This window comes from Ctenocephalides felis, unplaced genomic scaffold (assembly GCF_003426905.1).
Source record: "Ctenocephalides felis isolate EL2017-DRISC unplaced genomic scaffold, ASM342690v1 CF-g0.4_SCAFFOLD_01886, whole genome shotgun sequence".
Taxonomy (NCBI): Eukaryota; Metazoa; Arthropoda; class Insecta; order Siphonaptera; family Pulicidae; genus Ctenocephalides; species Ctenocephalides felis.
The window spans coordinates 129,360,702-129,504,412 of NW_020538040.1; the positions used below are offsets into that span (position 1 = coordinate 129,360,702).

The 143,711-nt window shown below is 30.1% G+C and overlaps 3 protein-coding genes, 27 non-coding genes and 1 pseudogene across 30 annotated transcripts in view; 10 read left to right on the forward strand and 21 right to left on the reverse strand.

Annotated features, from left to right (window-relative positions):
* LOC113375888 (U1 small nuclear ribonucleoprotein A-like) overlaps window positions 1-38,559 on the forward strand; it is a 206,383-nt gene extending 167,824 nt beyond the window's left edge. The window contains exons 2-10 of the mRNA XM_026615835.1: window positions 15,180-15,257; window positions 15,339-15,392; window positions 16,184-16,246; window positions 22,735-22,882; window positions 26,613-26,752; window positions 30,407-30,612; window positions 32,853-32,899; window positions 32,993-33,179; window positions 38,237-38,559. Coding sequence (XP_026471620.1) covers window positions 15,180-15,257; window positions 15,339-15,392; window positions 16,184-16,246; window positions 22,735-22,882; window positions 26,613-26,752; window positions 30,407-30,612; window positions 32,853-32,899; window positions 32,993-33,179; window positions 38,237-38,438 — 1,125 coding nt within the window. The 3' untranslated portion in view covers window positions 38,439-38,559. The remainder of the gene's footprint in view (window positions 1-15,179; window positions 15,258-15,338; window positions 15,393-16,183; window positions 16,247-22,734; window positions 22,883-26,612; window positions 26,753-30,406; window positions 30,613-32,852; window positions 32,900-32,992; window positions 33,180-38,236) is intronic.
* Window positions 38,560-49,831: 11,272 nt separating this feature from the next.
* Window positions 49,832-50,332, reverse strand: LOC113375889 (ubiquitin-conjugating enzyme E2-17 kDa-like). The gene has a single exon (XM_026615836.1). The coding sequence runs from the start codon at window positions 50,330-50,332 to the stop codon at window positions 49,832-49,834; it is 501 nt and encodes a 166-aa protein (XP_026471621.1).
* A 570-nt stretch (window positions 50,333-50,902) lies between these two features.
* Window positions 50,903-61,319, forward strand: LOC113375891. The gene is made up of 2 exons (XM_026615837.1): window positions 50,903-51,083; window positions 59,690-61,319. The coding sequence occupies exon 2, from the start codon at window positions 59,790-59,792 to the stop codon at window positions 61,317-61,319; it is 1,530 nt and encodes a 509-aa protein (XP_026471622.1). The 5' UTR covers window positions 50,903-51,083; window positions 59,690-59,789.
* Window positions 58,164-58,505, reverse strand: LOC113375890 (annotated as a pseudogene).
* Window positions 61,320-96,708: 35,389 nt separating the features above from the next.
* Window positions 96,709-96,780, reverse strand: Trnaa-cgc. The gene has a single exon. It is a non-coding gene; the product is annotated as a tRNA-Ala (tRNA).
* A 95-nt stretch (window positions 96,781-96,875) lies between these two features.
* Trnaa-cgc lies at window positions 96,876-96,947 on the reverse strand. Its single transcript has one exon. It is a non-coding gene; the product is annotated as a tRNA-Ala (tRNA).
* A 233-nt stretch (window positions 96,948-97,180) lies between these two features.
* On the reverse strand, window positions 97,181-97,252 carry Trnaa-cgc. Its single transcript has one exon. It is a non-coding gene; the product is annotated as a tRNA-Ala (tRNA).
* A 95-nt stretch (window positions 97,253-97,347) lies between these two features.
* Trnaa-cgc lies at window positions 97,348-97,422 on the reverse strand. Its single transcript has one exon. It is a non-coding gene; the product is annotated as a tRNA-Ala (tRNA).
* Window positions 97,423-97,517: 95 nt separating this feature from the next.
* Trnaa-cgc lies at window positions 97,518-97,589 on the reverse strand. Its single transcript has one exon. It is a non-coding gene; the product is annotated as a tRNA-Ala (tRNA).
* A 95-nt stretch (window positions 97,590-97,684) lies between these two features.
* Trnaa-cgc lies at window positions 97,685-97,756 on the reverse strand. Its single transcript has one exon. It is a non-coding gene; the product is annotated as a tRNA-Ala (tRNA).
* A 95-nt stretch (window positions 97,757-97,851) lies between these two features.
* On the reverse strand, window positions 97,852-97,923 carry Trnaa-cgc. The gene has a single exon. It is a non-coding gene; the product is annotated as a tRNA-Ala (tRNA).
* A 95-nt stretch (window positions 97,924-98,018) lies between these two features.
* Trnaa-cgc lies at window positions 98,019-98,090 on the reverse strand. The gene has a single exon. It is a non-coding gene; the product is annotated as a tRNA-Ala (tRNA).
* Window positions 98,091-99,202: 1,112 nt separating this feature from the next.
* Trnaa-cgc lies at window positions 99,203-99,274 on the reverse strand. The gene has a single exon. It is a non-coding gene; the product is annotated as a tRNA-Ala (tRNA).
* A 95-nt stretch (window positions 99,275-99,369) lies between these two features.
* Trnav-cac lies at window positions 99,370-99,441 on the reverse strand. Its single transcript has one exon. It is a non-coding gene; the product is annotated as a tRNA-Val (tRNA).
* A 96-nt stretch (window positions 99,442-99,537) lies between these two features.
* On the reverse strand, window positions 99,538-99,609 carry Trnaa-cgc. Its single transcript has one exon. It is a non-coding gene; the product is annotated as a tRNA-Ala (tRNA).
* A 95-nt stretch (window positions 99,610-99,704) lies between these two features.
* On the reverse strand, window positions 99,705-99,776 carry Trnaa-cgc. Its single transcript has one exon. It is a non-coding gene; the product is annotated as a tRNA-Ala (tRNA).
* A 95-nt stretch (window positions 99,777-99,871) lies between these two features.
* Window positions 99,872-99,943, reverse strand: Trnaa-cgc. The gene has a single exon. It is a non-coding gene; the product is annotated as a tRNA-Ala (tRNA).
* Window positions 99,944-100,038: 95 nt separating this feature from the next.
* On the reverse strand, window positions 100,039-100,110 carry Trnaa-cgc. Its single transcript has one exon. It is a non-coding gene; the product is annotated as a tRNA-Ala (tRNA).
* Window positions 100,111-100,474: 364 nt separating this feature from the next.
* Trnaa-cgc lies at window positions 100,475-100,546 on the reverse strand. Its single transcript has one exon. It is a non-coding gene; the product is annotated as a tRNA-Ala (tRNA).
* A 95-nt stretch (window positions 100,547-100,641) lies between these two features.
* On the reverse strand, window positions 100,642-100,713 carry Trnaa-cgc. The gene has a single exon. It is a non-coding gene; the product is annotated as a tRNA-Ala (tRNA).
* Window positions 100,714-100,808: 95 nt separating this feature from the next.
* Window positions 100,809-100,880, reverse strand: Trnaa-cgc. The gene has a single exon. It is a non-coding gene; the product is annotated as a tRNA-Ala (tRNA).
* A 96-nt stretch (window positions 100,881-100,976) lies between these two features.
* On the reverse strand, window positions 100,977-101,048 carry Trnaa-cgc. The gene has a single exon. It is a non-coding gene; the product is annotated as a tRNA-Ala (tRNA).
* Window positions 101,049-101,143: 95 nt separating this feature from the next.
* Trnaa-cgc lies at window positions 101,144-101,215 on the reverse strand. Its single transcript has one exon. It is a non-coding gene; the product is annotated as a tRNA-Ala (tRNA).
* Window positions 101,216-120,055: 18,840 nt separating this feature from the next.
* Trnap-ugg lies at window positions 120,056-120,127 on the forward strand. Its single transcript has one exon. It is a non-coding gene; the product is annotated as a tRNA-Pro (tRNA).
* A 22,001-nt stretch (window positions 120,128-142,128) lies between these two features.
* Trnaa-cgc lies at window positions 142,129-142,200 on the forward strand. The gene has a single exon. It is a non-coding gene; the product is annotated as a tRNA-Ala (tRNA).
* Window positions 142,201-142,283: 83 nt separating this feature from the next.
* Window positions 142,284-142,355, forward strand: Trnaa-cgc. Its single transcript has one exon. It is a non-coding gene; the product is annotated as a tRNA-Ala (tRNA).
* Window positions 142,356-142,452: 97 nt separating this feature from the next.
* Window positions 142,453-142,524, forward strand: Trnaa-cgc. The gene has a single exon. It is a non-coding gene; the product is annotated as a tRNA-Ala (tRNA).
* A 96-nt stretch (window positions 142,525-142,620) lies between these two features.
* Trnaa-cgc lies at window positions 142,621-142,692 on the forward strand. The gene has a single exon. It is a non-coding gene; the product is annotated as a tRNA-Ala (tRNA).
* A 95-nt stretch (window positions 142,693-142,787) lies between these two features.
* On the forward strand, window positions 142,788-142,859 carry Trnaa-cgc. The gene has a single exon. It is a non-coding gene; the product is annotated as a tRNA-Ala (tRNA).
* A 95-nt stretch (window positions 142,860-142,954) lies between these two features.
* Trnaa-cgc lies at window positions 142,955-143,026 on the forward strand. The gene has a single exon. It is a non-coding gene; the product is annotated as a tRNA-Ala (tRNA).
* Window positions 143,027-143,453: 427 nt separating this feature from the next.
* On the forward strand, window positions 143,454-143,525 carry Trnaa-cgc. Its single transcript has one exon. It is a non-coding gene; the product is annotated as a tRNA-Ala (tRNA).
* Window positions 143,526-143,711: the final 186 nt, after the last annotated feature.

Sequence of the window (143,711 nt, forward strand, 5' to 3'; positions counted from 1 at the left end):
TTATTTCATACACACACATATATATATATATATATATATATATATATATATATATATATATATATATTAAACTAACAATGAAATATGAACAAAACAACACCTAAGTTGGTCACAAGTCGTGCATCGGATAACACGGACGTTCTAGTTCATGAATATAAAATATATGATGTTATGATGTATAGTATAATGATATGAATACACTGATTTTAAAGAATTTAATAATTAGTGCAAAAAGAGTGTTGTGTTGTTCATATTTCTTAGTTAATTTAATATTCCATCCAGTCATAATACTTTCGTCACTCATATATATATATATATATATATATAAATATATATATATATAAATATATATATATATATATATATATATAATATAAATATATATATATATATATATATATATATATATATATATCAAAAGTATTATGAATAGAAAGAATACATGATCAAAGTTGCACTCTTTTATATCTTTTTGGCAATAAGTAGAAAAGCAGAGCAACAACAAAGTGACAGGGATGAAGTCAATTATTTAAAAGAAAATTTTAAAATATATTTAAAAAAATATGTAAAAACATAAATTTTTCATGCATTTTGAGTCCCCATTGGACTTATCTTCCATGCATAAACATTAAACTAACTTAAAAAAACCAAAAACCCTAAGAAATATACAAATCATATTTATTGAATGTAAAATTGATTGATAACTAAATATGAGCAATCAATAGATATTGTTTTATATGAATAATTTTTGGGTTATATGAAATAGAGTCTCGAAACGTATGCCAGTTTTTTTTTTGTAATCCTCGCTATTTTTTTATAATAAGATGCTTGAATAAAACTTTTGAGTGAGCTGTTATTTGCGCTATTTGGGTTATTATATGTACATTTATAGGCTAGGGCGGGGCACAAAGGTGCAATTTGTCTTTAAGTAATTATACTGTCTTAACCAAATGAACTACATCACAACAAATAACACGTATCAAACAATCAACTATCGAACTATGTTCAATAAAATTTCCAGTAAATTCTTAATTATAAAAATTTGTTTATTAGTATTTTTCTGAAATTTTTCAACTGTACTTTTTTACCCCATAGGCGGGGTAAAATGGACAGCTAGGGGTCAAACAGATCTAATGTCTTATTTTTAATTATATAGGGATTTTAGAAACTACAATATTCAACCAATGCAAAATACATATTTTACTCTATAATACTGTATATAACCTTGATCTGGTCAGAAATATACATCAGCAGAGTTGGAATAACTAATAATTTATTTTTAACTTCCCTTAGGGTAAGTTATTGTAATGGGCCGAAAATCGGAATTGAAAATTTTTACATTTCTCGACGTTTTGAAGGTTTCTGAACATTTTGGCATACTTCAGAAAAAATGGATGTGTGTGTGTGTGTGTGTGTGTGTGTGTATGTATGTATGGATACAAATTTTCGCCCACGTTTTCGGCCGTACGGATCAATCGATTTGAATGGTTCAAAAAACATTCGATTCCTATTGATAGGGAAAAGAGCTGATTAGTTTTTGGCAAAGGCAGGTCCAGCCGTTTCGGAGATACGTAGCAAAGAGTGCAGAAAATAGAAATCGAATTCTTGAGAGAACGGAGTATCCGATTTGAATGATCTAAAAAACATTCAATTAGTAATGATTGGGAGAAGTGTTTATTAGTTTTTGGCAAAGGCAGGCCCAGCCATTTTGAAGATACGGAGCTAAATATGTAAAAAATGGCAGTTTTTGAGAGAACTAAGCGCCCGATTTAAATGATTCAAAAAACTTTCTGCTTGTCTTAACAAAATAATTGATTTTGGAAAAAAAAATTTGTTCCAATTTTTTTTTTTTTTTTTTTTTTTTAGTTTTTTGTATATCGAAAATATTTCAGATTTTATTTTTAATTTTGACTATAGTTCTAATATACTTTACAAATAATTTCAATTCTGCAATTCAGTTTATATAATTCTTATAAATATTACACAATGTTACAATATTTATAATAATCAATTTGAAAACATTCAGTATTCCTCGAACATTTCGTTACGGTACGGGAAGTTCCAGCAATTTGCCTTAAGGCACGATGCCATAATTTCCTCAACACAGAATTCCACTTACAGCTAGTTTTCTTATAAAATTGGTTAACTATTTATATTTAATTTGCTATTTTTCATTGTTTACACCTTTGGCAAGGTAGAGGTTCAATTGGTCCCTTTATATCACCCACATGTAAGCTATTATAATAGTGATATTAAAACATTAGTTGAACCTATATATCAAACAAATAAGTAATGAGAAAATTATATTAAGTCTTGTAAACTGAAACCTGTGCTTACAAACAAAAAAACTAACCAGGAAAAAAATATTTTGTTCTAGATTTTCAAATATGGCTGTTTATGTCTTGATAACAACATTGCTTGATTTAAGGCAATGGCTGATTACGCATTTTTACCTATACTTTCATATATTGTTTCTAAAAATATACTATTTATTATATACACACACACATATATATATATATATATATATATATATATATATATATGTATATGTATATAATATTGAGCACATCGAAAGAAGATGTTCCCTCTTTATCATACCCCAAATAGAGAACTAACTTCTGACTTGGTACATTATCAAACTTTTCTTTGGCAGAATTACCGGATTTCTTTCCGGGTATTATGACATCTTTTCTAACTGACTGGAACAGCTGTTGCCGCAAGTGAACTGTAATATGATTCTCTATTATTTCTGGAAAGTTATAAGATATATTCTGTATATCTTATGGAATTATGTTTTCTATGTCTTCTGTTTTTTATGTTTTATATATAGTAAATATAAAGGAATCGCTTATATAAATAGCATATGTTAGAACTTATGAATTACTTCATTCATTTGTATTTTTATATATAAAATTTACGTAAAATACGTCAACAATAAGGGGTGTCCTGACATAAAGTAAGTAACCTGACTTGAAGTCAACTTGATTCAGGAAAAGTTTATTGCGAAAAACTTACTGTTGCTATTTTTGCCATTGAAAGTTTGTTGTAAGAGATTTTCCAATACCCACACAGACTATTTTAAAAATTTACTATATGCTTCGTAATAGGTTTTGTAAAATTCTTGCTGTGATTTATATACAGTGATTCGAATCGAAACTATAGAAAATAGCCCGTATTTTGAAAAGGTTTGTTTGTCTCTGATATAGATGAAGTTTCCAATCAATTTTAGATGATATATACATATATAAACTAATCCCTTGATATCGCTTTGAAACTAAGCATCTATCAGAGAACTTACTATTAGTTGATACGGTGGGTGTACGAGTTTTGCGACGTCTCCGATACTTTACTACACATACAGACACATTACACACACACACATATATATATATATATATTTATATATATATATATATATATATATAATATATATATATTATATATATAATACATGTTTACCGCGTTTATATGTGTGGGTGCTAGGGGCTTATTGTAACAGGCGTAAGTAGTAACTGGCGTTTTTCAATAGAGTTTTAAACAATATTAAAATATTTTCTACCTCGATTGGGCATGTAAACCGTCCTGCATAATATTATCATAGCAACTGGCCTGTGGGACGACACTATAAACAGAAATATGCAGGTCAGTCATTTTTGACAGATAATGATAAAATTGATCTATCATAAAATTTCGGTTTGTGTTATTATTATCGACTAATTTTAAATTTTATATATCTCATTTTGTTTTATCAATCATTATATTTAGCAATCATGGATAATGTGTAACTATTTCCTTTATTGCTATTTTTTGAAATAGTTATCTTGTTTAATGTAAAAAAATCACACCTGTGATTAGTGCTAGTTGTAATATACACAAATTATATACATGTTTAAATGAAGTGATTGGGTGGAATGTATAGTTCTAATGTAAGATATAAGTGCATGTAAATCGTGTTACATGAGACATTATATCTTTCATTTGTATTAGAATAATAGTTGTAGTTTGCGTTGATTCATAAAAAGAATTACTTAAAAACAATTTTCTTAAAAATAAGTGAAGCATGAATTATCAGAAGTATTAATATCGTTTTTTTATCGTTTTCCAAATGTACTAATTAATAGGTCTTTTGTCAAATAATCTGGTTTTGTTATCTTAATTCAAAAACATGAGAGAACAAGAATGAAAGAGTTCAATTTGGTACATTTAAGTCATGTCGTCTTACACATTTTGGTATATGCAATTTAAGTATAATTGATTTTTTTGACATCATGAAGACCGCACCAAAAAGCGTCATATACTCGTTGGGTCTGCACCAAAAATTGTCAGTTCCAGGTAACACATATCGTGTGTCTTTCATGTTAACTGACAAATATATTTGATATATTTCGTGTAATCGAATGAATTCTATATATTCAACTATATCTAAGAATAAGGTACCAATTCTCTTATAAAATAGACCGTATTATAACGTTGTTATGGCAAATGGTTGTTATATAAATTGGTAGTGAAACTGTCAAATTACATGCTATATATTTTCTGCGTAGGCGTTCTTGATATAAAACCTAACCTAGAAAACGTCAAAAAAGAATTTTATCATAACTGCATTTTTCTGATGTGTCATAATAACACATACGTGAACTTAGGTTTTATGTGTGAAACTTCTGATCGCACAGCAACTACATAGCATTTTGACAGTTTCTACTATCAATATTAAGAAAGGACCGTAACATAGCGTTGTTATGGCAACGTGACCATAGTGTTTATACAATATATTACCACATCGAAGGCTTTGTTAAGATACAAAATAGACCGATGGGATTTAAAAGCTTTACTTTAAACTGATATGAGATAAAAATGATATCTGAAATAATTGATATATTTTCTAATGCAAATTATAATGAATCTAAAAAAAACATCTTTAATTGACGGTTCGATTTGGTTATAAGACATTTGTTTTAGAAGTAATTTATCGTGGAAAAAGTTTTCAGAGATTGGTCCAACTTGGATGTGCAATTAGCATTGAAGTTTCCTGCTAAAACTAGTGGAAACATAATAGTTTTTTAACTCCCATAGGGTGAGTTATAGTAATCCCAAAAAATCAAAAATGAAAATCTTTATATATGTTTACGTTTCAAAACGATTCTTATTGATGGCGAGAAGTGCTGATCAGTTAAGGCTCTCAAAAACCTATTTTTGTCAGAACTTTCACAAAAATTTAAAACTTTTAAATTACGGTACGGGAAGTACCAGCAATTTACCTTAAGGCACGATGTCAGGTACCACTAGTTAACTTCCCGTAGAGCAAGTGATAGTAATCGCGTAAAAATTGAAAATGAAAGTTTTTATTTATCTTTACGTTTCAAAGGTTTCTGAACATTTTGGCATACCTTAGAAAATGGGTATGTGTGTATGCGTGTGTGTGCGGATACAAATTTTTGTCGACGATTTCGGGAACATGGATCAACCGATTTGAAGAATTCAAAAAACATTCGATTCGTATTGATAAGGAGACGTGCTGATTAGTTTTTAGCGAAGACAGGTCTAGCCGTTCCAAAGATACGGGACAAAAAGTACTAAAAATCGTAACCCAGTTTTTAAGAGAACGGAGCGTACGATTTTAATAATTCAAAAAACATTTTTTTTGTATCGACGAAGTAAACAACTGGTGAAATTTTGGGTAAGGCAGGTCTAGCGGTTATAGACTCTCAATAAAAATAAGTTGAAAAATTGCAATTTGCCGGTCAAAAATGTCTATTGGACATATGTACATCAAATTATCAGATATTTTATAGATATTTTAATAATGTGTACACATTTTTAATTATGGTACGGGAAGTTGCAGCAATTTGCCTTAAGGCATGATGCCATGCACCCCACTAGTTTAACCTTAAATTATAACTTTTTAAGTAAAAAAATATAATTTGTTAATTGAGTTATTCGGCAAAATAAATGATTTTTCTGAAATCTTATCTTCTTCTCGACTTGAGTTCTCTTCGCTCGATCACCCTTCTCGTAACGCATACGTCGCACATTCATCAGCTAGCATGAATGAAGTTTAACTCCAACAAAAATATTCAACTGATTAGTTAAATCTGATAAATGCAAAATGATTTTATTTCAAAATTTTAGTTTCCAGAGTTGTATCAAACTCAAATTAAAAGCAGCAATTATTTATTCCGGACGTTTCATGAAATATGCATCGCCGAATGGCGTATCTCGAGTAGAATTATTTTTAATTGATTTGATGAATATTTAAAGCAATAATGACGAGATATGCTCCAACTACCTGTGCCACGGTATCATTCCGAAACGAGCTTTCAGGTCTACATTTAAGTTGGGGGGGGTGTGGCCGAGCTCCTTTGACGCGCGTCGTCCAAAAGAGCGACGTGCCGCCGATCGATCCGCGACGCACTTGCGATGCGCCGTAACTCTCGGACCGGCTCATGTCGGCTAAGCACGCTATAAAAAGCATAAATATTTATATTTGACATATGTATGGATATACATACACATACACACACACGTACATATATAGGGTAGATTGGGGCTTAAAGGTTCGTGGGTAAAAAGGTCCATCATGATATCTGAAAATAATTTTCAAGTATACGTTCTTTAATTGTTTTATAAGGTGTATTGTTATTTTTAATTTAGATTCAGCAGTTTCTTTATATGGTTGGGGTAAAAAGGACCACCTGACCCTTCACACTAAACTCTAAGAAAATAGGGAGAAAAAACCTAAAATGATAGAGATAAAATTAACTTTTAATTAATTAATATAATATAATTTAATTACAACATTAAAACATAAAAAAAACACTACCCAAACGACTCAAACACTATTCAAAGGTTCGCGGGTAAAAAGGACCACTACGATAACTGAATATAATTTTCAAATATACGTTCCATAATTGTTTTATAATGTGTATTGTTATTTTTAATTTAGTTTCAGCAGCTTTTTTATATGGTTGGGGTAAAAAGGACCACCTGACCCTTCACACTAAAGAGAAAAAAACTAAAATGATAGATAAAATTAACTTTTAATTAATTAATATAATATACTTTAATTAACTTTTAACGTTCATCCGTTTTTGACAAACATTAAAAAACACTACCCAAACGACTTGTACTTGCATGTGGTTGGGGTTAAAAGGACCACCTGAACCTTTACCTTGGCAAGATGTAAACAATAAGAAAATAAACATAAAAATAATAGGTTGTCAAATATCTCCCTTCCGCCTTTTTGTATTATAAACCAAGAGCAAAAAAGCGGAAGGGAGATATTTGACAACCTAATATAAACATAAAAATGTATGTAAATAATTGTTATTTTTAATTTAGATTCAGCAGTTTCTTTATATGGTTGGGGTAAAAAGGACCACCTGACCCTTTACACTAAACAATAATTTAACTTTTAATTAATTAATATAATGTGATTTAATTAACTTTAAACGTTCATCCGTTTTTGACAAACATTAAAAAACACTACCCAAACGACTTATCCTTGCATGTGGTTGGGGTTAAAAGGCCCACCTGAACCTTCACCCTGGCAAGATGTAAACAATTAGAAAATATACATAAAAATATAAACATAAAAATGTATGTAAATAAAAGTAAAAATGTAAAATAAGTTAAAAAGTCAACTATTTAAAGAACTGATTCAATTACCTTTTAAAATCGGTTCAGCCGTTTTTGAGACGAAAGATGAAAAAAATCACTGCTCAAACGATTTGTTTTACTTGCATGCGATTGTGGTAAAAAAGTCTGCTTGAATTTTTACACTGGTAAGATGTAAACAATAAGATTTTTTTTTTTAATTTGCATAGATTTATTTCCGATCAAAATAACATAATTTTTCAAGAAATAAGAAAATAGTACAAAAAAATGTACAATAAGTTAACTATCCAAAAGATAGATTAAATTAGTGGTTAAAATCGGTTCAGCCGTTTTTGAGACAACTTGGACGAGATATAAAATAAAACCACGGCTCAAACGACTTGATGTACTTGCATGTGGTTGTGGTAAAAAGGACCACCTGAACCTTTACACCGGCAAGTAAACATTAAAAAAAATAGTAAACAAAAACGTAAAATTTGTAAAAACAGGCAATTTTACAAAGATAATTAAATTAATAGTTATTCCACCTCTATTAGTGAATCCTTCCGAGGAAGTTCCATGCCGAGGTGATATTTATAAATAATGTGCCCATGAAATGTGAGAAGTTACATGTATTTTATTTGTAATAATACGTATTTCAAGAAACAATATGTCTGATTATGATAAATTAAACAGAAATACGTATGATAGCAAAAAATATTATGTATTTACTATTTTAAATCTATAACTCCTCGATATCAAACCTAACCTCTTTTTCATACCACTCTCTTTTGATTATGTTTAGACGTTGCCATGGTGATATAACTCGTACGGGAAAATACATGATTGATCACATAGCTGTTTTTTTAAAGATATTTTATGTCTTTAGTATTTATTATTGCTTCTATTGTTTTATTATAAATTATAATATAATATTATATATATATATATATATATATATATTTACAACTATATTCAGCTTATATTTTATATATATATATATATATAATATATATGTATATATATATCCTGTATATAGAAATATAGAAATAAAAAAAATCTAACATTTGAAGATTTCGATTTTTTATATCTCCAAGAATTGCTTGAAATTACTTAAAACATTTCTAATATTATTATTTTGTTATATTTTATTGTTTTTCTAGTATTATTTTATTATTCAGAAATTTTAGTTATATTATTTATTAATTTTATTTTTATTATTATTTGCTTTCATTTTATATTGAATCATCATACTTTTAGGATATTATTTTAATGTAAATTCTATCCTTCACACTCCTATTTATTTAAATTTATGTTATTATTTATCATTATTGGTAGATGTTAATTATTTAACAGTTGAAATAAATATTGTAATTAAAAAAAATTGAAGCAGTGAATTTATTTTTCATGTTATTTAATAAAACTAGTTAAAAATCTAGGTGTAAGCAGCATTTTGCTTCAAGGCAAGTTGCTAAAACTTTCGGATGCGTGTTAATAATCGACGTTATCAATACTAATTGAAATTTAGCTATTTATATAAAGTTTTCACTGTTTATTTCGAAAATAATGTTTCCGCTTTTACTAAAAACCACTGAGTTATAAACTGATATATTTCAAGCAGAATTATAATATCAGTAATTGTACACAAACACGAAAATTGTAATTATAATCAGTTATAGTACACAAACACGAGTTCGTTTCTAAATATTCGGCTCATTATTCTAAACCTAAGAAAATTTTAATATTTTTTTCTAGGACAATAATGTTTCAGAATATTTGTTTAGATCATGAACTTTTCGCTGATTATAAGTTTCATTTTAAATGAAAAAAAAACTACCCTTTAAGTATGATAAACAACCCCTGCCAAAAACTTAGAATGTACGATTCCAAACTAATATCTTTTAAACGGCTTTTGTATTTTCAAAATTGGTTTAGAATTTCTTTACGATAACGTGGACGAATAATCTTGCACTTTCTGCTTATTCTAAAGAAACGGCTTGGCCAACCGAAAAACTAACCAACGAGAGTGCTTATCGAGTTTCATCAAATGACTTTTAAATTTCTGGTTCAGCCGTTTTTGAGACATCGTGGACGAAAGGTCAAATTTTGACTTATCTCAAAAATCCATTGATTTTTTTTTCAAACTTTGATGAATTTTTAAAATTAAACCGTATTATTTTTTTAGTATGTGCTTTAAGACCATGATCTCTATCGTCAAAAAAAATTCACAAAATCATGAATTTTTTTAACAATTAATTACGTATAAACAATTAACAATAACAAATTAGCACGATTTCGAACCAATATCACACATCAACGAAAACAAGGATCAAACATTGCGATGTTTATTTTGATACAAAATCCTGATAATAAATCGATTATAGAATTCCGCAAAGGTAAAAAATCTATTTCTGTTCGAGACAGCGAAAAGGGAACAAAAGGTGGATTGATATTGCGACACAGTTTTAAAATGATTTTCTCGGAGATTTCGTGTTCGGAAACTACATTTTTTATTTTTATTCCTTTACCAAAGGATGGATGTTAACCCTTATCAATTTTGGCGGAAGCTGAAAGCTTTTAGCTTCCCGGACCCGGTGGATTCAAACGGAACACGAACGTCAGTCCGACCGTTTGTCCGTTTCTTCTAAAATGTCTATCATTGCGTCGGGCACGTGAATAACAGTTTTGTATTATTGATATTATTGGCCAAATTAAATAATTTTATATTAAGATTGAGAATTAGATTTTGATTACAATTTCATGTAGGTTGGAGCGGGTTTAAAATTCTACCACCATTACCTCGAACACTAGTTCGTATTGGTATATTGCCTTGAGCCAAGTTACATGAACTTCCCGATATGTTTGAATAATGGACTTAATCAATAAAAAATAAATTAATTTATGAGTGATTAAAAGTATTCCAAGTGGATTTATTACACATAATTGAAAACGAACGAACACGTTAACTCGGAGTATTTTATTAAATTCAAAAATAAATAATTTTTATAATTAAACCAGTTTCCGTAAGACTTCAATGGTTTAGTATATTCATTATGACCAAGTACTCTATTGTTATACCAAGTAAATTGTTCAATATTAATTTGAACAAACGTCAAAAAAACTACTCATTTCCTCAAATTTTGATGAATTTTTAAAATTAAACTATGTACTTGTCGTAAGGCCGTATTATTTCAGTAAGACCATAATATATATGGGCAAAAAAAGTTCCATAAAAATCGACTTAATTTTTTTTAACAGTTAATTACAAGAAAACGGCTCGATAGATTTTCACCTAAAACTATGAATCTCAATTCTCAATCATTTTCAATTAATATCTTTCGAACAGTTTTTGATTTTTTTAAATAGATTTGGTAGTATGAGTCTAAATGTGGACGAAAAGTTTAACACTTTTTTCCAAATTACAAAGAAACGGCTTGGCAGATCGTCGCACAAAACCGACCAACGATAGTCCTCATTAAGATACATCAAATGGCTTTTAAATTTCTGAAATCGGTTTAGGCGTTTTTGAGCAAACGTCGATGGAAGGTCTAATTTTGATAAATGACAAAACGATACTCATTTTTGCAAACTTTAAAATTTTTTTAAAATTAAACCACTTGTCGTAGAGCTGTAATAATTTAGTATGATATATAAGACTACGGTGACTACCGTTAAAAACAAATCATAAAAATCGTCGAAAATTTTTTTTTAACAATTTATTACAAGAAAACGGTCCGGCCCATCTTTACCAAAAACTAATCACCACGATTCCGAACCAATATCTTTCGAACAGTTTTTGAATTTTCAAAATCGATTCAGAATTGTGGGCTGAAACGTGGACGAATTTTTTTTTACTTTTTTGCGATTTACAAAGAAACAGCTTGGCTGATCGTTTACAGGCGCTATAAAGACGTTTATAAACGCTAGTCCTCATTGAGATACATCGAATGGCTTTTAAATTTTTGAAATCGGTCCAGCCGTTTTTGAGAAAACGTCGATTGACGTCAAAAAATCTGTTTACGCCCACATAGTTTTTCCAAATTTGGTCTCATTCAATTCAGAATGGCTTGAAACGCCGAGAAAACATAAAATTAGTGAATCGATTTTTTTATGAAAACATAAACATCTTCATCGGGAAGTTAACAAGCTAATGAAGACGCCAAAATTTATAGAAATTTGCTGTTTCTGTCTTACATTATTATTGGTATAAATTAATTATAAAACTAATTTATAAAATGTATATTATTTTATTTATATATTGATTTCTAGAGATATAGGATGATAATATATTGAAATTTAACGAAACCTAAAAATTCATTAAAATCATAGTACTATACAAATGCATTTTTTTCAATTTATTTAATATTTACGTTTGCAAAAATTTACTATTGTCTACAATAGCCAATAAAAGTATATATAAATCTTGCAATATATATGTAAACCTATAAGATTGTGTAGAAGACTTTAAAAGTTTAAATAAACTTACAAACTTCTATAAAGTGGTAATAAGTGTAGAAAATAAAATAGAGAAAACATTGTTTTCGAAATCAAAAAATATAAAAGTATACAGACATCTATGAAATCCGTATTTTCGTATTTAAGGACAGTATTTTAGTATTTCCACGTACAGGAATGTTGGAATTACTATTTAATTTGGTTTTGTCCAACTAACTGGTAAATTAATAAAATTACAGCTGATCAAAAAAGGGACACGACCGTGCCCAATCTATCCTACATTAATAATTTAAATATTATATTATATTTATTATCTAATATATTATATTATATTAGAAAATATTATTTAAATGTTGGAAATATGGGTCGCTAATCGTCAAAAACGGCATTGCTAAACTGTGTTATCATTAATTAAAGGACTTTGTATTTAATATATTATATGTTAGTAAGGAGCCTTGAAGATACCTTCCAGACATCTACTTGACTTGATCGTTTTATAAATTGTGCCGCGATTTTTCGGAGTGGGTAATTTTGTTCGCTCTTTAGGCAAAATGCCAGACACCCCTTGCTTTTACGAACTGTGATGTGCGGAAAGCCGAGGGAAAAATGACATATATTTTCCATAAGGAAGAAAATTGGCTTTGCTCCCTCTATAAGTGTTCATTTTTCAACGTTTTAAAAGTTACGTGCAAATAGATTTTATCAAGACCAGACTTCAAGTTGTAAAAGCGAATGTAAAGGAATGATCAAATTGTTGTTTTGAATTAAAATTGAACTAGTAGTAGGTGCAAAGCTTTGTGCCTGGAGGCAAATTGCTGGAACTTTCCGTACCACAAATTGAAATTTTTAAAGAAGATTCATTTTTTTTAAAAAAAGCTTTTAAATAATTTGATTTTTGAGAATTTTGAAAGATTTCGAAAAAAAATACCTTTTTGAAAAATTTAAATTTTTTTATATTATGAAATATAAAAGAATAGAAATAGAAATAAGCAAGAAGAGAAATATGAAATATAAATAGAAATGTTAAACTTATTTTTAAGCAATCGCGATGCGCTTCGTAGCGCATATAGGAAATATCAAAGCGCGTAAGCGCTGCGTTGCAGTCTAACAGATAAACACTGGTACGGAACCCATGGAAATGTAAATACTTATTTTTAAAATCTCTAATAATTTGTTGTGCATCCGTCTTCACGAAATCGTCGACAAAAATTTGTATCCGAGAACACACGCACACACACACACATCAATTTTTTCTAACCTATGCCAAAATATTCAGAAGCCTCTGAAACGTAAAGATATATAAAAATTTTCACTTTTGATTTTTTGCGATTACTGTTACTTACCCTACGGGAAGTTAGAAATTTAAAAATTTTATCACCTATCCAATTTACTATTTTTACAGATCAAAATATAGGATTGCAAATTGATTATTGGGGAATCAAAAATATAGCAATAGCATACAATAAACTGGCCGAAATATCAAACTATCTAATCATCAATAAATACAACTATTTTAACATTTAAATATCAATAAATCCCTTGAAAGACATCAAAACCCAAATCCCAAAACTTCAAATCATTAAAAAGTGATATTGAAATACCTAAAAATAAAATATGTGCTGAAATTTAAAACTTTTGGAACAAAATTGCATATATATTTTATTTTCAACAAAATTTTTAAAGTTTCAAAACGTCAAAAAAAAACAAAATTTAAAGAATTTAAAAAATTTAATTAAATCCAAAATACGAAATAATTAAAATTGAAAATAGAGTAAAACGGTGCTTTAAAGTCTGCTGGTAAAAGGTCTATCATCAAAGATAGGTGGAGCGAATTGCAGCTCCAATGTACAAAATGCAACAACGCAGAAAGCTGTTCGCTTCATACAGGGCAATAAAAAATATTTACCCGAAATCTTAGGTATAATAGTTAGTACAACTTTAAGCGTCACCAAGAAAGCACATAAAAAGTACCCGCATGACGAGCGAAAGCAGTCAAATTTCTCTTAAGTTTGTTATTATTATTAACCGCCCGACTCGCGAAACCAGTCAAAGTAAACTAAAATAATATTATAAAATCTTACTAATAAGTGAAATAAATTATTGAATTACAAAGTGTGTTTCAATATAAACCCAAATTTACATTTATGGGAAATGTCCCAATAGGTTTGTATTATTTTGAGGATACTATTTTAAAGAAGAAGGCAAAAAATGTGTAACCAGATAAAAGACCACATTGTAAATTTTTCAACGAAAGTATTTTATTTCGTTGTTAGTTCATTTTAGTTTTGAGCACTGTTGTTTAGTTTACGATACCTAAACATAATTTGTAAAAATATACTATTCAATTCAGAATATATTATATGCTGAATATATAGAAAATATTATATATATTATTGAATACATTATACTATAATATAAAAGAAAAATAAGTTAAAAATAGCAATTTTATGAGATATAAATTAAATTAATATTTATTTCAACTCTAATGATGAATGGAAAATAATTTTTGTAAAAAATGTGCTCAAATATGTTTAATTTTATGTTATAATTTTATTTCAAAAAAAAGTCTGATCAGTATAAATTTAATAGAAAAACATCCTAAAACCAGATTTATGATTGTAGTATGAGTTGATGAAGATTTTTGTTTATTATTTATGTTTAAAAATTTATTTTCACATTATAATTTTTTATTTTGTTATTGAACTCTATCGCATTGAATAAATTATATAGCTATTTAAAATTAAAAATAAAAAGCTCTCTAAAATTAAAAATAAAATAGTGGATCTCTTTACTCCCTGGTTGCCACTTTTTACGAAGTCTATGGGATAACCAGGCGACGAATTTTTAGATTTTTTTTTAGAAAAAAAAGTTCAATGTGATGAATTAGCTAGGAGTTTTTAGTTAGTTTGGTTTCCACATTGAAATTATTAGAAGTGAAATTGGACTTCTGTGCCCCTCCCTACCCTATCCAAAAATTTAGTGATCAAAAATTCAAAGATTGGAAAAATATAGGTTTCAAAAATGAGAATAATTAATCATGTATACAGACAATTTAAAGAAATTATTAAAAATGTAGCCATATGTAATTATATTTGTTCTGTTTAATAATTTCCATCATTTCTTTCCAGGTGCGAACACTTTTTGTCAGTGGATTGCCAATGGACGCAAAACCCAGGGAACTATATCTATTATTCAGGGCCTATGAGGTAAAACCTAATACCAGAATGTTTATTATGTTAATAACATTTTTACCGAGTTAAAAATATGTTTGAATTGAATTTTTTCAGGGTTATGAAGGATCACTCTTGAAAGTTACAAGCAAAAATGGAAAAACGGCATCGGTAAGGAATATTTTTTTGCTGAAGTAATTGATATGATTTATTCAAAAGATTCAGCAGAATTTTAGCTATTATTTCAATTAATATCAATTTCTTATATTATTATAAAACTTGCTTATTTTATTCAAATATCGGTTTGACCCACTAAATCTAAAAGAATCGTCCAACATCTGCAATTATAGTACTTTTTGTCAATATTAGTATTTATATTTGGAGTATTTAATTTTTTTTTATCAATAACACATCTCATCAATTTTATTTTCGAAATTTTAATTTTGAATATGTAAGCGCCCACACAATTTATTACTAAGTTTAGAATTTGCAATATCAATATTTAGGTAAATGTTTTAAAACAAAAATGTTTTGAAGTAAAAGCTTTGTTGGCTCGATTACTAAACGATGAGCTTTTTTTGTTTAACAAATTATTTGAATTGTTAGTTTATTTTTATTACTAATTTTCAATAAACAGAAACTTGATATATTATCAAATATTTTATTTTATCATGGAAATATTATACAAAACTCGTTGCAGTATTTTGGAATATTAAAAAATACATTTTTCCTTTAAAAATCAGAATCGCAGTCTGTGTGATTTTTACATGAATAAAGTTTCGACAAAACTGTTTTATTTTATGAGGTTTTTAAAGGTAAAGAAAAAAGACTAATTGTGAACTGTAATTTTGGTAGTCATTTAATCTACAAGTCGCAACGTTTCTAATGACTTTGTTGACATTTTTGATAAAAAACGTTATTAATAATTCATGTATTACAAAACTAACATAATTTTTTCACAGCCCGTTGGTTTCGTGACATTTCACACACGCGCTGGCGCCGAAGCAGCTAAACAAGATTTACAGGTATCTAAAGTAAATTTAAATTTAATTTATTAAATTAAATATAACAATTAATCTATATTTTATTTGGTTTATTGGCGACAGTGTTTTGTGTGCTTATGTGTAAATAAGTACTACATATGTAAGGATTGTTTGTTTCAAGTACGCAATAGTTTTACTTTTTTCAGACAATAGTGTTTAAACTAGTATATATGTACAGATAAGGTGACCGGTGACCAATAAGATATATTCCGGTTTGGCCGGGACAGTCTCGGATTTCCACCTTGTGTCCCGGATTTTCATAAAAGCAATATTTGTCCCGAAATTCATTCTTTTGTCCCGGATTGTTCTGGGTTTTTAAAAAATATAGATATGAACATCCATCAAATGTCGGAAAATGATGTAAACAACAAATAGCTTATAGGGGGAAGTCCCCGAGTGCCGGACACCTAAGGTTATTTATAGATAAATTAGAAACTATTTTACTAAATGTTTATTAAATTATGACTTATATTAGATAACAATGTTAGAAATCAAACTAAGTCAACAAAAACGCAATCTTTGCTAAAAAATAATTGATACTATCAATCAAACTTTGGTAACAAAAAATATGATTTTACAAAGTGGCACCTAGTACCGGACATATCAAAATAACCAGCATTGAACACATATGTAGTCATCTCCACACTTTGAAATGTTTGCACATATGTGTTTGACGAATATTCTTAGATATTGCAAAAAAATCACTATTTATCCATCCTTATTGCTGGGCCACGCCAATGCTGGAGCATTCGTCTTAAGATTTTTATTCTTTGACTAGGAAATACGAAAAATTGGGGTTTGTAGTGACCGTTAGCACTCATACAGATCAAAATTTAATAATTAGAATAAATTACGTCACTTCTCACAAGAAATATTAATATGTTTACTGTCCGGCGCTATGGGACGACTTAGTGTCTGGTGCTAAAGGGCAAACATTTTCGTTTATTTGGTGGTACCTACTAAAATTGTTTAAAATATCTAATAATATTCTACAATTTTACGGATAACAATCAAGTACTACTTTTATCTTTGCATATCACACAAATGTATATGCATAAACATACTAGAATTACATCCATTGATATTTAGGTGACGCCGTGATCTTGCGCCTAAAACAGCAATTGTGGCCGTGTGCGTCACAGGCGGGGCTTGCTCGTGATCCTGTACCTGTGTGCCTTCCGTACTCCCTTCATTTGTATTTTGAAATGAAAAGATATATACTCGTTTAGTTAATCGTGTTAAATACAGTGTCCGGCATTAGGTGCCGTCCGGCGTTACGGGACTTCCCCCTATCAAACAATATGTTATGAATGGGAAAATTTCCGAATGCAAAACACCAAAGTGTTAAAATAGAATCTCGCATTGATAATTTGGGACTTCTTTTTTTAATTTTACGAAAATTAGCAAATTTTGTCTTTAATTTTCAATTTTTCAAAATTTTGCTACCACAACCACACCCCTCTCCGGATTAGCGCAACTACCAAGTTGCCGTCCCGGTTTTGACCTACATAAATATGGTCACATTATTACAGATCATATATACTAATTGTTTTATTTCATTGTCAACAACAAATCTATAGGGCAAAAATTCATTCAATGAAAGCAAGAATAGCGTGCTGAATTATTGCTTACCATAAAATACCTGCTTTATCTAAAATGGTTATATTATTTCGACTTACAGATGAAGTACGGACAAAATGACATGATGTTTTGTTTTTTATGATATTTATTTAACAATATTATAATCAGTCTCTGTAGTTTTTACTCACCTTAAGTTCATTCGGTTCCAGCAACATAGTCTCTTAATTAAGTAGGAACTATAGAAACATACTTATTAGGGAAAAATATAACTAATTACAAAAACTATAAAGTACGGACAAAATGATATATTGGGCAAGGACATACGAGATACTAACATATGATATATGAGATACTAATTTTTATGAAAACAGTTCATAAATAAATCATTTAGTCCTCATTCGGACATCAGCACATGATCTCAAAAGGATCAAATCATACATTATAACCAGTCTTCACTGGCACAGAAGACAAACTAGGCCTTTGCAATAAATGTGAGTCTCCTCTTATTACCGGTGGATCCTTTGGTCTGTTTTTAGAAGTACTTGGAGTAGAAGTTGGAAGCCCATCATCTTTAGGTTTCAATTTTCTTTTTCTTGTACTCAAATGAACTACAATGGATCGAATTCATTAGTACTGATTTAAATACTATAATGATTTTAGAAGAAATATTTGCATATAAAAATAAATAAGTCCCCAGAAAAGACGAGCAAACCACACTCAAAATAAACTATTGACGGCGCGATATAAGTTTGAACTGATTACTGCGACAAGACTGTGACAATGACGCTCAACATCTGACAGGATTATGATTATGGCTTTCCTGATGTTATACAGTCGCGGAAACATTACTAAAACTGGCCAATTTTTAAATAAGGCAACTTTGTCATTTTGACCATATATGTCATTTTGTCTGTATTTCCTCTAATCGTCATCAAAACACTTTTTGCGCTGTCGTGCATCATCTATAATGAACTAGAAGCAGGACCAAAATACTCTAAATTCTCTTCTCTGCTAAATATTACTGTTTTAGGAGGTGAGACTTGCAACTTTCACATATTAATTGATCCATAGATATAAAAGTGATATATTTAACTAGTTGTGTGATTTTTATTGGATTATGTTGGGCACAAAGAACACAAAGAATTAAGTTTTTTTGGACTTTTTATTCACAACTTTGTAAATATATTGAAAATATATTGACTTTTTGCATGCACATTTGAGTGAAGCTTGTGCTATATGCTGCTATTGCTCACACCAACTTGACTCAATAACTATGTTTGTAGAAATTTTTTTATTAATTGAAATTTGAAAAACTGTCCTGGAAAACAGTGAATCATAAAAATATTGAAGCATAATTGTTTCATCAATCTCAATGTTTTGCTCAAATGCCGCTTACCAGTTTTGCTGCTGCATATATAGTTTTATTAACCAATTCAGCGACTTTATAACTACTAATGAACTCAAGACTTTACAAAATTTTCACTTGGAAAATAAAGCAAGAAAACTTTTGACAAACTTTTTCACTATGCTAAAGATTACTGTAATATGCTTCGATTGATATGGAACAAAAATGTTTTGATATACTATTAAAAATTTTATTCACGGCCAAATATCTAAAATAGTTCGAAATCATTTGAGGAATGTATAATTTTAATATAATTTTGTTGCAAAACTGTACCGTTGAAATCCTGATATAAATATATTATTACAAGATATGAGAAGTAACATCCCTAAAGTTTTTATACACTTGGAAATCAAAATACATAAAGATACAAAAAATGATATATTGTTTTTAATATTTGTGCTTGTTTTATTATGGAACATCAGCAAATTTTTGGTAGTAGGTACTTAGAATGTCTAAATCGAATGCCAATCCAGGGATTGGACTTCCTGGCATGAAAAATAAAAAAGTGATGTTTTTTACCTTCCTGAAAGCTAAGATTATAATTTCAACAGAAAATCCGATTTGCTCGAACTCGAATCCGATGTTATGCTTAAGTGAGCCAAAATTAGACCTATCGTTGACAATGTTGTAAAAAATTGGTTAAATTGTAAAAATGCCTTAAAGGTTGAAATAGTACATTTAGGCTGCTCTGAACATAAAACATGTAACATATAAATTGGAATTCGCATTGATTAGTATTTAATGAAAAGTGAAACCCGTTTTAAACCCCTGAAAGCAATTGAAAATTTTATCGCCACAAATGTTGTCAAATTTAATTTTTTATTGATCTTGTTGATATTGATTATTTACATATATCGGGAAGTTCATTAAACTTGCTCTAAGGCAAAATGCCACTTACATTTAGTTCAGTTTAGTAAACGATCCTTCTACCAATAAACTTATACTAATATAAATACAAATTTATTTTGGTTATATACGACCTAGATATAATTTGTTGTCAAATAGTGTAAATCCACATATAAAAGTTGATTTCAACATTTCTCAGAGTCGTTGATTTATATTCATGTATGTTGCAGATGTAATGTTTGAAGATTGTAAAAACCACATAAAAATAAAATTAGAATATATTTGGAATCTGGTTTGAAGTCCTAAATTTTTTAAGTAAATGCGATGTTGATGATTCAGTTGCAGACTTTATCTAAATTGCATCAATTTGCATCTAATAGTACTCATTTCTCATTTAAACGAACACAAAAGCGTATTAGATATTTTTAATACAAGGACAGGTAACTCAAACAAATAACAACTGTTCATTGTATCTCATTATAATTTCTCGTGATTTATGAAACATGATCCGATATGAAAAAGAGTTTCATCCGTTGAGAACGATTGTTCCAGATAATTGGATATGATCCTCAGGGATTCATAAAGTTTCATTAAAGAGGCAAAAATCTGTATAATATTTAGCTGCAACGAAATGGCCCTGCCAAAACATTGTTAAAAACTGATCATAACTGACACGATATGATTTAAAAATCATAAATACAAACTATCATAACTGATACGATATGTTTTAGAGGTTATCTTTTTGAGTTTTCAAACTCAGTTCAGGATTTTTGGTGAAAAGGTTGTCAGAAAAATGTATACTTTGCTAATTATAAAAAAGCTAGGCCAATCTTAGCGCGAAGCTGATCGAGTTTCTGATCAAGTGTCATTAAATAGCTTGAAATTTATGAAGTCAGTGCAACTCTTTTTAAGAAAAGGTCTTTTTCTTTTATTTTTTAAAACAAATTTTAGTTCACATACACACACTTCCGTTTTTCAATTTGACTAGCATTTCAGAATGACTTGAAACACCAATAAATCATTAAATTAGCAAATCGGATTTTCTGGCGAAAATATGATCTTCAGTATGTTAAAAAAAATTAATTTTGAATATGATATACACGAATGACTAGAAGAAGCCAAGTTGTAAATAAATACATGGAAAATTTAAGTAACAAAACATAAATTAATTACGATGTAACTTTTCTTGAGCATTTAACTGGATTCATTTTGATTATAAAATGACTTACTAATTTGGAAAGTAATCACAATGGAACTTCAATTGTTTTACTGGATAAATATAAATATTTACTGAATAATATTTTAGATACGTTAATAAGGTTTTAGAGTTATCTCTGGCAAATGTAATTTGAGTTAAAACATTGAGTTAGTGTTAAAATTTGCAAATATAGGGGCCAATTCTCGGATAAAATTATTATGTTATGTTACCGATCTTTTTTGTTGAATAGTCGCATGAGTTGGTAGTCTTTTCTTTTGGATCGAAGATCGATTTTACGCAATAATAACTTTTTAAACCTAACCTCAAAATGGCACAAACGTTAGATTATAACATAAGTTGGACTCATAGACCTTATACTACATGGACTACTAGTCCTTATATCACTTGCTGTACGAACGTTCCCGACAATCTGCCGACTGATGAAATGTCATATGTCATATGTTTTCTTTTAATACTACATTGGCAATTGTGATGACCGATAATTTTGTAAGAAATGATACTAATAAAATTTAATAATTTTTATTATAATAGTTAATGTTATTCAAAAATTATCGGTGATTATTTCAATAATATAATGGCATTCGTGATAACTGATAATTTTGTAAGAAATGATATTAATAATATTTCTCCTGTGAAATAAATTTGCATAAAATCGAATCCACCTGTTAAAATTGGTTTATATATTATAAGGCCTATGCATATGACGTTTAATCATTCGGGAGTGTTACACTATACGGACTGATGTTTTCCTTCACAACAAATTAACAATTTTAAGCTCACGATTTAATTTTAGGTTAGGCACGTGATATAAGACAAATGAAATATGACATTTAATCAATCGAGAGAGTTCCACGATTGTCGGCAATGCTCGCTCAGCAAGTTAACTCACAGTCCCTTCTTTCTTTTTACACTTATTTTGCACTCGACTAGCAGTTCATGTAGTATAAAATCTATGGTTGACAACAAATTGTTGCACTTATGATAACATTGTTATTAGACATTTGTTTTGGAAGTTAGGTTTTAGAGGTTAGATTTAGTGTTTGATTGAGTGATTGAGCAGCAAAGACATAACTTTTTCACATGTGGTAACTGTGAAAAAGCTGCACTGCATACTATTATTCGACAATAGAAACTGGTAACATAACATAAATATTTGATTCGGAGAATTGGCCCCTTATTTTTCTTATGATAAATATTATGGTAGAAAAAGTGGCAGATCATCATTTTCTACTTGGCGATTGCAATGATCGAAAGTATTCTTCGAATCGACTTGTTCTGTTCGGGATTCTTAGATTTCTGTGAACTTGTGGTAAGATAATTGAGCAATCTTAATCGTCAGAGTAGTCGTATCGATTATTTTTAATTTAGTATCGATTGCATGGCCAATAATGCAGGTCGTTTGATATTTCTATCATTCAGCAGGGTGTCAGGTTCGATCCAGACATGCCGCAGACAATCCGCCTCGAGTTTGCGAAGAGCAACACTAAAGTCAGCAAACCGAAATCTCAGCCGACAGTCGCCACCACAGCGGCTGCACACCCAGCACTAATGCACCCACTTACTGGCCGTGAGTTTTACTGTACTCTGTATTTATTATTTTATTAGCATTCGCACTAGCATTAAATATTCTCTACTATCACTTTTTGCAAGCAAATCAAGCCAAGGACATTTTACTATTATGTACAGTAGAGTGCATTTGTAAATATTGACACATTCACGCAGATGATGAGATGAATCCGACCAAAAATTCCACTCGTTTATCATTATATATTATATCATTATCTGGCCGTTTTACTAATTAGTACACCAGACATGTTTATCAGTGATCTATAGAAACTTATGAAAATCCATGGATATCTATAGCAATTTATATTAATATATAACAATCCTTAGAAATTTATAGAAGTTTTTGTATAGAACATCTATAGAAATATATAGCAATGGTCGAAAGATCATCGCTATGGATTGTATGCTGAAACGTACTTCAAAAATTTAATGAGTTATATGAGTCATTTATTATGGTTTGAGGATAAAGTGCTAAAAAGTAGTTATTAATATATAAATACCGCCACTGTGTAAAACCGCATTGTAAATTCCATGTTTATAATTGCATATTTATTACCAAAGTATTTAAAATCAGCAATCGAATTCAGTTTTACAACACCAATTGGAAGCGAGACCAAATGTTACAAGTTTTTTTCAGTACTATAGTCATAATTATTATTATTAGTTATTAATTGGTCCCCAAAGCTTATACAATTATGTTCAATGTTTTGTTGAATTTTTATATCAAAAACGAGTTTAATTATGTAAAATCAAAAAAATTGCATTTTGGTCAAGATTTGGATTTTTAAGGCTTTTAATTTACGTTTTTCTGCAAAAAATATGAAATCCAATTTTTTTGTTGTTTCAGATATTTTCATTTAAAATACTTGATCATTAGACTCTATATGATGGGTAAGGGTGGGTTATTATATGATTTTAAAGAATTTCTAAGACTATTTAAAGGAATAGAATTTGGATAGCTTTATATCCTAATATATATATATATATATATATATATATATATATATATATATATATTAGGGTGGTCCTTAATATAGATATTTTCGAATTTCCATGCATCCAGGGGCTCAAATGCTTCCAAATTGATGACACAAAATCTCTGAAAGTTTCAAGTCTTAATATTAACTTTAATATAGTTTGCACTCCAACCAAAGTTTCTTGATTTTTCTTCCTAAGTAAATACTTATTTCATAAAATATATCAAAATTTTGTTGTAAATTTTTTGTTTATGGTTAAAATAAGCAAATGCTATAATATTCTCAAAATTTTGATACACATTAAATTATGAAATTCTGAAAAACTAATAAAATTTTACTCATGTTATTTCCATAGGTAACTTTGGTTGTAATACGGACTATTTTGAACTTAATATTAAGGGGCACAACTAGTGTAACCGCCTAAAAAAAGGTGATTTTAGGGAATTTTTATTAAAAAACTACTTTATCAATCATTTCGAAATTTTAGGAATATATTTATACATGTCTTAAGAATACATAGTAAAATTTTTGAAAAAATAAATAAATATTTTTTAAGTTATCGTCGATCTCCAACGGCGCGACAAAAAAAGGCCCTTCACTGCTGCAGTGATTCCGGCCTTCTACGTGGATGAAATTTAAGAAAAAAATTCTAGTTAAGCTAGATAATATTGTCTGTAAAATTAACTACCATAAAGAAAAAAAATCAAAATGACGGCGTAATCGAGTAATCGCTGCAGCAAATTCGGAGAATGCTGTTTCGAGAAAAACGCGTTTAAAGATAAAATTATCGTTATACTTTATACTATATATACACTCTTTAAATGGCTGTGACTCAAAAACTATTTAAGATATCGATTTAAAATTTTAGTATGTTATTTTTAAAGGTATAACCTATCGAAATATGGAAAAATTGAAAATTCGATTTTTTGAAAATTTCACACTAGTTGTGCCCCTTAAGAGCTTGAACTTTCAGAGATTTTTTTATCATTTTGGAAGCATTTTAGCCCTTGTGAGCAAAAAAATTCAAATATATCTATATTTATATTATATATATATATATATATATATATATATGTTTAATTTGAGTTTAATATTCGGGCGTAACATCAATAAAAATAGTATGAGTTTTTTTAAAAAAATTTATTTATTTAAAATCCATACGTTTCGGCTAGCATCTTAGCCATCATTCAGTGGTAATCAAGTTAACTATAAAAATTGGAACTAAATAAATTATATGAAAGGAAATTTCATGGAAAAACAATAATAATAATAATAGTAATAAAACACTTACAATTTTGTATCCTAATATAGCATATGAAACCATTATTAATCCATGGTATGAGTATGTGCACATTGATAAGATATGTATTTTTTAACACAAACATCACAAATGGTAAAACACACTAATAATCATGATAACTTGACAAGTTGTCGAAACTATGTATTTACTCTTCGGAGTTTAGGATAGAAATGTCACAACTTTCTCAAAGTAGTTTTTAGCATGTGTTGATATTTTTGGAAAATTTAAAAGGCGATGGGATTTTGTTATTTTTTAAGGAATTTTGACACGCTATTAAGAAACCACGTGTTCGTTTCGATAAGGGCCGTATTGTCATTGCGTTTATTTATGACTCTCTCGTTATGTAATTGTAAAAACAACCCCTCAGCGAATCTTCTTTTAATTGTATTCTCTTCAAAATGTAAAATTTTAGGGTTAAAAAAATCGATATTGTGATTTAAATTTTTAATATGCTATGCTAGGAGCATATTAAAAATTTAAATCACAATATCGATTTTTTTAACCCTAAAATTTTACATTTTGAAGAGAATACAATTAAAAGAAGATTCGCTGAGGGGTTGTTTTTACAATTACATAACGAGAGAGTCATAAATAAACGCAATGACAATACGGCCCTTATCGAAACGAACACGTGGTTTCTTAATAGCGTGTCAAAATTCCTTAAAAAATAACAAAATCCCATCGCCTTTTAAATTTTCCAAAAAATATCAACACATGCTAAAAACTACTTTGAGAAAGTTGTGACATTTCTATCCTAAACTCCGAAGAGTAAATACATAGTTTCGACAACTTGTCAAGTTATCATGATTATTAGTGTGTTTTACCATTTGTGATGTTTGTGTTAAAAAATACATATCTTATCAATGTGCACATACTCATACCATGGATTAATAATGGTTTCATATGCTATATTAGGATACAAAATTGTAAGTGTTTTATTACTATTATTATTATTATTGTTTTTCCATGAAATTTCCTTTCATATAATTTATTTAGTTCCAATTTTTATAGTTAACTTGATTACCACTGAATGATGGCTAAGATGCTAGCCGAAACGTATGGATTTTAAATAAATAAATTTTTTTAAAAAAACTCATACTATTTTTATTGATGTTACGCCCGAATATTAAACTCAAATTAAACATATATATCAACATCAAATTCAAGAATATTCAAAAATATATATATATATATATATATAATGCATGAATGCACATTTACAAAGTTCAGCATACTGTTCAAGATTTGAATTTACGATATAAATAAAAATGTGGTGCACCTTCAAAAATGTCATTTTCCATGATATGAACAGTTGAGGCGGATTTTATCCTATGTCCGTTAATCTAAGTTATAAATACAAAATGGTGTAAGGGTCAAACGTCTTCATGTTTGCGTTTGTAACTTTAACTTTGTCGTCCACTCAGATCTTCACTATCATAATGTTATGATGACAGATCTGAGCGGGCCGTTCTTCCCCGGAGGTCCGGAATTGTGGCACCACCCGTTGGCGTACAGCGCCGCGGCGGAGCTTCCCGGAGCAGCGCTGCAGCACCATGCCGCCCTCGTCCATCCGGCGCTGCACCCACAGGTGCCAGTCCGCTCGTATCTTTGACTAGCTGCTGACAAACCGACGTCAGCCATGGAGCCGCAACATCATCATCACTTAGCTCATCACGTGAGTAGAACTAATACCTTTATTGATATCCAAACAAATTTGCTTTTAATCATCTATAGAAATATTTAGCAATCGGTAGAAATATGCAGTAATCCATGAACTTTTATAGCAATTTATTATTTTTTTAGTTATTTACTGATGTTTTCTACCACATGTATAAATCTACAAAAGAACTCTATAGAAGTTTAAAAGTCAATGGAAGTTACTAATTTACATCAGTATTTGACAATCTATAAAAATTTATAGCCATCCATAGAAATTGTAGTATAGCATTGTCTGGCCATACATACATACTTGTTTTTGAATTTCAAATGAGTAATTTCAAATGATCCTAAAGTGAAAATGTCGGAAAATATTCAAAATATTTTAGGCACTTATCCAGCTTCGGGAATCTTATATGAAATTCATAAGTTCATTCTCTAATAAGCTTTTATTTTTTATTGGTCAGTTTTTGTTTATCGTAATCGTGGTTTCAAACCTGTAGAGCACGCCCCCTCAGTGGAACGCAAGACTGTTCTAAGAGGGGCGTACAGCTTTCCAAAACACTATTTTTAAAATAAACCAAAAGTGTTGAAATTATATAAAAAACTAGATGACCCTACAGACGTTGTCCTGTACCCATGCCTACATTTTTTTAATATAATATACTAATATTTACCGTTTACCTAAAAATATATTTTTTTAAAAACTCTTCACACCAAAATGCATTAACCGAATTATATTTATGTATATTATATTGAGGTAAAATCAGAAAGTGCACTGAAAGTTTCGTGAAATTATTTTGTTATACATAATAATAAATATATTTATATTTATATATGTTTATTATTAGTTTTATATTTTCGTGAAATTATTTTGTTATACATAATAATAAATATATTTATATTTATATTCTTACTAGATGACCCGACAGACGTTGTCATGTACCCATGTCTACAATTTTTTAATATTATATACTAATATTTACCGTTTACCTAAACATTTTTTTTAATATTACTCCACGCCAAAATGCATATACATTTATAATATGAGCCTTATTAAATGTAGAACTGCTTTAAATAAAATGATGAGTCTCAAATCCTACACTATATTGGAAATTGAAGTCTATAACATAGACGGTATAACATAACCATAACCATAACATAACACTGGTACTTCATTGTTGGATTAAATTAATTTAATTTTTTATTATTTAAGATATCCAAAATTGCATCTTAAACTTCTCCTAATCGATATCGTGAAGACCAATTGTATGTATTCATCTTTACTTTCCCATTTGTTGTTATAAAGTGAAAATTTTACAAATTGTAAAAATATTGTGGAAATATTAGTAAAATATGCAAAGAAATTATATATTGAAAAAAAAACTATATTGAAAATTTAATATCCGAATCTTGTGTTGGCGTTCCTAAGGCGTGGGCTCGTATTTTTCGCATGCATCGCATTAAAGGTGGGCCGGCCCTGATTAATACTCTATTTCATATTTTAAATGAATTAATTTATCATGTCCTGTTCATATGTGTTTCATTCAATCTGCCATACATATACTGTATTTTATGTTATTTTAATTTCTGACACATCTCGGCTGCTTTTTGGCAATAATAATATAGACATTTCATTTTTCTTATTCATAATCATAATTTTATTATACATATTCTAATGTTGTCTAGGTTCATAAGTAAATTGAAATTTTGGCAGATGATAGTTTTCATTTGTTTTCAATGCAAACAATGGCATTTCGTTTTTTACAATTTTCTTCATTTATTTCTACAATATTGCACATAAATCTTACTACTTTAAAATCACATACATCCTAGAAAATTTCCTTAACAAACTTCAGAAAGATTTATCAAAATCCGAATAATAGTTTAGGAGGAGTATACAGTGAGTGCTTGTAATTTAATATGAACTTTATATAATAGCAATAAAGCTCAAATTGATTCTACGTTTTAGTTAGAAAACGTTTGTATGAGAAAAGGAAAAGGGCTGTTTTTAGGGTTTTCCCGGCAATTATTTGATTTTTTCTCGCCGTAAGAACCATCCTTGGACATCAACGAACATTTTAGAAAAAGAATTGGCCAAATTGGTTCAGGCGTTTTTGAGTTATGCGCTTACCAACACATTTTGCGATTCAATTTTATATATAAGATGAATGAATAAGTAAATTATGCTTCATGGATTATTTTACATAAATTCTACTTTAAGTCTTGCAAGTTTTGGTACATTTAATGTATTTTGCTTAATTAACTAGGCATCCGATTTGAATGATTCAATAAACTTTCTGCTTTTGTTGACAAAACAATTGCTTTTAGAAAAATGGTTTTTTTATTTCATTTTTTTTCCTAGTTTTTTTTTGTATATTGAAAATAATTCAGATTTTAATTTTAATTCTGGTGAGTTCTAAAGCTCACGTACTTTAAATAAATAATTTTAACTTTGTAATTCAGCTTATATAATTATTATAAATATTAGACAATTTACAGTATTTATAATAATCTATTTGAGAACATTTAATATTCTTCGAACATTTCGTTACGGTACGGGTAGTTCCAGCAATTTGCCTTAAGGCACGATGTCATACACCACTAGTTAATTTTTGCTATCGCCTTAATTTTTCTAACAATCTAGTTTCATAAATACTGAACTGATATAAATTATTTTTCAGATATAAGTTTTATAGTCGTATATTAATTTATTACAAGTTAATATATTGTATATTAATTTTCAGTCTGAAAAATAAATTATAATATCTGTTCAGTATTTATGAAACTAAATTATTAGAAAAATTAAGGCGGAAGCAATAAGTAAAAAAGGGGGATGATCTGAACAAGAAGGTTGGTATCTAATGTCTAATCATTCGCCAGTATTTTCCAATGTGTCGAATATAAAAGTGTCAAAATAGTAAATTGAGCGAAATACATTAACCGCACCAAAAATTGCAAGACTCAACGTAAATTGTTTTGTTCATTTATTTTAAGTAATATACAAAGATAAAATGAGTATAAATAGATCGTAATACAGCCGCTTTGCCATTAGTTCATTTATAATTGCTTCCGCACTCAATAGGGGCGCCACTAACTTAGCACGTAAATTTACCTCTCGGTTTCATTCTAGATTAGATTTATATAAATATATAATGTGGGAAAAGTGAACCTGATTAATTTGAATTAATGAATTGGGAACAAAGCGATAAACCAAACCAGAGATGAGAAAATAAGCCTATTTAACGCGTATAAAATATATTTTCTACTAAATCACAAAGATGTTTTCGCAAAAAAATAGAATTGAAAAATTTGAAACATTAGTACGTACGTGGATCATAATAAGAGAATTAGCTTTTTAAAATGAGTAATAAATTTGAGCACAATAGACTCTGTGCCCTCTGTTGAGTGCGGAAAACACTAAAAGAAGGTAAAGCACATTTGTTCTGTATTTACTTCCCATGACAATAAGAATAGATCCATAAATGAAGAAATAGTTTCAGGAAATTATGCTTGCGAAAATTGATTATTATAATTTTTAACGATTTTATATTATAATTACAATTGAGATTATATTATTATTATTATCTAGACGCAGATATCATTACCGCATCCGACGGCTCTGACATCAATTCACGCGTCGTTGCCGCACTTTCTGCCATCTCCGGCGCTGGCGTCGCCCGTCGGCTCCTGCGGCTCCCAGCCGGCGGTCGCCTCCAACGCTCCCTGCTCAACTCTATTCGTTGCAAATCTCGGGCAGTTCGTATCGGAGCATGAACTCAAAGAGATATTCAGCAGGTATGCTTTAATAAATGACCATTCAGATTGTGCATGACATACTGTCGATTAGAGATCGAGGATCCAGAGACGCCAGGCTACTAATTTTACACCTATTTTTAATTGGTTCACATATTTTAAATATACGGTTTTTAACAAATGTCTTTCGAATCGAAAAATAATATTTATAGAGATCTTGCCGGATAGTTTTGGATCATTTTGTTTACTGAGATTTGAATGAATTTTACTTCCTAATTTTGGGTAGTAACGTTATTTAGAAAATAAGTAACGTATGGCGACTCTGGATTTTCAATCTTATAGGTTTATAGGGATGCTTTATCTAGAAAGCATTGAGAATTAGATTTTTAGTTTGTCTGATCGAATTTATTCTAAACTTCCTGTAATAAAATCAAAATTTGTGTCGCGTATACTTTTTTATTACCTATTTGTAGCTTAATATTATTATAAATTAATCTAAAAGTATTTATCAGTAAAATACAATACTTACTAAAAACTGTATGAAATTATGTAAAATCATATGCGTTTATTTATTCCTCCATATAAAATATGGGATATCAAATGATAAAATTTGTGACGTCTTGGATTCAAATGAACAAGATCAAAAGCTTCAAGGCGAATAATGTTGTATACATAACCCCGTCATTTTAATCGAATATCATACCGCGTCATGCCAACTTCATCATCTAAACTAATGCTTTATCATTTTGCTTCAATCATATCGCGTTGTATCAAAAGAATATCAACTTATCTCATCTCAATCCAAACGTAAATTATCAAGTCAAAATGATACCAAATCGATTCGTGAGAATCTAATATCAACTCTCGTTATAACAACTTGTTCTCAAATCGTTCCGTATCATCTCAATCAGAATTCAGTTAGCATTTGATTATTGAATAAAAACTCAGTTTGATAAATCGAATCATAACGTCTCTGCTAACATAACTTTTATATTTCTATAAATTGAAATTTAAAATTATTTTATTTGCTTTCATATATGATTTGGGTATTGATTGATCTAATATCGTATGTTCACAATATTATATCTTTATTTCCACAGACACTGAAAGTTGCTGGAAATCGCCAAATGCGTGCACAGATAATGAAGGGAGACGCCAATTATTTCTTATTACGCATGCGTATGATGGTTTCCAATCAGCCTCAGTGTTTATAGAAACGAATTTTTTACTAATCAACAATCCAACAGAATACGTACAAGTTTTTACGTTAATGCGTGATTGCAAGTAAAACATTTTTTTTAATAAAACACAAATTATAAATGCACTTATATATTTAATGCATTAAATATTCCTTTATCTTCGCATAGCATGAAACCAATGTCAATTTCTTCCATGCACAACACACATTATTTCACGAACTTATTTATTGTGTTCATACCTATTAGATCATATCTGCACTCCGATTTCTGGGCCGATTATGAAGAACTATGTCTCCTAAAATGTAACTAAAACATTCTTTTTGAAAACAAGTATTTTGAAGCTTCAGATGCAACGACATCATACGGCCACTTGGTCACACCGCACTTAATTACAGATTCTTGAAATTTCTAGAATCAAATTATTAGAAAAAATACTTTATGTACAACTAACATTATTTTACAAAATTAAGTGACCAATTTATTAATTATTCTTGTTTTGTCCGTCATTTACTTTTATTCGCTGCTTGATAAATTTTAAATGGTTTGGCTTCTATCTGAAACGGTTTGTGCTGCCAAATAATATATTTGTTATTAAAAAGTTTGTTTACCAAATATATTAATGTAAAAATGTGAAAGATAAATATTTACTAAATTTTTAGATTTCATATAATTATTAATATATATTCTATATAACAATTTTAATGAATAGATAGCGAATGCACCAGAAACGTGATACCTGTACGATTGTTCTAAAAGACTGAAAAAAAAGATGTCGTATATCAGATGCCCAGACTGTATTTGCAAAGATTCATTTAATATTTTTCAGTATAAAAATATAGATTTGATTTTAATGAACGCGCGGTTGTATATTTAGTTTGCAATAATCATATTTTGCAATATTATTTTTGCGGTATATTAGAATTTATTTAACAATAATTAGAATTTTTATGATATCAGATAGGAAAAATTTCCCTATATCCAGCCTAAGATTGTTGAACAGCATATCTTGGCTGTGTAAAATTAGATATAATCAGCCAGAAACATTTGTAGTAGAACCCTTTCGTGTTATTGTTGTCGGCACAGTTTCCCTGGCTTCTGTCGCCTGCGCATGCTGCACTCTAAGGAAGCCAATCCAGCACAGCATCAGCAACCGGCAACTCGACGTCGCGGCCGGCAACGCGCCTGTGCGACTAACGGACAACTGGTCGGCACTGCTGCCGCGCGCCCCGTCGCATTTGTCGAGTACCGCGACGTGGCGGGTGCCGCCAGCGCCATGCAAGCGCTGCAGGGATCGTTTTTATTGTCGAGCGACCGTGGCGCCATCCGCATTGAGTATGCCAAGTCCAAGATGGCAACGAAGCAGGCCTGTGCGCCGCGGCCGCCGCCGGCACGCACTGGGAGCACGACGATGTAGGTACCATGCTCCAGCACCACATCACCACGCACACCGGGGACGTTCGTACACTAGATGATCTCATTTGGTCATACTCAAAGGGTTCTATGCGTGTTTCCATACAGATTTTGATGCCATTTTATAGGTATTTTTGAGAAAATTCGAATTACCAAATTTCAACCGTAGCTCATCATTTGGCCGCCAGATATCAGTGGAACATGTGAAAGTGACTTTTTTTCAAACTCACTCTTTGTCGGAAAACGATATCGACAAACTGTTAACGTCATTGCTCACTGGGACATTTCCTCAAAATTGTAAATTTGGGTTTATATTGAAACACACTTTGTCCATTCAATAATATTTCACTTATTAGTAAGAATTATAATATTACTTTTAGTTACTTTTACCTGGTTTCGCGAGTCGGGCGGTTAATTATAATAACAACTTAAAGAATTGTGACTGCTTCGCTCGTCGGGGTACTAGGGTACTTTTTTTGTGGCTTTCTTGGTGACGCTTAAACTTGTACTCCACTTAAAATTATACCTAATATTTTGGGTAAATATTTTTTATTGCCCTGTATGAAGCGAACAGCTTTCTGCGTTGTTGCATTTGTACATTGGAGCTGCAATTACGCTCCACTCACAGAGAATATTCATATACTTCAAATATATGAAAAATATTTAAAAATATTGAAATCTTAGTTTTTCATACATTATATACTACTATTATATCTTAGTCACAGCTTATACGGCGAATGAAAATAATCAATAATAATAATTATTATTTTTATTCGACGCTTTGGATTTTTATTATGACTAATAATATACTTATATATCAAGATATAAATAAATTTTGGTTTCTAATAAATATTTCCATACTTATATACCTAATTTGTCGAGACGCGCGAAAACGACAAGCCTTATGCTTGCTCGTCGCTCTGCGTGCAAAGCGACTTTATTTATATGGGTGTTCTCGTGTGAACCGTGTTGGCAGTGCTCGCTTGGTGTTGCAGCTTAATTTTTCCACTTTTATCCCAAAGTTCCACTTAGATTTAAATGAACTTTTGAATAATAGAAGACAAATGTACAGGCTTTCGAATGATGCTAATATAAAAGTAGTCAAAAAAGCCGCACTGGTAGAAAATGAAAAATGAAAAATCATTTTCACCTTTTCACGCACTAACAAATAATTTTTTCACATTATTTGTTATGAACAACATAGACAAGATCAGTACAAATAGAACGACGTTAACAGTTTGTCGATATCTCTCATATTTCCGACAAAGAGTGAGTTTGAAAAAAGGGGCCACTTTCACATGTTTTCACTGATATCTCGGCCAAATGATGAGCTACGGATTTGAAATTTGGTATTTCGAATTTTCTCAAAAATACCTATAAAATGGCATCAAAATTATTCAAATACCAGGGTGGGGCCAATTCTGTATGGAAACAGGCCCAAACCCTTTGATGTCAACGTCACGATATTGATTGCTTAATGGAATAGTTTTATTGCAAAATTCGGAATTCAAAAGTTTTGAAGCGTTTATCAAATTGGGAGTGCGTGAAATTGATTGACTTTACTATGGGGCCAATTTTCCAGTAAAATAGACTGTAGCTTAGCGTTGTAATTATGGCAACGCTATGTTACGCTGCTTTCTAGGTACTAATAGCCAAAATGCTATGTATCTGCTTTGCAGTCAGACGTTTTACATACACAAAAATTTAACTTCACACATGTGTTATTATGACACATCATAAAGGTACAGTTATGATAATATTCTTTTTTTAACGTTTGTGCATTTTCTAGATTGGATTTTATATCTAAAACGTCAGACTACACAGAAAATACATAGCATTTCGACAGTTTTTAGTATCAAGAAAGCAGCGTAACATAGCGTTGCCATAACAACAACGCCATGTTACAGTCTATTTTACGAGAAATTTACTGGCCTTTGTATTTGCAAAGTGATCAACGAAGCAACTGGTGTACTTATCGTCTTGTGGTCTTATTCATGTCAACTTCTATTAAAGCTTGAACTCTGAAACATTTAAAGCCTTCTCAATTGTTGTTCCAGAAAACGTAGAAGTAGATAAATTAATCAAAGCATCTAACTAACCAATAAATTTATGAATAAGACCATTTGCTTGTAACACTTCACACTTCACATTCTCCAACCTGCACACTTCCAACAAATTGCATGTGAAGACACACATCAAATTGACATTAAATCCTTTTGTATATTAGATTGCATAAATTGTATATAATGATATTTTAAACACATAATAACATATAATTTTCAAATCGGAAAAATGAATGGAATCGTGAAAATTATGAATATATGATATTTCTCTGCTTACTAACAAATTTCTTACAAATAGTTATATTGGGTTTGTCTTGTTTTTTTTTTTTTAATTTGAAAACATCATTCGGTTCTTTAGAGAAATTCATAGTATACTACTTTTTTCAATTCAATTTATGATTGTCTTTAATTATATTTATTTTGTTTAGAGGAAGAAGCGTAGTGATGATCGCGATCATATTTTTCATAATACTGCGTATTATAAATAAATAAGTAAAAAAGTATATATATATATATATATATATATATAATACGGTTTCTTTCAGACTGTAAAGACTTAACGTCAACATTACGTTAATTAAGTTATTACTTATTGACAAACGTATCAAATAGATTATGCAAAAACAATTATATAAAAGTAAATCCATATAAAAATATAGATCTTCAATATATTTTGTGATTATTTTTATACAAGTGATGGCAAAATAATTGATATCGGCAAAGGAATTGAGTTAATTCATTCAATTGAATAGGAGTTGGCTAAGCTATTAGAATAAGTTATTCATTTATTATTTTAAATTATGTCTTCAACAATAGGGAAGACGTTTAATAGAAATTTTAACTCATATTGATTATCGTTTATACTTACGAAAGTCTTTTAATTGTTAGTAAGATCATTAGTTGCGTTTTAAATATTTATTTAGTGTATTTCATTTGGTATCACTATGTAAAAATAGGCTCTACGGTTTTTAGTAAATATAATCTATTAGGCACTAGAATGTAGAAAGCCAATGGACTTTGGAAATGTTTTTTTTTTAATTTTATTATATATAATTTTAATATCAAATATTTTAATAAAAAAATCTTATTCTTTATTATTATCCAGGCTACGCCCATGCGTCAAGGTCTTATACTTAAGCAATCTGCCTATCTATGCAATTCTCATTTGAATTGCAAATCTCGATAAATGGAAAACAACAACAATTAATTTATTATGTAATGAGTACGTTAATACAGTCTATCGAATTTAATTGCAAAGTCCACGCGTAGTTATAATATTAATCAATCCAAACCTGCGTAGTTGTTATTTTTAATTAGTTAAAAATATAATTAATTAATGGGTGACGGATTTAAAAATAATAGCTTGTTATAGTTTAGATAAAAAAATTGGTGATGCCGATATTTTTTTTTGTTCTCTTATTATCAGTTACTTTTTTAAGATCTCGAACCTTCAAATACAGCTTATATCCCTATATTATCTTACTATTATTTCTATGTTTGAAACTATGTATTTATAATATTTTTTCCCAATCATACATTGAAAACTTGCAGTTATTTAATTTTTGTTACTGTTATTTTTATATTCATTTTTTTTTTTTAATTTTTATACGAACTGAAGACGGAAATAGGTGTTTAGTTTCTCTGGCATACAGAGTTTTTAACCGCTAGTTTAGGAGAGCTAGGAACTTATTGTAACAATTTTTTACAAATTATTTATCTATAGATTCACGAATCATATTTCTGCGAAATGAAGATGCATAGATGCTATAACTATTCCTCTACGGAATCCAGTAAAAATAATTCCATAACTATTGCTCATTATTTCACAATTAATTTTGTTGGAAAAAGTGCAATGTTATAACTTACCCCGTATTTGGGGTTGTGTAACATCTGCCGGTGCAAGTAGTATAGACAAAATACTCAATAATATCGTTGATGATTTTTGTACTTATTTTTAAGAAAATTGACGTTGCTAAAAAATTCTTTGCATAAACAACGTAAAGTACAAGTATTAAAAATAAAAGATATAGTGCCTTCTGTACCACAATTTACGTGAGCCCATATTTTACAACCTATACATCCCACCCAATCATCTTTACTTGGACCTGAATATAATTCTTGTATGTAATTACTAGCCTCAAAATTTTGTTAGAACTAAGTCTCATATATGATTTTTTTTTATATTAATCAAATAATAATAATATTCAAACAATTTAGTAACTACAAAAATTGTTATAAATGGTCAAATATTAATAAATTTAAAGTAAATTGAAATATGTAATATTTAAAATTAGTCAATATTAATAAAGTAAACAAAACTTTGATAGTACAATTTTATATTAGATGTCAAAAATGACGGACCTGCACAGTTTTGTATGTTGCGACGATCTGCGGGACAGTAACTATGACAATATGATGCAGGCCGGTTTACATGTCGAATTGAGACAAAAACATATTTTAATATAGTTCAACATCCTATTGAAAAACGCCTACTTTAGGTTACAATAAACTCCTAGCTCCACTATAGAGTATACCAGATCAATTAGTGATATATAAAGTTAATAAATTTATCATTGTTTCTAAACATCCTGAATAATGGTTTTACAACCTGAATAAACTTGATCCTATTTTTTTAAATTTAATTAACTGTAGATATACACGAAGATATATTTATTGAAATATATTCAGCTGATATCACTTGATTATGGCCATCCTTGTACATGAGTTTTATTTTGTTTTTGTTTTTTATTTTTTGACGTGTTTGGTTTTCTTCAGTTTTGATGATGTGACGATATATCTTTGCAGTCTATGACACCGTCCGTTTATGGTAGTCCGCAGCGAACCGTATACAGTCCTGAACGGACCCGATCTAGTCCCAAATTTTCTCGGGACAAACAACTAGATTCACCGAACGCTTGTTACATTCGCGCCCTAACTCCGGCCGCGATGTTGCGCCAACTGCATTTCTCATCCACACGATCATCATCGTTGCAGGGACAAGAAACTGCTTCAGCTGCCGGAGGACGGAATTAACGCTGGCGGTGCCGCTGCCGCTGCGATAGTGTTCACGGCTGAGCCGATGGTGCCGGTCGAGGAGCTACAGAATCGCGGGCACGTGCTGAGGTCGCAGCAGCCCCTGCACGTCAACACTCGCCAAAACCAGGCGAACCAATATGCTCTCTCTGTCCTCTTGTGAAGTAGCTGCTTCTCTGCGATTGTTCTTATTATCACCATTTCCAAACAATACGAAAACCTGAGCGTTCAAATATACGAATTTTTTGTAGTTAAAAGCGTCAAACCAAAGGTGCCCTACTGTTATGTTTTATAGTAAGAAGAGTTAATATATAAATTTAATACATTATTACTACTGTCACGGAAATTATTATGTATATTGTTGGCTTTATATCTGATTATCTATAATATACATATGTATACATGTATACGCGGTTGAAATTGCTGACATGCGCGTTATGTATACCTCAGGATATACGCGGATATGTATTCATACACATTTATATCAAACAAGTCTGGATGGGTATGTGCGCGTATATAAGAATACATTTGTATATGTTTGCCTATATATGTATGTTTGTATACATATATGTGCACTGTTATTTTCTTTTATCGAACATCTTGCAGAAAAACGCGGGTAATATTAATGGAAGGATATGATTTCAATCCTTTCAACGTGATTTAAATACTAAAAGCAAATTAAAAGTATATTTTAATGTAAAAAAATATATATTATAAGTAATCAATGTGATTTTAAATATTATCATTGGCATATCACCGTTTTTGCTTTGAAAAGCAATATAACATTTTTGATCTATCAGGTCAATTCCAATAGTTTAATTTATTAGATAAAATATATCGTACCGCGGATAAAATCTTTCATATCTTTTAAATTACCCCGAATTCATATTATGATTTTTATTAAATCCTGCTACAATATTGCATTTTTGAACCAAATCCGATGCGACAAAGCAGCATTCTTTCATATAACTCATTCTAGTATCTCGTAATAATCTTCTATCTGTATCAGGATTCCTTAAATCAATTGTTTTTATTCAAAGTTACTTCTACATTAACTACATATCTAAAAATGACAATCATGAATTGTTGTTCGACTATTGAAATTTTATTGTCAATTACAAAAAGGTACTGCACCATGTTTTAATGCACCTTTAACGAGTAAAATATCTTTGAGTTAAAACGAGTTGATCATGTTTTATTTCCAAAGATTGTTTATATAGAAAACAACGGTATTTGCTTAATACAATGTTGGTTAGCATCCTGATATGGAAGGAATCATTTTTTGTAATTTTGATTTAAAAATGCAATATTCGGTTAACTTTCTCATTTCTTTATCACAATCTAGTCGATATAAAATCCTTTTTCTAAAACTTTTGGAGTTCCAACATATCAAGACGTATTGAAATTATTGCGTTCAGATGTATATTTTTATATCCTTAATCCTGAAATTTGTTTCATATATGAATGTGGACTTACCTGAAAATTATATTCCTACTTAAAAACTAATTTTGCTATTTAAAAAAGGGCAATCATTTATAATGTATAAGAAGTAAGGATAAATATGGCATTCCAAATCTTATATGTCAGAAACCTATGCATCTCGAATATATTTCTATAGGTAAATTATTTCAAAGATTCAAGGAAATTAATATTTACATGCTGTATGTTTATACATCATTTTAGATGATAATCTAAATAATATTGCAGATTCGACAGAAAATATAGTATTATATAATAAATTAAACAAAAAATCAAAGAAATATTGAATAGCAAATATTTAGAAAGTTTATTAATTGTAAAAGTAATATAATTAGAATATATTAGCAATTATAGAGTTTAAACTTAGTGATTAAATATACTAGTACTAATTTGTAAATAATTCTTTATTGCTGCTTGCAATATACAAATGAATTTTTATTAGATAATTTCAATTAACGATGCATCAAGTTTTTATCTTAACAATTAATGATGATTCGATTTTAAAATGATCATTCAGATCAAACACTAGCCACGTTTTCGAAAATAATTTAAGAAAATATCTCGTGAAAATAGAGAAAATTTATTCTATTTATTTTTCTATATTTTATTTTATTAAATCCATCTATATTTTATTTTATTAAATAAAAATTATGTATTTTAGACAAAAATTGCTTTAAAAATGAGCATATAAATTGAGGACGAGCAACCGGCCCGCCAAGCATTTCTGAACTACACTTATGATTACACTGATTATTTTTATAGATATTTTATCAAATAAGGATGTAATGGCTATTTTGTCAGATTTTTAAGTAAAATGAAAATCTTCAATTTTATTAAAAAAATTATTTTTATATTTTTGAGAGAAAACTGGAAATTGAAATCTCACTCGATTCGCAAAGCATAACATAATTCAAAAATGAATGTTAGTATTTTAGCGTTGCAGTTGGTAAATTATCAATGTAATTTGTGTTAGCTGTCTTTTCATTTATATACCACATATTTATACATTCAGAATTAGTTAGATATTTTTATACTAATAATTTTCTAGAAATATTTCTAGAATTGCCGGGTCAGCTAGTATATACATAAATTACGTGCGGCCCGCCATAAAATTTTAAAAAATAAATCGGCCCGTGATATTATTTTCGAATCGTTGCTAAGTGTTGTTCTGTAATTTAAATCTTATGACTCTCGTAAGATCATTTTAACAATCGTTAATTTTACTTTATATTTTAAACATTTGCGTGTGATTAATGTGATATAAGACATGTTATATAAATTATGCTTTATATTAAATAGCCGACTCTCAATCTATATTTAAAATAAATTCCAAATGATATGACTCCGTGGAAAATTCAAGGTTTCAGACAACATCAGCTGTATGTAGTAAATGCTGAGGTGACTGAGTCGTTTTTTGGAATTGTTTATAATTAAATTAAAAAGAAATTAAAAAAGGGACCGTATGTATCATGCAATCATTATGCATAATTCTATATATTATAATAACATCGTTATCACTGAGAAGATAATTGCGAGAATTTTGATAAAATAATGTGAATACCTATATAGGCATTGAATCATTAGAGTCTTTTAGATGAAAAATCATTCCGTCCAAAATGAATGTATTTAAATAATTCATTATTAGTTAGCCAGTATAGCGTATTCTTGGTAATTCATATATTAAAGTGTATAAGTAAACTATATTTATTGCTAATAAGGATAAAATAAAAAAACTGACCACGATTTGATCGCGTTCTGATCAGTTTTCTTATTTTGCAATTTGGGAACTACTTGAAAACATATCAGCTTGATTAAAACTAGTAAGAAAATTAGGTAATTATGAAAATATTCCGACCCATTGTCGTATGTGTATGTATATTGTAACAGTGTTATCATCATATGAATTAGACAAGTAAATTAGTAAAGATTTAGTCTAATAAGTAACAGGAGGGTCTCTGAAACTCTTTATAATTATATTAAATGGATGGTGGTTTGTCTGGTTTCGAATGAAAATTCGATATCAGACTATCACTACATGCCTTCTTTGCTTTAGATGATAGATAAAAAAAATTAACATATATTAATAAAAAAATATGCATATGACAACATTAACTTTTAAACATATCATGATGTGTGCCCCTTATTATATAATAATATATTGTATCTAAAAATATATTACAGTTAAGTACTTAAGAATTATATACAAAATGTGCCCAATACACCTTTGGTAATATGCAATTTTCAATATATTGTCGTCATTTCTGTTAAGTATTTTAGTAGAAACATTAATGACAATAGCTTGTAAGGAATTATTCATACCATTTGTTATTGTCTCTATTTATTCCTATTAGGAAATTATTGTAACCAAATTCGATATATTTAATTTATTTAATATTTAATTATATTGAAAAATATTTCAAATTTATTAATGATGTCATCTACATTTTTGCAAAGAATTATAATCGTTTTTCTATGGCAAACTAACTCGCAAAACACACAATTATTTAAATACGTTTTATTTATTCAATAAAGACCATTACGAACTTTTCAAAATACAAATTAATTCTGCTTCGTTAACATATGAACTTTATAGTTACAATTCATATTATAAAAACAATTGGTTTTCATTTTGTAACATTTTTATCATTATTATTATTGGCTTTTTAAACTAGTACATTTGGTCACATAGAATTCTTTTTAAATTTTTTTCTTATTTATTCTTTAAGTCCTAATGTTTCCAGACATTGATAAAATAATATAAAAATTTTTCATGAAGAAAAATGACTTTATTTAAACTACAGTTCACTTGTAATTCATACACTGATCGATTATGTTTTCACGATTATGCTTTTACAAGTCTTTTTATATCACTTTATTTTATAATAAACATAATAACTATTACTGTATCAAATATATATATATATATATATATATATATATATATTAGTTTTAAATTATTAGTATGCACTAAAGATGAGTAAAACCCAGACTGGAATCGTTTCAAGTCATTTTTCTCCATTAAAAATTTTCTTATTGCATGAATACCTGAAAACATTTTATCATATGTATATATATATATATGTATTATATATATATATATATATATATATATATATATATATATATATATATATATATATTTATATATATACATATATTAGAGGAAATAGATGGAATAAGATATATTGTGTGCAACTTAATACAAAGGGAAATTTAATGTGACTCAGTATGAGTTTCAGATTGACAATGGGTGTCTGTTCATGAGTGATAAAGAACAATAGGCATACATTCGATAACAATTAGGACTAAAATCCTGGAAAAAGAGATCGTGATAAATTTAGAGACTGTATGATATTTTCGAGACTGCATAATGATAATTTGAGACATTTTGTTATGATGTAAAGCATATTGGAACAGTATTTTAAAACAATATCACACAGCATGAGACAATTTGACTATATTATTTCTGACATTATGATATATAAGATATTTCAAGTTGGCTGAAGATAGTCTGGCAACGAGAACCTCAGGTTTAGTCTTCTGGGATTTTGATGAAACTTTGCAGGGTGATAGAGTTGATAGTTAAACCGAGTAGTTTAAAATTATATAGACCTGTGAAAAGAATCTGAGGTTCTCTTTGTGAGACAATAAGACAGCGAGACACAGAAAAATTCTTTTATAAGCGACAGACTCATCTTTTTTTTTATAATATTTTCTTCATTTATTATTTATGGTGGCTTTTAGAATAGTAATTTTTTATTTATATATCTACGAAGTTGTTAACTAATTTGTATTTAAAAGTTTGTTTTCGAACTCCAATTCATTACCCAATCCTTTATCTAAAAATGTCAATTATATATCACGTTATGCAATATAAAATCATGTTTTAATGTAGTTTTGCGAGTTAAAAAGATAATTCAACTACTTACATCATAAAATTATTTATGATACCTGATCAGGATAGATTTGAAATTTTTAGTATTACATTAGAGAAATATATTTAAATATATGAAATTATTGTTATGTAGAAATGGCATTTAAATGTGAGTAAAATTTGTAAATTTTTCAGTATTATATAGAAATTATATAATATCGTAAATTATTGCTAAAAGTGTTTTGCCGATGCTGATAAAATCAACCAATGAATAAAGTAATTGAATAAATCTAACAAAAATAGAATTATACCTATAATTCAAATTAGTTTGAGAGAATACCGAATACTTATTTAATATTTAACAGATTTTATTTTGTTTTCGTATATAAATAAATAATATATTAATATATTTCACATAGATTTCATAAGGTAGATTTGTATAACATTTAAGTTGCTTATTGATATAGCTCATAATCGGGGTGGGAGATAATGGTATTCTTGATTTTAGGACTAGATTTGGAGCAAATGCTACAAGATAAAAATAAAAATTTACAAACATGTATGATTATGTTTAAATCATACATGAGATTTGAAAAAATATCTTCAAAAGTTTTTACAACTATTGAGTACAGTATTTTTTGCTGTGAAATGACTTAAAAATTAGGAACTACGTTTGTACCCACCTAGAAAATGTGCATGTATATTTTTATTTATAGTCTGTAACGCTATTACGTCGTTATTGTAGAAACCTTGAGTTTCATTTCAATTGTTATAGTTTCCACAACACTCGTTATTGTAGAGAGACAGTGTTTATTTTGACAACTTAGTTGATTATTACGTTTTAATGTTTTATTTACATGTAACACAAATAATACCAAATATGTAGTTTTAATTAAAATTATTTAACAAATTTTATAAAATTTGTTCTAGCAATTGTTAAGTAGCTCATGTTTCAAATAAATCTAATAAATATTTTTGACTATTTTCTACAATAGTTGCTATTTTAAGTTTTTTGAAGAAATATTCTTATCTTCGATGAATTTCAAAAGCAAACCATTTTAAAATTCATCGAAATTATAAAAAGTGGCAGGACTGCATTGGCTTTACAAATACTGAATGCAACTAGTCAATTGTTATGATGAACTGTATGTCCTGATCTTGCCTCTGTTGCCACAAGCATTGCTACTTCAACTAATATAATTTTATTCAATTAAGAATCCAAAGTAATAATAAAATATTCTATTATTTGTATAATGTATGCATAATTTAATTAATTTAATGTATAACTTGTATAGGGTCCAAAGATGGGAAATAAACAGTTATATAAACTATGCATTTCATTATTAATCTTATATGAATTTACCAGTTAGATTGTCAAAAAATGAATCGAATAGAAAAATTTTACAACAGCTAATCGATTATTAACTTCCTGTTCGGTAAGTAATCGCAAAAAATTATTTATATATCTTTACGATTCAAAGGTTTCTGAACATTTTGGCATATCTTAGAAAAAATTGATGTATGCGTATGTGCGGATACAAATTTTTGTCGACGATTTTGGAAACGCAGATCAACCGATTTGAATAATTTAACTAGTGGGGCGCATGGCATCGCGCCTTAAGGAAAATTGCCAGAACTTCCCGTACCGTAATTAAACATTCGAGAAATGAAAATAATCAATAATGGTTTTAAATAATTTCAAATAGATTAATTATTATAAATATACATACTGTAAACTTATAAATTAGGCGATGAGAGTATTCTACAGTAAAGTAAAAAAAAACACCATTTGGGGTCAAAAATGATCTTCACAAAGTATTATTATTGATTCATATTTGCATTTTCTATTTGTATAGAATACAAATTGGTACGCAGGTAGATAGGTCGACAGGTAGAAGGATAGAAGGGTAGACATGTAGACGTGTAGATACGTGCATAAGTAGACAGATAAAAATGTACCCAGGTAATAGGATTAACAGATAGAAAAATAAACAGGTTGACAGGTTGACAAGTATACGCGTAGAAAAGTAGACAGATAAAACGCAGTCGTACGGGATGGATCCCGTAACTAACTTGTATGCGGTCGTATGCAGTCGTGTGCAGTCGCACGGGATGGATCCGGTATGCGGTCGTATGCAGTCGTGTGCAGTCGTACGGGATGGATCCCGTAACTAACTTGTATGCAGTCGTACGGGATGGATTCCGTAACTAGGTACACAGATAATCAGTTGGACTGGTAGACACTTAGGCAGGTAAGCATGTAGATAAATATATCATATAGTCAATAATGTAAAAATCAAATTATTGATTGAAATGATTATTTACAAATACTACTAGGTTCATTTATGTGTGAAATTTCATACTTGGCTTTGTTAGCTTTTATATCTTGTTCAGTACATAAGTCATATATTTATATATAATAAAAAACTAGTAGTGCATGGCATCGTCCCTTAACCAATTCGGGACGGTATTTGAAAAATTCTTTAAAAAATCGGTTTGTGTAATATTTTTAATGTGTGATATACGTTAAAATGAAAATCATAAAAAAATAATTTTAAATAATAGAGGGGCAGCTGGGGAGGCTGGTAAACCGTTGTAACATTCGTACTTTTTGCTGGTACACATTTGTACCAACCGTTGTATAAGAACAATAAAAAAAATTATTGTACAAGTCAGAAGATAAATAAAATGTATGATAAAGCTTTTTAATTTATAATAAAAACATTTTTATCTTAAAGGTACATTGCATTGACACAGTGACACAGTGTTTATGTTCATGTTTAATTTTTTTTTTCACGGCATCTTATTTTACCTTCATTTGGCAAACGCAATGAACTTTATCATACAGTTTTCATTTTATAGAAGTCAGGTCCTTTTCTACTTCTATTTCTACTATAATTTTTAATTTTTGGAGTAACTAGTTCAGACAGAGGTAATAAAAAAAATCTTATCATTCTTCAATGGTTTACGAATTACCGAATTCATTAATTACCGAATTACCTTACGGGAAGTTAATAAGAAACTTAAATATTTTACTAGTACATTAAAATCTCCGAAAGTGAAGTTATTATTTTCACGAAAAATTCGACTTGCTAATTTTATGTTAATTCGACGTTTTAAGTCACTCTGAATCGTTAAAGATCAAATTTGGAAATTTAAAAAAAAAATTCTCTTTAAAATAAATGATTTTTATGAAACGATTGTTTGTGTATAGATTTATTGTCTTAAAGAAAATACTAAAAAATTATATTACAGTCATATGATAAATCGTTTAATTTTAAAAATTCTTCAAAGTTTTCAAAGTAAGAAACGCTTTGAACGAGAGTTTTGTCAACATTTTCTCAAAAACGGCTGAATCGATTTTGACGATTCAAAATCCTTTCGATGAAACTTGATAATCACTCGCGTAGGTTAGTTCTAATAAGCAAAAAATTGCAAACATGTTTGTCCACGTTTTCGTAATATATTCGTATATATATGTCTGTTTATATATTACGCTGTTGTTTGTTTTTATATTTCTTACTTTCTATCTGTTTAGTTATACTTGTTATTGTTACTTGTATCTATAGTTCTTTTTCCAATTTCTGTCATTTTTTCCTAGTTTATATTAATTTTTCAATGTTCATTCTGTAAATCCACTGATGATGACATAAAATCCTATGTCGCACCAGTTTCAAACATTCAAAAACCATTCAAAGAATTGTTCAGGGAGTTGTGCTGACTAGTTTTTAGCAAGGATCTTCTGGACTCTTTCTTTGTAATTAATTCCACATTTCTGCATTTCTAATAAAACTTACAATTACAATGGCGATAGTATTAGTAAAAGCAAAAACAATATTTTTGAAGTAAATATTTGCAAAAAAAAAAAATAGTTTGCTAAATGGCTAAATCCCTATCGGGAAATTTTTGCAACTTGCCTCAAGATAAACTGCTACTTAAACCTAGCTGCTTTTTCAATGTGGATATTATAAGAAGTGAAAATTCTTGTTTATTTGTACAGAAACCAAAATTTAGAGAAAAATAGGCAGAGTGCTGTATAGTAATCTATTATTTCATCTGTATCAAAATATTTTAAAAGATCCTAAGTGCACACTTGCATAATATCTCAAACTAACCAAATGTACACATGTAAAAATAACATCTTAGTTTTATCCTCCATGAAGTAATGCCTTAAGGCGGTTTCCGTAAGGACAACATGCACGAGAAAAGCCTAACTTATAGAGCTCCTGCGTGGTGTATGACCAATAAACAAAACATGAATAAATTACAAATTATACAAAATAAAGCATTGAGAATGATACTCGGAATAAAGAGAAACCCTATCACTTATGATTATGTATCCAATCGCTACCTACACAACCGACTGAATATAGCATTTATATATGAAATTAAAAAGCAAACAAGGATTTTTTTTGAAAAATGCAAACATAGTAATAACCCAACTATTACGGATATTGGATCTATAATTCAAGATATGTTTTGGTATAACAATTACAACCTACCGACAGTCATTCTTAATAATTAACACTATAAGACACCTCCAAAAATCAACAGTGTAATATGTTTTTTAACTTCCCGTAGGGTAAGTTATTGTAATGGGCCGAAAATCGGAATTGAAAATTTTTACATTTCTCGACGTTTTGAAGGTTTCTGAACGTTTTGGCATACCTCAGAAAAAATGGATGTGTGTGTGTGTGTGTGTGTATGTATGTGTGGATACAAATTTCCAGTCACGTTTTAGGGCGCACGGATCAACTGATTTGAATGGTTCAAAAAACATCCGATTCCTATTGATAGGGAAAAGAGCTGATTAGTTTTTGGCAAAGGCAGGTCCAGCCGTTTCGGAGATACGGAGCAAAGAGTGCAGAAAATAGAAATCGTATTTTTGAGAGAACGGAGTATCCGATTTGAATGATCTAAAAAACATTCAATTAGTAATGATTGGGAGAAGTGTTTATTAGTTTTTGGCAAAGGCAGGCCCAGCCATTTTGAAGATACGGAGCTAAATATGTAAAAAATGGCAGTTTTTGAGAGAACTAAGCGTCCGATTTAAATGATTCAAAGAACTTTCTGCTTGTCTTAACAATATAATCGATTTTGGTAAAAAAAAAATTGTCCCATTTTTTTTTTTTTTTTTTTTTTTTTAGTTTTTTGTATATCGAAAATATTTATTTTAATTTTGACTATAGTTCTAATATACTTTACAAATAATTTCAACTCTGCAATTCAGTTTATATAATATTTATAAATATTAGACAATGTTACAATATTTATAATAATCTATTTGAAATCATTCAGTAATCCTCGAACATTTCGAAGAGGTACGGGAAGTTCCAGCAATTTGCCTTAAGGCACGATGCCACCCACCCCACTAGTTGTCATTTTTTTCATTATCTATTTAATTTACTTAATTTATACAATCAATAATGTTTCAAAAGTTATTTATCAATGAATTGTGTTAGTATCAGATGATAGGTATACAAAATCTTATATACTCATTTTTTCTTTTATGTAATATAATATGGAACAAATAAATCTTTTCAAACAAACAAACGAGAAAAACCGAGTATTTAGATGTTATTGTTATTATTGAGCCAGAACCAAGCAAAAATTCTACGTAATCGTTTTTTCTTTATTATCTTTAATAATCAGCGTGGGCTAGCACCAACTAGTCCCAGGTTCGCTGGATCGATTCCCGCTACCGCCAAGCCTGACATCAAGCAACTTTGATGTCAAATTTCCACTAGAGGTCATAGATCTCAAATATAGCCTCAAGTGAAAATCGCTTCTCGTGGGTATAGTTGCACATATAATAAAAATGTCAGCAAATACTTCGAGTATAGATAATTATTACTTATACCTAGTAGACACGCCGCTGGGTGTTGCTACTATCATCTGGTTTATTGTTAGCAATCTCTACTTAATGTTAATGCTCATGTGAAACAGATTGCAGAATAAATTAAAAAAAAACTTTAATAATCCATATGCGCGAAATTAGAAAGTACTCCAACGTAAAGTTTCAAATCAATTAAAATTATTTTCATTTTTTGCGATTTTATTAACTTACCCAATGAAAAATCAAATAAATTTGTTTCTGTACATGTTGTTTCAATTAAATTTATTTATAAAAATATAATTATGTACATGTGTCAAATTTTACAATTGAAAAAAATATTTTGATACCAGTATTGAGTGTTATTAGTTCAATCGACAGCATCCAAATCTATGTGGTGCGAATATTGATCGCCGTGTTCAGAAAAGCTTTGTTCCACACTTTCCCTGACACGTTTTTCATATTCACTTCTATTTTCTTTGTATAATTGTGCAGCCACAGAATTAGCTGGAGAATTTGGGTTGGGTTCGCCCAACAAACTTTGTATTGAAGTCAGGATAGATGAAACATCATAAGTGGGGCTCCACTTTTTCTGCAAGATATCTAGGCAAATTCGACCATCCCCATAGACATTCGGATGGAACACTCTTGAAGTAAATCTTACAATTGGTGGTTTATGCGGATATTCTTCTGAGAATTCTAAGGTTAATTTAAAGGTCCCATCCTCGAAAGGAGTGTCTTCTACACCGAAAATAACCGCGTTCCAGAGCATAATATTGTCCGTCGAGGGTGCTCCAGTCATTCCAATCAGGGGCTCATTTTGCAATCTTTTGAAATCACGCATCAGACGTCTTCTTGCTGGTGAACTCATTTTGTAATTAGGGAGCCAGTTTCGGGTATTTGTAGAAAAGATATATAAAAAAATTAAAAATAACGCACATAAATTTGTAAATTTAGAAAGTGTTGACTTAGATAATTTAATTTTTTTGACCTAAACTTTTTGGTTATGTACATTGTATTGTCACATCTGACGGATTCGGATTAACTACGATTAAGTATGTAAGTAAAATTTATGTTGTTGTTTGATGTCATTTACATTTTTTTGGTTATGCATATTATATTGGCATTTGTTTTGGTACATTTGGCATGTAAATAAAATTATTTTGTTTGTCTAATGTCATTTATGTTTGCAGATATCTTTGAAAATTCAACCGTACTTTAAATTCTACCACATAATCTGAGCATGTGTTTGATATATATATATATATATATATATATATATATATATATAAATATACATATATATTCGAAAATTCAGATCCGATTAAAATCCATCCCTGAACATTATATATATAATAGCTAGCAAGTACCGTTACACTACAGGAATTGCATAAATACGAGACACCAAAGGTTTTGAGTAATATTCACACCTCATCGGCCAAGGAAGAACTCTGCTAGGACCCAGGAACTATGTGAATACACACAAGATGTATAATCTATATTATATAATTAAATAAACAAGTGAAATAGTAAACCTTTCTGTATTTAAAACCGATCTGAGCCTTACGCTGGGGCCTGGTCATCCGATGTGACTAAAGAAGCGAAACAAGAATCTACCTAACGTGAGTAAACAAAACATTCGTGAATTAACATAAGTGCAATTAATCCATGACAGTCGTTGATATTATCATTTTATTGGTTACACTACAAGAAGATTGAATACGTGTTGATTTTTGAATATTTATTGACATTTTATATTTCATTTATGAGTAATTCTCCGGGCATTTGGTGTTTTGAAGTGTATTTATGCGGTTCCTGGTGACAATACTTGCTAGCTATTAATGTCCTGGAATGGATGCTAGTCAGAGCAGCATTATGTTGTCACACATATAGATGTAAATTGGATAGACTATGGTAGGGTAGGGCTGTGAACAAGTGTCCAATTTGAATGTTGGTAATTATATTGGCAGGTCTAACCGTTCCAAAGATACAGGGCAAAAAGTGCCAAAAATGATAACTCAGTTTTTAAGAAAACGGAGCGTCCGATTTTAATAATTCAGAAAACATTTTACTTGTATTGAAGAAATGAACAACTGGTATAATTTTTGGGAAGGCAGGTCCAGCGGTTATAGACTCTCAATAAAAATAAGTTAAAAAAGTGTCATTTGGCGGTCAAAAAGGTTTATTGGACATATGTACATCAAATTATCAGATATTTAATAGATTTACTTCTTATAGATAATTACACATTTTTTGTAATTTTTTTGGGGGGGTTTTGTACCAAAATTTTTAATTTTGAAGTTTATGTATATGGTTCAAACAAATGTCCTCAACATTTTTGACAGTATGGAATAACCGATTTGCATGATTAAAAATTCATTCGGATCGTAATCGATCACGAAGCGTTTTGGCAAAAGGCAATTTTGTCGATTCGTAGGTATGAAACGCAACGTGTGTAAAAACAGTAATGCAGTTTTTGAGAAAACGGTTTATCCGATTAGATTAATTCAAAAAAAACATTTTGCTTTAGTAGACTGTGTGCATTTAGAAAAAAATTGACTTCTTACAAAAAATTGAGAATATTTCGGTAATTTCAAAAAAAAATCGAATATTTTCGAAAATTTCCAATATCTCAAAATATTTAGAAAAAACGTTTTTTTATAATTCCAAAAAATTTCAAATTTCTGAAAAAATTCAAAATTTTGAAAAAATGTATAAATTATCAAAAAAAATCTAAATTATCACAAACCTGTAAAAGTAAACTTTTGTAAACGTACACATAAGTTGTTTATAAAATACTCTCGTCGCCCAATTTAAAAAGCACTTAAGTTTACAGTATGTAATAAATAATCCTCGAATTTTTAATTACGGTACGGGAAGTTCCAGCAATTTGACTTAAGGCACGATGCCATGCGCCCCACTAGTTTTTTGCCATCTAGTGTGGCTTGGACAGCCAGGAAGCAAAAGAAGGTCGATTAGTACATTTTTAATTTTTAACTTTCCCTAGGGTAAGTTAAAGTAATTGCAAAACAATTCGATAATATTTTTTTATATATCTTTACCTTTCGAAGTTACTCAGCATTTTGGCATACCTTAAAAAAATTGATGTATGTGTGTATGCATGCAAGTGCGCATACAATATTTAGTCGACGATTTCAAGAACACGGATCAACTGATTTGAATGATTCAAAATGTTATATTGTACGCCGCGCCTACGCGCTTCAATATTTCGTAACTACGCAGCCAACGTATCGCGATTGCTTTAAAAAAAATGTTAAAAACTTCCCAAATATTAAAAAATTTTCCCAAGTATAAAAAATTCCAAATTTTTTAAAAAGATCATTTTTTTCAATAATTTTAAAATTCTCAAAAATATATCTCTAATAAAATTCTAAAAAAAATTAAAGTTTTAGCAATTTGCTTTTACTCCAGTCAATGGAGCGTCTTATGTCTGAATTTTTTTTACTGTGCTTCGATTTGCATTTTGGAATTAGGTTTATATACCCTCAAGTTTAAAAGTGAATACAATTCGAACTCCGCCACCATCCCCGGGAGATGACGCTTTTTCTTAGTTGTGTAATTTTATTTTTTCTAGATTTGAAAGAGCAAAGTCGTTTATTATTTCGTTCAAGATTTAATTGTTGTTTTTAAAGCCATCTAGCGGAGAGGTTTTAAATTTTATGCATTTCAGTAAGGTGACCATATTTTTTTAAGTCAAAACCGGGTTATTTTTAATTTGTCTAATTCTCGGGCTATATGCTAAGTTCAGTTTTTTTAGACAAAACAATTTTTTTAATTAAAATTACTGACGTTTAGTAATAACTTCATTATTCCCTTATACGTTAGTTTATATCTTATATTTTTGGATCTATGTTTATTTCGCTTTTAAACTTTTTATAAAATTCAGTTCAATTTTGTTCATAATTATCTTGAACAAATTAGCACTTATGGCAGATACTCAAAAAGTTTGTTTTCATATTTTTGGATAATTTATAATGATGATATAAGCATATTAATTTTATACAACATTTTCAGATATTTGATTGGTAGTTGTAATTTTATTATCAAGTAATTGCGAAGATTCAGTTCAATTAAACTCGGGACAATCCGGAACAAGAAATCTAAATCAGGGACAAATAATGCTTTTAGAAAAAGCCGGGACACAAGGTGGAAAACCGGGACTGTCCCGGTCAAACCGGGATTTATAGTCACATTAATTTCAGTGAAATTGATTTTATAGTGCTCAACACAAGCTTTAAAATGAGTGCTGTTACAAGTTTTTTGCGTGTAAAATGAGAGCTATCATGCAAATAAGAAGCATATTCGATGTTTTTTCCATTTAAAATTTTATGGTATTAATGAACGCCAAAATTAAAGTTCTTCACATTTTATTCAGAACTCACTTTATTATATAGATCTTAATGGATTCTGGCAGATTCACTACTTTAGTACTAACCATTTTCAGAAAACTCACGATTTAATAAAAATATTTCTTTCCATTTTTTTTTTAAAAATCGAACTTATTATATCTCAGAAAGAATAAAAGACACGAATAAAAGCATAGAGATAAAAATCAATGGGTTCTTTCTGGCTTATTATTGTTTTTTATTATTTTTATTTCACACAAAAATTCACAGAGTTATGATTGTTTAAAGAGTGCGCGCCTGCGCAATTAGAGTTTCTCTCAAGCCCTTTAATCCTTCGCCGTTTCAAATTGAGAGGAGTTACGAAAAAAATTATGATAAAAAAACTTGTAGTTGTAGTTTTATTTACCTTTCAACTGATATATCACAAATTGTGATGAAGTCAAAATTAAAGGAATTATGACACGAAAACTAATCGCATTTTGGTCAATTGTGTCCATATTTCGAGCAATGTACTTACACATTGCAGTATTTGATGGCCAAAACTTCTGACATATATATATATATATATATATATATATATATATGTGTGTATATGTATTATTATGTTGATCATAAAATGTATCTATTTTCATAGTACAAAATTTTGGCAGGCGATTCATTCTTATAGTAAAGTATCGTTAAATAAATTAATGTAGTTTATGTCACAATATTCATATGAAAGTTCAATAATTGCAGTAACAAGAACAACAAATATAGAGTTTAAACAACTTATCGCAGTATCTCAAAAAGATGCGCTATAAAAGTTTTATGAAAGCTGCCACAAACAACACTGCTGTTAAATTAGCTTCTTTGGTTGAAACCGCTCGTGCCATAAATGAGCATAGTAGAAGAGTTTACCTTTAAACACAGATATGGCTTGGCAACAAAAACATTCACCTAACTGATTGGTGAATTGATGGGTAATAAATGAAGGATTAATAAATCCAATCAAATGTGTAGATCCACCAGCACCACAAGAATTACTAAAAATGATTTTTTGTAACTGCAAAAAGGTTGCGGAACTTCAGGCGGATGCCGAAAACTTAGTCTGTTCTGCAATGCAACTTGTGGAACATGTAGAGGTGATAACTGCCAGAACAGCCCTTCAATACAGCCAGAAGAAGATAGTGATTGTAACAGCAACTCCGACATTGAACAGTAAATGTTGTTTCAGTTTGTAATAAATTATGATTATCTATGGTTTTATTAAATAATTTTTCAATTTGTAATCGAATATATTAACTGTTTTTATTCAAGGGTAGTTTTAAGAGTTAAACAAATTGTGGATATAGTAATTATTTTTGAGAAATTGTAATAACATTCATATCATTTTGAATTTCTTAATTTTCTTTCAATTTCAAAATAACTTTTTCAAACAATTTTTCATCAAGAGGATGTTTCCAAGGGCCTAAAAAGTGTCAAAAATTTAATAATCAATATAGAAAACATAAAATATTATTTACTTTATACGTTATTCTTATTATATCACTAGCAAACCCGACGAACTCCGTTTCGCCACCAGGTGGTTTCGTGAGAAGGATGAAGAAATTTTTTATTTGTTTTATAGTTGAAAAGGAAAAATTTGATTTTATTACACAACAGTAATGAATTTATTTAGATTACAAAAGTAAAGTGTTTTTTAGTTCAACTTCTCTAAGTAAATGAAAGTGAATCCGCAAATTATCCGTTTCATTGAAGTGCTCTTTGGTACCACATTTTTTATTTTTTGGTCTGACGTTAACAGATGGTTTTCCAACTCGTGAACAGGCAACGTATAACTACCCATGTAAAAAACAATAATTTTCTAAATAATCTATTTGAAATTTATCCTGCAAACTCCAAGCGATTGGCCTTGCGACTTGTTATTGCAAACGCAAGGCGAACTGGAAATTGCAATCGTTTGAAGTCAAACGGAAGACCAGTCGGAATCATTGGTAGGTCACCAAATCGCCTGCAATTTTTGATTGAATGGTGAAATTCAGTGCGTGTAAATCATTATTCTTTGCGGCAAGAATTGCTCGTTGACTTAACCAAGCATAATTCTGATAATTCTCACTAATGTCATTACTCGAGTTTTCAATTACGGTGCTTGAAGTTCCAGCAATTGGCATCAAGGCACGCTGCCATGCACCACTAATTTCCTTAGCTATGAACCTTGCGGAGCCCAAGACCTTTCCAACGAATGGAAAATTGTCGAAATCGGTTCGTGCTTTCTGGAGTTATATCGACAGGAAGGAAAACCCGACTTATTTTTATATATATGTAGATACCAAAATTTATTTTAAGTGCTTTTTTCAATTTAGAAGTTGTTTGAAGGGTTTTTACGGGGTTCAAAATGATTTTATTGCAAAGTAAATGTATTAAAACTTCTTTTTAATTTTAATATTAAAAACGTTTTCTAGCGATAAAATGGCTCAATGTCCACTTATTCATGAGGGGGTCGCAATCCCCCGGGGGTGGTGTTGGAGTCCACATTGTTTCCACTTTTGGTCTTGAGGGTAATATAAACCTAATTCCAAAATTTCATGCAAAACGGAACACAGTAAAAAATTCAGAAGTTATACCATTTTTTCTTCTCCGTTTACCGCACTATTGAAGGCACGATGTCATGCACCACTAGTTTAATTATTAAGTTGAATAACAAAACTAGAAAATAAAATCTAAATATATATTTTAAAACTTGATATAATATTATTTATCAACTCTAACTACTATCACAACTCTTTTACATATCACACTAATAGTTACTTAATTGATAAATAATGATAAATTAACAGACATACATTGTATATCTTATATATACTTATTATAAAGAAGGTAAATACACATGTTCTGTTTATTATACAGTTTTATGGGCACATCTTTTTACAATGTCATACTGCAAACTACCTCTGTATGGGATTTCGTCAGAAGAGTTTATCGAGTTGGAATTTAGAGTTGGATTAACTATACATTTAAATTATTTCTCGTAAAATTACTTTTTTAATTTATATTGCTTTTTTATTTACTACTTTGTTATCGTTTACACATTTTCAATGTAAAGGTTCAGGTGGCCCTTTTTACCACAACCACATTAAGCTATTCTAGAGGATATATAAAAAAAACTGTCGAATTTAGCTTGAAAAGATACATCTTTTAAAACAATTTAATAACGTGATCTTAAAAACCACATTCAGGTATCGTAAACCTAATAACAGTTCTTAAAACTAAAAGAACTAACAACAAATGCTTTTACTTTTGGTAAAATATTGACAAAGTGGTCGTTCATCTCGTGATAACTTCAGATCTAATGTGATGGGTGATTATGTACCTTTTGCTCTCTACTTTATAATAGTAGCGGTAACTAGTCGCGGCGTTCCAGACTAACGTTTATTTCTTGGTACGGAACTCATTGAAGTGTTAACTAAATTTGTACTTATCATTAAAATCTCTTAAAAACATCTGATGATTTGATGTGCATGTGTCTAATTGTTCATTTTTGACCGCCAGATGGCATATTTTTTACTTTTTTTATTTAATTTCCAAAAGTCATGCAAGTGCCTTCCCAAAGATTTTATCTTTTCTTTATTTTATCAATTCAAGTTGAAGTGTTTTTTGGATTATTGAAATCGGACACTCTGTTCTCTTAAAAACTGAATTACCATTTTTGGCACTTATTGCCGCGTATCTTTGAAACGGCTACACCTGCCTTTGCCAAAACTGAATCAGCACGTCTCTATCAATAGCAATCAAATGTTTTTTGAATAGTTCAAATCGGTTGATCCGTGTTTCCCAAATCCTCGAGGAAAATTTGTATTTGAACACACACATACATCCATTTTTTATAATGAATGCTAAAATATTCAGAAGGCTTTGAAACGTAAAGATATTCAAATTTTCCATTTTTTGCGATTACTATAACTTACCCTACGGTAAGTTAATCAGTACTGATATTTGACAGTTTAGGTAAAGCATGTGAAAATAACGTCATCTTAAGAAAACCAGTAGGAAATGTTCAATGATTGACTTTCAAACACTTTATTTATCAAAACCACATAGCTGTATTTAAAGAAATGTGCAAAGCCCAATATAGTTTATGATTTTTCCTGATATAAATTATTTTGCAAAGACAGAACTAATGTAAGTAAAAATGAAGTAGATTGCGACGAAATCACTATAATTAATGATGACAGTAATATACAATTATGTGCTGTTTTGATTAAAACTTCTAACGCATTTTATATAATATGTATATATTACAGTATAAATACAGATAAAATAGTTAACAAAAATTTAGTAGCCCTTTAATAGTCATTTTTATTCGCCCGACAAATTTTGTATTGAAGTCAGGGTAGATAAAACATCATAAGTGGAACTCCACTTTTTCTGCAAGAGATATCTAGGCATATTCGACCATCTCCATATGCATTGGGATTGCGAACAAAAACTCACGATTTGTGGCTTATGCGGATATTTATCTGCAAATTCTAAGGCTAATTTAAAGATGTCATCCTTGAACCGAGTGTCTTCTATACCAAAAATAACCGCGTTCCAGAGCATTATGTTGTCCGTCCAGGGTGATCCAGTAATTCCAATCAGGGGCTCATTTTCCAATCTCTTGAAATCACTCATCAGGCATCTTCTTGCTCGAGAACGCATTATGTAGTTAGTATATCGGTTTAGGGCGTTTGAATATAAGACATAAACAAATAATTAAAAATAACGCAATTAAATGTATTAGTTTACAGAATTTCAATTTTAATGATTTAGTTTTTGTCTGTTCAACTTTTTTTGTTGTGTACATTGCATTGGCGCTTTTTACGAATTCAGATTAAAAACGATTGGTATGCATATAAAATTATTTTGTTTATCTGATGTCATTTACGTTTTTTGTTTATGTACATTGTATTGGCATTTGTTTTGGCGCATTTGACGGATTCGGATTAGTTACGATTGGCATATAAGTAAAAGATTTTAATGATCTCAATTTAATATTAGATCAAAAGTTTTGAAAACTATATTATTTTTAGTAATTCCTTGAAATTATGAAGTAATTTTTCGCTTAACTATCTAACTCACTGATATTGGGCGTAAGTTACAGTAATTGCAAAAATTCGAAAATTAACATTTTTATATATCTATACGTTCCAAAGATTTCTGAACATTTTGGCACAGGGTATCGCGGGACTAAGCGCATGTAATGACGAGCGCTAATAAAATGGGTAATCTGATATTGCAATCAGTTTTGCAATTGCTGTCAGGAGATGTACAGCAATATGTCAAAATTTCAATAAAAACTATTTATTTTCGTCATTTTGTTCTCAAGCATTGTTGTATAGTTCACAGCGCTTAAATACAGTATCAAAGTATTAAATAATATATTTAATTATTATTTTTAACCTAGCTATAACAGTTTTTTTCTATATACCCTTCTAAAAGAATAAAATACAATTAGGGTAAAAACCATTGGACCATTGGACCTTTTCCTACATCAATTACATATGGAAACTCCTCAGTTACACGTGGTTTTATAAACATAGTCGCCATCTCGATTTGCAATACGTCAACAAACTACTTCTTTTATTATTTAGTATACCCATCTCTTTTTTTTAAAAAAAACCTTCACCTATGCATTGACTTGAGGTCAGTTGTATTTATTATATATCTTTCAGCTTACTACCTGTTCACTTTATCGTTCAGTTCATAGAAACAAGTATAAATAGTTCAGATTGATTGATTACTTTCAGTGATTCAATTTGGTTCAAGTTTTTTATTAGCTTTATTGTTCACTTTTTATTATAGTAATATTATATATTTTTTATTTTTAGTTCATTTATTTGCAGAAAGAAGACCGTTATCTTTAAAAAACTAGCGATTCCGGTTTATTGTTTAATTCTAACCAATACTCCACCAGTTTATGAAATATTTTTTGGTACATTGAGGATGAGGAATTACAAAAGAAAAACTAATCGAGGAACTAAATCTGTGGATTTCATGCAGCGTGCTGCTCAATTAGTTTTAAATGAAAATGTATCATTAAGGGAGGTTTGTCGTGTTTTTGAGTTAAGTAAAAGTTCTTTATCCAGATTTATAAAACGAGTGCAGGATGATCCTACGAATTTAAGATTCGGCTACGGTACTCCAAGGAAGATTTTTAATATGGAACAAGAAGCAAGTCTGACAGAATATTTGCTCAAACTTGCACAAATTTTTCATGGTATAGGACCGAAAGAAGTTCGTCGCATGGCTTATGATTGCGCAATTAAATTCAAAATAAGTATGCCAGAAGCATGGCTTCGAAATAAAATGGCAGGTAAAGATTGGATGACCGCATTCCTTACACGGAATACACGTCTTTCAATCAGAAAATCTGAAGCAACTAGACTTAGCAGAAGTACGTCGTTCAACAAAACTAATGTGCAAGAATTTTACTCGAAATTAGCTAATGTCATGAAAAGTTTTAAGTTCAAAGCTTCGACCATATGGAATGTTGATGAAACTGGTGTATCGACTGTCGCTAAACCTTCAAAAATAATTTCAGAAAGAAAGCAAAGTGTTGGTTTTGTAGCATCAGCTGAACGTCGCCCTAGTGTAACTTTATTAGTGGCGGTATCAGCTACAGGTTTATACGTTCCTCCTATGTTTATATTTCCTTGCGAACATTTTAAAGACCATTTAATTAGAGATGGTCCTATTGACTGCATAGGTGCAGGAAATTCTAGCGGTAGTGTAAATAATGATGAGTTCTTTACGTTTATGCAGCATTTTATTAAGAACGTTAGGCCTAGTAAAAAGTCGCCAGCTCTGTTGATTTTAGGCAATCATTTATCACACTTGTCTGTACCTACACTAGATCTTGCTGAAAAACATGGAGTGGTAATGCTTTCTTTTCCTGCACATTATTCCCTCAAGCTGCAACCGCTGCACGTAGCGGTATACGGGCCTTTTAAAAAATACCTGGTTCCAGCTCAAGATGCATGGATAAAAAATAATACTGGAAAAACAATGACAATATATGATATCCCTGGGATTGTTCGCCCTATTTTGCCTTCAGCTTTAACACCAAATAATATAATGAGTGGATTTAAAGAAACTGGCATATTTCCATACAATCAATATAAATTTGATGACGATGTTTATGCATCTAGTTTTGTCACAGATCGTCCCATGGAAAGTGAGAAAATTAAACAACCATCGACTTCGGCTAATGCGCAATTAGTCAATTCTCGAGAAGTATTTTTACCTGAAACTGTGATACCACTATCAAAGGCTGGTCCTAGAAGGTCAATAACAAAGAAAAAACGTCTCCTATCTGCTACTTTAACAGATACAACAAAAAAGGAAGATCCAAGAAAAAAACAGGAAATGGCAAATATAATTAAAGGCCGTAGGATTAACAGACCAAATGAAGTAAACAAAAAAATAAACCAAAAAAGGAAGATCCAAGAAAAAAACAGGAAATGGCAAATATAATTAAAGGCCGTAGGATTAACAGACCAAATGAAGTAAACAAAAAAATAAACCGAAGTAAGAAAATAATTTCACAAGAAGAATATTTCTGTTTAATTTGTTGTGAAAACTACAGTGACAGCCTTCCTGGCGAAGATTGGATTCAATGCAATCTTTGCCAAAAATGGGCCCACGAAAAATGTATATCACCTAGAAGTCGTATTTATTTTAATTGTACTAACTGTAATTTAAAAAAATCATTATTCTGATTAAGATAAAGAGCAATAGAATATCTATCAAAGCAAGAGATATAAACATCTATAATGTTTATGCTTAATATTTATTTAGTTTATTTATTTTTTTTAGTTTAACCGAAATATGTTACGTAGTATATGAAATACACTTTATTGGTTATATAATATAGTTATTATTTCATAAAACCTTTTTAAAATAAAAAATAAAGCATTTGAGCTCTTTTGCTCACCGGCTCTCCCTTTTTACCCCACCAGGACCAGGTTACAAATTTTTGAAAAACAGCAAAAAACACATTTTTACAATGATGAATAAGCTGGAATTTTTACTGAACATCGTTAGATAGTGTCAGTACCGCAACTAAACATTCGTGAAATGAAAATAATCAATAATCAATGAAAATTATTCAATAATTAATAACAATGGTTTTAAATTTTTTTAAATAGATTATTAACATTCTGTTTGGTAAGTTAAAGTATTTGCAAAAACACGAAAGTAAAATATTTTACACATCTGACCGTTTCAAAGATTTTGACATACTGTACATTTCAACATTTTGGCAAACCTTATAAAAAGTAGATGTATGTGTGTGTGTGTTCGGATACAAATTTTTGTCGACGATTCTGGGAGCACGGATCAATCGATTTAAATAATTCAGAAAACATTCGATTTGTATTGAAGGGGGGACGTACTGATTAGATTGTGGCGAAAGCAGATTCCTTTCGGATACGGGGCAAAAAGTGCCAAAATTGGTATTTCAGTTTTTGAAAAACGGAGCGTCTGAGTGGAATGATTCAAAATACATTTTATTTGCATTGACTAAATGAACAACTGACTTATTTTTTGGGAAGGCAGGTCTAGCGGTTTCGGTAATCCGATAACAAAAGTTTAAAAAATTGCATTTGGCGGTCAAAAATGATCATCAGACATATGTACAACAAATTATCAGATACTTTATAGATTATTATCAGATATTTTATAAAGAATTTAGTAATAAGTACAAATTTTGTTCACAATTTATCTGGGTTCCGTTCTAATGTTTTTCCGTAACACTGCGACGCGGCGCTTACGCGTTTCAATATTTTTTCTATAAATATTGTAAATTTATAAGTTTTTATTAAATTGGGCGACAAGCGTATTCTACGAACAACTTATTTTATTTTATTTTATTTTATTTTATTTATTTTATTTATTTATCATATAGCTCACAGAGTAGCTCCAGGAGGACTTAAAAATACAATTTTAATAATACATCTTATAATAATATAAATACACTACTATATGATATAACAATACATAACATAATATGTATTATAACAAAAATACACAACACAAAATAAAATTCTTGCCGTTCTTAACGTAAAATTCTTAACGACAAAACTAAATTATATATAATGGAATTAACATATTCGTGACAAAATATCAAGATTATCTTATACAGATGGTGATTAATTGTTTTACTGATGTATTGTGAATATCGATATTTTCATTGAGTTGAAATTAGAGCACATTAGCACTATGGGTGGGTTTAATTGAGCATTATTCTTACATTATTCTTGTTGGAAATAGGATATTTGAAAAACATATGAGTTTGTGAGAAGAGTCTTGAAACGTTAAAGGATAATAAGTCAAACATTTGAGACCCATGCAGTTGGCCATAATCCTTGACAAGTTGGCTAACGTCTTGCTGGCTTTTATGCATGGAATACTATCGAGGTGTTCACGGAAGAATAGCTTCTCATCTTTTATTGCCCCCAGATAGCGCAAAGTCCTTGTTGACATCAAAGTTATCTGTCCTATGTTTACGGTGAATGATTATGAAAACCATTTTTGTTGAGTCAAGACAACCATCTTCGTTTTTTGTTTGGCAAGGTTTAGGTAGTGTTTTTCAAGTCAGGTCAGGTCTCTATGGCAACGGCGTTCTCTCAAACTAGTATTTCTGCCTCCTCAGTGCTGTTCACTATGATCGCAGGTTTGACGGCGTCCGCAAAGCCCTCGTTCCACCTGCTTCGGCAACGGGATCTCCATAAATCGACCCTCAAAATTGAGCCTTGAGATATACAAGCTATAACATGGTATTCTTTGTAACCTTCCGTCGTTTCCACAAGCAATATTCTCTTATCAAGGTAGTCAACTATCAGTCCTAGATTTTTTGTTCCAGGGCGCCTAGAATATTCTACCAATTCGGAATGTTAAAGGTGTTTTTAACATCGAATGTAAGGAGGAGATACACCTTTCGAGCTTTAAGATTACCACACCATGTTTCTCTTGCTGTATCCGTTACCTTCCGAATGACACCGATTGTCGATCGTCCTCTTTGAAAGACGTGTTGGTTATTGGCAAAATCTCCGGCGCAGTCAATGTTGTTGCGAAACCTGCCTTAAGTGAGTTTCTCAAGCAATTTTTAGGCGATGTTTAAAATGCAGAGTAGTTTAAACGACTATGGTGTTATAGGGGTTCCCTTTCCTTTATCTATTGAGACCAATCTTTGCCGCCTCAGGAGAATATCTGGAAACTCTAGGTCTACAGTCTTGATCACTGAGGCTGGAAGGCCATCAGGGCCTGGTACTATTTCTGTTTTGATGCTTTTCGCCGTATTGTGCAGTTCCGTGATAGTGAAGGATGTTGTTTCGCTATTTTCCAAGTACTGTTTTTTCTCCCGTAGCGGGTGTTTAGGGAATAGTTCCGTTGCGATGCTATTAATCAGAGCAGGAGATTTCGGCGCTTCTGGTAAAGCCTTACCAATTTGTTTTGTGACAATTTGATAGGCTTATCCGATGTGTCAAAAACCAGTGAAGTTAAGCATTGTTTAACAGTAATATTTTAAAGTGAAGGGAAAAAGTTGTATAACCAGCTATAACCTTGACTCTAATGACTTTGCTATCGGGGAATAAACGGTAATCTTTGAAAATCCATAATAAAAGTATTTTCTTCCGTTGGTAGTTTTTTATCATTAGTCAAAAATATAATTATTTTGTAAAATACCTTTAAAATTAAAATAAGACATCAAATCTGTTTGCCACCAGGCCGTTCAAGTTACTCCGCCTATAGTGTAAAAAGGTCTAGATAACAAATTTCTGAAAGACAGCATAAAAGCACATTTCTACAATGATGATGTAACAGTTTTACTGAACGTAGTCAGATAATTGTTCGTTTGAAATGAGTTATTTGTTGTGATATAATTGGTTTGATTTTTAAAATATAATTAATATTTGCTTCAAGTGAAATTGGATCTTTGTGCCTTGTACATATATTTTTTATTAAATTTATTCTAATTCATTGAATGTTACTTGAAACTTTTAAAAAAGCAAGTCAAAGAAGAAATACTTAATTCATTTTCTATCTCTACTCGCAGAAGTTAGAAAATTTTGTATAAGCTCAGTAGTATTATTTACAATTGTACACAAAATCCAAAATCCAAAAAGAATCTGAAAAACTTGAAACGTAATCAATAAGTCGAAAGACCTAAAAAGACTTGGATTAGATTATACCATGTTTTGTATAGAAGGTGTATAAAACTTCCAGTTTGATTGTATTGACAAAATATTGACAAACTAATGGGGTTTATTGCTTTTATAATACCTAATTGTATATAGCATTCAAACAACACATTCTTATACACTAAGAGTATTAATTTTTCTGATTCTCTAGAAATTGTTTTGAATATACATACCTTACTTAGCAAAACAACGTTTGCCGGGTCAACTAGTATATAATAAATATAAGCTACTCCGAAGATGCGGAACGGCTAGGCCTGCCCTTGCCAAAAACTAATAAGCACGTCTCCTTATCAATACGAATCGAATGTGTATCCGCACACACACACACATACATCCATTTTTTCTAAGGTATGCCAAAATGTTCAAAAACCTTTGAAACGTAAACATACATAAAAATTTTCATTTTCGATTTTTTTTATTAATGTTTACTTTGGAGGATTGAATAATTGAAGAAAACATTTCTGTAAAATACAAAATTTAAAATTATATTACTGATTAATTAAATAATGTATACTGAATTCAGGGTCGAGTGTTTCAATAACTGTCCTGCTGTCGCGCGATCTTTCTTCTTGTATAACTCTTGTTTTCAACTTGAATAACTCACTCAAATTAATTTTTATTAAATTAAACTGAGTGGTTCTATTGTTCATTCTTCTGTCTGCCAATGAACTTGATATTTGTTTTTATATAAATACTTGAGACCCCCTTTAAAAAATAATTTTAAATATAATTCAAATCATTATAAAAAGCAGGTTTTTGGAAAATTATTGATAAATAGAAGTCGACCTTCATTAACTCTGTGTGAAATGGCAAATCAAATTTTATCATTGTTCAAAAAGTAATAACACTGAAATTTCATTATCAAAGTTGAGTCACGATATATTCAACATGTATTTCATATTTTTGTTATCCAAATTTTTAACTTTCCGAAGGAGAAGTTTATATTCTCTCGAATGAGACCAAATTTGGAAAGAATATATGTATGTGTGAATAGATTTTTGACCTTCTGTGAATCTCCTCAGAAACGGCTGGGCCGATTTCAAAAATTTAAAAGAAAATTTTCCGTCCACCAAAAAATTCCGAATCAATGTTAAAAATTAAAAAACTATTCGAAAGATTTTATTTGCGGGACGTGCTGATTAGTTTTGGGCAAAGATCGGCCTAGCCGTTTATTCGTAATTAACTTTTGAAAAAATATTTTTTGTATAAACTTTTGAAGTTCATAAATATTATGGTCCCAAAGAACATACTAAAACTTTACGGCCCTATGGCAAGTAGTTAAATATTAAAAATATCAAAAAGCACGTGTCTGTGCAATATAATTAATATAATCACAGAAAATTTAAATAAATATTGTAATGTTTAGATTTAATTAGAAGCAAAAACTTTATTTTTGAAATAAACAGTTGAAAAGTTTATCTAAATATCAAAATCTCAATTTCGGTTGATTAAGTCAATTATTACACATTTCGGGAAGTTCATGCAACTTGCCTTAAGGCTAAATACCACTCTCAACTAGTTGTAATTTCTGTTCATCGTTTAAAACGACATTGTTGGTAATATTCCAGAGCCTATACATTAATCAAATGTATCATTTCATGAACAATATCATTATTGTGACATATGAAAAAAATCTCAATGTTTTATCTACAACAAATAAAATGAATAAACAAACATAATACGCATTCCGCAAAATTGCAATTCTTCTAACGTTTGACTCTGCCAATAAAACATACAGATAAAATTGTATAACAAAAATACAAATAATTATTGTTATTATTGTTTCATCTGTAATAATAAAAATGGGTATATAAATCTATGGATTCATAATATCTATTCATAGTATAGTGAAGTGGACAGAAGTGGGCCACGTTTTTATATTTGGTTGTAAAATGGTTAAAAATGAAAATATTTTCTTTTTTTTTAAGTTGTAAGGGTACTCCAAAATGCAACTTTTTATCATAGCAAATGCTTGCAATTATGTTTGGAAGTATCTCTTTTTTTGAATGACACAAAAAAGGGTATTTAACGTGTTTTTCGAAAATGTTGGGAGAAGTGGGCCACACAAATTGTTATCTGAAAAAATGCTGCTATATGCTTCAAATTCTTACTCTTAGAGTTTTCAAATATGCTGTTTACGAATCTGTTGTCAAATTTACAAAATTTAAAATCGTTGACTCGAAATGAAGGGTAGAAATTGAAAAAACTGTGACTTCAGTAAAAATGTTCATTTAATGTCTGAAAAGAAGTAATAAAGTTAGAATGTCAAAATTGTTGAAAAAAAAAAATTTGGCAACAATCAAGCACAGATTCTAGGCGTAATTGATGCATGTCAAGTCGGTGCAGTTGGTCATATCTACGCGCTTGAAGTGGAAGGGTCTGTCGAGTTATCGCACTCAAAGGAGTTTTTCCTTGACAGCTATGCCAACGTCAATCTATTGTAAATCGTGTCAAAATCTTTGTCTTCACTTGAAGAAATCGTAGAATTTCATTTTTTGTCTTTTCCACAGATGATTATGAAGTATTGGCCTTCTTGGAAACTTTCGCTGGTACTAGCAATTTTTGACCCTGTGCTGCTTCTGCCGCGACCTTTCTGTTTTTAGGGAATATATTGAGACGTTGAAAAGACAATATGCTAACGTTGGTAACAGCAGAAGCAACACTCTCCGATATTTTATTTATTTTCACTTTGTTCAATGCAATAATCAACTGTTCACCACTTTTCTGGAGTTTTCTGTTTTTTAGGATGCATTATGACTGAAGAGATAAAAATAAATAAATAACACGTTCGATTAATTAATAAAAATATTTTACTGTGCAAAGAACGGCATTGCGCAGGTGGCCCATGTCTGTCCACAAATAGTGGCCTACTTCTATCTACAAACGCCTTTTTTGCATATGCATCCCACAAAAACACAATGTAAACAATTGGCAAAAATTACTTTGCATTTCAAAGACTTTCAAATTCTTAGCGTGTTACTCTGTACAGTGCGAGAGTAGATTTATAACCTCCAAATGTTTTTTTAAAATTGAGCAAGTATCAAAATATGATAAATATGTGCGCGGTTCGGCATTTATGTAACTGGTCTTAGAGTTATTCTGCTGGCCCACTCCAACATGTGGGCCACGTCTGTCTACTTCACTCTATGTATTCATAAATCCCACAAAATATAAAACCATGAAAGTATGAACCTATCCGAAAATAAGTGAATCCATCGAAAATGTTTGAATTGAAAACGGTGTAAAACCGTTTTGCACATTTCTTTAGTTCGACTAACTATTTCTGACCATATTTGGAAGATAGGATTTGTGTGGAAGTATTCAAGATACGTGCAGCATGAAAAAGTCAAAAAAAATTGGATGATTGAGCTGTCATATTCTCATCTTTGCTTGCTCGGAACAAAATCGAGGTCTTTGTTAACCGGACCGTAACTAGTCATGAAAAGTGGATTACATACAAACTGTAGTTATCACTTGTATTTGTCTTTACAAAAATGTTCAATGGGCTAATAATTTAAAAATGAAGAAGATGTCAAACAACCACTGGTTCAATTTTTTGCATCTAAAGATGAAACAGCTGGGTTAATCTCCAACTCGGTTTAGGGAAGAATAGTGTGAGAGGTTTCCCATCGCTATCTTACACCGCAGTGTCCGAATGGAAACCTATTTTTGATCTATAATTTAAAGTGAAAATAGACATTGCTGCTGCATGATATCAGATTGCCAGAGCGCAGGTTTGATCTCACGACCCCGTCCACCTTAAGCTATTATGTCATAGACAAACCACACACACACACATACACACACGTATTATGTCATTTTAGGTAATTTTTTGTTTTATTAACAACATGTAATTGAAAAATCAAGTTAAAGCCAATGCCAAAAATACCAAAAATATTTAAGTATATGTAAGTGTTATTTTACCTTAAGATAAGTGTTTATTATATTATAATCGACTCAATCAATAAAAATTGAGAATTAGCTATTTAGAAAAAAATTTAATTATTCATTTTGAAAATAATATCTTTGCTGGCTCTAAAAACCAATCAATACGATATTCATTTGATGTGTTTTAATCAAGCTTATAATATTTATAATTCTATTATTAATAGAGCACTAAAAACGTGGGTCATTATTCCAAATTAGAAACGAATTTTTATAATATAAATATTTTTTGTAGAATTATAATATTTTAGCATGTTTGTTTGTACCATGAACTCTATCGTCATGTCTAGTTACATGAAAATGGCAAAAGAAAAACATATTTAATTACGGAAAAATGGCGATATCCATGATATCTTTGAAACGGTTTTTAACATATAGGGGTAGGTTATACGTATTAATCGCAAAAAATCAAAAATGAAAATTTTTATATACCTTTACGTTTCAAAGCCTTCTGAACATTTTGGCATACCTTACAATTAGAAAAAATTGATGTATATCTGTGTGTCTGTGTGTGCCGATACAATTTTCAATTTTTAATTGTTAAAGTTTGCTTTATAGAATGGATTTAATCAAATGTCTACAATTTCAACAGTATAGATCAGTCGACTTGAATGATTCAAAAAACATTCGGTATGCACGGACCGCGAGACAAACTGTTCAGTTTTTGCGAAAGGCAGGTCTAACTGTTTTGCAGATACGAAGCGCAATGGAATAAAATGATAGTGGTGCATTTTTTGAGAGAACCGATCATTCGACTAGTGTTGACGGAAGAAATGATTAGTTTGTTTGAGGAAGTTAGGGTCAGAATTGAAAAAAACTTGTGGGGCGCATGGCATCGTGCCTTAAGGCAAATTGCTGGAATTTTCCGTACCGTAAATAAATATTCGAGGAATGAAAATAATCAAAAATTGTTTTTAATAATTTCAAATAGATTATTTATTACATGCAGTAAACTTATAAGTGCTTTTTAAATTGGGCGACGAGCGTATTTTATGAACAGCTTACGTGCACGTTTACAAGAGTCCATTTTTTTAAATTTAATTTTTTTGATAATTTTTTTGGATAATCCGTTCTCTCAAAAACTGCATAATCGTTTGCAAATCTGCATACCTCCGAAACAGCAAAATTGCCTTTTGCATAAACGCCTCGCGATCATGTACGGATCGAAATTTACACAAAATGTGTACACAATATTAAAATCTCTATAAAATATCTGATAATTTTATGTACATATGTCCAATAAACATTTTTGACAGCCAAATAGCACTTTTTTAAATTATTTTTATTGAGAGGCCATAATCGCTTTATCTGTCTTTTCAAAAATTCTACCAGTTGTTAATTTCGTCAATACAAAAAAATGTTTTTTGAATTATTAAAATCGGACACTCCGTTCTCTTAGAAACTGAGTTACCGTTTTTGGCACCAAAAAAGTAGTCAGCACGTCTCCTTATCAATGCGAACCGAATGTTTATTGAATGATTCAAATCGGTTGATCGGTGTTCCCGAAATCGTCTTCGAAAATTTGTATCCGCGCACATACACACACATACATCCATTTTTTCTAAGGTATGCCAAAATATTCAGAAACCTTTGAAACGTAAAGATATATAAAAATTTTCATTTTCGATTTTTTTGCGATTACTATAACTTACCCTACGGGAAGTTAACAAACATGAAATTAGCAAGTCGGATTTTCTGGCAAAAACATAAGCTTTTCATTAACTTCCCGTGGGGTAAGTCTATAGTTAAATAAAGTTATCAATGTCGAAAAGAAAGAAAAATCGCAAAAAATCAAACATAAAAATTTGTTTGTATCTTTACGTTTTAAAGGTTTCTGAACATTTTGACATACCTTATAATTAGAAATAATGATGTGTGTGTATGCGGATACAAATTTTCGTCGACAATTTCAGGAACGCGGATTAACCGATTTGAATTATTAAAAAAAACATTCGATTTCTATTGATGGGGAGACGTGCTACTTTGTTTTTAGCAAAATAGGATCAGCCGTTTTGAAGATGCGGGGGCAAAATGTGCCAAAAATCGTAATTTATTTTTTGAGGGAACGGAGCGTCCGATTTGAATGATACAAAAACTATTTTAATTGTATTGACAAAATGGAAAATTTTTGGGTCAAAAAAGTCATGTCCAGCGGTTTCTAAGATTTAAATAAAAGAAGTGAAAAAATGCCATTCGGCGGTCAAAAATGATCATTAGACATAAGAAAAGTTATAATAATAAGGACAGATTTTGTTTACATTTCTATGGGTTTGGTTCCAATGTTTATCCGCGACGCTTACGCGCTTCGACTGTTCGTCTGTAAAACAGCTACGCAGCACGATCGCTTTAAAAAGAAACAAATCAAGATATACATGAACACTACACTAGACAACACAACACAATAGAAAGAAGAATTTGAGAGAAAATGTCATATGGAGTGCTAGCAAAATATATAACGAATTGCCAAACGATATTAAGATGACCAATGATGACCATAAATTTATAAGAACTAGCTGTAAGTGGAATTCTGTCTTAAGGCAATTAAGGCTGGAACTTCCCGTACCAAAAATTATTAATTTTTTAAAAACGATTAACATTTTTGAAAAAAATGTACTTTGAAAAAATAAGATTTTTGAGAAACTATATATATGGACAAAAAATTACTTTTTTTTTGAAAAAAAAAATTTAAAAAAAAAAAATATATTTTTTTCTTTATTTTGACATATTGTGGAAGATCTGAACTTTTGTTTCAAAGCAATCGTACTGATTTAACTGCATATGGACAAAATATAAAGCGCGTAAGCGCCGCGTCGCTGTCTAACGTATAAGCATTGGTACGGAACCCATAGGAATGTTGACAAAATGTATACTTATTGTTAAAATCTCTATAAAATATCTGATAATTTGATGTGCATATATGTCTGATGATCATTTTTGACCGCCAAATGGCTCATTTTTTTACTTTTTCCTCCATATCTCCGAAACCGCTAGACCTACCTTTATGAAAATTTTATCGATTCTTCATGTTGTCAATATAAGTGAAATGTTTTTTGAATTATTTAAATCGGACGCTCCGTTCTCTTAAAAACTGAGTTACTGTTTTCGGCACTTCTTGCCCCGTATCTTCGGAACGGCTAGACCTGCCTTCGCCAAAAACTAATCAACACGTCTCCTTATCAATACGAATCGAATGTTTTTTGAATTATTTAAATCGATGGATCCGTATTCCCGAAATCGTCGACGAAAATTTGTATCCGCACATACATACACACACGTACATACATACACACACACATACACACACACATACATACATCCATTTTTTCTAAGGTATGCCAAAATGTTCAGAAACCTTTGAAACGTAAAGATATATAAAAATTTTCATTTTCGATTTTTTTGCGATTACTATAACTTGCCCTACGGGAAGTTAAAAATAAAGAAATACTATATATAAAGAAGAGTTATATATAAAGATATTTTAACTATATATAGATATTATATTAATGAAATAGTCAAATGTAATGTATATATTATATGAAAACTGTTTTTCATAATCTCTTATACCAGGCACCTCTGCCTGACTGAGATACGAAAATAATGTATATATATATATATATATATATATATATATATAAACGAAAAAAAAATCAAAATTTTCAAAAAAAAATCAAAATTAAAAAAAATCTTTTTTTCAAATAGACGATTTTTTTAAAAAAAATCGCATTTCTTTCAATTTTTTTCTTTAAAATATTAATTTTTGGCACGGAAGTTCCAGCAATTTGTAGTTGCTGCAACTAGTTAAAATTTGTATTGGTAATACATGATTGACAATGATATACTGTATGAAAGAGGGTGGAATAGATAGAATTATAATTGTTCGTGTTTCTATTAATCTATATTTTAAAATGTCAGTTGCTCGTACCGAAACAGATTTTCCCAATCCTCTGTCCTGGATGTATTCATCTCAATTAAGAACTTCAATGAGTATTAACAAAATTATGGCACGTTTGAATGAAACGTCCATGTACGCTCGGCCGGCTCCATTGTACCTCCGTCACGCTCCAACTCGCGCGTCTTGGCTGAGTCCGTCCCTTTCGTTCGTCCCCGCGCTCACTCGGCTCGGCTTCGTTCTCGCGCAACCGACTGCCACTTCATTTAGTTTTATGATGTCAACCAACTCGTGTCGATCGTGGACACTTTTACCCGAAAAATAACATTTTAAACCAACCTGACATTGATTGTCGACAGACAACCAACGCTGAATTGATAAAAACAGTCGTTTCAGATGTTAACGATAGTGTTCGGACTGGTGTTTTACGATTAGTGGCAGTTTGAATATGTGTTAAAATTTGTTCGAAATGTTACTCAATGTGTTGAGGATTTGCATTGTAACGGTTTTGGCAGTTTCCGGATTAAGTGTCGTCGGCGGTTTCGGTGTGGCGAGTGGGCCGAGGGAGGAAATGAAAACGAGCGCGTTCGCCGGCGACGCAGCCAAGCAGGAAAGCGACAAGTGCGCTGGGACGTGCCTCTATCAGGTAAAATCATTCCTACAGGTGAAATTTACAGTAGAATCCGCTTAATATGACATCGAAGGGACGCCGAAATATCGTCATACTAACCGGTCGTCATAAAAAGCATACTGAAGAAAAACTTTTTAATATGTAAATATTTTACATGTTTCAGTAATTTAAAAGAAAAGCCTATACATACATTTTAATTAAAAATAAAAGTGACACATATTAAAATTTAATATAAAATAAAATTGACATAGGGTAGGGCGGGGCACAAAGGTCCAATTTGACTTTCAGTAATTATACTGTCTAAACCCAATGAACAACCTTGCAACACGTAACACACATCAAACAAGCATCTATCGAACTATCTACAGAAAAAAATTCACATAATTCTTAATTATATAAATATTTTTTTTTTACTATTTTTTTAAAAAAAATGGTATCTGATACATTTTACCTCACATACGGGGTGGAACAACCAGGGGGCAAACAGATGCAATTTCTTCTATTAAATTTTAAAGGGATTTTACGCTACATTATTGAACCAATACAAAATATTAATTCTGTGGGTACATTTGTTACAAAGACAACAGAGTATATTACATTGATTTGCTATTGGTCAGAAATATTCATCAGACGAGTCGGAATAACAATTTATTTAATTAATCTCTTGTAAAATTGCTTTTTTTTTTAACTTCACTATTTTATTGCTTACACTTTTGCCAAAGTAAAGGTTCCACTGGTCCTTTTTATCCCATTCATGTGCTGCTTATCTTCTGATAGCAAAGTCATAAGAATAAAGGTGATGGCTGGTTATGAATTTATACATTTTTTGCCCTCCACTATCAAATATTTTTGTTAAAAAAAATCTAATTTTATTTGTTTACGAGATATCCGTGGTGGACAATTGGTCTACCCTACCCATGAACATACAAATGTGATTTTCTAATGTAAGTAATCAGTAATTTTTTATTGATTTCTTTACATAATTTTATTGTAAAAACAGTCCCTAGTGCTATTGTGCATAAAAGACATAGCAATTGCTTTCGTAGACTTGGCCACATCATGTAAAACCATGTCGGTCATTATAATTGGATATAATTTTTTGCAAAAATGGGTCATTATAAGCGACCTGTCAATGTAAGCGATGTCAATATATCCGACTAGACAGCGGTTTTTTTTAAGGAATTTTATATGGAAACCAAACTTCCTAGTGCGATTACGTCATTATAAGCGGTTGTCAATATATCCGGCGTCATACTAATACTGTATTTCATAATCGCGCCTGTTTCGCATTATGCATTATGTCTTAAGGGGGTATTCTAGTGTATAGCGATGAATTTTAGGTCATTTTTAAAGTGTCGTAAAAGAAAGCAATGAATGTTTTTACTATCTATTTTTTTATCATTTGTTTATTAATATTATTAAAATACAAAACAAAAATTAAAAAATAAAAAAGTTGAAAATTGTAAAAACTGGCAGCTGATGAAGTAGGTGGTCTCAAAAAATTGCCACCTCAGTCTTGACATGATTTCAGCCCTCCTAGCCATCGGAAATGCAAAAAATAAAAAAATTAATAATGTGCAATGATGTCCCAATCGCCTGAACTAGCGATGAGTAAAAAGATTTTTTTTTCACAAATTGGCGACTGTTTGAAAAAAAAGTGTGATTTTTACTCTTTTTTTGAGTTTCTCGAATTTTTAAAAAATAGTAAAAATTGGAATTTGGGGATAATCCTAGTTCGGGCTATAGATAGGTCTATAAACAAGAGTCTCTGAACATCGGTCGAGTAGAACTCGAGAAATCGTGTCAACAGTACTGAAAAAGTCTGTTCTGAGAAAAACGCATTTAAAGTTTTGCGCGAAGCCAAACGAGTATGGAGACCGAGTCAGTAAAACGCCTATATCTCCGAAAATAATTCAAATTTTCAAAAACCTTTTCGTACCCATATTCTTAGATAGTTAAACTTTGAAAATATGAAATGAAAAAAAAATCGATTTTTTTGAACTTCTACACTAGAATACCCCCTTAACAAAATTTGATGGTAGAGGAGATTGGGTACGGTTGTGCCAGGGTACGTTAGTGCCAGTCGTCATAACAGCTAAACTATAGTGATTTTGAAATATGGTCCAGAAGGAGAAAGATGAAGTGTGTTTGTTCGAACTTTCAGTCAGTATCTTATATTTACATGATATATTGACCGCATTGCTATTAAAGTGTCAAAAAAGATGCTTTGTTTGATTTCTTTTAATAATAGCTGTTAATGCATATACGTAGATTACTTTGTTTATTATTTTGTTGTAAGTTAAACATTAGTTGTTATATACCAGCAATTAGTAGTTATATACCAGCAGTTTTTACTTAGACAATTCTGCCCATTCGTAATGATAATTTGTTTTCAAAAGTGTGCGTTGTGACAAATTTTAGGGTACGGTTGTGACATATATTTTTTGTCCCTTTCGTGTGAAGTTTGAAAATACAGAAGAGTAAGGGAAAGAAAAATTCAATATAAGAAATATAACGATTTTCCAAAGAATTCTTGTTGACTTTGTTCAAAAAATTATGTACTGTTAAATATTAGTATACATATTTTGTTCATAGCTTTGTTTAATGGTATGTGTTGTGTTGTGTTACATATTATTGTCAATAAAAGTCGCTATAAACAATTTTGGTGGTAAGTTATAGTAATCGCAAAAAATCGAAAATGAAGATTTTTATATATTTTTACATTTTAGAGGTTTTTGAACATTTTGGCATAACTTACAAAAACTTGATTGTGTGAAGATGTGTGTATGAATACGTGTGTGTGTGTTCGGATACAAATTTTCGTCGACGAATTTAGGAATACCATTCAACCGACTTCAATGAATGAAAAAACATTCGATTCCTATTAGTAAGGACACGGGCTGGTTAGTTTTTGGGCAAAGCAGGTCCAACCGTTTCGAAGACACGGGATAAAAAGTGCCAAAAACGGTAACTCGATTTTTAGGAGAACGGAGCGTCCAATTTTAATAATTCAGAAAATATTTTACTTGTATTGGCAAGTTGAAGAACTGATTGAATTTTTGAAAAGGCAAGTCTAGCGGTTTTGGAGATCGAGTAAAAAAAGTAAAAAAAAATGCCATTTGACGGTCAAAAATGATCATTAGACATATTCACATCAAATTATCAGATATTTTATAGAGATTCTAATAATAAGTATATATTTTGTTTACATTTCTATGGGCTCCGTAACATTGTTCGTCCGTTAGACTGTGACAAAGCGCTTACGCGCTTCGATATTTCATCTTTATGCAACTAAAGCAGCGCGATTTTTTTGAAAAAGCTCAGAATTTTCAAAATATTTTAAAAGATAAACTAGTGGTGTATGACATCGTGCCTTAAGGCAAATTTTTGGCCCATTACTATAACTTATCCTACGGGAAGATAAAAAATGACACAGAACCGTTTAACGGCAAAAATTTCTTAAACTATCAACAATTATTGTATTTATTATTTCAAATAATATTATCGATAATTTAACATAATAATTGTTTAAAATCTTTGTAAATAAATTATGCACACCATATTGTTATATTTTGTCTATTATATCTATTATATTTATTTTTGACTTCCCGTAGGGTAAGTTATAGTAGTCGCAAAAAAACGAAATTGAAAATTTTTATATATCTTTACGTTTTAAAGGTTTCTGAATATTTAAGGCACACCTTACAAAAAAAATGGATGTATGTGTGTGTGTGCGGAACATCGATCAACCGATTTGAATAATTCAAAAAACATTCTATTTGTATTGATAAGGAAACGTGCTGATTAGTTTTTGGCGAAGGCAGGTCTAGCCGTTCCGAAGATACGGAAAATCCACAACAAAAGAATTTTCTTTCATTGTTAGTTTTTTTTTATTATGAGCACAGCACTGTGGTTTAGTTTAAGAGACATTAATATAATTTTTAAGTATGCGTTATTTAATTGATTTATATGATATATTGTTATTTTGAAGTTAGATGCAATCGTTTTATTTATATAATCTCTATAAAGGCTTACACCTGGCTGGGGTAAAAAGGACTAACTGAACCTTTACCCTGGTCACCGTGGTATAGGTGTAAAAAATACAAAATTGCAAATAAAAAAGTAAATTAAGGTAAAAGCAATTTTACCAGAGATAAATTAAATAAATAGTTATTCCAACTTTGCTGATGAATATTTCTTACAAAATATCGGATCTAGGTTATTTACAGTGTTGTCTCTGGAAAAAATGCGCCCATGAAATTTATATTTTGCGTTGGTCGAATAATGTGTCTATTATTTTATATATATATTTTTTTAAATAAAAATAAAACATTAGACCTATTTGCCCCCTGGCCGTCCCAATTTATCCCGCCTTTGGAGTAAAAAACTAAGTTACATTTTGTTCAAAAACAGCAAAAAAAAACATTTCTACAATTATGCAGTAGCTGGGAGTTTTACGGAGAGTTTACAGTGATATAATTGGTTTGGTTTTTTACTATATAATTGCTCAAAGCCAAATTGGGCCTTTGTGTCTCACCCTACCCTATATCATCGGGATTTTACCGTACTGGTAAATATTAAAATTAGTTTAGTTTACAATTACCATAAATTATTATACTTATTTCTCTATTTTTTATTATGGCGATAGTACATTTTGTGACACTTGACATCTCTGCTTCTCACTATCGTGAACAAATCGCAAAGACTGTGAATTTGAATGCTAATTCTAAATAAATACCAAGGCATATATGACCCGTCAGATGTGTTTTATTTGTATTTATGATTGAAAATAATTATTTATCACTATGTTTTAAAATTGAGATGATCTTTAGACCTTTATAATGTGACATGATGGTCACAAAACATTCGAGATGGGTCTATACAAATTCGCGACGATAGAAGTGGTTAATATTTAGTATTTACTACATGTGTATATGGATTGAGCATTAATCTAATAAAAGCAAAAATTCATAGACTAATTTGAGGTAGCAATTTGAATCATCTAGTTATTATAAATAACTAGATAATGAATTAATTCTCATTTGATCTTGACCAGCAATAAAAACTTAAGTTCTGTGACAATGATTGTTCGATCGACCTATATATATTTATTAAAATTTGCTAATGCCGGCAAAAGCTATTTTTACTTGTAAACAAATGTTTATCTATATTTTCAAGTGAAAATGGATATCACTACTGCTTGATACCAGCTTGACTGAAACGCAAAATAGAATCTGGATATTTCTGATTACGAAGTCAGTTATTATTGTTATTATTGAATTTAATGATTTGAGGTTCTGTAAGTAATTATTGTTTAGTACAGGTGTCAAATTTTCTTAAACTTTGATTTCAAAAATTTTAAAAGTTATCAGAATTTTAAAAGTCTTTAAATTTTATTTCTTATTGATTGGCGATTATTAATTGGCGAAATTGTTTTAAACCATAATTTCGCATTGTTTAAAGGAAATTAAGAACTCATATTAATATCTTGCGATGTTCTGAAATTTCCACCATTTTGTTTTGGATTTTTTTATTCAGAATGATTCACATTTACCTCTTTCCCCTCTATTATTTTAACTTTTTGAACAATTTATCATAAAAATTATCTAAACTTTTAGGTTATTTTTTTAAAATAATTTTTTAATAAATCTGGATTTAGTACACAAAAATTAGATATAATATAAATGCGCATAAAATACATTGATTTTAATTTTATTTAGAAGATCAAGGCGATTTGCGGGTGCTCATAATCCAATTGTAGTGCTTTCTATCGTTGTCGCACTACCGAATTATTTTTAAATTCTTATTTTCAATCCAAACTTTTTTGGACATCCAAAAATTTCAGTATGTTCATTATTGCTAGCAAGAATATTTTTAATATATTCATTTGATTCTAACGCATGTGCAATATTAATATTTGGGTTTTGAAACATTCTACTTATATATTTTGAGGGTTTTTATGCGATTTATTATATTGAGCAAATCATAGAGAGCAAAAACAATTCTAGCCTCTCATCATTAAACATAACACTGGTTCTTTATATTGGATTATTTTAATTTATTTTTTTTTTTATTTAAAACATCTAAAATTGCATCGTAAACTTCTTCGAATTGATATCGTAATGCCGAAGTGTATGTATTGTTGTTTTAAAGTTAAAATTAAATGAAAAAATATTGTCCAAGATTAGTAAAAGATGCAATAAAATTTAATATTTTTCGAATGATATTGAAAAATCTATATTATAAATTTCATATCCGAATCTCGTTTTGGCGCCCCCTAAAGCATTTTTTGCATGCATCGCATTCAAGGCATATATATATATATATATATATATATATATATATCATAAAAACTTATTTGAAAAAATTATTTTTCTTCAAATCTTTTAAAATCACCGTGAATAAATATGCACGCAGTTGAAAACAGACACAGTCAGTATAAAGAATATTGTCAAAATTTTCACAAAAACCACATACAATAAATTAGTCAGTATATATTTATATATATAACAGAGCAATTTTGATTTCATTGTGAAATTATTGAGACTCTGGTATGGGCTATGGGACTTCAATCAGAAGTTCTAGGTTCAATACCCGCATCTGATCAGCAAAATCCGATTTGCTTATTTTATGCTTTTTTAAAATTTGAAGACACACAATTGGAAAAACGTTTGCTTGTATATATGTGAGCCAACATTTGACGTTTTCTTGATAAATCTCGATTGGAAAACTTGCTTTGCATCTTCATTTTCTCAAGAGCAAGACGAGAACTGCGGCGATTTGTCGTCGCTCGGACAGCATCTATGTATTATAATCGTTGAACTCTCTGTGTTTTGGATTCATCCAAAATTTCATTTTGAATCCGGTATCAAAGATTACTCCTAGATAATGAATATAAGGTTTTGTGGCGATTTTTTTATCTCCGACTTTCAGTTGATGGTCTTTATCAATTTTCTGTTAATAATAAGCCCAGCTCCCCTGCTTTGTTTAGCCAATTGGAGGTTTATTGTATCGAAGGTAATATCAAGTAGGTTGCGAATCCTATCAATGTGTTTGGCAACGTATCATCTACATGCAACTAGTTTAACACATTTTGGAATTTCTAGTCTCATACATGGTCCAAAAACACCTCTCTATCATATTCTTTTGAACTAATTTTTTTATTCGTGTCGTTTACATATTATCATATCTTCGTATAGTCAGTTTTTTAACTTCCCGTAGGGCAAGTTAGAGTAATCGCAAAAAAATCGAAAATGAAAATTTTTATATATCTTTACGATTTAAAACCTTCTGAATATTTTGGCATACCTTAGAAAAAATGGATGTATGTGTGTGTGTGTGTTCGTATACAAATTTTCGTCGACGATTTCGGGAATACGGATCAACCGATTTGAATAATTCAAAAAATATTCGATTCGTATTTATAAGGAGACGTGCTGATTAGTTTTTGGCGAAGGCAGGTCTAGCCGTTCCGAATATACGGGGCAAAAAGTGTCGAAAACGGTAACTCAGTTTTTAAGAGAACGGAGCGTCCGATTTTAATAATTCAAAACAACATTTTCCTTCTATTGACAAGATGAAGAATTGATCAAATTTTCATGAGGGCAGGTTTAGCGTTCTCGGAGATCTAACGAAAAAAGTAAGAAAAATGCCATTTGGCGGTCAAAAATGATTATTAGACATATGCACATCAAATTATCAGATATTATATAGAGATTTTAACAATAAGTATAAATTTTGTTTACATTCCTATGGGTTCCGTACCAATGTTTATCCGTTAGACAGCGACGCGGCGCTTATGCGCTTTATATTTTGTCTCTATGCATTTAAAGCAGTACGATTGTTTTGAAAAAAAGTTCAGATCTTCCAAAATATGTCAAAACAAATAAAACATTTTTTTCAAAAAAAAAAATTTAATTTTAATTGTAATTGTAATTTTTTGTCCAATTTATAGTTTCTCAAAAATCTAATTTTTTCGAAGTAAATTTTTTTCAAAAATGTTATTAGTTTTTAAAAAAATAATTTTTGATACGGGAAGTTCCAGCAATTTGCCTTAAAGCACGATGCCATGCGCCCCACTAGTTTGTATACTTACTATACCTGAGTACCTAATTTATAATGGAATAGAAAATATAAAAAAACACGTATTATATTGCTCCCACTATTGTTATAAACTTGTGTTTTACACACATTTCCTATCAATCAATTCTATCGATTTACCATCAAAACAATAATTATCAACAATCGGATAATATCTAGAACGTTGTGAATGAATACAGGACACATCAATACCATTTGTGCAACTATCAATCAATAAACTAGTAATTAAGCTGTCTAGATAAACAATTTCAATAATACATTAACAATAAGATTATGATAATATACTAAATATTATCGTTTCGATAACAATTAACGCATTAGGATGATGGCCCTCAGTGCACGAGCAGAAAGCGCAATGGCCGCGTTTCTTTTTGTTCTCATTTTGTGTTAATATTGGAGATATTAATATTTTGGTATTTTGCGACCTCAAACTTAGACCCAGACTCTGATAACCTTCGACATAATAAATGGATATGTGTTATATATATATATATATATATATATATATATTTTATGCAATAAAACGCATATGTAAAATACTAAACTGATTTTGATTACAAATTATGTTATAATTATTTAAAATAGTAAATTAACGATGTAAAAGGTTGCAGGTTATATGTATATAATCATATACTATAATCATATCATCAATAAAAATATTTTATTGATGTCAACATCAAATTCAGAATTATACAAAATATATAAATAGGGTGTCCCAGAACTCAACTTCAAGCCAGAACGTAGTGATAGTATTGAAAAATGAGCATCAATGAATTATCTCATGTAGCTTGAAAATTAAGAGCTTTTAAGTGCCGTCTAGAGCTTTTGTCAAACTTTTTGGTTATTATGGCTTTATATGTATTTATGTATATATAGGGTTTCCCAGACCTTGACGTCAAGCCTATACAGGGTTACAGTATTAACCTTAACTGTTCTGAAATAAATTAGAAAAAAAATGAAATTATCTCGCGTTGTTTGGAAATTACGAGCTTTCAAGTGCTACCTAGAGCTTTGGTGTAATTATGACCAATTTTCGGGTATTGTTGTTAATTTTTCTAATTTTGTGCATTTAAACTTTGGAACCATAATCGTGAATAACATTTCTAGGACTGCAATTAAAAACAATAATACAGTTGTCACAAGTTTTTAAGAATTATGACTATTTGTTAAATTATGAACTTAAAAATTCCAAAAGCGGTCGACTTTGAGAAGTCCTCCTGTACAAAAAATGTACTAACATGTATTAGCAAGTTTCATAAAAAGTTATTGCATGTAATCAGGATTGCAAATTGGTAAAATACTTGATAATTTTATCATTGAAAATTTTCGACTAAAAAAGTAGAAACCTAATAATGACATCATTTTTGCTAGTACATTTTACTCAAAATTAGTTCAAATGGTTACCGTACGCTCAACTTTCAGAGAAACTGATTGTGGAAAACAAAAGTCTTAATTCTTGAAAACTTCGGCCAATTGTGTTACTGTTTTTCATTGTGGCCCTAGAAATGTTATTTACTATTACGGTTCCGTAGTTTAAATGAACAAAATTAGCAAAAATTAACGACAATAACCGAAAAATGATCATAATTTTACCAAAGCTCTAGGTTGCACTTGAAAGCTCGTAGTTTTCAAGTGAGATAAATTATTTTTTCATTTTTTCACGGCCGTTACATCAATTAAAATTTCATGAATTATTTATAAGTTTATTTCGTATCAATACGTTTAAATCAAAGGCAGGTCTAGCTGTTTTGAAAATACAGGGCAAAAAGTGCCAAAAACGGTAACTTAGTTTTCAAGAGAACGGAGCGTCCGATTTTAATAATTCAAAAAATATTTTACTTGTATTGACAAGATGTAGAACTGATTAAATTTTTATAAAGGCAGGTTTAGCGGTTTCGGAGATCTAGTGAAAAGTGTAAAAAAATGCCATTTGGCGGTCAAAATAATCATTAGACATATGCACATAAAATTATCAGATATTTTATAGAGATTTTAAAATACGTATAAATTTTGTTTACATTTCTATGGGTATTTCGTCTCTATGCAGCTAAAGCAGTACGATTTCTTTGAAAAAAAGTTCAAAATTTTCAAAATATTTCAAAATAAAGAAAACATTTTTTTCAAAAAGTCCTTTTTTCCCAAAAAAATTTTTTTTTTCAAAAATCAAATTTTTTCAAAATTTAGAAAATAAAACTATATTTAAAAAAAATGAATTTTAGTACAGGAAGTTCCAGCAATTTACCTTAAGGCACGATGCCTCACTAGTAATAGTCCATATTACTCTTGCCCTCGGGCAGCGGGTTTCATACCTCTGTATCATCTGAATAAAAAATATCATCGCTCATAAAATATTGTCCATGGCCGCAAAATGGTTGATTCGTTTCGAGTTGACATATACTCATCATTTGGTATGTTTTATGTTTTTATCAAAACAGTTAAAACGGGCAAAAAAAACATTTAGGCTACTGAAATGCTGGTTCGGGTCAAGTGTCAGAGAATCCGTCTGTTTTTTGTATTTTGTATGAACTGCGCATTGATACTTGACTTCGAGTGGCCGACACTGACAATGGCGACATGTATACGATGTAAAGGATAAGGGATATTTCCTTTCGTTTTATCCTTTTTAAAACTATGTATGGCATCGTGCCTTAAGACAAATTTCTGGAACTTTCCGCACCAAAAATTTAATGTTATAAAAAAGATTAAAAATAATTTTTAAACTTTGAAAAAAAATTAGATATTTGAAAATTTTGAAAAAAGATACTTTTTTGATACGTTTTTTTATATTTTGAAAAATTTGGAGATTTTGAACTTTTTTCAAAGCAATCGCTCTGCTTTAGCTGTGTAGAGATGAATAATCGAAGCGCGTAAGTGCCGTCGCGTTTTTACTTTGTTTTACTTTTTTTACTAGATCTCCAAAACCGCTAGACCTAACTGCTCAAAAATGTAATCAATTCCTTATTTTGTCAATACAAGTAAAATGTTTCTTGAAATAATAAAATCGGATGCTTCGTTCTCTTAAAAACTGAATCGCCATCTTTGACACTTTTTCCCCGTATCTTTAGAACGGCTGGACCTGCCTTTGCCAAAAACTAATCAGCATGTCCTCTTATCAATAGAAATCGAATATATTTTAAATCATTCAAATGTGTTCCAGAAATCGTCGACAAAAATTTTGTTCCGAAAACACACACACATACATCCGTTTTTTCTAAGGCATGCCAAAATGTTCAGAAACATTTCAAATGTAAAATTACATAAAAATTTTCATTTACGATTTTTTTGCGATTACTATAACTTACCCTACGGTGAGTAAAAATTATGAATATACTTTCTGCATTAATTTATAATTGAGTTGACATCTAATAATTAAATGAAAGGAACAAGAGTTTTATGAATTTTTAATTAAGTTTATTCAAAATCTATGATCTTTAACTAAAGTCAAGTCGAGTCTGCATTTATTCAGTGTAAAAAACCAAAACGGATTAGAAACTAAATATATCAATATGTCGAAAATATCAATAATATAATGATTTTTTGTGAATTAAGTAACTTTATAACAAAAAGATATAATACATATATGCATATATACACATATACATATATTACTTCTTATTGTTATTTCTCTATTTTAAGCAAGTTACATACTTTATGTTTTTTATTTTTATTACCAAAAGATTATTGTTTTACATTTTAGACTTAATTTTTCAATTTTAATGATGGGGTGGCAAGACTACATCCTAAACGCAAGGATTTTATTTGCTAAAGAAACATGTTTTTTATTGATTTTATTGTTACATTACATTACATTATTACTTTTTTAATAATACAGTGTAGGGCGGGGAAAAAAAGTCCAATTTGATTTTTAGCAACTATATTGTGAAAACCAGTAAAACTTCCAGCTAATTCATCACTATAGAAATGTGTACTTTTTTTGTTGTTTTTCAAAAATTTGTCACCTGGTCCTTTTTACCCCATATGCGGCGTAGAATAAAACGGCTAAGGGGATAGCAGTTCCAGATTCAAATTTCAAAGAACTTTTACGAAATAATAGCTACATTATTTGAACAATGCATAATATAAATTTCATGAGTTAATTTTGACGGAGACAATACTGTATATAACCTTGGTCTGGTATATTGTCAGAAATATTTATAAGCAGAGTTGGAATAACAATTTATTTAATTTATCACTTGTAAAATTACCTTTTGTTAACTTGATTTACTTTTTTAATTACTATTTTTTATTGTTTGTACCTTTGCCTTTGCCTTTAGTTAAAGGTTAAATTGGTTCTTTTTACCCCACCCACAAGTAAGCTTTTATTAGGTTATATCTGAAATCGATCTAACAGGATATAAACATAGCGATAATTTTATGTAAACTACTCTTGGTTAATAAAAATACAGTTATAGTAATAAATTATTGCATTAATAATGATACTAAAATATACTAATAAAATAATACCTAAATATTATTAATAATTATAAAAAACTAATATAAAATTTAAAAAGAAGGAAAGGAAAAGTTATGTTAAATTGCGGAAAATACTACAAATTACTTAATTAACTCTCTCCACTCGTACATTGCATCGATATAACGTATTTATTTTAGGTTTAGTGGATATATAAATTAATACATCTAATTTCAGCATTTACTTTATATCAAAAATTTGCATTAACAAAATGTAACACGTATATCTTTTCTATTGCGGGTCTTATTGAGCCTATGTTTATTTTCCTATATACAAAAAAATTGAAGTTTAAGATGTATTCTAACAGGGGGTCCAAAATCTATTGTGAATCAAAACATTCGCAATGATAAGCTTCTCTATCAGATACGTCTTAAAAGTGATTAATATTTACTCCCGTTCGTATTTTTAACGTCTGTATCTGTTGTAACATTTCTAACAAAATAAAATACGTCTGTGACCCCTCGGAGCAGTTATCGATAAATCAACTAAAATTCAATAACACATATGTACGGCGCCCGAAATGTCAGATAAGTGCAAAACGTTTTTACTGAAACTCAAAGAACATTTAATAGTGTTAGTTCAGAAATACATTTTGAAGAGATTTTTGTTTATTAAATTATTAATAATAAGTACGCATAATATTCCATATTATGCGTATCCATAAGTTATTAACTTTTCTCAGGAAAATTTATTCGATTTACAAAGCATCCGATGTCAACATTTTTGGCATATTATTGACTATTGTGTTTATTATTATTAATGGCTATTTGTACACAAACGAATGATTGTTTTTTATAATTGTGATTATACTTGAACTTCTTGCACTAATGCCTTGAAGGACTATTTTTGTAAGCATTTTTGATATATTATATAAATGGCTGTATATAAATGAGTCTGATTATGATAAATTAAATAGAAATATCTACCAAAGTAAGAATTATGATAGTAGTAAGAGTTTGTAAAATTTTTTATTCATGTAGCTTTAATATTCCGTAAAACTCCTTATTCTGTAAAAAATAAAAAATAAAATAGTAGACTTTTTTGCTCCCTGTCCGTGCCTTCTTACCCACCTTTTGGGGTAAAAAGGACCAGATGATTTGCAAAAAACAACATTTCAAGAATGATGAATTAGCTGAGATTTTTGCTGAACATAGTTCGATAGTTGTTTGTTTGATACGTATTATGTTGTGATGTAATTGTTTTGGTTTTCATAGTATAAATACTAAAAGTCTAATACGACCTTTGTGCCCCGCTTGTACTATAGTTGAATAATCCTAATGTGCATATAATTTTGCTCACGTACTGCATGAAAAATAACTGTTATAACTACTTTTTAACTTTCCGTAGGGTAAGTTATAGTAATCGCAAACAAATCGAAAATTAAAATTTTTATAAATCTTTACGTTTCAGAGGTTTTTAGACATTTTGGGATACCTTAAAAAACGGATATATGTGTTTGTGTGCGGATACAAATTTTCGTCGACTATTTAAGGAAAACGGGTCAACCAATTTGATTGATTCAAAGAGCATTTGATTCCTATTAATAAAGAGACGTCCTAATTAGTTTTTGGCAGAGGCAGGTCTAGCCGTTTCTAATACACGGGGCAAAAAGTGCCGAAAATGGTAACTTAGTTTTTGAGAGAAGGGAGTGTCCGATTTCAATAATTGAAAAAACATTTTATTTGTATTGACAAAATGAAGAACTGCATAAATTTTTGGGATGGCAGTTTTAGCGATTTCGGAGATCGAGCGAAAAAAGTAAAAAATAGTGCTATTTTAGTATAAATTTTGTTTACATTTTTATGGGTTCCTATCCAATGTTTATCCGTTCCAATCCTATCCAATGTTTATCCGTTAAACTTCACGCTTCGATATTACTTCTCTAAAACAGCCACGAAGCTTTGAAAAAAAGTTCAAAAGTTCCAAAAAATTTCAAAATATTAAAAAATGAAGTTTTTCAAAAATTAAAAAATTCTCAAAAATTTCATTTTTTCAAAAAAAAATCATCTGAAATTTATATCTCAGTATACTTATAAAGTTAATGATTGTGTTAATTAAGTTAATCACATATATATTATTTATATGACAATAATGAAATAAAATAGAATAATCATTTTTGTAGATTCTTTATATTCGATTTTATGTGAATATAAAATTATATGTCTAGTAACTAGACGAATACATAAAGGCATAGAATGTGTATTTTCTATGTAGGTCCATTATTATGAATTTTAAATTTTTTTGCAAATAAACCATTTTGCATAGGTATATAATATTTTAAGACTTTTGTTCCAACTCTAAAACTAAATCTACGTTCGAAACCTTCAACAAAAATTTCAACAACTAATTATGCAGTGTAACAGCTATACCGATCTTCACTAAAAACTAATCAGCACAATTCCCAACTAGTATCTTTCGAACAGATTTTGAGTTTTCAAAATTGGTACAGGATTTTTGGCAGAAACGTGAGTCTTGACTGAGTTTCCTCGAATTTCTCTTCAATTTTTGAAAATAATTTCAGCCGTTTTTTTTAGAAAACGTCAATAATTGGTTAAATTTTGGATTTTACACATCCTTTTTTTAATTTTGGCGTCAAACAATTCAGAATGGCTTCAAGCATTGAGAAAATATCAAATAGCGAGTCGAATTTTCTGGCTAAAACATAAACTTCTCCTTCGTTAAGTTATTAATTAATGGGAATATGGAATAAATATTATTGTCTGTATATACTAGAAAAGACACTATCTGTGTCATTACTGAAGAAACAAACAATTTCTTAGCACTTGCATTTATCAACAATATAAAATGTGTTTATTCAACAAAATATAAACAATATATGCTTCAAGGAAATGTATGCTTCTCATTATATTTCTCTTAATCTCATCCCAGGAAGTCCGCTAGGTTTCGTACTCTAAGATTAGAAATGCATTAGAAGATAACAATGTAATTTTTTGAAATATTGTAGTAACGATAATTATTGATAATAATTTTAGGTACTTTTGATTATTTTAGAATACATACCTTAGAATTTATACATTTTTGTGTAGTATTTATGTATGTATGATAGGATATGCCGCATTTTGAGAAGAATGTCTGAACCGTGATAAAGTCTGAACCTATGTGAATGATGAATGAAAATATTCAATTTGTATTGATAATGTGTAAGACCCTTTGGCCTTTTGGTAATAGCGTTTATAGGAGGACTAAACTGTCCATTTGACAATTGTGAACTGAATTTTCTGATTTTTATAAAATAATTTGCATACATGTTTTATATATTATAAAATGTATTTAGATTTTTTAAATTGCCAAATCAAATAAGCCAGTATAAGTTTTAACCTTCTCCGAACTATTTTTTCTCGGGCCACATGAAAAATAACTTTTTAACTATGTGAAAGTGGCATTTTGACAAGTTACTTGAACTTTTTAGCAAGTTACTTGAACTTTCCGATATGTATAAATAATAGAGCTAATGAAAATTGAATTTTTGATATTTAGATCTTTCAACACTTTATTTTGAAAATAAAGTTTTCGCTTTCGCAAAAACCTAATCAATGCGATTTTCTATTGAAATGTTTCAAACAAACTTATAATATCTGTAATTTGCACTAATCATAGTGCAAAACACGTTTTATATGTTCGGATACAATTTTTTGTGTGTGTATGTGCGGATACAATTTTTCGTCGAAGATTTCGAAGATACGGATCAGCCGATTTGAATGACTCAAAAAACATTTGATTCCTATTAATAAGGAGTCGTGTCATTTAGTTTTTGGCCAAGCCAGCTCCAGCCGTTTCGTAGATACGGGGCAAAAAGTCCCAACAATGGTAATTGTGTAAGATACAATGAAGAACTAGTTAAATTTTTGGTTTCAAAAATCCAATGCAAAAAGTGAAAAAAATGCTATTTGGCGGTCAAAAATAATCTTTAAACGTATGCACATTAAATTATCAGTTATTTTATATAGAATATAATAATAAGTACAAATTTTGTTTACACATCTAGGGGTTTCGTATTAAGATTTATAATGTTCAACGGTTTCAAAACACCCAAAAATCTATTTTTTCAACAATTTTTAAGGGGTTTTAAAATTTTTATATTATGGTACGAGTAATACCAAAAATTTGCTTTATGGTACGATGCTATGTACCACTAGTTAACTTCCCGTAGGGCAAGTTATAGTAGGTAATCGCAAAAAAATGGAAAATGAAAATTTGTATATATCTTTACGTTTCAAGACAATCTGAACATTTTGGCATACCTCAGAAAAAATGGACGTATGTGTGTGTGTTCGGATACAAATTTTCGTCGACGATTTTGGGAACACGGATAAAGCGATTTGAATAATTCGATTCGTATTGATAAGGAGACGTGCTGATTAGTTTTTGGCAAAGGCAGGTCTAGCCGTTTCGAAGATATGGGGCAAAAAGTGCCAAAAACGGTAACTCAGTTTTTAAGAGAACGGGGCGTCCGATTTGATAATTTAAAAAACATTTTACTTGTATTAACAAGATGAAGAACTGATCAAATTTTTATGAAGATAGGTTTTAGCGGTTTCGGAGATCTAGTAAAAAAAGTTTTAAAAAAAATGCCGATTGCTTTGAAAAAAAGTTCAGAATTTCCAAAATATTTCAAAATAATTTTTCTTCAAAAAGTCTTTTTTTTTCAAAAAAAAGTAAGTTATCGTCAAAAATTCATAGTTTCTCAAAAATCTAATCTTTTCAGAGTAAATTTTTTCAAAAATGTTAATCTTTTTGAAAAAAATAATTTTGGTACGGGAAGTTCCAGCGATTTGCCTTGACTTCAAAAAGTCTTTTTTTTTTCAAAAAAAAGTAAGTTATCGTCAAAAATTCATAGTTTCTCAAAAATCTAATCTTTTCAGAGTAAATTTTTTCAAAAATGTTAATCTTTTTGAAAAAAATAATTTTTGGTACGGGAAGTTCCAGCGATTTGCCTTGAAGCACGATACCATGCACCACTAGTTTCATTATAAATAATGCACAGTTTGTATTTAAAATCTAAATCTACATCCTTTATCCCTATCAATGACTTTCTCAGTCACATAAACCGAATGGTAATTATTCAACTAAATTCCATTCATTGAATGAAAAATGGGAACTATTCAGTCTAATCTACTGAAAACGTTTTTTTCAAAAACAACATGTATCGTGTTTCATTATTGGATCCTATGAATGCTACTTCATACATTGGAGAAGTTAATGTAAAATATAAAGCACGTGGCTGGTGCCCATGATGTGTCCCACATGTACCAATAAACTGTCATGCATGAGGGACAGGGGTTGAAAACTTGTTTGAGGTCTTGTGCTGGAACGATAGGATAAATATTAGGTTTTCTTTACAATGGAATTGTCAAATGTATGTTGTTTCAAGTGTAAATTGAGAAAGTGCAAAATGTTGTTTGATGATTTTCAGAATTTCTATTTATTGAAACAGAATCCAATATCTGATTATTTAATCTCTTGGTTGTATTTGCACTTTTTTCTATGTGGTTGCTATTATCTCGCGATAAGTATGAATCGAATGTTTTTTTAAATTACTGATCTCACTTTTTTAAGAATCATATTCTTTATACGACTCTTACAGTAATAAGTTCAATCATGGTCAACCTCTACATGTCCTTACTTAAACTCATTTATTCACTTAGAAGCTCTCAATCTATTATTTGATTAAAAGAATATTTCAAAAAATACTTTATAATCTATTTATAGTTCCAAAAGTATTAAAAATACTTACTCTTAATCGAAAAAAGCGGCGGGGGTTGTCAATCCCTGACTCGTTCTATGTTCTGTATTGTATGGGTCTATTCATGACCATTCAGATGCCTTTATCCACTTGTTAAATAATCGTTATAATGTTTTTATAACCATCCTAAAAATAAAATGGATATTAATTCTATCGTTTAAAAATATTTGCAAATTTTTATTCATTTTTACGTAAGTGAAATCTAATATCGAAAGACTCTATACAAAATATATAAAAGAAAAAATATATGATACCTACTCATCGTGTACAAAGTTTTGTTTTTTTTAACATCCCTTAGGGTAGTTATAGTAATGGGCCAAAAATTGTGCTTGTGTTGACAAAATAATTGCTTTTGGAAATAAATTTTCATGTCATTTTTTTTTTTTTGAATATCGAAAATAATTCAGAATTCAATTTTAATTCTGGTTAAAATTTTAAAGCTCACTTATATACTTTAAGTGAATAATTTTAATTTTGTAATTTTTTGTAACGATATTACAGAATTTATAATAATCTTTTTGAAAACATTTAATATTCGTCGAACATTTTGTTACGGTACGGGAAGTTCCAGCAATTTGCCTTAAGGCACGATGCCATACACCACTAGTTTTAATTGCGCTAATAATAAAATATGTGGGTCATTGCATGTTTCAAGATAATTATATTAAAATTATTGAATAGTACGGATATATTGCACAAATACAGAAAAACTGTGGGTCAATTAGGAAAACTATAGCGTGATCTCAAATAAGAATAGTAATTGATGTATCGACTATATTTATTTTTAAGCTATACAATTCTTGTCAATTTTCATCAGAAATGAGTTTTACCTCGTAATATTTTTATAACAATTCTAAAAATAAATTGAATAATAATTTTATCTTTTTAATTACTAAATATTATCGGATGACCCTAAAATAAATATATAAATAAGAAAAAAAAAAAATTTAATTGTAATCTACTCACCGTATAAAACATTTTTTTTTTGAATTGTATTATTAATAAAATATGTGGTTCATTGCATGTTTCAAGATAATTATATTAAAATTATTGAATAGTACGGATATATTGCATAAAGGCAGGAAAAAACTGTGGGTCAAGTAGAAGAGCCATAGGGTGACCTCAAATGAGAATAGTAAATGATATATCGACTATATTAATTTTTAAGCTATTATACGTGGAATTTTTTTGAAATTGGTGTGTATGTAATAGTCAGAAATATAAAAAGAAGCTGACTGTACTTCAAAAGCTATTAGATTAAGCTTATAACCTATACCTATTTGGATTTTTTTCAATTTTGACAATTTTCAAAATAAATGCTTCATCTAATATTTTCAATTCTTTTGAAAGTTATGAATTTATTTATCGACGTTTTCGATAATTTTGAAACTTTTAGAAATTTATGAAGTAGAGACGGTTTAGCGAGTTAGCGCCGCGTTGCATTTTTACGGTTAAACATTATAAATCTTGGTATGGAATAGATGAAAATGGAAACAAAATGTGTATTTATAATTAAAATCTATATTAAATATCTGATAATTTGATGTGCGTATGTCTAATGATCGTATTTGACCGCTAAATGGCTTATTTTTTTAACTCTTTTATTAAATCTCCAAAACTGCTGAAACCGCCTTTACAAAAATTTCATAATTTTTTCATTCTATTAATACTAGCGAAATGGTTTTTCAATCATTAAAATGGGACGCTCCGTTCTCTCAAAAACTGATTTGTCAATTTTGGCTTTTCTTATATCTTCGAAACGGCTGGACCTGCCTTTGCCAAAAACTAATCAGCACGTTTTTGCAACAATACAAATCGAATCCTTTATCAGATCATTTAAATCGGTTGATCCGTGTTACCGGAATCGTCCACAAAAAAGTGTGTGAAGGCAGGTCTAGTCGTTACGAAGATATGGGGCAAAAAGTGCCAACAACGGTAACACAGTTTTTAAGAGAACGGAGCACCGCTTTGAAAAATTCAAAAAACATTTTACTTGTATTAACAAGATGGAGAACTGATCAAATTTTCATGAAGGCAGGTCTTACGGTTTCGGAGATCTAGTAAAAATTTAAAAAAAAATGCCATCTGTCGGTCAAAAATGATCATTAGACATATGCACATCAAATTATCAGATATTTTATAGAGATTTTAACAATAAGTATGAATTTTGTTTACATTCCTATGGGTTCCGTACCAATGCTTATCCGTTAGACGGCGGTGCGGCGCTTACGCGTTACGATATTTTGTCTCTATGCAGTTAAAGCAGTACGATTGCGTTGAAAAAAAGTTTAGAATTTCCAAAATATTTCAAAATACACTTTTCTTCAAAAAGTCTTTTTCAAAAAAAGTAAATTTTTGTCAAAATTTATAGTTTCTCAAAAATCTAATTTTTCAAAGTAAATTTTTCTCAAAAATGTTAATCTTTTTTAAAAAAAAATTTGATACGGGAAGTTTCAGCAATTTGCCTTAAGGCACGATGCCATGCGCCCCACTAGTTTATTTTAAAATGTTCAGAAACCTTTGAAACGTAAAGATATGCAAAAGCCTTCATTTTCCCAATTTTCATAACATATCCTACGGGAAGTTAATACATTGTTCAATAAAGCTAATACAAAGAACTATTTTTCTATTCTCGCTTTACTAAAAAATGCATATAAACAGTCTTCATTATAGTTGCCTATAATTCTACTTCAACTAAAATAAATATAAATTCAATAACTTTTCATCAGTAGCCGAATGTTAGGAATAAACATAATACTGTATTATGTGATATTGATAAGTTTTTTTTATTAGTAAATAAATAATTATGAACTGTTTCCATTATAATTATTTTATGTGTGGTCTCACGCAAGTATTCGGATGCGAGAATGACATGAACCGTACACGCTGACGAGACGACGGAAGCGCATGGCGCTATTTGTTTTTTATAACGATTCTGCACTTGAAATTATAATAACCAATATGTATATGTATATATATATATATATATATATATATATATATATAAAGTAGAATCCGCTTAGTATGACATCGAAGAGACGCAACAACTCGTCATACTAAGCGGTCGTCATGCAAAGCATACTGAAGAAAAACAATTTTATGTAAGTTCAATAATTTAATAGAAAAGTGTATACATACATTTTAATTAAAAACAAAACTGACACATATTAAAATTTAATATAAAATGAAATTGACTTAGGGTAGGGCGGGGCACGAAGGTCCAATTTGGCTATCAGTAATTATACTGGCTAAACCAAAACTACCTCGCAACACATAAAACGCATCAAACAAGCAACTATTGAACTATGTTTAAAAGAATTTCCAAATATAATTCCTAATTATAGAAATATACATGTTTACTACTTTTCTAAAATTTTTCTCTGACCCTTTTTACCCCATAAGGGGGGTAAATTGAGACAACCAGGGGGTTATATCTTATATTCAATTTTAAAAGGATTTTCCGAAATAATAGCTACATTTTTTGCAAAATATGAATTTTATGGGTAAATTTTTTACATGTATATAGCATTTTTTACACTGCATATAACACATATAAACAAATGTTTCTTAGCTTCATTTTATTGTAAAAACAGTCCCTGATGTTATTGTTATTAGTAAAGTCATAGCATTTCATTTTTCATTGTCAATCGATATCATTTTTCACTTAGGAATATAGATCTTAAATATGTGAAAATAGGCCTTCCCGGGCATTGCTGCATGAAATTGAATAATAAGTTAACTCTATCAGGTAAATTTTAATTACAAAGTAATCAAATAAATGGATGGATCAACCATTGCTATTAACTGATTGCTATTAAAATATGATTACTTGTGGTGCATGTCATCGTGCCTTAAGGCAGTTCGCCGAAACTTCCCATTCGAGGAATGAAAATAATCAATAATCAATGAAATTTTTCAATATTTAATTACAATTGTTTTATATATTTTCAAATAGATTATTCACTATAAATACTATAAATTTATAAGTGCTTATTAAATTGGGCGACGAATGTATTCTACAAACAACTTATGTGTTTTTCCAAGTTATGTTGGTTCGCGGGAATATTGTTATATTTTTTTTTTAAATTTGATTTTTCTTGGTAATTTTGAATTTCTTTCAAAATTTTGAAATTTTTTTGAAAGTTCGATTTTTTTGGAATTTTTGAAAAAATCGATTTTGTTAAACTTTTTGAGAAATTGTAAATTTTTGAAAATATTCGTTTTTTGAAAATTTCGAAAAATTCTAAAATTTCAATTGAAAAATTATTTAATTATTGAAAAATTAAAAAAAACGATTTTATTCAAAAATTCTAAAAAGTTCTCGTATGCCTTCATTCTATCTTGGCTTTTAGTTTTTGTATGTTTATAGAATACGCTCTATGCCCGTTTTAATAAGCACTTATAAATTTATAGTATTTATAATATTCTATTTAAAAATATGTGAAACAATAATTACTCAATAATTTTTATCGATTATTGATTATTTTTATTTCTTAAATGGTTAATTACGGTACGGTAAGTTCCAGCAATTTGCTCTAAGAATGGACAATGCTATGCGCCACTTAAATTTATTTTTGCATTAAAATTAAAAAAAGCCCAAAATCATTTATGATATTCTGAAATTAATATCTATACGTTCAAATTACAAAATATACAGTTTATTTATATAACCATAATTTTTAAGATAATTTATTAAGATACAGCTGGGAGATGAACCCAGGACTTCCCGCATGCGAACCGGACACACTACCCCTGAGTTACACCCCTTTGAAATAAAATATAATTTTCGGATTTGGATGAAATATGCAGTTTATTTATGTAACTATAGTTTTTAAGATATTTTAACGCGTATAAAAAAGTATGGAGGAGCTGGGATTTGAACCCAGGACTTCCCGCATGCGAAGCGGACACTCTACCCCTGAGTTACACCCCCTTTGAAGTAAAATATAATTTCCGGATTTGGATGAAATAAACAGTTTATTTATATAACTATAGTTTTTAAGATATTTTAACGCGTATAAAATGTTTTGGAGGAGCTGGGATTTGAACCCAGGACTTCCCGCATGCGAAGCGGACACTCTACCGCTGAGTTACACCCCCTTCGAAATGAAATATAATTTTCGGATTTGGATAAAATATACAGTTTATTTATATAACTATAGTTTTTAAGATATTTTAACCCGTATAAAATGTTTTGGAGGAGCTGGGATTTGAACCCAGGACTGCCCGCATGCGAAGCGGACACTCTACCGTAATTTTCGGATTTGGATGAAATATGCAGTTTATTTATGTAACTATAGTTTTTAAGATATTTTAACGCGTATAAAAAAGTATGGAGGAGCTGGGATTTGAACCCAGGACTTCCCGCATGCGAAGCGGACACTCTACCCCTGAGTTACACCCCCTTTGAAGTAAAATATAATTTCCGGATTTGGATGAAATAAACAGTTTATTTATATAACTATAGTTTTTAAGATATTTTAACGCGTATAAAATGTTTTGGAGGAGCTGGGATTTGAACCCAGGACTTCCCTCCGCATGCGAAGCGGACACTCTACCGCTGAGTTACACCCCCTTCGAAATGAAATATAATTTTCGGATTTGGATAAAATATACAGTTTATTTATATAACTATAGTTTTTAAGATATTTTAACCCGTATAAAATGTTTTGGAGGAGCTGGGATTTGAACCCAGGACTGCCCGCATGCGAAGCGGACACTCTACCGCTGAGTTACACCCCCTCTGAAATAACATATAATTTTCGGATTTGGATGAAATATACAGTTTATTTATATAACTATAGTTTTTGAGATATTTTAACGCGTATAAAATGTTTTGGAGGAGCTGGGATTTGAACCCAGGACTTCCCGCATGCGAAGCGGACACTCTACCCCTGAGATACACCCCCTTTGAAGTAAAATATAATTTTCGGATTTGGATGAAATATACAGTTTATTTATATAACTATAGTTTTTAAGATATTTTAACGCGTATAAAATGTTTTGGAGGAGCTGGGATTTGAACCCAGGACTTCCCGCATGCGAAGCGGACACTCTACCGCTGAGTTACACCCCCTTTGAAATAAAACATAATTTTCGGATTTGGATGAAATATGCAGTTTATTTATGTAACTATAGTTTTTAAGATATTTTAACGCGTATAAAAAAGTATGGAGGAGCTGGGATTTGAACCCAGGACTTCCCGCATGCGAAGCGGACACTCTACCCCTGAGTTACACCCCCTTCGAAACAAAATATAATTTTCGGATTTAAGTTTTCAAAATGTGTCAAAAAATGAATGCAATGCTATTGTGATCTTAATATTTGAACATATACATAATTTTGTTCATAAAAAAAAAGATCATTCGACATACAAATTCGAAACAAAAAAAAATATTTCAAATAAAATGAATTCATTATCAAAATACAAAATAATGTGTGGAAAGAAAGATTGGCATCCAATAATTGCAAAGGAAAAAACTTTGTAACGGAACTAAACTTTTTCTATTTGTTTAACTAATTTATTTTATTGATATTTCAATTAAGAAAGGATAATTTTTGAACAGTTTTTGAATTTTTAAAAAGGATTAAAATTGTAAGCTGGACGAAAAGATTTACTACTTTCTTCTAATTTCTAAGAAATGGCTCGGCCGATCGTAACACAAAATAAATCGATAAGCGGCTTTTAAATTTTTGAAATAGGTCCATCCGTTTTGGAGACAACGACAAAATGTAAAAAAATTGGCTTGCACACACACATAAACTTTTCGTTATTTCGTCTCAATAGATTCATAATGACTTGTAACGTCGAGAAAACATAAATTAGCAAATCATTATTTTTGGCGAAAACATAATTCCACTTCAAAAAGCAACGAGTGCTTTTGCATTGCTGCATGAAATTGAGTAATAAGTTAACTCTATCAGGTAAATTTTAATTACAAAGTAATCAAATAAATGGATGGATCAACCATTGCTATTAACTGATTGCTATTAAAATATAATTACTTGTGGTGCATGTCATCGTGCCTTAAGGCAGTTCGCCGAAACTTCCCATTCGAGGAATGAAAATAATCAATAATCAATGAAATTTTTCAATATTTAATTACAATTGTTTTATATATTTTCAAATAGATTATTCACTATAAATACTATAAATTTATAAGTGCTTATTAAATTGGGCGACGAATGTATTCTACAAACAACTTATGTGTTTTTCCAAGTTATGTTGGTTCGCGGGAATATTGTTATATTTTTTTTTAAATTTGATTTTTCTTGGTAATTTTGAATTTTATAAAATATACAGTTTATTTATATAACTATAGTTTTTAAGATATTTTAACGCGTATAAAATGTTTTGGAGGAGCTGGGATTTGAACCCAGGACTTCCCGCATGCGAAGCGGACACTCTACCGCTGAGTTACACCCCCTTCGAAATAAAATATAATTTTCGGATTTGGATAAAATATACAGTTTATTTATATAACTATAGTTTTTAAGATATTTTAACGCGTATAAAATGTTTTGGAGGAGCTGGGATTTGAACCCAGGACTTCCCGCATGTGAAGCGGACACTCTACCGCTGAGTTGCACCCCCTTTGGAATAACATATAATTTTCGGATTTGGATGAAATATACAGTTTATTTATATAACTGTAGTTTTTAAGATATTTTATCGCGTATAAAAAAGTTTTGGAGGAGCTGGGATTTGAACCCAGGACTTCCCGCATGCGAAGCGGACACTCTACCCCTGAGTTACACCCCCTTTGAACAAAAATAAAATTTTCGGATTTGGATGAAATATGCAGTTTATTTATGTAACTATAGTTTTTAAGATATTTTAACGCGTATAAAAAAGTATGGAGGAGCTGGGATTTGAACCCAGGACTTCCCGCATGCGAAGCGGACACTCTACCCCTGAGTTACACCCCCTTCGAAGTAAAATATAATTTCCGGATTTGGATGAAATATACAGTTTATTTATATAACTATAGTTTTTAAGATATTTTAACGCGTATAAAATGTTTTGGAGGAGCTGGGATTTGAACCCAGGACTTCCCGCATGCGAAGCGGACACTCTACCGCTGAGTTACACCCCCTTTGAAATAACATATAATTTTCGGATTTGGATGAAATATACAGTTTATTTATATAACTATAGTTTTTGAGATATTTTAACGCGTATAAAATGTTTTGGAGGAGCTGGGATTTGAACCCAGGACTTCCCGCATGCGAAGCGGACACTCTACCGCTGAGTTACACCCCCTTTGAAGTAAAATATAATTTTCGGATTTGGATGAAATTTACAGTTTATTTATATAACTATAGTTTTTAAGATATTTTAACGCGTATAAAATGTTTTGGAGGAGCTGGGATTTGAACCCAGGACTTCCCGCATGCGAAGCTGACACTCTACCGCTGAGTTGCACCTCCTTCGAAATAAAATATAATTTTCGGATTTGGATAAAATATACAGTTTATTTATATAACTATAGTTTTTAAGATATTTTAACCCGTATAAAATGTTTTGGAGGAGCTGGGATTTGAACCCAGGACTTCCCGCATGCGAAGCGGACAGTTTATTTATATAACTATAGTTTTTGAGATATTTTAACGCGTATAAAATGTTTTGGAGGAGCTGGGATTTGAACCCAGGACTTCCCGCATGCGAAGCGGACACTCTACCGCTGAGTTACACCCCTTTGAAATAACAAATAATTTGCGGATTTAGATGAAATATACAGTTTATTTATATAACTGTAGTTTTTAAGATATTTTATCGCGTATAAAAAAGTTTTGGAGGAGCTGGGATTTGAACCCAGGACTTCCCGCATGCGAAGCGGACACTCTACCCCTGAGTTACACCCCCTTTGAAGTAAAATATAATTTTCGGATTTGGATGAAATATACAGTTTATTTATATAACTATAGTTTTTAAGATATTTTAACGCGTATAAAACAGTTCGGAGGAGCTGGGATTTGAACCCAGGACTTCCCGCATGCGAAGCGGACACTCTACCGCTGAGTTACACCCCCTTTGAAATAAAACATAATTTTCGGATTTGGATGAAATATACAGTTTATTTATATAACTGTAGTTTTTAAGATATTTTATCGCGTATAAAAAAGTTTTGGAGGAGCTGGGATTTGAACCCAGGACTTCCCGCATGCGAAGCGGACACTCTACCCCTGAGTTACACCCCCTTTGAACAAAAATAAAATTTTCGGATTTGGATGAAATATGCAGTTTATTTATGTGACTATAGTTTTTAAGATATTTTAACGCGTATAAAAAAGTATGGAGGAGCTGGGATTTGAACCCAGGACTTCCCGCATGCGAAGCGGACACTCTACCCCTGAGTTACACCCCCTTCGAAATAAAACATAATTTTCGGATTTAAGTTTTCAAAATGTGTCAAAAAATGAATGCAATGCTATTGTGATCTTAATATTTGAACATATACATAATTTTGTTCATAAAAAAAAAGATCATTCGACATACAAATTCGAAACAAAAAAAAATATTTCAAATAAAATGAATTCATTATCAAAATACAAAATAATGTGTGGAAAGAAAGATTGGCATCCAATAATTGCAAAGGAAAAAACTTTGTAACGGAACTAAACTTTTTCTATTTGTTTAACTAATTTATTTTATTGATATTTCAATTAAGAAAGGATAATTTTTGAACAGTTTTTGAATTTTTAAAAAGGATTAAAATTGTAAGCTGGACGAAAAGATTTACTACTTTCTTCTAATTTCTAAGAAATGGCTCGGCCGATCGTAACACAAAATAAATCGATAAGCGGCTTTTAAATTTTTGAAATAGGTCCATCCGTTTTGGAGACAACGACAAAATGTAAAAAAATTGGCTTGCACACACACATAAACTTTTCGTTATTTCGTCTCAATAGATTCATAATGACTTGTAACGTCGAGAAAACATAAATTAGCAAATCGGTATTTTTGGCGAAAACATAATTCCACTTCAAAAAGCAACGAGTGCAGGAAATTGAATTTTTGACAAAAATTTACTTTTTAAAAATTAAATTAAAAAAATGTTTCCTTTATTTTGAAATATTTTGGAAATTATGAACTTTTTTCAAAGCAATCGTACTGCTTTAACTGCATAGAGACGTAATATCGAAGCGCGTAAGAGCCGCGCCGCCGTCTAATGGATAAACATTGGTACGGAACCCATAGGAATGTAAACAAAATTTATACTTATTGTTAAAATCTCAATAAAATATCTGATAATTTGATGTGCATATGTCTAATGATCATTATTGACCGCCAAATGGCATTTTTTTACTTTTTTTACTAGATCTCCGAAAACGCTAGAACTGCCTTCATAAAAATTTGATCAATGCTTCACCTTGTCAATACAAGTAAAATGTTTGGAATGGAATATTTCATTACGGTACGGGAAGTTCCAGTAATTTGCCTCAAGGCACAATTTTATACACCACTAGTAGGGTTTTATTTTTTAATGTTTTTAAGGACATTTTACACTATTATTTATTGATTAATTATCCAACGTCATTTTAATTATTACCTTCATATCCGCAATCAATAAATTTAGAGTTCTGTGTGAATTCATTAGAATCGGACAACATTTGGCCAAATATGTTAACGGTTTGCGTACTCGAGATAGTTTGAATAGCAAATTGGCTCAATGTTATGATCTTTTCGAGTTCATTAAATTTCAATGTTGCTCGGTCGACAAGAATTATTTTTAGATACGGGTTAACAAAGGTCCAGAAGATTGCAAGTACATTCAATCTCAAGTCCAAGTCCATCATGTTGTGGATGAAAACATAGAAAATTCCATTCCTGGTTTCAATATTGATAACAACTAATTATATAAACTTATGGTGTACAGCATTGTTTACTGAGGAACATTGCTGAAACTTCTCGTTTTATAAACATATGTTATTTGGATGAAGTTAATAGCGAAAACAAAATTCGATATTCACATACTAATAATGAGAAAGTAGGAAATGAAAAGTAAAGTATGAAAGGTTTAATTCGACTTTCAGTAATTACGCTGTCTAAACTAAATGTACTACGTATAACATGTATCAAACAAACAATTATCAAAGTACGTTCAGTAAATTTTCAGTTAACTCTCCTGATTATATGAATATTATTTTACTGTTTTTCTAAAATTCATAACCTCTATCTTTTTGCCTCATGCAAATAAGAAGCGATAGTCAGGGGGCAAGCAGATCCATTTTTTTTAATTTTAAGAGGTATTTACGAAATAATAGCTACAGTATTTCGAAAGGAGTTGGATAAATAATAATTTAATTTATATTTTGATAAATTGCTTTTATTAAACTTACTTTTCCTTTTTATTCACTATTTATCATTGTTTACATTTTTGCCAATGTAAAAGTTTAGTTGATTATTATTACCCCACCCACTTGTAAACTTTTATAAATGTTATATAATGTTGAATCTACCTTAAAATAACAACGCATCTTACAAATCAATTAAATAACGTATGTCTAAAAATAATATTCAGGCATCAGAGCTCAAACGAGAAAAAAACTACTAACGAAAAAAAACTTTTGGTATGAATATTATAGCGACGTCGTAAAATTTAAGGTGATGGCTGGTTACACATCTTTTGCCCTCTTCTTTAAAATAGTATCTTTATAAAATTTTATGCTTTGCTTGTTTTTGATATAATGATGATATAACCTTTTTACCTGCGGATCTTTAAGCTCCGCTCTATCCTAATAATACAAAGTATACAAAATTTAATTTGACAGGTTCAAAATTGTTATATGCAATTGACTAAAGACATAAAAATTGCATCATTGCAAATATATTTGCGCCTTACATACCTACAATGTAATTATAACGCCAGAATTATGTTTTTATTTGAATAACGAATATATTATTATTAATTATCTATATTAAATTGCCATTTCAAATTATATAGAGTAGCTGTAAGCTTGTACAATCATTATTATATATCAATATTAAATAAATATATTAAATAAATAAATTTAAATTATATAAAATTTGTAAAATTTGTAAAATGACTAAATAACTATAAGTCCTACAATTACATTTCCAAATTATTATTATTATTAGCTTATAACACATGTCATTTTTATTAATAATTTTATTTTTATATTTTTCAGAATCATTCAACATCAGACACAGAACAATTTGAAATTGACAACTGTCCTGTCTCTTGTCGGATCACACAAGTAAGTGAAATATTGACTATTTTGCGAAACGAAATATTTTAAATGGTATTCTAGCCAATGAGTTTGTAGATTGTAATAACCAAAAATATTTGTTATATAGTAATTAGTTTATAGGCAGAATAGTTTTGTATTGTTCTTACAAAATTGCAAGCAAAAATAAAAAATCTTGTAAGGAAATATAGTATCAAAAGTTTTAATGTGGCATTTAACACGCGACAATTTAAAAAAAAATCTGGCAAAAATGACACTTTGATTTTGACAATTTTTTTTTTTTTTTTGCATACTTTTATTGTCAATCAAAATTAAATACATTTTTATTTTGACAAAATGGCAAGCAAAAATAAAAAATAATTGTAAGGAGATATAATGTCACTGCATGGATCAAAAATTTTAATGTGGCATGTGTCATTTAACACGTTGACTGCTGCGACAATTTTAAAAAATCTGTCAAAAAATGATAATTTGATTTTTTTATATTATATCATTAAAAACCTAATTTCTAGTGCATAATTTTCATCAAAATTTAAAAAAATGTGTTTTCAATCGATATGATATGATTTTGATTCTACCATATAATTCCTAATAGACGTCCTAAAAAAAACCCAATCTACGGCTTATCCAGTAGTTGGCAGTCAACGTGTTGAAATATATTATGGTTATTTTTGGTACAAAATTTTATGTTCATTAACTTTCTGTAGGGTTGGTTATAGTAATCGCAAAAAAACGAAAACAAAAATTTTATATATCTTGACGTTTCAGAGGTTTCTGAACATTTTGGCATACCTTAGAAAAAATTGATGTGTGTGTGTATGTGTTCGGATACAATTATGCATCAGCGATTTCGGAAACACGGTTCAATCGATTTGAATGATTTAAAAAACATTAGATTCCTATTGATAAGGAGACGTGCTGATTAGTTTTTGGACAAGGCAGGTCTGCCGTTTCGAAGATACGGGCGAAAGTCAAAAGTGGTTATTCAGTTTTTGAGAGAACGGAGCATCTGATTTCAATAACTCAGAAAAGATTTTATTAGTATTGACAAAACGAAGAAATGATTAAATTTTTGGGAAGGCAGGTCTAACGGTATAGGAGATCGAGTAAAAAAAGTGGAAAAAATGCCATTTGGCGGTCAAAAATGTTTATTAGGCATAAGCACATCAAATTATCAGATATTTTATAAAGATTTTAATAATGATTATAAAGTTTGTTTACATTTCTATGGGTTCCGTACCAATGTTTATTTTTATTTATGCTTTGATATTTCTTCTCTAAAACATCCACGCAGCACGATTGCTTTGAAAAAGGTTCAAATTTTTCAAAAAAATTCTGAATATAAAAAATAATATTTCAAAAAAGTCATTGTTTTCCAAAATATTCAAAAATCTAATATTTCCAAAAAACTTAATGGCTTTTTTAAAAAATCTAATTTTCAGTAGGGGAAGTTCCAGCACGATGCCATGCACCTCTAGTAGTACTATAAAATTATTACATGATAAAAATTGTTCCACTGTAGACTACATGTTGCTTAGCATAATAACTAATGAATCTAATTTTAATGAATTTTAACTAATTATGAGATAATCTTCGGCATTTTTATTTAATTAATGTCTGCTCCTAAATTTAGTTTATCTCTGTAGTAATAATTAATTTTATGGTGTTTAGAACAAGAATATTTAAATCAATATAATGTCCTTAACTCGCTGTTTCCGCTTTTGTGTCGTGCCAACGTATTATTAACTTGTACTCGTATGTATGGCGGTGGTAGAATTCAACGGATTTCTTGCTGATCTACATTGTTTCAAATTTGTTATTATAAAGTTCCTTATCAAATATAAAAGACAACAATTTCATACTAGTAAACAATATGACGATTTATTTTTTCTTATATATACATATATATTTGGTTAATAAATTATCATTTTTGATTAATTTCTGTTTGGTTTCTGGATGCTAAATTCAAATAAAAAACGTTTTTTTATGCTGATATTTATGTGTGATGTTTTGGAACTAAATACGTTATATTATCGAGCTTTTTATAAGAACAATATATAAAGGGCGAAGCAGGGCTTAAAGATCCGCAGATTAAAAGATCCACTACCAATACCTAAAAATAAGTAAAGCTAATAACTATATTTGAAAGTAGAGGGCAAAAGATGTGTAACGAGCCATCGCCTTAAATCAAACAACGCCGCGATCAGGAGATAAACGGCCATGTTTGAAAATCTATAACATAAGTATTTTTTTGTTGTTAACTTTTTGGTTGTGAGCACTGTTGTTTAGTTTACGAGACTTTAATATAATTTTTAAGTATACGTTATTCAATTGCTTTATAATACGTGTTGTTAATTTTAAGTTAGATTCGTCAATTTTTGGTGGGGTAAAAAGGACCATCTGGGTCTTCACCCTGGCAAAGGTGTAAACAATAACAAATTGCAAATAAAAAAGTAAACAAAAGGTGACAAAGATAATTTTACAAGAGGAAAGTTAAATAAACAGTTATTCCAAATCTGCTGATGATTATTTTCGACGAAATACCAGATCAAGGTTACGTGTAGTGTTATCTCTGCAAAACAATGAACCATGAAATTTATATTTTGCATTGGCTGATTGACGTAGCTATTTTGTAAAATCAATTTAAAATTAAGAATAAGATTATAGGCCTGTTTCCCTTCTGGCCGTACCATTTTACCCCGCTTATGGGGTAAAAAGTAACAGATGACAAATTTTTGAAAAACAGAAAAATTACATTTTTACAATGATAAATTAGCTAGGAGATTTACTGAACATAGTCAGATAGTTACCCTAGCAAAGGTGTAAAAAATATAAAATAGCAAATAAAAAAGTGAATTAATTTAAAATAAACAATTTTACAGGATAAAAATTAAATTTCAGTTTCTGCTGATGAATATTTTTTGACGAAATAGCAAATCGGGGTGTACATTGTGATCTCTGTAAAAATGTACCCTTGAAATTTATGCATTGGTTACATTGGTTGTTTAATGTTGCTATTATTTCGTAAAATCAATTTAAAATTAAGAATATGGCAATAGACATCTTTGCCCCCTGGCAGTTCTATTTTACCTCATTTCTACAATGATGAAGAGCTGGAAGTTTTACTAATCATCATAGTCAGATAGTTGTTTGTTTGATATGTGTTAATTGTTGCGATACAATTGGTTTGCTTTTCACAATATTATTGCTCAAAGTCAAATTTGACCTTTATGCACGCCCTACACTACTCAAGTAATTATTTCTTCAAACAAATCTCTGGAAAAATGAAACTATTTGTTTTTTATAATTATTTCTCCGACCCAACAACTTTAGTTCGAACTGCTTTGAATATTGAATTAAAATCTAATTATAAACTACGAATATGAAGTTCTGTTTATGATTTATTTGATGTCAATTCTAATTATTAGTTCACATATAATATTTTTGTTATGTAACTTTTGGATAGAACGGAAACGGAAATATACACATGGGTTAACACGTTTGACTGGCAATTGGAACAATAGCGGAAACTGAAATTAAAATGTCTATGAATATAATTTAGTTATATTTTAGAAATATTCATATTGGTAAAATAGTTTGATATTTAGAAAGCACAAATAGACTCAGCGGGGGTTAAAGGTCCGCGGGTAAAAGGGTTCTCACCATTTCATCAAAATCATGTAAAATATGATATTTTATAAGGAGAGTGTTTGGAAGTAGAGGGCAAAAGGGCTTTAACCAGCTATTGCCTCAAGTCGGGAGACGTTGATATCACGAGATAGACGGCCATATTGTAAATTTTAAATGAAAGTATTTAATTTCGTTAGTTTTTTTGTTTTTTGAGTACTGTTGTTTAGTTTACCATAACTGAATACAATTTCTACGTATATACTATTTAATTGTTTTATAAGGCGTGCTACTATTTTATTGAATACTAAGTTATATTAAACAGTCTTTCCAATATAACTTCTAGAATAACTCACATTTGGGGTAGAAAGGATCACCTGAATCGTTGCACTGACAAGGTGTAAGTAATAAGAAAATAGTAAATGAGAATGTAAAATAAGTTGAAAGAAGTAATTTTACAAGGGATAAATTAAATTAATAGTTATTTCAGCTCTGATGATGATTTTTTTTGACGAAGTTGTGAAGTGTGATCTTTGTTGAAAATGTGCCCATAATATATGTTTTCAAGCAGAAGTTAGTTGTATTTACTTCATTGATAATAATTGTTTTTCAAGAAATAATGAGCCTGATTATAATAAATTAGTTAATTAGTAACAATAAACATAAATAAGTAGGAAGGAAAGTACCAAGGAAGAAGTAAGTAAGTAAGTAAGAAATAAGTACCAACGAAAGATTTATGATTGTAGTAGGAGTTGATTTTTGTTTATTATGCTTAATACTATGTATTTAGATTATTATTTGCTATTGTTGATTAAACAGTGTAGCTATTATTCCGTAAAATTGCTTCTTTTGCCTTTGGCTGTCCCTGCAAAAGGTGATGAATTTAAAATTTTAATTTAATAAATCTAGAAAAAATCTGTTTACTGAAAATTTTTCTAAACAGTTTATTACTTGGTTGTTTAATATGCGTTATGTATTGTAATGTACCTCATTTGGTTTTCACAATATAATTGCTATAAGTCAAATTGGACCTTTGTGGCTACATTACTTAAATCATATGATTTTTTTTTGTCATAATTAACAAGTAAGTGCTATGCAACATGATCCTTTTTTTGCAAGATATCCTCATCCTCTGAGCAGTTTTTTATACTACCTCCAGATCCGTGCATTATTTTTGCAAAAAAATTATATTTGCGATTACTTGCTTCTAGCAAAATGATATTTATATATTTAACACATGTAAAGTATTCTTTATTAAATTTTTATGTTTACTTTATTTAAAGAATTGTTTAAGAATTGTTTAATATATAGTTCGGATAATTCTAGATTTTTTTCGATTGAACGTACGCGCTCTAATAATATATATCAAATTAGTTATCTTTTACACTAGTTTCAACACGTTTATTAAGCTATTGCACGGCGATTTTACTAATTTCAGATTAAATAAAATTTGCCTTTTCATAGGTTTTACTATATTTCTTATTTTATTAAAACTTTTTCAATTCTTAAACCGTGTTATGCGAACCCGAAAGTACCGTGTTATGAGGGGAATGGTTTCAATTCTTAAACCGTGTTAGAGCGAATTCGTGTTATAGAAGTACCGTGTTATGCGGGGGTTACCTGTAGATGTGATAAAAAACTGCCACAATTAAATCTCATTCTAGTTAATGGTACTATAGTTTTTCTATCGTCGTATTTGAATTTTATATTTTTTACCAACTACAAGGTTGATTTCTTTGTAATAGGTTCCTCTCGTCGCTTTTAGATCATTTAGTTCATTTTGCCACTTTTTTATACTTCTACTTTTTAATTGTTGCTTTGCTCCTCTTAATCAATGAGAATTATATTTTAGCTATCTAAATAACACTTGTTATTGCTTATTTCGAATATTTTTATTATTAACTATTCTTATTTTCTTACATTTACATGTATAAAATATTTTATAGAATTTAATTCGTTTTTATTTTAATACGTATTCTTATGAAAACCAAAAACATAAAATTTAGTTATAACATTTTTCAAGTGTGTAAAATAAAGCCATATTTTTCATCCGATATTTTACCAGCGCAACTTTCACCGTGATTGACGAATACACTCGAGCTCAATTCGGACGACACAAAACTATGCGCAGTACTGTTCGATGTGTGCGCCACAGTTAACTGGTTAAAAGGTTGATTCTCTCGTGTGTCTGTGGTTTAGTTGTCATTTACTTTTATGGTTCGAATTTGCCATTTTCATTGATTTTCGTCGATGATATTGCGTGTGATCGTCCGTCCGTCCTGAGACCGGCGCTCCATATCCGGGCCATTGCGCGACCGGCATTGCTCCCATGGACCCTAGTAACCACTTCCACATTAAGCGGGGAGCCGAGACAATGTTAAACCTATTTAATTCCATTTCATGCTGATTATTTCAAAATAGCTAATTAAGTATTAGTGTTGAGATGGTACAAAACATTTCATAAAATGAAATATTTTAACGGTTTTTTTCCATTTTAATTTTATAAATTATCTAGTACTAATTATATATATATATATATATATATATATATATATATATTGCACAGTTATGTTGATTCGGTCAGTAACACCAAGTAAACAAACTGAAGCAATTGTGATAAGCTTTATTTAACGTTTTGGTCTGCACCTTTATTTAGTGGAACAACAAGAAAGTTTTTTAACTTCCCGAAGGAGAAGTTTATGTATTTATTTATAATTGATTTAAAAAGGAAGAAAACTAGTGGTGCATGGCATCGTGCAAATTGCTGAAACTTTTCGTACCAATAATTAAAATTTTTAAAAACGATTCATTTTTCTTTTACAGCTCTGAAAAACAACGTTTTTGAGATATTTAAAATTTTTGAAAACATTTGACCTTTTTCAAAGATTAGATTTTTTTATAATTTTAAATATTTTGGATGTTTTGAACTGTTTCAAAGTATTCGCAATACGTTAGCTATGTAGAATAAACATTAATTGTTACGGAACCCATAGAAATGAAAACAAAATTCGTTCTTATTATTAAAATATTTATAAACATATAGTGGTGCATAGCATCATTCCCTAAGGAAAATTGCTGGAATTTCGGCACCGTAATTAAACATTCGAAAAATAAAATAATCAATAATAATAATAAATAATTTCAAATAGATTATTTATTATGAATACATACTTTAAATTAATATTAAAATTTAAATTGGGCGACGAGCGTATTCTACAAACATTTACATTTTTTAATTTGATTTTTTTGATAATTTTGAATTTTTTTTCAAAACTAGAAAATTTATTAAAAGTTCGAAATTTTTGGATAAATATCGATTTTTTTAAATTTTTTGAGAATTTGGAAATTGTTGAAAATATTCGATTTTTTTTTTGAAAATTTCGAAATATTCTCAAATTTTTGTAAGGAATCGATTTTTCTTTAATTTCATATTTTTTGAAACTTTTCAAAATTTAGTTTTTTTTGAAAATGATGAAAAAAATTCGAAAATTTAAATTTTTTGATACTTTAATTTTTTTTTTAAATTTTGATTTTTTTGAAAGTTTTCCTTAAAAGCATTTTTTGCACACCGTCTACACAAGCAAATAGTTTTTTGAATTGATATAATCGGATGATCAATTCTCTCAAAAACTGCATGACCATTTTTACACTCTTTGCGCTCTATTCCTCCGAAACAGCTCCATACCTTCGAAACGTGCCTTTTGCAAAATCTGCCTTGCGATCGAGTTCGAACCGAATGTTTCTCCAATCAACAAATCGGTTTTTACATACTGTCGAATATGTCGAGGATATTGGTTTGAACCATATACATTAACTTTAAAATTAAAAATCTTGGTACGGAACCCCCCAAAAAATAACACAAAATGTGTCCACATTGTTAAAATCTCTATAAAATATCTAATAAGTTGATGTGCATATATCTAATGTACATTTTTGTTTGCTAAATCGCATTTTTTAAACTTTTTTTTATTAAGAGTTTATAACCGCTGGACTTGCTTTCCAAAAATTTCAACAGTTTTTCGTTTAGTCAATACAAATAAAATGTTTTTTGAATTATTCAAATCAAAAACTGAATTATCATTTTTGGTTCTTTTTGCCTTGTATCAGCACGTCTCCAGTAAACTAATCAGCACGTCTCCTTGTCAATACGAATCGAATGTTTTTTAAATTTAAAATTTTTATCCGCACACACACATACATCCATTTTTTTAAAGGTATGCCAAAATGTTCAGAAGGCTTTGAAACGTAAAGATATATACTAATTTTAATTTTCGATTTTTTTGCGATTACTATAACTTACCCTACGGAAAGTTAAAAAAACCGTCTAAAAAATCGATTTTTTTTCAAATTTTAAAACGTTGCAACAATTTGCCTAGCACGATGCTATAAACCGCTTGTTTATTCATTAAATCGATTATTTACAAATATCAGGAAGATTTAGCGAATTGTGCCAAGGCAAAATGTCACTTACCCTTAGTTGCTTATATTTTCACGTCTTCACTTCTTGAATTATTGTTAGTTTTTGTATGGATTGATTTGGGTGACCTGATAGCTTTCTGTGTTGCCTATTTTCACGTTATATTTTTATATAACCCCGAAAGTGTGTTCTAGGGGTTAAAAATTTTTCATTTAACTAAAACAGTATATTACAATCTTATCTGCCTACAATACAATACCATTTAATATTTTCAAATAACTTACTATTTTGCAAAATATTTTATAAAAAAAAGAAATAAGGTAGAACCAAAGATATACAAGTATAAATGGGAAGAGCGGAACACAAAGGGTTAATTTGACTTACAGCAATTCAACTCTGAAAAACAAACCAACTATTTACATTAAATCAAATAATTACTACATATCAAACAAATAATTATCTGACTATGTTCAGTAAAATTTCCACCTAATTCTTTACTGTAAAACTATTTTTTTGCTATTTTTCAAAAATGTATTAACTGATCTTTTTACGACACAGGCCGGGTATAAAGGGGCAGCCATGTGGCAAATAAATTTTAAAAGAAGTTTTATGGAATAATAATTACACTATTTAATCAATGCAATGCAATGCAATGCAATTTATTCATTAGGTTATACAACAAAATTGAAAACCATAATTTAAATATGTATTTTTAAACATAATATTTTAAAAATTGTATCATGTTGTACTACTATCATAAATCTTGGATCGGTAGGTATTTCTGTTTAATTTATCATTGACTCATTGACAAGAAGGCTCATTGTATCTTGGAAAACAATCATTGCAAATAAAGTGAATACAACTTCTATGAAACATGAACATATTCATAAGAAACTATGTCGGAAGAATTCATCATCACATTTGGAATAATTATTAATTTGATTTTTTTGTTAAATTGCTTTTTTTAAACTTATTTTACATTTTTATTTACTAGTTTTTTATCGTTCACACCTCGCCAGTATAAAGGTTTAGGTGGTCATTTTTACTCCGACCACATGTAAGCTATTCTATAGGTTACATAAAAAAAACCTGTAATCTAACTTAAAATAACAATACATTCTATAACACAATAGTTAAGTGTACCTAAAAATTATATTTAGATATCATAAATTAAAGAACCGTGCTCAAAAATAAAAATACTAACAACCAGAAAATATACTTTTGTTACAAAATTGAAAATGAGGCTGCTTATCTCGCGAAAACGAAGTTGGCCGTTTTAGGGCAATGGATGGTTTCACATATTTTGTCCTCTACTTTTAAATACTGTTGTTAAAAAATTCCTAACTTGTTTTCGAGATATTGGCTGTGTAATTTACTAACCGCGGACCTTTGAGCCCCGATTTACCTTGTATTTTATTATATATGCCTTTGGCGCATAAACAAGTCTATATTTTACTCACCTTTGGTGCATAAGCATACAAATATTTTAAAAAAAGCAACAGTATTACATAACTAGTAACTAGTTGAAAGTGGCATTTATCCTTTGACAAGTTGCAAAAACTTCCCAAAATGTCTAATAATTAACTTGATCAACCGAAATTGAGATTTAGATGTTTATATAAAAATTTTAACTGTTTATTTAGAAAATAAAGTTTTTGCTTTCAATTAAATCTAAACATTACAATATCCAATTGATATCTCTCAAACGCATTTAAATTATCTGTATTTATTATATCAATTTTGGTGCATAGAGCCGTGCTTGTACGTCCTAAAATTGTAACCCATCTTTCCAAGTTTTAATTCAAATGATATAATTCAACCCATTTTCGTAGTACTGATTAGTGTAAGAACTTTATCGCCATGTTAAATTTCATGAGAAACGTGGAAACAATTTTTTAAAGAAACTTAATAAATTATTTTGTGAAATATTATTATAGCAGATATAATAAAATACTGGCCCGATTACATATACCATGTGCATAACTCTTGATATTATTTGATCATTTAAATTAATGGATTTTCTCGCAAAACTAATCGCGACTCCTTCTTATCTTATTTATTCCAGTGACTCTTAAATTTGTGAAATTTAAATTTTAACTTATCATCATCACAAAAGCGAGTTTTGACACAAATGGCTATTATATTTTTTCCAAATAAAGAATTCCAAGCAATGAATTTTTAATATTAAACGAGTTGTCGGAGAGACGTAATATTTTCATATATTCTTCAGGACCATGATGTCTATCGCCAAAACAAGTTTAATGAGAATCATCTAAATTTTTTTTAGCAGTTAATTACAAGAAAACGGTCCTCACTTCGATCTTCACTTCAAACTGATCAGAACGATTATTATCAATCAATTTCGAATGGTTTTTGAATTTTTAAAATCTATTCAGGATTGTAGGCTAAAAGGTGGACAAACGTTTTTTCACTCTTCTGCTATTAACAGAGAAACGGCTTGGTTGATCGTCGCGGAAAACTTACAAACGTAAGTCCTTATCGAGTTACATCCAATGGCTTTTAAATTTTTGAAATTGGTTCAGCCATTTTTGAGAAACTGACGAAAGGTAAAAAATCGGGAAATTAAAAATACATTTTATAAAACAAATTAATTATTAACTTCCCGTAGGGTAAGTTATAGTAATCGCAAAATAATAGAAAATATTTTTTATATATCTTTACGTTTTAAAGGTTTCTGAATATTTTGACATACCGTTTGTGTTTGTATATGTGTGTGCGTGTGCGTATGTGTATGTATGTGCAGATACAATTTTTTGTCGACGATTTCGAGAACACGGATCAAGCGATTTGGATTTTCATGAAAACATTCGATTCCTATGACGTGCTGATTAGTTTTTGGCAAAGGCAGGTCCGATTTGAATGATTAAAAAAAAAGGAAAAACTGATAAAATTCTTGGGAAGGCAGGTCTAGCGGTTTTGGAGATCCAATAAAAAAAGTAAAATCCATTTCGCGGACAAAAATGATCATTAGACATATGCACATCAAATTATCAGATACTTCATAGATAATTTAATAATAGGAATAAAGTTTGTTTACGTTTCTTTGGGTTAAAAAGTTCAAAATTTCCAAAATATTTCGAAGTATAAAACAGATTTAAATTTTTTAAAAAGATCATTTTTTTCAAAAACTTTCATTTTCCCAAAAATCTTTCTTTTAATTATCATAATTGGTACAGGATGTTGCAGCAATTTGCCCTAAGGCACGATGCCATGTACCACTAGTTTTAGTCTTAAACCATTTTTAGTGCTACAGCGAATATTACAGTAATCCTATAATGTGTATAAACTGTGCATCATTATTTTTTAAACCCATCGTTGTTGCCTAATATTTGAAACAATTAGCAGTTGTATAATAATATTTTCCACTAGCCATTACTCTATATTTTCCACTTGATGGGTGCAGCAGACCAACTTCCCCAACGTTACGAACGGGTCACACGTCACAGCGCGATCCGTTCAACCATCATCAGTACTTCCTCTGTAACGGCCGACACAGCGGTGGCTTCCGGCCAATTCCAATTCGACATATGTAGAAATGTATAGTTAAATTGATATTGGAGATATTGACAAAAGATTCATTTTATTTAGGAGAAAACTCTATTTTTAACTTCCCGTGGGGTAAGTTATAAAAATCGCAAAAAAATCGAAAATGAAAATTTTTACATATCTTTACGTTTAGAGGTTTCTGACGTCTTACGTCTCAGAGGTTTCTGAACATTTTGGCATACCTTAGAAAAAATGGATGTATGTGTGTGCCTGTGTGTGTGTGTGTATGTGCGTGTATTTGGGTGTGTGGATACAAATTTTTGTCGACGATTTCGGGAACACGGATGAAGCGATTTGAATAATTCAAAAGACATTCGATTCGTATTGATAAGGAGACGTGCTGATTAGTTTTTGGTGAAGGCAGGTCTGGCCGTTCCGAAGATATGGGGCAAAAAGTGCCAAAAACGGTAACTCAGTTTTTAAGAGAACGGAGCGTCCGATTTGAATAATTCAAAAAACATTTTACTTGTATTGACAAGATGAAGAATTGATCAAATTTTCATAAAGGCAGGTCTCGCGGTTTTGGAGACCTAACAAAAAAGTAAAAAAAAATGCCATCTGGCGGTCAAAAATGATCATTAGACATATGCACATCAAATTATCGGATACTTTATAGAGATTTTAACAATAAGTATAAATTTTGTTTACATTCCTATGGGTTCCGTACCAAAGTTTACGCGTCGCTTATGCGCTTCGATATTGTCTTTATGCAGCTAAAGCAGTACGATTGCTTTGAAAAAAGGTTCAGAATTTCCAAAAAATTTCAAAATAAATGATTTAAGATAGAATGATTTCATATGGTTAGAAATTTTATTAAAAGTATCAAATCATTGATCAACTTTTATTGATTATTATTGATTATTTTTAATTACTCGAATTTTGAATTGCGGTACGGGAAGTACCAGCAATTTGCCTTAAGGCGCGATGGTTTAATTGCCTTAAGACAAAATTCCACTTACAGCTAGTTATTTTTTACAGTCAAGATAACTATACAATGTAGCAGTTACAAAAATTGTTATACATCATAAGTTATCAAAGACTGATAAATTTAAATCAGGCCGTTTGTTATCGTTTTTTTGTACAGCGGTTCAATGGTCTAGGGGTGTGATTCTCGCTTTGGGTGCTATTTTTCATTGTTTTTATTTTTAACTTCCCGTAGGGCAAGTTATAGTAATCGCAAAAAATCGAAAAAGAAATTTTTTATATATCTTTACGTTTCAAAGGTTTCTGAATATTTTGGCATATGTTAGAAAAAATAGATGTATGTGGGTCTGTGTGTGTGTATATGTTTTTTTTGGTATAGCGAAGGAAATGCCTTTATGCATCCCAGACTGATGTTTTGTCTGGGTATGTCGGACTCAATACCGCCCTGGTATTCGTGGCGTTAGGATCTAGAATTTTATAATTCTTAACTTGATTTTATACTCATCTTTTAAATGTGCGAAGTCCCATTCGTCTTTTCTCTTTCCATAGAACGTAGGTCAATTAGCACCTCTCTCGCAAATCTGTCTATGGCGGTCCAAGCAGCTTTACATGTCAGCATCACTTCAACAACATTATTTGGTATAATTCTGCGTCTCAATGTCTCTTTCACATCGTCCCGTACAGCATCAAATCGCGGACACACGAAAAACACATGCTCAGCATCTTCGATTTCGCCCAAACAATATGGGTAATCCGGCGAGCTATCGTGCTTGAAGCGGTGCAGGTAGGCTCGAAAACAGCCGTGCCCAGATAGCATTTGCGTAGTATAGTAATTTACTTCTCCATGCTTGCGACTTAGCCAGACTTTGATGTTTGGAATGAGACGATGCGTCCATCTGCCCTTCACTGCGACATCCTACAGTTGCTGCCATCGGTCAATGCTGTTCTGCCGTTCTTCTAATCTCAACTTTTCAGGACTCAGTTGTTGATGTCTTCGATTGTAAATTGTCCGTCTTTCCTCTGCTAAGACTAAGAGAGGCAGAGTTCCTGCGATATTGTGCGAAATGCGCAAGCAATTCTTAAGCACTCAGGCGATATATAGGTCCTGCTATTCTCCTCGATTTTTGAGTTTTGAGAGCATCAGCCCATATGTATATACCATATGTAAGTACCGAAGTAACCACTGACGATAGTAATATTCTTCTGGTTTGTTTAGGTCCTTCAACATTAGGCATCAGTCGAGCAAGTCTCGTCCTAACTATTGACGCCTTAGCACTAACGTGTTCCACCTGTTGATTGAAATTCAATGGAACATCATGCATTATGCCAATGTAACATATGTGAGGTTTTGACGTGATCTCTAGATTTCCTATCTTCAGCTTGATGGTCTCTATTGTTTTTCTACTTGTGATAAGAACAGCATCACTTTTTTGTTGTGCTAATTGAAGGTTCATTGTTCCCATCCAGCGATTAATTTTTCTAAATGTTATATCAAATAGACTTACGATCTCATCAATTTGTTTGGAGACAACTACTATGGCAACATTGTCTGCATATGCTACTAGTTTCACACATGCTGGAATCTCAAGTCTCGAAAGGCCATCATACATAATATTCCACGGGGCTAGAACAGAGCCCTGCGGCACACCTCCTGTTATATTATATTCTTCTGTACCATCGCGTGAATTGTACATTAGAATTTTGTCTGTAAAGTAGCTTGCGACTATATTGCTGAGGTATACTGGCACGTTCTTGTCACGGAGTGCATTCATAATGCAATTCCAGTTTGCAGAATTGAATGCATTTTTTATATCCAATATAGCTACAAGACAGTACTTCTTCGCGCCCCCCTTTCATCTGGTTCCAGCAATTGCTTCCTTGGCGGTATTAACTACCAATTTTATAGCATCGATAGTTGATCGCCTTTTGCGAAAACCATCCTAATTGTCTGCTTTACTTTACCCGCTGTATCCAGCATGCATATCGGACGGTAGGACGATGGTTCATCTGGTGCTTTTTTTCCTTTGGGAAGAAGCACTAATCTTTGCTGTTTCCATTTTCGTGGAAAAAACCCTTTATGTAGACAGGTATTATAGGCATTAAGAAACATTGTCGGAGATATCATACTTGATGTTTTTAAGGCAATATTAGGAATTCCATCTATTCCCGGTGCCTTACTATTTCCAACCCGATGATAAGTTTGCATCAGTTCTTGCAGTGTTATAAGTGGAATATTATTCAGTTCTACATGTGTTACCTGGTAGTTTAAATTAGGTTGCCATGGGAACAAAGTAGTTACTATTTTATACAATAGTCGTGGGCAAGTTGGTGAAGGCATTGGCCGCCTTTTGAGGCGAAACATTACAATCTTATAAGGCCTTCCCTTTGGGTTTTCCTCGACTTCATCCAGAAGTTCTTTCCAGCACCTAACTTTACTATATTTGATAGCTTTATTTAGTTGTCGACGTGCCTGTTTGTATTCTACTACCAGTTGTGCAGAATTTGTGAGACTATATCCTCGCTGAGAGATCCTTCTTTTCTTGTGGCACTCCTTACGAAAAGAGCTGGTTTCTTCAGTCCGCCAGTGTACAGATTGTCTTTGATTTATGCCATGCTTACGAGTCATACTGATATTACACGTTTCGGTTATTCTCTCCATCAGCTCTCTAGTAAGCTCATCTGCGTATTCTGAAAATATAGGTTTGCAATTTAAGGCAACTCTCATGGCGCTTTCATCAAAAGATTTTATTTCCCACCCAATGGCTTTTGATATCTTCACATGTCTTCTAATGTTTTTATTTGTTGATATTTCCCAGGTGCATTATGGTCATTATCAGTTTAGATACCTAGTACTTCCCAATTGTGTGTATGTGTGTGTGTGTGCGTGTGTGTGCGGATACAAATTTTCGTAGACGATTTCGGGAACACCGATCAACCGATTCAGATAATTCAAAAAACATTCGATCCGTATTGATAATGAGACGTGCTGATTAGTTTTTGGCGAAGACAGGTCTAGCCGTTGCAAAGATACGGGGCAAAAAATGCCAAAAACGGTAGCTCAGTTTTTAAGAGCACGGAGCGTCCGATTTTAATAATTCAAAAAGATTTTACTTGTATTGACAAGATGAACTACTGATTGAATTTTTGGGAAGGTAGGTCCAGCGGTTATGGACTCTCAATGAAAATAAGTTGAAAAATGTCATTTTGTGGTCGAAAATATTTATTGGGCATATGTACATCAAATTATCAGATATTTTATAGAGATTTTAATAATGTGTACACATTTTTTTGGGTACCGTACGGGAAGTTCCAGCAATTTGCCTTAAGGCACGATGCCATGCATTCCTCTTGTTATTTTTTACAATCAAGATAACCATGCAATTTAGCAGTTACAAAAATTGTTATTATACATTATCAAAGAATCAGTTCAAAGTTGATTGTTATCGCTATTTCTAACAGCGGCTCAATGGTCTAGGGGTATGATTCTCGCTTTGGGTGCGAGAGGTCCCGGGTTCAAATCCCGGTTGAGCCCAATATTTTTCATTATTTTTATTTTTTAATCTATAGACAAAAAGCATTAAATATATTTATATCTATTTTAACTTCTTAAATAATTCTAATTCAGGAATTTATAGCATTATTGAAAATAAAGCTTTGAACAAATATAATAAAAAATACACATTTTTAGTTTATCTTTGTTTGTATTTGCTTATATATTATTTCTATGACATTTATTTAGTATCTATTATATAAAATATAACCAATTTCATATAATTATACTTTACTTAATTAAAAATTATATTGATTAGATCTGTAATTCAATATTATATTATATATATATATATATAAGTCGATTGCTGTTTATCATTTATATATTAGTTCTACTATCTTCGAAACTTGTAAAATTTGTTAGAAAGATTGTAACAAATGCCTCTTGATTAAAGTTTGCATTTGATTCAAAGTTAAATAGACTTTTTCTTCGGCAAAACAAATTTTTAATTGATTTTAATCATTTCTTCTATGTTTAACTTTTCGCAGGAGAAGTTTGTTTTCACGAAAAATGACGACTTGCTAATTTTATGCTGTCTCGACGTTTCAAATCATTCTTAATCGATTGAGAGCAAATTTGGAAAAAGTTTTTATGTATATGTTCTTACGCACCGCTCTTCGCTTTATTGAAATACATCGTATGGTTTTTGAAAAGAAAACGTCAACGAAAGGTCAAAAATCGGCTCCCATACACACTTACATACACGCATACCTTTTCCAATCTTGGTCTCATTCAATTTAGAATGACTTCAAACGTCGGGAAAACATTTGCAACTCAGATTTTGTCGCAAACGGGCCGTTCAAGTATTACGTAAGCACAATAGGGGAAGGGGGCGGGGGGTTTATGGATTTGCTTAATTTGGTTTGACATGGGGGGCAAGGGAGTCTGGATGATGATTACGTCATAGGTAGTATTTTCATTTTTTTCACCGAATGGCAAACTTACATTGTCTTTGCCAGTACCAAAAATTTAAAATAAGTTTATCTTCGTAAGATTATAATAATTTTGTTACTCTATTGGTCCCTGGATGTCTCTTTTTCCCTGCCTAAGAAGGACTAGATAGTTTGAGAAAAATTGCAAGAAATATATTTTTACAATGATGAATTAGGTGGGAATTTTACCAAAAATGGATAGGTACTTGTTTGTTTGATGTTTGTTATTTGTTGTGATGTAATTCGTTTGGTTTTTCAGTATAATTCATAAAAGTCACCGTTAAGAATTCTTTTGAAATCATTTATTATTGTTGTTGTTAAAAATATTTAACTTTCCACAGGGTAATTTATAGTAATCGCAAAAAAATCGAAAATGAAAATTTTTATCTATGTTCACTTTATAAAGGTTTCTGGACATTGTTGGCATACTTTTTATATTATGGCCTCGCTTACTCCAGCATTTTGTCTATACAACATTACTTTTATAATACAATTTTATTCTATACAGTTTTAGTTTCATTCTATCTTCTTTATATAAACTAATAATAATTACGAATACTAATTTTTGTGAAAAATGATCATTGGACATACGCTCATCAAATTATGAGATACTTTATAAGAATATTAATGATAAGTACAAATTTTGTTAACATTGCTTTGCAAAAAAAACTCTAAATTTTCGAACAAACTGCTCCTTCGGGAAGTTTGTAATAAGTCAGCCTTGGTAGATAATTTCTAATAATGAAGTAATGAAATATGGATGGATCAACAGTCGGCTTACGTTCTACAAAAATACGACATAAGGAAAAGATTCAGGGTGTAAGGTTCTGATTTCTATTTGCACCTTTTGCTTCGTATCTTCGAAACGGCTAGACCAGCCTTAGCGAAAACCTAATCAAAACGTCTTCGTATCAATCAGAATCGAACGATTCATACATACGACACATACACATTTTGATGTATATCAAAATGTTCAGAGCGCTTGAAACGTGAAGATAAAAAAAACATTCTCGATTCTTTTGCAATTACTATAACTGACCCAATGCAAAGTCGAAAAGTATATCTAAATAATTTGAAATAAATTGTTTAATTAAAAAAGTAAAATTTTGTGCGAAACGGATTGGGCCTAGGGCGGCAGAAAGCTTAATCCGCCACTGAACTTGTGAAAAACAAATAAATAGGTTGCATAATTTTAACTTACCTAAATGACTTCTAATGTTTTGAATGTCCTATCTTACAGTAAGCGTTTATTAAGATATTGTTTAGATCGATTTTGATTTAATTTAATATGTCGCTCAACAAATGCATAAACGGTTTGAGTCATTTCGCAAACAATGAGTTCGGGATCTCGGTTACTGGGAGTGGAGTCAACATTTAGCTTGTTTCATTAATTAATTCATTAATATCAACAAGTTGTCATCGTGATGTAAGCAAATTTGTTTCGCACATAATTCATTAGACTAAATACAAAATACTGCACGTGGCAAATGAATTCTGCAAACAGGAAGAGAAATTTTATAAAACTAGTGGTGCATGGCGTCGTTCCTCCAGGAAAATTGCTGGTACTTCTCGTAACAAAGACTAAATTTTTTAAAAAAACTTTAATTTTTTTTAAAACTTTAAAATAATTAGATTTTTGAAAAAAAATGGAAAAAATAGTTTTATTATATTTTGATTTTTTTTTAATACATTTGCTGCATGGCTGTTTTTTTAGAAAAAGAAATATTGAAGCGCGTAAGCGCCGCGTCATAGTCTAACTTGTAACATTAACATTGGTTCGGAACCCATAGGAATGTGCACAAAAATTATACTTATTATTATAAACTTTATAAAATATCTGATAATGCGATGTACATATGCCTATTGTTCATTTTTGACCGCTAAATGGCATTATTTTTTACTTTTATTATTGGATCTCTGGAAGCACTGGACCTGCCTTACCAAAAATTTTACCAAATTGATCATTACGTCAAAACAAGTAAAATGTTGTTTAAATTATTAAAATCGGTTGATGTGTGTTCTCGAAAAATTGTATTCGCACATACACACACATACATTCATTTTTTAAGGTATGCCAAAATGTTCAGAAACCTTTGAAACGATAACAATTCTCATTTTCGATTTTTTTGCGATTACTATAACTTACCCTACGGGAAGTTAACTAGTAGCTTCAATGCCTAAACGTGTGGTTTAAAGAAATTAATGTTTTTTATTGATGCCTGATATCATACTGTCAATGGTAATAAAATATTTAAAAATTTCTGAAAAAAAAATATTTAAAACAAATGAAAAAATGACAATATTGACAATTTGACAAAAAAATCAAAATACAGTGTCTTTAGCCAAAATTAGTTAAATCGGTTCGGCAATTTATTATTACACAAGAGTGAAGACGTATTTTATCGATATATTTAAAAACATATTTTTTGGAGCGTTTTGATGTTTGTTGAGTGTTTGAATTGAGAAATGTTTAGTCATTAAAGGGGACATTTCATATTCTTGAAACATTGAATAAAATAATTGAAACAATTTAAATAAACATTCTTTTTAAGATAAAAAGAGGTTCTTGGTTCAGAAGTTTAAAAATCATAATTAATAAAAGCTATCCAGAAAACCTTAATAATTATACCTATATATGTATATGTAAGTATGTATATAATCTTGAGTTTGACGGATTTCTGTGCTTTAAGTATATTCGTCATGGTAAAGTGGCAGAAGTTTCTGTATTGATGAGTTTATTAGTCATGCGATGCGTATAAAACAGTGATCATTTGCTAAATTGCAAATTTAAGTTAAAATTTTTGAGAAACAAACTAGTGGTGCATGGCATCGTGTCTTTAGGCAAATGGCTAAAACTTGCTGTACCCGAAATTAAAATTTCATAAAAAGCTTTAAAACTAGTTTAAAATTTTGAAAAGAAAAGAGATTTTTGAAAATTTTGAAACTTTCGAAAAAATTGACTCTTTTTGAAATATTTGATTTTTTATATGTTGCAATTTTTTGGAAAATATAGAACTTTCAACGTAAATTACAACTTTTCAAAGCAATCGCGCTGCGTATCTGTTTTAGAGACAAAATATCGAAGCGAACATTGGTACAAAACCCATAGAAATGTAAACAATTTGTACTTATTTGCTAAATCTCTATAGAATATCTGATAATTTGATGTGCTAAAAAATAATGATCATTTTTGCTCACCAAATGGCATTTTTTTTACTTTTTTTTTATTGGATCTCCATAACTGCTGGACCTCCAATTTTAAATATTTTTGTTAAAAATTTAAGTAATGTTAAAACATTACGACGTACACACACTTAACTTATATATATATATATATATATAACTATCATATATATATATATATATTATAGTTTGCATATATGTATATATTTATGGTACACAAAGAGTTTACTGACTGTTGTCCACTAAATAAATTTGGCCATGAAAATGTCCTTTCCAATTAAATCATATTAACAAGCGACACATGCATTACAAGACGACTCGGATAATCTCCTACGGCTCTTTCATGGTGCACTGGAACGAATGTTTTATCATGTATTTAGAAATATGAAAATAAATTCAAAAATATGCTTCTGAGTGAAAAAAGCCCTTGGCCACTGCTGGACTAAAATGAATGTATGTTCTAAATTAATTAGGCTAATGAATGCAAATAAAAATAATATATGTGAATCAATATGATAAAACTTCAATTAACATTTGGAGCGTAGTATAATAGGATATAAAAAGTAATAATATTGTAAATGGCTAAATTTTAGAGCATTTAGCAGCATGCATAAAAATACATAAATAATATATTTTGTAACGGGATTATAATTTGTAGTTCTAGGTGTAATATTTTGCCTATATACAAATTGCATAAACTTTTAAAATTGTGGCCATAATTTTTTTCATTGTTAATTTTTTTTTCCATTGTAAGTAAATTTATTATATTTAAATTAAATCATTGAAAATTAATTACTAAAATAATTTTTTCTACTTCTTGTTCTAAAAAATATTTTTTTAAAGTCAACGGTGATCAGTTCAAAACCAAAAACGGATTATACATACACGGCAAGAGAGCGGCTCATTATTCTAAACTTTAATGATTTTTCATATTTAAACCGCTTTCTGTAGACCTATAATATTTTAGAATCTTTGTTAAGACTATGAATTCAATTATCTAAAAAAATATCAAAAGCCAAAAAAATAGGTATTAATTGACAATACTGCGATTCGACTCATCTTTACCAAAAACTAATGAGCTCGATTTTCAACATATCCTTCGAACTGTTTTTAATTTATCAAACTCAGTTCAGATCTTTTTGCAAAAACATGCATGAAAAATTTGGCACTTTTCTGCTAATACTATCGAAAAACTTCGGCTAATTGTCTCGCAAAAGTAAGCAACGCGAATCGTTATCATGTTTAATCAATCGAATTTGCCAAATTTGAATGTCAAAAAAAAAAAAAAATAATAATCAAGAATATGTCTTGATATATTTATAAAAATTCTCGTATCGTGATGTTAGCGATCATTTTACTCTGAAACGGTATGATCTTTTTTCCTTCGCATTTAACATCTATTTTTAATAACCTTAAGTGGTAAGGATTGGCCAGCCCTAATAATTTTTTGTAAGGCGTAATTAGGAAACACATATCGCCCTAAATTTTTCTCCTCGTACCACGAACTCTGATAAGTGTTTGGTAGAGATCGGCCAGGCCGTTTTCTTGTAATAAGGTGTTGAAATTTTTTTTTCGACGATTTTTATTATTATTATTTTGACGGTAGATACCATAGTCTTCTAGATCATTCTAAAATATTACGGCCCTACGACAACTCGTTTAGCTTTAAAAATTCGTCAAAAATTATTATTGTTTTTTGGCATTTGTCAAAATTTTCTTTGAAATTTCCGTTCCTTTGAAATTTGGAAAAAAGTGTTAAACTTTTCGCCCACATTTAGGATCATACTATCGAATCGATTTTAGAAAATCAAAAACTGTTCGAAAGATATTAGTTGGGAATGATACTGATTAGTTTTAGGTGAAAATCTGTCGAGCCGTTTTCTTGTAATTCGTTGTTGAAAGGAAAAAAATGAGCCAATTTTTATGAAACTTTTTTTGATGATATATATCATGGTCTTATACAACTTATTGAAATATTACGGGCTTACAAGTAGTTTAATTTTAAAAAATCATCAAAGTTTGATAAAATGAGTAGTTTTTGACGTTTGTTAAAATTAAAATTTATTTGGTATAACGATAGAGTACTTGGTCTTAAGGAAAATACTAAACCATTAAAGTCCTAGGGAAACTGGTTCAATTATAAAAATTATTGATTTTTGATCATTTGTTTTTAGAAAATACTCAGAGTTAACGTGTTCGTTCGCTTTCAATTATGTGTAATAAATCCTCTCGGAATACTTTTAATCGCTTATAAATTAATATATTTTCTATTGATTAAGTCGATTATTTACACATATCGGAAAGTTCATGTAACTTGCCTCAAGCAAAATACCAATACCAACTAGTTTGTTCCCAATACCCCAAGAACTCACTTTTCTTCTAATAACCTCTAATTTGTATAGTCGTTTTAGAAATTCAATCTTTTTTATCTGCATGACAACTAATCAATTATCGTCTTTTGTGGGAACGTTTTTCACTGAATTTCGATTAAGATTTTTCTGAGCTTATAGAAATACTTAAATTTTTCTTTCAAACAACATTTTATTAAGGGTTATCAACCACTGACACATTTAATTTTTTGGACCAATTCCCCGCCTACCACAAACTTGGTAGAAGTATTTTCAGTAAATTAATCGTTTTTCGTGCTGCCTACTTATTTCTCAGTTTATTTTCATTAGGGTTATTCTGAGATTATGATAAAGCTGATTTTTTTCTACAACTGAGTTTATTTCAGTTAACTATAAGACTTCTGGATACTATTAATCAGGTTACCTGATTAACAATTAATCAGGTTACCTGATTAACAATTAATCAGGTTACCTGATTAACAATTAATCTATAGTTACCTGATTAACAATTAATTATAATTAGGTTTACCTCATTTTATTGACAGTTTAAAATATAAACAATATTTTTATTTTTTACAGTGCACCAAAGGCTGCCGTTTATTGGAAGAAGCTCTTGAATCATCATGTTCGATAGCATGCGTAAGTCACTTATTATACATATATCATTAAATTTTATTTCTATGACATTAGTACAAATGAGGTTACCTAAATCGGTTTTTTCCTCTCCAGAACGGCACAGACGACCAAGTGTCAGTCGAAGCAATGCACTGCGCTCTCGGCTGCAACGAGGCCCTAAGCAAGTACTTTATCCGTCTCAAAAAGTTCATTGGTACACCTGCAGCTCCCGCCTTAGTGGCCAATTCGTTGACGGCGACCTCGCTGGCTTTGGAGTGGAACGGGACTCCGCTGTCGGTAACCCACGGGGGGCGCCTACTGGCTCAGTGGAGGTACGAAGAGCAGAGCGCGGCCTGGCACTTTTGTAGGAATCATACTTGGGATAATGATTCGAGGATTGTTACTGTGTATGATTTGCACCCTTATACCAAATACAGGGTAAGAGATTCTTAACATACATGCATATATAAGTATGTTTATGTTTTTCAAGACAACGTTATTATGATGATCGCTCAAGCAGTTTTTTATAAGATTTTTTTGATATCGAGAAGTTCAGTAAATTTTCCAAATCAAAATATCATTTACTTCCAATTATTTTGTATAATTATTTATTATTATATGATATTTTTTACAAGAACAAAATAAAAAGAAATTATTCATTGCTTATTCAGTTTTTAATTTATATTAGTTAATTGATTTATTATTAAACATGTTTGTTATCATAATTTACAAAATATTGTGCGCTAGGTGATATGAGCGACATTTTATTAAGTTATATTTGTTCAATATCACACATTATCATATTTTTTAATATATATATATATATATATATATATATATATATATAATATACATATCATATACTTATACATTTTGTCAACTATGTATCGAGAGATGTTTCATAGAATCAATCATTCAAACTTATTTTCCCGGCATTATTCGAAGTAATTACCACATGACAATAATTAATCCAATCATCAAAGTACATTTTAAAACTTGTAAAGAGCCTTCAGCTTCTTCGGCGATTTTTTTTAGTGGCATCTATTTACCCAAAGCAGTGCCCGACGCCTGGCAATTCAAGCTTAGGGAAAAGAAATAAATTACAGGAGTATAGATCAGATGAATACGGTGTCTCATTTTTGGCCATAAAACGTTCTTAATAGAGCCTTATTCTCCACAATTTGGCTTTCCTATGCGCAATCTTCCTGATTTCTTCATAACTTCAAAATAATATTTTTAATTTACCGTAGAACCATCTGGAACGATTTTTGAGTGTGCAACACCACCATAATCAGACAAAATCAGTAGCATGACTTCTAACTGACTTCGACATGGTGAAAAGTTAAAATCTTGGTTTTGTCTCATTTGGTCAGCACCATTCAACTTCCTGTTGACGAGTTGCACGTTAAACTCTTATACCGAATGTTCGAATTTACTTGTTCAAGAATGTCTTAAGCCATATTCTTCCGGTAACAGCAAAGCGTCCCATGCCCAATTAGATGATGTAATTGTTTCGATAGATTCGCTTAGGTCAAGAACTAACCTTCAGCCTAAATGGCAATTTTTCAGTACCATTTTCTTGACTTTGGCAATGTTTTCAGTCATTAAAAACGTTGATGGACAACCATATCTTTCACGATTTTCGCCCTCTGCCGAAATCACATATATAACTTGTAGGCTGGGGTTTTTGATAATGATTTTGCGTACAGAATTCCGTTCAAAACACAAACTGTAAATATTGCCTGTAGTTAATTTACGTAATGGATTGCAAATAACATAATAATTGATTAATGACTGACAAATTCGGCACCAATATTAAGGACAGTTGTGCCAATATTTCAGCAAAAAAAAAACAGATTTGCGGCACCCTCTTTTTAAGTGAGCAAATCTCGATATTTAGTTGACTGTATATATATATATATATATATATATATATATATATATATATATGTAATATTTTTGCAGCCCAATCGTCGAATTAAAAAAAATAATACTTGTGTAAACAAACGTAATTCCTCTCATCTCTTACATGACAGTTACAAAGTCATCATTAATTTCATGAAAAGTAATTCTATACAGTTTTAGAATCTTTCGTTTGTTATATTTCTTCTCTGTTTCTCTTTGCCCTTTCGTTTCTCAGAACTCGTTCCCACTTCTTCATTACACGTGCGTGACTACACTGCGTTGTAACCTTGATCAGTGTCCACAATGCACCGCTATCAATAACATTAAATATAGGAGGGCAATATGTGCTCCTTCTATTTCTCGTTTGTTAATATAATAGTATTTTATTATTTTACACAAATTTAGTGTTCAATAAATTTTACATAGAAATTATTTTTTTCAGTTGTTATTCCTGGTTTTGTATGTATAATTTCCTCCTTTTTATATATTTATATTTATCATCAACTTTGTATTTATGTTATATGTTTTTTAGATTACTGAATGATGACACACATCAAGTGTCGAAACGTTTAATGGAATAAATAATTTTGTTATTTAATTTTTTTTCAATTCGACGATTGGGCTCAAAAATATTACAAATATGTATCAACGTCGACAAAACTATCATATATATATATATATATATATATATATATATATATTTATATATATATATATATATATATATTCAATAGATAAGTCCTGGATTTTTTCAATATATTGATTGTTTTTTTTCCGAACAGTAAATCCAATAATAAAAAACAATTTGTTTTTTGAAGATGTTTAATACGACGTTTCGGAACTAGGTACGTTCCATCATCAAGTTTTTAACAAAAAAATATTAGTGATATGGATATATAAATTATTACAGGTAAATAATTTTTTGCTTCTCAATTTTATATAAAACCTTTTTTAGTTAATTCTTATTACTCTTTACCCCGGTATATAATCCATTCCTTCATAATTTTTTTTTCTAATTAATCTGTATTGACCATCATTAATTAATGTTAATCAATATTTTTAAAAAACATTGTATTTGACAGAATAAACCTGATGATGAAACGTACCTAGTTCCGAAACGTCGTATTAAACATCTTCAAAAAACAAATTGTTTTTTATTATTGGATTTACTGTTCGGAAAAGAAACAATCAATATATATATATATATATATATATATATATATATAATTATATTTAAGCATAAAGACAATTTTTCTTCCTCAGTTCCGCGTGGCCATCCTGCTGAACTGCCTCCACTGCGAGCCGATCGTGTCGTCGCCGTCCGTGGTGATCAGCACGTTGCCGGCCGGACCGCCGCTAAGTCGTCCCTCACGGGTAATTGCATCGGCCATTGGCCCGAGCCGTGTTCTCGTCTATTGGGAGACTGGCCAGTTCATAAATGGCCTGATACTCTCCTATGTGTTGCAGATAAAGACTCAAAACTCCGCGAGCGAACTCGAATATTCATCCATAAAGGTTCTAACAATTGCGCCATTAGTAGATGCACGACCTTCTTTCTTTTGACACTCTTGCTTTTCTCTTTTTTTAGTTCTTTACTTCGCTAATAGCGTCATTGTCGCAAGCAGGGCTGGCAGAATTCCACACAATCCTTGTCCTAGTCCAACTCAAGCTATATAGTATATAATATATACCTATCCTATACTATTATCAACCCTATTGTCTCTGCTTTGAATATTTCAGAATCTATTATATGTAAAGTATTGAAAAAGTAAAACGTTTCTGGTCTCTAATAAGACTGTCTGTGTCAATCTCTTTCTGGTCACATTATACTTTTCAATATCAAAAGAAGACGTTCACCGAATAATATCTTTCCAAATCTAACTTGCAACATCTCGAAAACGCACTATAAGTTATATATTATAATACAGTACTATTTTTAGATATAAGATGTTTTTTTGGAATTCAATTTTTATCAGGGTCGATATTTGTAGATACCCCGATTTTATTGATTGTATTTTTTACTACAGTACAAATTTTGGGATATTTTCTGGACTGCCTTAAATCGGGCAAGTTTAGATACGTATATGATTTTTATTTTCATGTTGTGCTCACTCTTCTGCTCCATCCTTCAGCTTCGACAACACAGAAAACGACTTCAATTATCCAATTAAAGACTGTGACTTTAATTTCTAACTTAATTACCAACTATAGTTTCAACTCCATTTCCAACTCCAACTCCATCTTCGATTTCACAGCCCTGGTGTCAACACTAATCAACGGTGTCGGTTGTGCATGTCCGCTCGGAAGCCTGTATGAGTTGTATTGTGTGATTTTTGCTTCTTTTGTAAATTTAATTCAAAATTCACTTTAATCACAATGAAAACTATTTTATAAAATTTTGTTATGGCAATAAAAGATTTCATTAGGTCGAAGTAGATTAAATCGTAGCTGATATTCATTCAATTAATATTTTATTATTAATTGAAATTTTGTATGTTAATTTTACCGTATTTTAATCAATTTAATATGCTAGACTTCAAATATTCAGCATGTTTTTAAAAGTTATTTCGTATTTATTACTAAAGCTATGTCACTTTTGTGTAAAAATCGTTCCAGTGTAAAATAATTGTTCAGTTTGTATTTATTATTGTCGTAAATGTTATTCTAATTATTTAGTTCTATCAAATACCAGGCTATATAGACTATATATGTAGATAGACTCGCATTTATCTATTTCTATCAATCAAATACCTGTAGTTTTGTAATGTTTGTGTAGTTTTATTTGTGTAGTTATTTTCGCTTAACTAAATTCACAATACTTATAAAAAGTGTGCATACATATACACATATATATACAGGGTGTCCCAGACCTTGACGTCAAGCCAAAATGGGGTGATAGTATTGACCCTAACTGCCCTGAAAGAAAAATAGACAAGAAATAAATTAGAAATTATGTGAAGATGGCCTCTTAGAGTCCATTTAAAAAAATTAAATTCAAAGTTCAACAAAAAGTCTTAATTCTTGAAAGCTTGGGGCAAATGTGTTACTGTTTTTGATTGTGGCACTAGAAATATTGTTCACGATTAGAGTCCTACAGTTTAAATGAACAAAATTTGTGAAAATTGACTAAAAAATGGTGATAATTTTACCAAAGCTCTAGTTTGCACTTTAAAGCTAATTTTAATTATTTTCTAAATTTTTTTCCGGACAGTCAAGGTTGATAGTATTATCAACGCGTTTCCGAACGATGTCAAGGTCTGGGACAGCTTATATACATACGAGTATATCCACTTTTTTGTATGAAAATTTTGTGTCGCTTTGAAATGGATACATATGCTCCATGTATCCAGTTTACATAGGAATATATTAACTTATTTTTTATAAGAAGAATTTTATATATGTATGTGTACTTTTCTCTGCAATAATAATAAAATTGTAAATAGTATAACGCTTCTGACTCACACATTGTTTTCAAGGCTTAACTATTCAGCAAAAAACAATTTTATATTAAAATTTAAATATATTTAATTCCTATTAAAGTATCAGTAAAACAATGTGGCATGCCAAAAGCCCGCAAGTTATTAATGATTCGAGTTTTCTGAAAATAAAGTAAAATAAAATGTTTGTGCAGGAAATACCTAGTCAATTAAATAAGCATTACATATGGACAGATCTCATGCCGAATAAAACTTACGAGGTTTCGGTATCCATGAGAAATACTCAAGGGGAAGGACCTGCTGCTGTGACCACAGTTACTACACTTCCTATTCAAAATGAAGGTAAATTTTGATTATAACCTTCCATCGGGCGCAGCCGACATGACAGATACAGGTCCAATATTTTAGTATTTTCCTACATGGATGTTATGTCATGGAGACCCTCAAATTTCAGTAGCCTTGTTATTTTATGTCTACTATATATTCGTGAAATATTTATACTCAAATAATACGTGTTAAATAGAGTGTCCCCTATATAAAACTATGAGCCTTCTGTGAATATACTTAAAATCTGTATGTGTCAGATATACTGCGTCTGATTCTATACATATTTGGACTACGCTCGACGGAGGGTTTAATATTTTATAAATATGATAATCTCCTAGCTCTGTAATCACCAAGTTCCAGAATCATACTGCATCTGATAAAAAGCAGCAGTGATATCCATTGACACTTAAAAATAATGTCCTATCGAGTGAAAATAGTTTTCTCGACATAGCAACATTCATTAAATACATATTATTTTCAACAAATAATTTCTAACCATTGGATGCTTTCTGAAAAAGAGGCTACATAGTTAGGAAGCATCACAACAACAGCTCGTGTGACTTTTAAGATCTGTATAAACGATATGGAATCGTTCGATATAAACGATATGTAACATTACCATTGACTCTCCTCTCATACTCAAAAGATGGCCAAACGTCTTTGGGTTGGCCAAATGGTTTGGTAATTATTGCTTGAAATGGCCAAAATTTTGGTAATGTCTATTTGAACCTCTTTATATTATAAATCCTTTTTGTTGTAATTGGGCATTTGACTAGCTAAAACTTATTTGCATTTTTTGGATTGCGTATATAAAGACAATAATTTAAGGTGGTAAAATTACCAGAACTCTAAAAATATATTTGGTGTTGAAGACGACACTGTTTTCCATCCACAATTTTATTAAATATATTTTATTATATTAATTATACTAACAAATATGTTATCTTTTCAGATGATGTCATTGATGAACAATTACTTTTTATATTTTCATCAGAGCGTAAGATATTTCGTTTAACTCTAGTCAACTTTAAAGATTACTCTGTACTTTACGAATCAAACAATGCTAGTATTACAGGATCGGCAGTCCACATTTCTAAGTAAATTATTTGTTCAGTTTATTATTAATTATCAATTTATTTAATTGATTAATAACTTCATTAAATTATTTCAGGTCATTATTATTTATTTCCGATTCGAATGGTTATATTCATAGGAAGCTGATAAGGAATAGTTTATATGAAAACGAAGAGAAGAGTGAAGTTATAATTAGTCCTTTTGGTGCTCAATTTAAACCTTTCGATTTAACAATCGATTGGCTTAATGATCATCTTTATATTTTGGGACAAGTAAAACACGAGGTAAATGGACACACATGCATTCACACAGATATTCCAAATACACAAAGTCATATTACAAAAGTTTTATGGCATTTTTTAGTTGTCATTCATTTTTCTAAAACTCAGAGGGCTATTATCGGATAACATAAATCTCTCATCGTCGTGCAAGATGAAACAAATTTCTTGATCTATCGCATAAAAGAGCATCTTAGGATGATAAATGAGAGAGCACACTTGTTCCACAATAGGCCTGTTAGTTTTTTTTTAGCTTTACTTTCTGAAGGAAAATTTTGCTCTCACCAGAAAATCCGATTTGCTCATTTTATGTAACAAAATATGTGTGCATGTTAATGAGGCAAGAATTTCGAACTTGATTTGTGTATTGTTTTGTTTTGCGAGACGGGGCCAAATTGTTTCGTTTATATTCGCAGGAAAGCGCAAAATATTTTTTGAACGTTTTCGCTAAGAAGTCTGAATGGATTTTAAACATTTTACGGTTTTAAAGAGGCGAGCTGGAAATCATGGTGACTAATTTTTGATATAGATCATTCAGGTCATTTCTTCGTAATTAGTTTTTGAAAATACAATTAATATTAATAATTGATAGATTACATGGTTACATGTAATTACATGACGAATATTCTAAAATATTTTAGGCCTACAAAATATTACAATGACTCAAGGCAAAATTACACACAGTTAATTTAATAATTAAAAAAAGTAAAAGAATTATTTAGTAATTTTAAGAATACAATACTATAAATTAAATTATGACGTGTAAAAATCTAATTGTTTTAATACTTCTCACTTATGTATAGGTGCACTAGAAGTGTAAATATTTTTTAGCAATTTCTGAAAAAAAGAACATCAAATTTGTATTATATATGTTTATTGTTAATTTAAGGGTATTGATGTTTGGCAAATCGTCCGTAGTAATTTGAATGGTCAATTCCTAATAGTGGCAGTTGGAGGAATCAGCCTAAAACCTCGACAGATTGATGTGGATCCATATAATGGGTACGATTATTAACTATTGTTATGTTATTTTATATTTTAAATGTATAGACAGATTATTGCAATTTATGATTTGTTTACTAATAAATATTTTAGGATTCATATATATTATCCGTGCATATATGCTATATACTATATGATCTATTAATCTATGCTATATTATCTATAAGCAATTCACATTTTTTATAATGCATGAAAACAAATAAAAACGCCTCTTAAATTTTCTATATAGTATAGAATATTACAAATGTTAAAAAAAATAATAACATAATTTTGCAATAAATTTAATGCATAATGTTTATTTCTAGTTATATTTTCTGGATAAATGCAGAAGGACTTTTTCGTCTGGACTTGGCTAACATCAACAATGGTGTAAAGCATGATAAAAATCCTGAATTAATTCTGAAACGCGATGATTTATATTCATTTACCTTAGATTGTAAAAAATTTCGACTTCTGGTTCCAATTCATGGAGAAAGCGCGGTTATCAGCATTTTATTGGACGGGTATGGTAGATCAGTATTTCTATTGATGTGAAAAAACTAGAAAGATGCAGTTTTTTTTAGTATAATAATTGTCATAATTATTAATAACTTATTGTAGTAAAATAATATTAGAATTTTTTTAACTTCTTAGGAGTGCTAAAGAAAACAAAAGAACAAATATTAGAAACTCTAAGTTCCAAAATGTAACGTCCCTGGTATATATAAATGAGCGTTTTTTCTGGATTAATGGTTACGAAATTTATTTAGAAGATTATCACGAGGAGCAAAATATGTATTTTCATAATTCCATTCCGTTTCCGAATACTGTCTTCAAGGTTAGTATATTTTACAAGCATTACAAAAAAGTTACCCTCTATAGAATTATTTTTTGGAGACTTAAATAAAATGAGAGTTAAAAATTATTATATTTATCTAACAGTATGTACACGATCAAAAGATTTGAATAGAATATGTAGCATTCTACAGAATGTATATAGACCTATCACGATTGAGTTTTTTAATGATCAAATTTCAGTTCAAGAGAGATTAAATTAGAAATTAAGTGGTTTTACCATTTATATAATCTCGCAGATAAATATATACTATTAATCTTAATAGTCACTTTAATTTAGGATTTTGATCTATTGTTGAGTATTAAACGAATTTTACTTTTTTATTATATTTCGTTCAACTTTTTTTTTTAGATATATGCTTATATATCATCTGCCCAACCGACACCAGTTCCCGTAAATCCACCAATTAGTGCCCAGGCTCTGCTTGGTATCGACGTCGCCCAAATTTCTTGGCGTCCACCACAATCTTTGGCGACTCAGGGCAAAGGAGCTTGGCAAAGTACAAAATAATAATAAATTTATTAAAATTGAATTAAATCATAAGATTTTAAGATAATTGATTTATCACTATATGTTTAATTAATTTTACCATTGTTCTGATTTTAAAAATGTTAGTACATAATTATAATATTTGTAAATTCCATATTCTTACATTTTAGTTATTTTATGATTGTATCATTTGTTATAGAGTGGACTTACGAAATTTTAATAATGGATGAGAAAAGAAATATGAGTCACGTCGAAAAATCCATTTCTTCGACAGACGTGACAGTGCATAATCTTCGTCCTGATACCGAATATCGTGTGAAAGTAGCTGCATATACAATTTCAGGAAGAGGTAAGTTTCTAAAAATAATAAAGACAGAAAATGCTAATATTTTTATGCTATCTGATAATATTTGCATAAAGTTTGATAGAAATTTCATTATATTTATTGAGTCGACTTAAAAACGTTATTAAAAAACATTTTACCTTTAGGCCCTTGGTCAGGCGAGTTCATTAGCAAAACACTTCCTCGGCCTTTTGCAAATCAGGAGATCAACCTGCTTTGGTCAACTAGGGAAGGCGTGATGCGTTCCGATGTAACTGGAAGTAATCTGAACACCATTATATCGAGTTCGCAACTGTTTGGGAGCCATGTCACCGATATCGACTGGTTTGAAGACGTTTTGTATCTGGTGTTGAACTCAAGTCGAGTGTATATGTATCATACAACTGAGAAAAAATTGACCAGGTATAGTGACTTGGAGTCGGTTGGAAGCATTGCAGTGGATTGGCTTGGCAGAAAATTATATTGGGCTAGTCCTAATCAGCAGCTGGTGAGACATAAACACTTTGTTGTACTTCACTTGAAATTAAATATTGACTTTGTATCGAAACAGTCTGAAAGTTTATCTTGAACCACCAGTCGCTTTATGTTCACGGATCATATCTTGTTTCAGATATTTCGAGGAAGTCTTTCAGGTAACCATCGTGAATCCTTACCAATGCTCGCCTTAGCACGAGAATTAAAAGTGGATTCTGTAGAAGGTTTTATTTACTATTCAACCGAGCACGCGATAGAGTGCGCAACTCTACATGGCACCAAGAAGCAAACTTACTTCAATGTCGGATATTTTTTAGGAAAACGGGGTATTTACATACAAACGCAAATATTTATATATATATATATATATATATATAATATATATAAAATATATATACATAACAAACCTCTCGCTTTATATATATATACATAAAAATGACGTAAAAAATAATATTTAACCAGAATGTAGAAATAAGTTTAGTATATTTGAAAATTTTAGTCATCGGGTTGACTTTGGACTCAGTGCGCAGAGTTGTTATGTGGATAATTCGCAGTGATGAAGGATCCATGTTGTATACAGCGCCTATGGCCAAAAATAACTTTAAAAAAAAGGTGAGCGTTCTCATAAGTATAAACCAAACATTTTGATAGACTTTCTGTATGAAAAAAAAGTTTATAGTCCAGAATACTATAAATAAAACCAATTCATGATTATATTATTGAATCTGTTCTATTATGAACTGAATAATTTAAAATTTGTTGATCTATGTTTATTTTTAATATTTATATGTAATTTTGCCTGATTTTATTTATTTTAATTTATGTTTTGAATTTTTTACGAAGAATCCAACTGCAACCTTTCGTCCATTGCAAGGATCACAACTTCATGGACCTTTGTGCCAATTTGGCGAAAGATTAATGTGGCTCCGAGATGACAGTTCAGTGGCCATGAGTGATATTACTGGAAACTATACAGCAATCGTTTCTAGTCCAGGTCTGGTTGGATTGCGTACAGTCATTGCTAAAGAACCTTCTGCGCGCATTCTGAGAAGTAAGTCAATATATATATATATATATATATATATATATATATATATATGTGTGTGTGTGTGTGTGTGTGTGTGTGTGTGGTGTGTGTGATTAATTTCTTGAAGGGCTTAACATCAAGTCAAAATATAAATAAAGTAAAGATTTTTGAAACATTTTTATTTTTTCATACGTTTCGACGTAAAATTCTACGTCATCGTCAGTGGTTTTGAAATTCTTAGATTATCACTTACACATATTAACAACAACTTGTAAATAATTAATAATTGGAAACAAGCACCGAATGTCAGTAATTTCTTTTTTATAAAGAATAAAAAATAATTAATAAATAAAATATTATATGTAAGCACCCGCGCTGACGTATAATACTTTCAAGTACTTTCTGGCTTTCAAATTTATATTCTTGGACTAGCCTCGGATGCGCGGGTGCTTACGTATAATATTTTATTTATTAATTATTTTTTATTCTTTATAAAAAAAAATATTCATATATTTCTCCGTAAAAAATGTACCCGTAAAATGTATATTTTGCATTGGTTGAATAATGTAGTAATTATTTTGTAAAATTAAAATTAAGACGTTGGACCTATTGCCCCCTAGCCGTCCCATTTTACCCCGCATATGGGGTAAAACAGACCAGGAAATTGTAATGTTTAGATCTAATTCAAAGCGAAAACTTTATTTTTGAAAAAAACAGTTGAAAATTTTATTTAAATCTCAATTTCGATTGATTTAAAAACGTCAAAGAAAAACAAAATATATCAAAACAAAAAAAATGATAAACAGTATTCTGAAATTAGTCTAAATATATTTTGAAATAATATCGTGCGCTACATTTTTGACTTTGTGCAATGGCTGAGGAAACGCCAGTATCCACTTTGATGAACTTTTGCGCCGCTAACAGAATACCAATACCTGACTTTAATTTACTCCAAGATGGAACGGCTTCCAACGACCCAATCTTCATTTATGAAGTACGTCTGATTGTATACGAAACTGAGTTAAGAGTTGTTGGAAGAGGATCTTCCAAACAACGAGCTAAGCATGAATCGGCAAGATCGGCCCTTGAGAGGCTATCGGAAATGAATTCACCACCGTCGCAATTTACCAGCTTTCCTGTATCGATAACAAAGCTTCGCCAGTTGTGTCATAGGATTGGATTACCTACGCCAGAGTACAGTTTTAGTTGGCGAAACTGGACCACCTCATTGTAAACAATTTACTATAGAATGCGCTGTGTCTACTTTGAAGGAAACAGCAACTTCATTTTCAAAAAAAGCTGCCAAACATATAGCGTCTGAAAGAATTTTTAATATGTTGCAGGCAATGGATCTTGATGAGTATTTTGGCACCGATCGTAGTGGATAAGACAGCAGAATGTAATTGTCCTTTTGTCAAAGGAGACGAGAAGTAATGATTATGATTATATCATTTTAAATGATAAATTTTTAGAGTAGAAAAAAGTGAGGGAAGTTAGAAATGCACAAAAATTTATACTATTAGACAATGGACCAGCCAATAACACAAAGTAGAATCATCTACTTAATAACAATTTGTGCTGAATTTTATAAAAAAACAAATAATTATATGGAAGTAATTAGAATTAGAATATTATTGTAAATATATTTATTTATATAGAGATATATCTATAGAAATAATGCATTTTTTTCATTGTATGTGCAAATACAATAACTATATATACTTTACAGATACAATATCTATAGAAATAATGCATTTTTTTATTGAATGTGCAAATATAATAACTATATATACTTTACAGATACAATTTAACAAAAAAAATTTTATTATTAATTAAATAATTATAATTAATAACTAGTGGACATGAACATTTTTGAAAATTTCGAAAAAATGAACTATTTTGAAAATTATGAACTTTTTCCAAACTTGATATTTTTTAAAAAATTTTATTTAAAAAATGTTGTTTTTGAAATTTCTTGAAAGTTTTTGATACGCATTCAAGTTGGTTCTTCCATACTGTCGAGGACATTTGTTTAATCTATATAAGTTTACTCTAAACATTATAAATCTTAAAACGGAACCCACAGAAATGAAAACAAAATTAGTACCTAATATCAAATCTTTATAAAATATCTGATAATTTGATGTGCATATGGCTAATGATCAAATAATTATTTTTTTTTCTGAATCTCCAAAACCGCTAGACCTGTTATAGTAAAAATTTAATCATTACTTCATTACGTCAATGCAAGTGAAATATTTTTTGAATCATTCAAATTTGACTTTGACGATATAGGGAGCACAATGGTCCAATTTGGCTTTCAGTATTCATACTGTCCAAACTAAATATGTAGCACATCATAAAAAATAACACGAATCAGACATTTGCTTGTCTATCGAACTATGTTTAAAAATTCCCAATTAATCTTTAATTATAGAAATATTTTTTAAGCTATTAGCTATTTCTCGAGAACTTGTCACCTTTTCCTTTTTACCCTAAAGGCTGGATAAAAAGGGACAGCCGTCAGCCATTTTAAAGGGCTTTTACGAAATAATAGCTAAATTATTTAACGAACGCGAAATAAATATTTCATAAGCACATTTTCACACAGATGACTCCGTATATAACCTTGATCTGGTATTTAGTGAGAAATATCAGTAGAGATGGAATAACTATTTATTTAGTTTATCTCTTGTACATAAGTTTAACTTAATCTACTTTTTTAAGTACTATTCTCTTATTTTTCATACCTTTGCCAGTGTAAAGTTTTAGTTGTTTTTTTAACCCCACCCACATGTAAGCTTTTGTACAGGTAAATATATAGATATATGCTTTTATAAAGGAAACTGTTGAATATAACTTAAAAATAACAACACATCTTATAAAATAATTGAACTACTGGTGTATGGCATTGTGCCTTGTGGCAAATTGCTGGAACTTCCCGTACCGTAATAAAATTTTCGAAAAATATTAAATGTTTTCAAATAGATTAGTATAAATACTGTAACTTTCATTATTTTTATTTTATAGATATAAAACCAAAATATAGAACCTTATGAATTGGACGATGAGTAAACTTATACGAAATTTATATGAAAAATAATTTTTTTTCGAAAAATAAAAAAAATGGAATGAAAAAAAATTCTTTCCTCAAAAGCAATCTATACAAGCAGAATGTTTTTTGGATCATTCAAATCTGCACTTGTTGCTTTTTGAAGTGAAGTTTATGTTTTCGCCAAAATACCAATTTGCTAATTTTATGTTATCTCGACGTTTCAAGTCATTATGAATCTATTGAGACCAAATTTGGAAAAAGAGCCAATTTTTTACATTTTGTCGTTTTCTTCAAAACGGCTATTTCAAAAATTTAAAAGCCGTTTATCGATTTATTTTGTGTGACGATCGGCCGAAACGTTTCTTAGAAATTAGCAGAAAATGGTACAATTTTTCGTCCAGCTTACAATTTTTAATCGATTTTAAAAACGCCTTTGCAATTATTGGATGCGAATCTTTCTTTCTAAACATAATTTTGTATTTTGGTAATGAATTCATTTTATATGAAATATTTTTTTTGTTTCGAATTTGTATTAGAATGATCTTTTTTTTCATGAACAAAATTATGTATATGTTCAAATAGTAATATCGCAATAGCTTTATATTCATTTTTTGACACATTTTGAAAACTTAAATCCGAAAATTATATTTCATATCGAAGGGGGTGTAACTTAGGGGTAGAGTGTCCACTTCGCATGCGGGAAGTCCTGGGTTCAAATCCCAGCTCCTCCACATATTTTTATACGCGTTTAAATATATATATATAAATAAACTGTATATTTCATCCGAATCCGAGAATTATGTTTTATTTCGAACGGGGTGTAACTCAGGGGTAGAGTGTCCGCTTCGCATGCGGGAAGTCCTGGGTTCAAATCCCAGCTCCTCCAAATCTTTTTTATACGCGTTAAAATATCTTAAAAATTATAGTTATATTAAAAAAAATGTATATTGCATCCAAATCCGAAAATTAAATTTTGTTTCAAAGGCGGTGTAACTCAGGGGTAGAGTGTCCGCTTCGCATGCGGGAAGTCCTGGGTTCAAATCCCAGCTCCTCCAGAACTCTTTTATATGCGTTAAAATATCTTAAATATTATAGTTATATAAATAAACTGTATATTTCATCCGAATCCGAGAATTATGTTTTATTTCGAAGGGGGTGTAACTCAGGGGTAGAGTGTCCGCTTCGCGTGCGAGAAGTCCTGGGTTCAAATCCCAGCTCCTCCAAAACTTTTTATACGCGTTAAAATATCTTAAATATTATAGTTATATAAATAAACTGTATATTTCATCCGAATCCGAGAATTATGTTTTATTTCGAAGGGGGTGTAACTCAGGGGTAGAGTGTCCGCTTCGCATGCGGGAAGTCCTGGGTTCAAATCCCAGCTCCTCCAAAACTTTTTATACGCGTTAAAATATCTTAAATATTATAGTTATATAAATAAACTGTATATTTCATCCGAATCCGAGAATTATGTTTTATTTCGAAGGGGGTGTAACTCAGGGGTAGAGTGTCCGCTTCGCGTGCGGTAAGTCCTGGGTTCAAATCCCAGCTCCTCCACATATTTTTTATACGCGTTAAAATATTCAAAAAAATATAGTTATATAAATAAACTGTATATTTCATCCAAATCCGAGAATTACGTTTCATTTCGAAGGGGGTGTAACTCAGGGGTAGAGTGTCCGCTTCGCATGCGGAAGTCCTGGTTCAAATCCCAGCTCCTCCAAACTCTTTTATATGCGTTAAAATATCTTAAATATTATAGTTATATAAATAAACTGTATATTTCATCCGAATCCGAGAATTATGTTTTATTTCGAAGGGGGTGTAACTCAGGGGGTAGAGTCCGCTTCGCATGCGGGAAGTCCTGGGTTCAAATCCCAGCTCCTCCAAAACTTTTTATACGCGTTAAAATATCTTAAATATTATAGTTATATAAATAAACTGTATATTTCATCCGAATCCGAGAATTATGTTTTATTTCGAAGGGGGTGTAACTCAGGGGTAGAGTGTCCGCTTCGCATGCGGGAAGTCCTGGGTTCAAATCCCAGCTCCTCCACATATTTTTTATATGCGTTAAAATATCTTAAAAATTATAGCTATATAAATAAACTGTATATTTCATTCAAATCCGAAAATTATATTTTATTTCGAATGGGGTGTAACTCAGGGGTGGAGTGTCCGCTTCGCATGCGGGAAGTCCTGGGCTCAAATCCCAGCTCCTCCAAAACTTTTTATACGCGTT

Bases quoted from the DNA above. Each gene is read 5' to 3' on its own strand.
- LOC113375889 (XM_026615836.1), bottom strand. From the start codon at position 50,332: ATGAGTTCACCAGCAAGAAGACGTCTGATGCGTGATTTCAAAAGATTG.
- LOC113375891 (XM_026615837.1), top strand. From the start codon at position 59,790: ATGAGGAATTACAAAAGAAAAACTAATCGAGGAACTAAATCTGTGGAT.